Source organism: Oncorhynchus kisutch, linkage group LG30, assembly GCF_002021735.2.
Source record: "Oncorhynchus kisutch isolate 150728-3 linkage group LG30, Okis_V2, whole genome shotgun sequence".
Taxonomy (NCBI): Eukaryota; Metazoa; Chordata; class Actinopteri; order Salmoniformes; family Salmonidae; genus Oncorhynchus; species Oncorhynchus kisutch.
In genome coordinates this window covers 11,259,506-11,373,751 of record NC_034203.2, presented here as the reverse complement: position 1 = coordinate 11,373,751, position 114,246 = coordinate 11,259,506, and the positions used below count along the sequence as shown (strand labels likewise).

Sequence of the window (114,246 nt, the reverse complement as noted above, 5' to 3'; positions counted from 1 at the left end):
AAGGTTGGTTGGGTGTTATTTAAAAAAAAAAAAAAATGGTATCACAGTATAATGGATTTATACTATAGTCCAGTTGGAGATGGTAATGCTTGCATTAAATAACACCCTTCCAACTAACCTCCAATATGGATGCCAACTGCCGTTAAACCCCACAGAAGAAGAAATGGAATGTGTACTGTGTGCCATTGAGGGTGAATGGGCAAGACAAAAAGAGCCTTTGAATAGGATATGGTAGTAGGTGCCAGGCGCACCGGTGTGTGTGTGTCAAGAACTGCAACGTTGCTGACTTTTTCATGCTCAACATTTTCCCGTCTGTATCAAGCATTTCACTACACCCGCAATAACATCTGCTAAACATGTATACGAGACCATTAAAACTAGATTTTGAACGGTCCACCCGCTAATGGACATCCAGTCAACTTGACACAACTGTGGAAAGCATTGGCGTCACCATGGGCCAGCATCCCTGTGGAATGCTTTCGACCATAGCTGCGGGAACCACTGCCTGAAAAATCTGAATGAAAGAAAATGTATTTTTATTACTAAAGTAGTGCACTGGGCCTTTACTAGTCCTAGATCACACACACACACACACACACACCCCGGGGATGAAATTCGCAGCGCCCCCACCCAACATCTTCCAGCAGTTAACTCAATATTAGGAAGGTGTTCCTAATGTTTTGTACACTGTTTTAGAAAGGGCCAATAACTAGGCTACTCTAAAATTAGCAGTTTTGTCATACAATGCCAGATGTTTTGAGGGAGTATGCAATTGGCATGTTGACTGCAGGGATGTCCACCAGAACTGTTGCCAGAGAATTGGTTAATTTCTCTACCATAAGCCACCTCCGTCATTTTAGAGAATTTAGCAGTACAGTACATCCAACCAGCCTCACAACCGCAGACCACGTGTAACCACACCAGCCCAGAACACCTACATCAGGCTTAGTCAACAGCTGATGAAACTGGATGCTGCATGCTTGTCATCCTCACCAGGGTCTTGACCTGACTGCAGTTTGGCGTCATAACCGACTTCAGTGGGAAAACGCTCACCTTCTATGGCTAGTGGCACTCTGGAGAAATATGCTCTTCACGGATAAATCCCAGTTAACTGTAGCGGGCAGATGGCAGACAGTGTGGGCAAGCGGTTTGCTGATGTCAACATTGTAAACAGAGTGCCCACTGGTAGAGGTGGGGTTATGGTATGGGCAGGCATGAGCTATGGACAACAAACAATTGCATTTTATCAATGGCAATTTGAATGCAGAGATACCGTGACAGGATCCTGAGGCCCATTGTCGTGCCATTCATCCGCCGCCATCACCTCATGTTTCAGCATGAGAATGCATGGCCCCATATCGCAATGATCTGTACACAATTCCTGGAAGCTGTAAATGTCCCAGTTCTTCCACGGCCTGCATACTCAGACATGTCACCCATTGAGCATGTTTGGAATGCTTTGGATCGACAGTGTTCCAGTTTTCTGATCCATATGTATTGCCAGTCATGTGAAATACATAGATTAGGGCCTAATTAACTTTTTTCAAATTGACCGATTTCCTTATGTGAACTGTAATTCAGTAAAATATTTGAAAACTTTGCATATTGCATTTATATTTTTGTTCAACGTACAGTGGGGAGAACAAGTATTTGATGCACTGCCGATTTTGCAGGTTTTCCTACTTACAAAGCATGTAGAGGTCTGTCATTTTAATCATAGGTACACTTCAACTGTGAGAGACGGAATCTAAAACAGAAATCCAGAAAATCACATTGTATGATTTTTAAGTAATTAATTTGCATTTTATTGCATGACATAAGTATTTGATACATCAGAAAAGCAGAACTTAATATTTGGTACAGAAACCTTTGTAATTACAGAGATCATACGTTTCCTGTACTTCTTGACCAGGTTTCCACACACTGCAGCAGGGATTTTGGCCCACTCCTCCATACAGACCTTCTCCAGATCCTTCAGGTTTCGGGGCTGTCGCTGGGCAATATGGACTTTCAGCTCCCTCCAAAGATTTTCTATTGAGTTCAGGTCTGGAAACTGGCTAGGCCACTCCAGGACCTTGAGATGCTTCTTACGGAGCCACTCCATAGTTGCCATGGCTGTGTGTTTCGGGTCGTTGTCATGCTGGAAGACCCAGCCACGACCCATCTTCAATGCTCTTACTGAGGGAAGGAGGTTGTTGGCCAAGATCTCGCGATACATGGCCCCATCCATCCTCCCCTCAATACGGTGCAGTCGTCCTGTCCCCTTTGCAGAAAAGCATCCCCAAAGAATGATGTTTCCACCTCCATGCTTCACGGTTGTGATGGTGTTCTTGGGGTTGTACTCATCTTTCTTCCTTCAAACACGGCGAGTGGAGTTTAGACCAAAAAGCTCTATTTCTGTCTCATTAGACCACATGACCTTCTCCCATTCCTCCTCTGGATCATCCAGATGGTCATTGGAAAACTTCAGACGGGCCTGGACATGCGCTGGCTTGATCAGGGGGACCTTGCATGCGCAGCAGGATTTTAATCCATGACGGCGTAGTGTTACTAATGGTTTTCTTTGACACTGTGGTCCCAGCTCTCTTCAGGTCATTGACCAGGTCCTGCCGTGTAGTTCTGGGCTGATCCCTCACCTTCCTCATGATCATTGATGCCCCACAAGGTGAGATCTTGCATGGAGCCCCAGACTGAGGGTGATTGACTGTCATCTTGAACTTCTTCCATTTTCTAATAATTGCGCCAACAGTTGTTGCCTTCTCACCAAGCTGCTTGCCAATTGTCCTGTAGCCTATCCTAGCCTTGTACAGGTCTGCAATTTAACCCTGATGTCCTTACACAGCTCTCTGGTCTTGGCCATTGTGGAGAGGTTGGAGTCTGTTTGAGTGTGTGGACAGGTCTTTTATACAGGTAACGAGTGGAGAACAGGAGGGCTTCTTAAAGACAAACTAACAGGTCTGTGAGAGCTGCAATTCTTACTGGTTGGTAGGTGATCAAATACTTATGTCATGCAATAAAATGCAAATTAATTACTTAAAAATCATACAATGTGATTTTCTGGATTTGTTTTAGATTCCGTCTCACAGTTGAAGTGTACCGGTACCTATGATAAAAATTAGACCTACATGCTTTGTGTAGGAAAACCTGCAAAATCGGCAGTGTATCAAATACTTGTTCCCCCCACTGTATACAATTGTTTTGAATGGAGAAATATGCATTGGATCACAATGAGCTTTGAGTAGTTAGTGTTGTGAATGTGTTTATCAAAATTGTAGTTCATAAAATAAATGGTCCACTTCATATTAGTCTTCTGCCATTAAATTTATTTCAAAATGCTGTTAGAGCGTATAAAGCAATGGATTTCACCAGAAACCAGTTTGATAAATATGAAATGAAGTTGTTCAAGGGCCACCAAGTTAAAAGACAGAACAAAACAATGTGAATTACCTATATGAATTACAATTGACCACCCATGTGACGAAATCAACATTACAGATGTCCCCTTTTCCATATACAGTGTCAGGAAAAATGTGAGAGTATCATCAGCTGGTTGTATACTGTGTGCACCGCATACTTTACCCCCTTTATTCTTAAGTGTTATTGAAGTCGAATTGGAAAGAAAAATGGAAGAAAAAAAATCTATACAATTCAGTGACGTAAACAATGTACAAGAACAAATTTGGGTGCCAGTTGTTTGTGTAACATTGAACAGTGTAGAAATGCAGAATGGTTATGTTCACAATCGTGGTCAGCTTAGCCATACTGTAAGAATCAGACAAATTCTCTAGCAAGCTAGACCATGGAGACATCTGACAAATTTAACATGTAGTTATTCAGTAAAAATGTCTAGTATGATTACACCGTAGCAAGATGCAGTATTTCCAACAAACGGACCACATTTTGACAATAATCAAGATCTGGGAAATCCATTGTGAATTGAATTACTTATTTGATTATATCCTCAAGAAACACATGTTTCAAGTACTAATTAAGTAAACAATGTTGGGTAATAAAACAAGTAGATAAGTTTTAGATTTGACCTTGCGCGATCCTATCTCGTTCCAGTTGTTCAAGTATTAGTTGGTGCTAAATTATTATTTTAACTCTTGTCAATATTCCCACCGTGAAACATGTGTTCCTAACATCATCTGACAGTTCATCCTGATATTACAGCTTATTTGACATAAGCGAGAGTGGAAGCATTTTGGCTGTTAATTCCATAGTTGCAGAAGAAAACAATGTGCCAATGAGAGTATACAAAGTTCAGAGCAAAACCATCTTCAAATCTCTCACCAAACCACTGTCATTCTATCAAGTCTGCTGTTCTTACCCCCCCCCAAGTCACTTTTTAATCATTGCCAACTGCCGTTTAGATTAGTTACGGTGTGTGTGAATAGCATAGGCGAATCAGCAATACAACAAGACTGCTTCCATGTCAAAATATACACACAAAAAACATTTCAATTTGTCCCTCAGGGCTTCTGTTGGAATCCTGCCGTTTACCGTCATTCATTGTAATAACTTAACAGCAGATGGAAAAACTACAAATACAGTACACTTGACCCCAAAAAATGTAAACATTCATATAACATGGTTAAAAACCGCAAAGAGAGCTAGTTCCTACATACCACTGTACGATTCTTAAACCAGGGTTCTGAAAAATAACGAGAACTGCGTTAAGAGGAAATGCCTAACCTGTACAAACGCTCTCCTGCTAAATTAGATTGTAGGGTAGCTTGCTTCAACAAGCAGGTAAGTACGGCATTGCAGGATTGCCAACAATCTAGTATCAAAAAAAGGTAGTGAAGGCAGAACTTAGCTTAATTTATTTTGTCAATCATTTTGTGATTTAAACCAATGAGAGAATTGGTGGAATCCATTTTATGATTTCACTGGATGATTGACAGGGCATGGCAGCAGGGCCCTATTCCTAAAGCCTTCTATGTACACTACCTCTTCTTTTTATTTTTTAGAAGGGTTCCTATGAGAAATCCACGCTTTGGCATACCGAATGTAGATACCTTTCATACTTGTGCCAAGGTCTTTTAAAACGTGACACACTTTACTTGATTCGCTTGGATCCAGTCCAGATAGTGGACTACAAATCATTACCAAACACATTATTGTTCTAGTGTGTTAAAAGACAGCACTGAATTAAAAAGGGCTTGGACACAGTAAGTACAAACATTCAACATATGTTTGAAAGGCCATATTTGATCAGACAAATCAGCAGCCATTTCCCAAGAAATTAAACACTTTTGGAATACTAAATGTTAACCAACTTAAAATTGAAGAGATAATGGACAAAGAAATTGCTTCATCCTCTGTCTCCATCTAGAAACCACATCTAAAACATTTGTTCTTATTTAGTTTCCTCAAGTCCCTATCAATTCACACAACAGAATGGCTGCACCTAATTTGTGCGATTTACACAAATCGGGCCAATAATACATGACGTCATATTCAGCCCTGAAATAAAAACAAATTAACATTAAAGTCATGAATAGGTTATTTCAGTTAAAAAAATGAAAATGAAAACGTATTTACAAAGTACAAACATGTTACAGGTGCTACAGTGAACCTAAAACCAAAGGGTGAAGGAGGGGGAAACCAAAAATAGGATGTAAACCAATTTTGGCACTCAAAAGTTTGTTTAGTGTGGTAGGATACATACTGTAACGTTAACTCGACCATGTAACAACTTTATTTTAGTTCTTCTCTCCCTCCGGTTGCCACAACTTGAGTATATACTTGCGGATAAACATGCAAGCCCTTCAAATACTGTACAGTAGTCGATAAGAGAGTATGTAACCTTAGTCTAGAGTTTTGCTGTCTTGAGAAAGACTCTACCTTTTACCTTTTTGGAGCAACGCTAGGCTAAAACCCCTCCCTCTCTTTTGGTTTGGATTTCTGTGCTGCTGTACCCTGTGCTCCTCTCCCCGCAGCCTCCAGGCTCCAGTCGGACTGAGCCAAGTTAATCCACGATGCCTTAAACTGCGGCTGCCTGACGGGGAGGTTGGCTCTTGGCTCCTTCTCATTCGGGTCGTCAAAGCTCACCTCCTGCACCGCCTTCTGCTTCTTAAAGGAGTCCCTCCTCTCGGACAGGGCCAGTTTCCTCATCACCAACTCCTTGGAGCAGTGGTCACTGCGGTGGTCGCTGCTTGTCGACTCCCTGTGGATTCTCTGACCGCCCAGATACAGGCCCTGGCGGCCATGTTGTTCCCCCACACAGACAAATCCTCTGGCCGTATCCAGGTCCTCTAGCCCCTCCCCCTCCGACAGAGGTACCTCCATGGTGTGTCGGCGGGTGGCGTAGCCCTTCTTGTCACCGTGGTACACCCCGGAGAGCTTCTCAGCCGACTGCACCCTCTTGAGGAGGGGAGAGCGGGGCGGCTCGGCGCTGCGCGGGCGGACAGAGTGGCGGGCAACGGTGGGAGGGGACAGGGTCTTGCCGTGGAGGCCCTTGGACAGGCCAGGGAGGGAGGACGGAGAGCACTGGGAGGAAAGGGGCTGCGGAGGGGGGATACAGGCCAGCGGGGAGGGGGGGATGCTGCTGGTGGACTTGCAGCGGCCTGCCTTGGTGTAGCGGCCTAGGACCTGGAGGGAGCTGGGACGGGCCTGGGGGACGGGGGAGTTGGGAGAGCTGGAGCAGGGAGAGGAGCTCTGGGGGGAGTTGGAGTCTGAGAAGAGATAGAACATGCTGTAGATAAGCCTTTGATTTCTTCAGTGACAAAGAAAGCATTCTCGCTGTCGTGCTGTTAAATGGTTTGATAATAATGAGAATCAACTTTTGCCTGCATTTCTGTATAACATGTACCATGAAAACCCAAGAGCTTTTACATAACCCAGGTATCTTCTATTCCGATACCAATTGACTTGGTATATCATAACGGTTGAAACATGGTCACACACCCACCTTATTACATTAAATATGTACATCACAAAATGGCCGACTATCGAACTACAGTTTCCATCCAATAGAGGCTAGTTACTCACCTCCAGACTGGTCGGGGGCGGGGGAGGGGCAGGGTGTGCTGGGCCCAGGCGAGAGGCTCTGGGTGGGGGAGCCAGACAAGCTGTCACTGGAGGATACTGAATGCTGGAAGCCGGAGGAGAAACTGCGACTGCTCTGCATGGGAGGAGGGGTGTGCTTGGCCATCTTCCTCAAGACGCTACGTCGTCTACTACAGGAGAGAAATGGGATTCAATTTAAGTGGATATTTTCAGCAATCCTTTTCATGTGATGTGATAATACACCAAATTCTGTGGCTATAAAAGACAGCAATATTAGCATTAGGCGGCACAGAATTCTATATTTTTCCTTGTTCTTATATACAATAGAAGTTGCTCCAAAATGACCCAATGCATTATTTACAATTCCTTTCCATTGGGCACATCTGGAATACAACCAAAATAAACTGCAAATGCATCCAACAACTTTGTAGTCACATGCTTGATGTAGTGATTGTGTGCTAGGAATATGGGTCAAAATACTACACTGAACAAAAAAATGTAAGCAACACGCCACAATTCTTAACTTTACTGAGTTACAGTTCATAGAAGTAAATTAGCCAATTTAAATAAATGCATTAGGCCCTAAGACGGATTTCACATGACTGGGAATACAGAAATGCATCGGTTGATTACCGATACCTTTATAAAAAAAATGTAGTGGCGTGGATCAGAAAACCAGTCAGTATCTTGTGATCACATCTTGCCTCATGCAGTTCGACACATGTCCTTCGCATAGAGTTAGTCAGGCTGTTGATTGTGGCCTGTGGAATGTTGTCCCACTCTTCAATGGCTGTGCGAAGCTGCTGGATATTGTCAGGAACTGCAACATGCTGTCGATCCAGAGCATCCCAAACATGCTCGACGGGTGACACGTTTGGTGAGTATGAAGGCCATGGCAGAACTGGGACATTTTCAGCTTCCAGGAATTCTATACAGATCCTTGCAACATGGTGCTGTGTATTATCATGCTGAAATATTAAGTGATGGCGGCGGATGAATGGCACGACAACGGGCCTCAGGATCTCGTCACGGTAACTCAGTTTATTAAAATGCCATTGATAAAATCAGGATGGCTGGTCTAAGACGATATCGCATGTGAAGTAGCCAGATGTGGAATCCCTGGGTTTGTGTGGTTACACGTGGACAGCAGTTGTGAGGCCGGTTGGACATACTGCAAAATCCTTTAAAACAATTTTGGAGGTGGGTTATGGTAGAGAAATTAACATTCAAAGCTCTGGCAACAGCTCTGGTAGACATTCCTCCAGTCAGCATACCAATTTCACTCCCTCAAAACTTGAGACATCTGTGGCATTGTGTGACCAAACTCTACATTTTAGTGGCATTTTCTCTCGAGCACAAAGTACACCTGTGTAATGATCATGCTGTTTATCAGCTTCTTGATATGCCACACTCAGGTGGATAGATTATCTTGGCAAAGGAGAAATGCTCAAACAAAATTTTCTAGAAATAATCTCTGTAGATTTGAAACATTTCTAGGATCTTTTATTTCAGCTCATGAAACCTACACTTTACATGTTACGTTTAGATTTTTGTTCAGTATACTTTAAATACACATAAGTGAGCATCACTTCGGTTCCCTAAAATCGAGGAGGACCATGTACAAAAAGTGCTGTCATTTCTAAAAACGGTTCACCACTACCAATATGGATGAAAATACACTCAAATGAAAGCTGACAGGTTGCACTTTAATCTCATTGTATGGGTCGCCTCACTGTAGGTGCTACACATTGGTCGTGGTGACTGGAGTAACTGCTCCTCATATAATGGAGAGCCTTGTAAAATGTTCTGCTCTTTACCTGTCCTGGTCGTCCTTCCTCTTCTTCTTGCTGCGTCGGGCCATCTTGCTCTTGTTGCTGGTCTTCCTGGCTGGGCCCACCTTGATGGAGGTGTTCTCCAGGGCTGTGGTCTGCAGCGTCACCTTGCTGCCACTCTGGGAATAGAAGGGCTATTGGTTTACTGGTCTTCAAATACAGGACAAGTGAAAATAATATGGTATAATTTGGGCACTTGTCAGTTTCGTGATCATATTTTGCAAGGTGGTAAGTGATAAAAGGCAACAACAAAAAAAGGCTAGAGCGAGAGAGGGAGCGAAGGAACAACCAACGGAAGGAAATTAGTGTTTTTTTTATTAACCCATCCGCCATGTCTTCTTCGGAAGACAAATATGTTTAAAAGCTTTTCTGCTACATAAAGACATGGTACTTTTATATAAAGGAGTCACATAATAACACATTGCCAAACATAAGCTCTTTAATCCCAACCCTCAGCCACTCCTAGCCCACCTATCACCAAAGACCACCCTCGTCTGGTTTCCATGTGCCATATATTTTTCAATTTTGTACATAATTTCTTTAACCTTTCTAAAAAAACATAGTATCCACAGATTGTGAGCTCAAGATGAACACTTCTCCTACGAGTATTATTCCATTTTTTTATTGACGATGGCTTTCCAAAATCGCCCAACACTGCTATTTGTAAGGTAAATTTTAAGTGCATGTTGTGATTTTTTTAACCATTCCTGAATCTGTGAGCAGAAACAAGCTACATCGGGGAAATACCAGAATACATTGATTGTGTCTCTTCGAAGCAAAAATATATACACTGCTCAAAAAAATAAAGGGAACACTAAAATAACACATCCTAGATCTGAATGAAAGAAATATTCTTATTAAATACTTCTCTTTACACAGTTGAATGTGCTGACAACAAAATCACACAAAAATTATCAATGGAAATCAAATTTATCAACCCATGGAGGTCTGGATTTGGAGTCACACTCAAAATTAAAGTGGAACACCACACTACAGGCCGATCCAACTTTGATGTAATGTCCTTAAAACAAGTCAAAAATGAGGCTCAGTAGTGTGTGTGGCCTCCACGTGCCTGTATGACCTCCCTACAACGCCGGGCATGCTTCTGATGAGGTGGCGAATGGTCTCCTGAGGGATCTCCTCCCAGACCTGGACTAAAGCATCCGCCAACTCCTGGACAGTCTGTGGTGCAACGTGACGTTGGTGGATGGAGTGAGACATGATGTCCCAGATGTGCTCAATTGGATTCAGGTCTGGGGAACAGGTGGGCCAGTCCATAGCATCAATGACTTCCTCTTGCAGGAACTGCTGACACACTCCAGCCACATGAGGTCTAGCATTGTCTTGCATTAGGAGGAACCCAGGGCCAACCGCACCAGCATATGGTCTCACAAGGGGTCTGAGGATCTCATCTCGGTACCGAATGGCAGTCAGGCTACCTCTGGCGAGCACATGGAGGGCTGTGAGGCCCCCCCCCCAAACAAATGCCACCACACACCATGACTGACCCACCGCCAAACCGGTCATGCTGGAGGATGTTGCAGGCAGCAGAACGTTCTCCACGTCGTGTGTCACATGTGCTCAGTGTGAACCTGCTTTCATCTGTGAAGAGCACAGGGCGCCAATGGCGATTTTGCCGATCTTGGTGTTCTCTGGCAAATGCCAAACGTCCTGCACAGTGTTGGGCTGTAAGCACAACCCCCACCTGTGGACGTCGGGCCCTCATACCACCCTCATGGAGTCGGTTTCTGACCGTTTGAGCAGACATGCACATTTGTGGCCTGCTGGAGGTAATTTTGCAGGGCTCTGGCAGTGCTCCTCCTTGCACAAAGGCGGAGGTAGCGGTCCTGCTGCTGGGTTGTTGCCCTCCTACGGCACTGGCCTGTCTTCTGGTAGCGCCTCCATGCTCTGGACACTACGCTGACAGACACAGCAAACCTTCTTGCCACAGTTCGCACTGATGTGCCCTCCTGGATGAGCTGCACTACCTGAGCCACTTGTGTGGGTTGTAGACTCAGTCTCATGCTACCACTAGAGTGAAAGCACCGCCAGCATTCAAGTGACCAAAACATCAGCCAGGAAGCATAGGAACTGAGAAGTGGTCTGTGGTCCCCACCTGCAGAACCACTCCTTTATTGGGTGGGTCTTGCTAAATGCCTATAATTTCTACCAGTTGTCTATTCCATTTGCACAACAGCATGTGAAATTTGTCAGTGTTGCTTCCTAAGTGGACAGTTTGATTTCAGAAGTGTGAGTTACATTGTGTTGTTTAAGTGTTCCCTTTATTTTTTTGAGCAATACATACACTTAGTGGCAAGAATTGTATATAAATCATCTAAATTGAAAAACTAAGTGTTGAATCAAGTGTCTTTTTTTACCATTTCATAAACCATGTGCCATGGAATCGGTACATCAATAATATCTCCATTATTTTGCAACCTGTATAGCGCAGCGGTCAACATTTTTGTCCTCAAATGAAACTGGTATATTTTTGTATTTATGCCAATTCCTTTCAGCCAATTTGTATCTTTAATATATATGTTAGTCAAACAAGTTCCCAACTTTCTCCCTTTTCCACTTGTCTCCTCCATTTTTGTGGAAATGCTGCAATCAGTTGGTTGTAAATCTGGATTGAGCAGCTATTCCCATATTTTCGATAGCTGCAAATGTGACATAACTCCTCCATTTTCTATTCATAATATCAATAATAAATAGAATACAATTCTAAATAAAAAAATCCATAAAGAATGTTTATTTTATTTTATTACGCAGTATATTTGCATTTAACCATAACATTTGTTATCTTTTCTGGAGGATAAAACTGAAATTGTAACCAGCTTTATGAACATTTCAGTATCAATTCGTCGGAAAGGAGAAGTTGTTATCTGTATAAAGGCAAAAAAGCCATTTTTGAACAAAGGATGAACTTTTAATATTCTACTGGAGAACCATTTTGGGTTTAATTATTACTTATGAGTGAAGCTTTTAGTGAGCGGTCTAAAGCTTTAATAGTTCATTTTAGCCCCCAAACTCAAATAGGCACACTTAATTTTGTCTGGCTTTGTATTCCAAATAATGTAATATTTTTTGGTCATATGATTTTTTTTTAAGTAGTAGTCTGGATTAAGTAAGTGAACTGTGATAGGACCAAAGTGTTAATCAATGTAATATTTTCAATGTAAGTATTTACATCTCCATGGTTGCAGAAACTTTCTATTGAAATTGTGGTAAGTTCAATTATATTTTTTTGAGATGTGAATACGAAGTATGTCTACTTCACCATCCACCCATTTTATTGGTAAACTACAGGGTAGTGTAAACACTAACAATCCAATACATATGGTACACTCGTCATAATTACATTTCAGTCCAGAGAGGCTAGAAAAGTGATCAAGCTCTTCAAATGAAACTGTGCAGGGATCCAGATTGCGGACTTAAGAAAAAAAAAAAAGTAATCAGCATACAGACACTTTTGTACTTTAATCAAACGTCTTTTCAAAATCTGCTACGAAGACCAGGCCTGGTATCTTGAGATGTTTCATAATGTTCAATTGTTTCAAGTAATTGTATATTATCTCAAATATATCGTCCATGTAAAAAAAAACCTGTCTGATCAGGATGAACAATATCTAGTAAAACCTTTTTAAATTCCATGTGCTATGCATTTCGCCAGGATTTTCATATCACAACATTGGTGTAAGAGGCCTCTAGTTTATTTTTAAATGGACAGGATATTTATACTTACCACCTGGGTCCTGTTTTAGTAGTATTGAAATCAGAACTTGAGTACCTGAAAGTCGGCAATTTTTATAGGAGTAATTAAAACATGCTAATCATGGATATTTGAATACATCAAAAAAAAGGTATGATATACCATGAAGCCGGGGTGTTTTTCCAGACTGAAAAGATGTATTGCCTCAGAAAGTTCCTCTTCTGTAAGTTTTTTTGTAAATTTGATCATTTTATATTATTCTTTTGGGGGGAAAATTCCATACAGTTAACATAATTCAGTGGAAATGGAGACTGGAAAGAAAACATTTGGTGAATCATGTATGACTCCATAATTTGTAATGATTTCTGTAACTTCTAAGAGAGTATTTGTATGAAAAATGTTGTGCATTTCACAATTGTCAGTCCAATTCGCTTTATTTTTGTGATACATTACACTTGATTGTTCTTGAATAAGTACCTCCATTTCTTTTTGTTTTTCCTCTAACCTATTTTGTGCCTCTATAGCACAAGTGTCCATTACCATCTACCTGCACTGTCACTCCTTAATTCATCTAATCCCTTTTCACCGAAACGGATTGTTTTAATGATGAGTATTGTATTGAATGGCCTCTAAAAGCACATTTAAAAGTGTCCCATACAATAAGGGGATCTGCTGTACCTATGATGTGCAAAAAAAAGTCAATTATGAATTATTTTGTCTTTGTTAAGAACAAATTGCCATCCAATAGGCTGATTCAATTTTCAATATCCCCGTTCCCGTGGAAATTCTGTAAGAGTTATATGGAGGCCAATTAGATGGTGGTCCGATCGCATTCGGTCTCCTATTAACACTTTTATTTTATGTTTTACTTTTGATGCCAGCGAGAATGAGACTAGGAAGTAATCAACATGGCTAGCTTGATGAAGCCTCCGTGTTTCTCACTAGGTCAGGGTTTTTTCAGCCTCCATATACCCACTATTTCTAATGTATCCATAATCTTTGTGATCTCCTTAAGTGCTTGATTGAGGGTGATAGTTTGCAGTGTGATTTCCTTTACGATCCATTGAGGTACTTAAAACCGTATTATAATCTCCCACCATAATAGATTATTTCGTTGCTTGTGAGCTCGAGATTTTATATCATCATTATTTGGCCCATATCTGCCCCCCCCTTTGACCATGAAAAAAGTATATTTCTCCCTCCCAGTCCTTTTTACACCCAACCTCATCTATATTTGTAGAATGAGTTTCCTGTAAACAATAGATATTATATTCTAAAAATGTATATTTTTTTATGATCTGCTAAGCCATTACAATTATAACCGGCTATACTTACCATAATGACAACCAAGTTTCAATTATACTTACCACAACCAATATTCGTAAACTTACCATGATGATTAAGTGTCCTCATAGCCTCCAATTGTCCTAATATTCCACCCACTAAAACCTCCCCCCCATAACTAGGTCTGTTGTCACTAAGACCATCATACCATCTTCCTAACTCATGACACACCTTTGCATCCTAAGGCAAACCCTTGGCCGCCAATTGGCGTAGGCCAGAGGGAAATATGGGCCGTCCCATGGGAACATAAATACCTCTGAGTGCGCTTAAGAGAACTAACCAAATAACATGGAAAACAGACCAATTTTTTTTATAGTAACAATAATAGATAATATTTATAGAAATAACAGCAGTCTTATAAATGCATACTCATAATTTAGAAAGTCCCAGCATGGCTATAAGCATGTCAGCCCAGCCTGCTCAGTTCATTGGATTCAGTTGTTCGATAAAACATTTAAGAGAAAAACGACAGATAGATAAATAGCAAGACCAGTTCTTTATGTCCATTAGACGCAAGACATTTCATTTTGTCATTATATCCCGTTTTACTCAACAGGAAGATGACTACAAATAAAGATTGGTCTTACGCATCACACTACCCATGGGTATTCCTTTGAAGTTGAACTAACAATCGAATGACACATGGAACGATAGCCAAGAATACACGCTGTACTGATAATCCAGAGGGAGTAAACCTGTGAAACCAACCCTCTTCACCCACACTTCGCTTTTAATTCCAGGGTCGTTGGTCTATCACCTCAGCTGTTTTACACCTAGGCCTATATCATTAGGCTCAAGAATATTACAGGTAGCGTAATTAGCAGAGATGGAGAGAGAGAAGCAAAGACCAATGGAAGGGAATGAGGAGTATTAAGACAGTCCTCTTTCAGTGGGTCTCACCTTGAGCAGCAGCGCCACCACCTCAGTGTGCACGAGTCCCTGGACCGACTCGCCATTCACGTGGGTGATGAGGTCACCGGCTCTCAGCCCTGCCTCATGAGCCGGGGTGTCCTCCTCCACACACTACAGGAACACATGAATAAGAGCCAATAAGAGCGTAACCCTGACTGCTTTGGCATTTGCATTTATTATGGATCCCATTAGCTGCTGCCTCTTCCTGGGGTCCAGAAAAATGTATGCAGTTTATACAATTTTAACATTACATTCACAGATTTTACAACACACTGTGTGCACTCAGGCCCCTACTACCACATATCTACAGTACTAAACCATGTGTATGTGTATAGTGCGCGTGTGTGCATGCATCTGTGCCTATGTTTGTGTTGCTTCACAGTCCGCTCTGTTCCATAATATGCTTTTTTATTTTACTGCTTGCTTCAGTTACTTGATGTGGAATAGAGTTACAAAGAGCCATGACTACATGTAGTGCTGTGCACCTCCCATAGACTGTTCTGGACTTGGGGACTGTGAAGAGACCTCGTGGCATGTCTTGTGGGCTATGCATGGGTTTCCGAGCTGTGTGCCAGTTGTTCAGACAGACAGATCGGTGCATTCAACATGTCAACACCTCTCAAAAAGTAACTCTCCTCCACTTTGAGCCAGGAGAGATTGACATGCATATTATTAATATTAGCTCTCTATGTACATCCAAGGGCAAGCCGTGCTGCCCTGTTATGAGCCAATTGCAATTTTTCTAAGTCCTTTTTTGTGTCACCTGACCACACGACTGAACAGTAGTCAAGGTGCCACAAAACTAGGGCCTGTAGAACCTGCCTTGTTGATAGTGTTGTCAAGGCAGAGCAGTGCTTTATTATGGACATACTTCTCATCTTAGCTACTGTTGTATCAATATGTTTTGACCATGACAGTTTACAATACAGGGTTACTCCAAGCAGTTTAGTCATCTCAATTTCCACATTATTTATTACAATATTTAGTTGAGGTTTAGTGAATGATTTGCCCCAAATACAATGCTTTTAGAAATATTTTAGGGCCAACTTATTCCTTGCCACCCATTCTGAAACTAAATGCAGCTCTTTGTTTCAGTCGCTGTAGTAGCTGACGTGTATAGTGTTGAGTCATCTGCATACAGACACTCTGGCTTTACTGAAAGTCAGTGGCACGTCGTTGGTAAAGATTGAACAAAAATCAAGGGGCCTAAACAGCTACCCTGGGGAATTCATGATACTACCTGGATCATGTTTGAGAGGCTTCCATTAAAGAAAACCTTCTGTTCTGTTAGACAAGTAACTCTTTATCCACATTATAGCAGGGGGTGTAAAGCCATAACACATACGTTTTTCCAGCAGCAAACTATCGATAATGTCAAAAGCTGCACTGAAGTCTAACAAGACGGCCCCCGCAATCATTTTGTCATCAATTTCGCTCAGCCAACCATCAGTCATTCGTGTAAGTGCTGTGCTTGTTGAGTGTCCTTCCCTATAAGTTTGCTGAAAGTCTGTTGTCAATTTGTTTAAGGTGTAATAGCACTGTATCCGGTCCAACAATTTTTTTCAGAAGTTTACTAAGGGTTTGTAACAGGCTGATTGGTCGGCGATTTAAGCCAGTAAATGGGGCCTTACTATTCTTTGCTAGCGGAATGACTTTAGCTTCCTTCCAGGCCTAAGGGCACACACTTTCTAGTAGGCTTAAATCAAAGATGTGGCAAATAGGAGTGGCAATATCCTCAGTAATTTTCCATCCAGATTGTCAGACCCCGGTGGCTTGTCATTGAAAACAAATTCTATTAACACCTCTTCCACAATGATTTTTACCTAATTCGGTCCGATATACTTGGCTGTGCAGCGTCAGCGTTTGTTGCCGTCATGTCATCCCCAAGTCTGCTTATCTTGCCAATGAGGCAGGTAGCCTAGTGGTTAAAGCATTGGACTAGTAACCAGAAAGTTTCAAGATGGAATCTCCGAGCTGACAAGGTTGAAATCTGTCGTTCTGCCTCTGAACAATGCAGTTAACCCACTGTTGCTAGGCCGTCATTGAAAATAAGAACAAATTCTTAACCGACTTGCCTAGTTAAATAAAGGTTAAAAAAATGAAAACGTAAGTAGTTGGCAATATCAGTGGGCTTTGATGAATGAGCCATCTGAGTCAATGAATGATGTAGCAGAGTTGGCTTTTTTCCCCCAAAATGTAATTTAAAGTGACCCAAACCTTTTTACTATCATTAATCTTTGTTTCATAGTATAATTATTTTTATTTAGTAACATGATTTCTTATTTTGCAGTACTTTTGCCAATCAGTTGAGCTGCCAGACTTACTTGCCATACCTTTTGCCTCGTTCTCTCAACCATACAATGTTTCAATTCCTCATCAATCCACGGGGATTTAAGAGTTTTTACAGGGTGCATGCTTATTAATAACTGGAATAAGCAGTTTCATAAATGTGTCAAATGCAGTGACTGGTTGCTCCTCATTACACACCAGACCAGAAAATATTTCTTTACATCAACATATGAATCACTACAAAACGTATTGTATGACCTCTAACACACTATATTATGCCCAGCCTTTGGAACTTTGGTTTTCCTCGATATGGCTATCATATTGTGATCACTACAGCCTATGGATTTGGATAATGCTTTAAAGCAAATTTCTGCAGCATTAGTAAAGATGAACAATACATCTTGATTTAATTCCTGTGCCGTTTGTAACTACCCTGGTAGGTCGACTGACAACTTGAACCAGGTTGCAGGCACTTTGAGTGGGCAGCTTGATGAGCCAGTCAATATTTAAAATCACCCAGAAAAAACTTCTCGTATCACATACATCAAGCATCTCACACATTATCCTGATACTGACTGTTTGCACTTGGTCGATAGCAGCTTCACACAAGAATAGGCTTTAGGTGAGGCTGTAGCCATTTTTGCTTTAACAGTATTTAACATTAGATCGTCTAAGCTTTACTGGAGCGTGGTTCTTTATATAGACCGCAACACCATCCATGTCTTTTCGGTAGATGTTATAACCATGTATTGCTACCACTGTATCAAAAGGTATTATCTAAGTGCGTTTCAGAGATAGTCAGAACATGAATGTCATCTGTTACAAGCAAGTTATTGACTTCATGGATCTTGTTTCTCAGGCTGCATATGTTAATACGAGCTGTTTTTATCCCTTTTCTGGGTTGCTTGATTGTTTTTAATGCTTTACTGGGAAGCTTATCAGAAGTAGACTTGCTCATGTTATTTATATTGGAGCTGATAGTGTAGGGTGAGTGGCACAAGGTGGTCTTCCCAATAGGGCAAACCACCTCAGTGCAACTCCTGTTCATTGGCTCATGATTACTACATACAATATCTGTAGGATAAACAAAGGTATACGGTGCAATTAGGGGCACATAAATTAAGTTAATTACAGTGCCTGGCAAAAGTATTCATCCCCCTTGGCGTATTTCCTATTTTGTTGCATTACAACCTGTAATTTAAATGGATTATTATTTGGATTTCATGTAATGGACATACACAAAATAGTCCAGACTGGTGAGGCTTTTTTTTAAAGGAACAGTGGTGCGTTACGTATTCACCCCCTTTGCTATGACACCCCCAAATAAGATATGGTGCGCCAAATTACCTTCAGAAGTCAGATGATTAGTTAAATAAAGGACCACTTTAAGCCATACATCCCAGAGCTGGGCTTTATGATAGAGTGGCCAGAAAAAAAGCCATTGCTTAAAGAAATAAAATAAGCAACACGTTTGGTATTCGCCAAAAGGCATGTGGGAGACTCCCCAAACATATGGAAGGTACTCTGGTAAAATGACAAAAAAAATGAGCTTTTTAACCATCAAGAAAAACGCTATGTCTGGCGCAAACCCAACACCTCATCACCCGAGAACACAATCCCCATAGTGAAGCATGGTGGTAGCAGCATCATGCTGTGGGGATCTTTTTCATCGGTAGGGACTGGGAAACTGGTCAGAATTTCAGGAATGATGGATGGTGCTAAAAACAGGGAAATCCTTGAGGGAACCCTGTTTCCGTCTTCAAGAGATTTTAGACTGGGACGGAGGTTCACCTTCCAGCAGGACAATGACCCTAAGCATACTGCTAAAGCAACACTCGAGTGGTTTAAGGGGAAACATTTAAATGTCTTGGAATGGCCTCATGAAAGCAAAGACCTCAATCCAATTGAGAATCTGTGGTATGACTTAAAGATTACTGTACGCCAGCGGAACCCATTCAGCTTGAAGGAGCTGGAGCAGTTTTGCCTTGAAGAATGGGCAAAAATCCCAGTGGCTAGATGTGCCAAGCTTATAGAGACATACCCCAAGAGACTTGCAGCTGTAGTTGCTGCAAACGGTGGCTCTACAAAGTATTGACATTGGGGAGGTGAATAGTAATGCACGCTCAAGTTCTGTTTTTTTTGTCTAATTTCTTGTCCAACAAGAAAAAATATTTAGCATCTTCAAAGTGGTAGGCATGTTGTGTATATCAAATGATACAAACCCCCAAATATTCAATTTTACTACCAGGTTGTAAGGCAAGAAAATAGGAAAAATGCCAAGGGGTGAATACTTTCGCAAGCCACTGTACATTGTGTTTGCCAATGCCCCTTGGATCAGGTACATTTGATGCAGCATTATTTGATTTAATCTTTATTTAACTACGCAAGTCAGTTAAGAACAAATTCTTATTTTCAATGATGGCCTAGGAACAGTGGGTTAACTGCCTGTTCAGGGACAGAAAGACAGATTTGTACCTTGTCAGCTCAGGGATTTGAACTTGCAACCTTTCGGTTACAAGTCCAACACTAACCACTAGAGGCTACCCTGCCGCCTCAATACTGGCGACTCATTGTCACAATGGTAGGGATTAAGTGAGTGGTCTTGGATCATTGAAAAGTCATTGTTTCAACGCAGCCTTGAAATACGCAACTAAATGTACAACAAGACAAAATAACATGTTGGCTTAAGTAGAAACTGTAAGACTAAGATTGAATAGCCCGATTTCCCTGACCAAGATGGCTGTCCTGTAGTTAAGTTGCCGGGGTGCCAAAGACCATTCTAGTGTTCTATTTCATTCTGTGGAAGGGACACTTACCCAGACCATGTGGTGCACAGTGTAGACGTCGGAGTCACCCATGTAGACACGAATGGCTCGCAGGGCGAAGCCGAACCTCTTCCCAGAACTGTGGATGACCACGGGGGGGCGCAGGCTACTGAGGGACAGGTCCCCTCGGCTGGGGGACGAGTCCCGGGACGAGGGGTTGGAGGACAGGGATGACTTGGGGCTGGCGGGGGCACCGTCCGCAGTGTCTGGGGGGTATGGAGAAGTATGCTAGGACTGAGGAATTTCTTGGGGAATTTAGCAAAGTATATATAGTCTGTTTATGAAGCCAGAACAAGCATATCAAATCACACAGGCTTGCAGGGCACATATACAGTACAATACTAGGTGTGTTGTTGTTGCTAGCATTATGCTAACCTAGAGACAGTTGCAACATCTCAAATGAATGGCCCATGTAAAAATGCTACTTTTAGTCATAGCTCTGGACAAAAGCAATTGACAGAAATAGAATTCTATGAAGCAACACATGCACCAGGAATAAGGTACCATTTGAGACCAGACACTCTCTTAATGGTGTCAGTGGGCTAGTACACGATAGCTAGCTCCAGTTGGTTTACCAACCTGGGGTGATGATGAGGGACAGGCCAGAGACTGAGGCAGACTTGGGGACCATGCAGCCCGCTGGTGCCCTAGGCTTCTCGGGGGTGTCCAGCTGGTGCCCAAAGCGGCGGGAGCCCCCGCGCCTGTAGGAGGGCCGCGTACCTGTGCTGTTACTACGAAGACGGATACGCCGCAAGTTGGACACTACGCCATCTGAGAGAGAAAGAGGGGGGGGTTAAGTCAATGTGCTGGCTGGAGTGTGCAATCTTGTCTTTTAGAAATGTAAGCACAGTAAAAATATCCTGTGTGTATGTTTACTTTATGACAGTGTGTCTAGGTCTCTAAGTATGCGTGTGTAGCCCTAAACACATGTGTGTAGTCTCAACTCACCCTCTTCCTCAGTTGAGATGGCGAAGCGTGGCATGGTGTCCAGGCTCTGGGTGCTGTTCATAACCAGCGGACTGGCACTCCTCTCTGACTGGGACGAACCGGAGGAGGCCCTGGGACGCAGGCTAGAGCACATGAGGGGAGGGGGACTGAATGGAAGGATACACTTAGAGAGGGGGCAGTTGCGATCTGGTTATGCTAAAATTGATGGAAGAATAAAACCTGCTGCCCACCAATTCATATTTAACTTTAAAATGTGCATGTTTTCAATAGTTATTTGGAGTTGAATACGATATCTCCCTTATAACCATAGAAAAAGGCAAATAACGCTGTTTAGTGAATTTTGCCGCTGTTCCAGCTAAAGCTAGACTAAGCTCACAAAACAGTGTATTCTGAGTGCTGTGTTATTGTACCAAGGGCCTTCATCGCTCACCTTCCTCGGTGTCCCTCAGTCCTCCGGTCCCCGCTGGCCCCTTGTTTGTGTCCCTCTTCTGGGGATAGGAAACTCCTCCCCTCCCATCTCCCCACCTTCTCCTCACTGTGGCTGCGCTCTGATGACGACAGGCTATGATTGGATGGCGTGGAGGTGGACAGGTGCTCCGTGCTGCTGTACACCTGGGGGGTACAAAGAGGTCAAAAAACAAGTATGACCTAATTAAAAAATATATATATATGATTATTAACAAAACCACAGGTTATTTCAGTAGAGCTGTTTGAAGGGGAAGTCATTACAGTGAGACTTTTGCACGAAGGGAAGAGTTACTTTTCAGTTTACAAATATTTTTTGTATTTCGTCCCAACAAACTAAAACATGATGATTTTACAAGGGGCAGTGTTGCAAGGAGTATTCTTGAGTAAAATATATGTTCGGCATACTCTAAATCTAAACGATATGAACAAACATTGGGTCATTTCCCACCTTGCTAAAGCGATGTGCCACAGAGGAGAACTGCTTGAGCTCCAGTGACGTGTCTTCATCACAGGTCTCGTCATCATCATCTGAGCCCAGGTGACTGTACCGCTCAGATCGGGCTGGAGAGCATCACAGACATACATTACAGTAGTCAGTAGCCCACACACTCATCGAGCGCAGAGAAGGTTTATGTACACCACCCTTATGACCAAGATTAGGCTGGGGGGGGGGGGGGGTAAGGATCATAGAGCCGTGTTTACAGGCAACTTCTACCTTCACTGTCTTACACAACATTTAAATACTCCCAAATGAGAGTGGTAAAGGTCGCCACCTACTGTCAAAGTAGCTGGTGTCGTCCTCAGTCTCCAGTTGAGGGATAAACTCTGCTTTCTGTCGTAACAGTCCGTTCCAGTCCAGACCCACAAAGAACATGTGCATCTTGACCTCTGGTGTCCCCCCTGGGAGTACCATAGGGATAAATGATTTAAATCAAACCAAGTAATCAATATGGCCAATATAGTCAAACCCACAAACCCTTTTTTGATGAATCTCATCAAATTATCTCTAATAAAAACAACAATCATGACATTGAAATACATTTCAGGGAAAAATACAATGATTTGTATTTATCCATAAACATCATGGTAACATCCACAGTGACGTAGAAATGCTCTCGAAACATATTCCTAAATCTTATTTACAATAAATGTGACTCCAAAATGACAAATGAAGGCAGCAATAAAGAGGCCCACCCACCAGTCCCGAGGCGGTCCAGAGGGCTTTGCCTCAGCAGCCTGGTGATCAGGTCCTGGGCATCAGCAGGCAGGGCGTCCTCCCCCTCAGGCCAGATGATGTCATCTGTGAAAAACAAATTTCCTGAATACCATATCATCTGAATTACACACAATACAACATGAAACATTTGACAATGATTCAAAACAGACTGGTAGGTGGGAACTGTGATATTGATAACGGGAACTTCATCTTGACATTGGTGACTAGATGTTTGAAAGAAAAATTAGAGGGTGTGTTTGAATCAGTCTTTTTGCACCATGCAACAGAGGCAATCCATGGCAAAAAGACAGGAGGTGCCTGTAGAGCCTATTCATTGAATTAACTTGACCAGTCAGAGCCATGTTACCCTAGCCTGGATAAACCAGAGCGAACGATTAAAAACCACAGTAAACATAGCATTCAGTCTAATTTAACCAGGCTAACGTTTCCCCCATTCAGGAGATGACTCTCACCATTGACCACCTGTCCGAAGAGCTGTTCGGGTGTGTCTCCGAAGAAAGGCACACAGCCCACCAGGAACTCATAGAGGATGATGCCCATAGCCCACCAGTCCACCGGCTTCCCATAGCCTTGCCTCAGGATCACCTCTGGAGCAATGTACTCCGGAGTACCACACACCTGGGACAGAGAACCAGAAGGGAGGATTTAAGAATGGGCAATGGACAAGAGAGAGAGAGTATAAGTCAGGTAGCTAAACTGAATGAGAAGGTATGAGACTGACAGAGACAGACAAGCCAGTTGTAGAGGACATTATAAACCAATTAAGACAAACATTTAGAGAAAGAGGACAGAGAAATGGAGAGCTCACCTGCTTGTCTATAAACTCCCTTGTGTCCTTTTCAATGTGTTCCTCATACAGGTTGGTGGTCATGTTCATCAGGCCGATCTTGGACAGACCAAAGTCAGTCAGCTTGATGTGGCCCATGGATGTGATCAGCAAACTACACAGGAAGAAAATGCATTAGAAAACAATAGTTTACAAAACGAACAAACAGAAGTTGTTGCTGGATAGTGAAAAATGCAGAACGAAGCCTTGTTTAAATCCAGAATGTATGTTATACACATGAACACAAAGTAGAATACACACTGCCATTAATGTATAATATGAGCAGGACACCTGGCTAGTCAGGTTCCAGACTCACTTGTCAGGTTTCAGGTCTCTATGTACAATTCCGTAGTTGTGGAGGTACTCCAGTGCCAAGACAGTCTCTGCAAAGTACATCCTGGTCATGTCCACTGGCAGTGGGCCAATGTTTTTCAACAGGTTGGCACAGTCTCCACCTGAGGAGGAAGAAGGTACGCCAACAGACTGTGTAAAAGGCTGGCAAGCAACAACCATGAGAACCTGATTTGATTTGTGTGCTGCCGAGACTTGAATTTGAACTGCAAGGCAGCAGAGTTACAGCTGCTATAACAGTTTGTGGTCTGACAATCATTTCAACTCATCTCCGCCTTGGGCTTCTTCGACACCCAAAAGAGTGAATTTGGAGTCATTACGTTTAGAATATGTGGGTCGAAGGAGAGTAAGGTGGTGTTCTGACGCACGGTCATGCTCCAGAACCATAAAGTAGTACCGTCTCTAAATCAATATGTAGCATCTGAGTGTGTAAAAATCAGTGTGTGTGTGTGTGTGTGTGTGACCGTGTGCATCTTGTATGTCATTCCAGTGTACATTATGTACATATACATTATGTCTGTGAGAGTCTGCAGGGGTGTACATCTACATTAAGAACCTACCTTCTACATACTCCATGACCATACAGAGGTGTCTGCGCGTCTCGAAGGAGCAGAACATGGAGACGACGAAGGGGTTCTCGGCGAAGGTCAGGATGTCCCGCTCCACAAATACCTGCTGGATCTGGTTCCTCAGCATCAGGTTCTGACGGTTGATCTTCTTCATGGCAAAACGCTGCCGGGTCTCCCTGTGCCTCACCAGGAACACGGCACTGCGGCCGTGGAAAAGGAGAGCGAAGGGGAGACCGAGAGAGGGAGAGAGAAAGAAAATAAGGAAAAAAAGTCAGTTACTTCAGTGCTTCTTATAACAGTCTTAAATGACTTCTTCTGCACTGATGTGAGAGTACGACCAGTACGCATCAATCGTATTGCTTTTGCCATATTGTGTTGTGGAGATGAAAGAGGAAGCGGTCTTCTGTAAAACTATTAAAAAAGACACAGGCCCTGGTCCCTTTTGGTGATCTGAGAGGATTGGACAAACAATGGTAAGCAATGCAGGGTGTACACTACACAACTTTCTAAATCCTAACGTCGCTGAGCCTCTCACATTAAAACGACTGTCTTTCCAGTCGTTTGTTGTTTTTTGTCTCGCCAACGTAGCGGTGCGCACACTCAACGATGTGGCACAGACGGCGTCAGGCGCCACAAGATTCCTCACTTGAGCGTGAGGATGGTCAATGCCGCGCGGTCTCGAGAAAAACAATCGAATCACATCATTGAACGAGCGGTGGCTCGAAGCGGCCTCAAAACGTTTTCAGTCAGACATTCACACTCGCCATAGAGTAAACGTTTCTAGCTAATATTTCTTATTGAATAACATTTGCTTGTGAACAGAGCTATAACGATTTGACACTTTGGCAAAAGGCAAGTGCAGACGCATACTAGTTATAGTCGTCGCTCCTGCGTCTACGCATTCTGGGTGACGCAAAACAATATCATCATTTCACTGGCGAGCTCTCATTGCTATTGCTGATCGCCATTCTCAAAACTTGTCGTTGCACATCTCACCCTACAAGAACATTGCGGACTTTGTGCCGATAAATCAAACGCGTTTGAAAATAAACATTGGGAAGTCCTGGACTGCTCAAAGACGGGATTGGTAGCCCTCAGATTGGGTCTCTGACCCGCTCACAATAAACGAGCGTTCGTGACGGCCGCGTGCCTCGAGTAAGCAACGACATGGGTATTTTGTCTCCGATCTCAAAAACTTGTCTGGGATAGGTAAATCAGGGCCAAAATCGTATAGTGTACACCCAGCTTAATATGGCGCAGTTGGTCCACTCAACATATTTGAACAGGCATTTGGCCAGTTGGTCATAAACATTGGCGTGGTATTTGTTGAAGAAATGTCATTCTAGCATTTTAGCCATCTGTATGGCAGCACACACATTCAAGATATCCTCTTTCTGTTTCACTTCTGCGTTCTGCACACTAAGATTTCCTCAAAAAAAGACACACTGCTACAAACAAAGAGCTCGTACTCACCCATAGGCCCCGTTACTGATGAGCTTGAGGGTGTCAAAGTCGCTCTCAACTGGTTTCCTGCGAGAAGGAGCGCAGGCTGCCCGGTTCTGAGACACAAAATTGAAGAACAAAGCTATTTCTACTGAACACATTTGCCAGGTCCAAATGATTAAACATGCCGTGTAATTGCCAGAGTATGTGTTTAAAAAAAAATGATAAGAACATTAACTGTCTTCTATGCATCTCATCTAAAGCCAAGCGAATTCTATAATGTGCACGTTCATGCTATAGGCCTACACAGTACACGCTACACTACACTAATACATAGCTTAGCGGAACTAATCCTGCAGTGAAAGTGTTTCTGGTTGCCTTACCTCCCCAGTGTCGTCAGAGTCTCTGCAGGCCGCTCCGTGACCAGGGCAGGTCTGCTCCAGATGGACCATGTCTACAGTACAACATTGGGAGAGAGAATGGTCAGGCACCAAATGAAAGGAAACAAGACTGAAACCTGTTGAGATTACCTGGACAATACGAAAAAAACTCATTTACTGTAGCAAATGTTTTATCGTGCATGCCCAGATGAACATGACCCATGCCATCCTCACAAATGTCACCCTTCCGCAACTCGGTGGGATCACAAGTTGATCTATTGCACATTATATTCAGAGACAACATGAGAGAATCAAAAACAGGTAGGAGCACCTTTTCAACAGGTAGCCGCTTGGCTAGGTTTTAAAAGAACCCTAAAGTGCTTCATATTAAAAAGAGATGGTGGAAGAGGAATCCCCACGGTACTGTACCTTCCAGAGGGTCTCTGGTGAGGCCCAGCTGGCTGATGATGTAGCGGGGGATGTCTGTCTTGATGACCTGGCCCACCTTGGCATGGTCCTCTGCTGCCTCCAGACGGTGCAAGAACTCCTCTGGGTTAAACTCCTATTGGTGGTGTAAAGACCATAGGAATATTGGCTGTTACGATTCACATTACATAGGTCGATGTACACCAGGGTTTTTAGCGTTATAACCCTGTAACAAGCTAGTGAGTACACAAGTCTAGCGCTCAATGTACTTAACCTACGAAAAATGTATTATAATCAGAGGCTGGACAAAAACGCATAGTGGATGTTACGCATCATATTAGTTGTGTTGGTTAGCAATTGCTTTAGGAGCGCCACTTCCTGAAATGGGAGAGAAAAAAAAATAAACTGTTTATGATTGTTGGAATCTTACCAGACACTCCAGTAGCCTGGCTGGCCTGGAGATAATGATGAGAATCTTCTTCACTAGCTTGATGATGACAGTCACTTCCTCACTGTCTGACCGCTCATACGCCTGATGACCATGACAAGAACAATACAGAACCTTATATGCCTGGTATATGCCATAGGCAGCAGGAATATCAATTCAAACTATATTTGTCACATGTAGACCTGACCATGAAACTTACAAGCCCTTAACGAACAGTGGAGTTCAAGAAAGAGTTAAGAAAATATTTACCAAATAAAAAGTGAAACCATTATTTAAAAAGTAGCCTAGCGGTTAGAGCATTGAGCCAATGGTCACTAGTTCGAATCCCTGAGAAGACGAGGTGAAAATCTGTCCCCTTGAGCAAGATACTTAACCCTAAATGCTTCAGGGTCACTGTTGATGTCTGACCCTGGCAGCATCCCCACTATGAGGGTGTTGGGATATGCAATTTTTTTTAAACAATTGACACATGCGTATAATACAAACTTGTACATAAGCACCCAGCAAAACATAATAATAAGTTATGACACCACTGCGATACATTGGTATGGAACTCCATAGAAGCATTACAAAATAAAATCGGTTATAAATGTCAGTGGCTTAGTTTGTATAGTAACGATAATCAAATAGAACACTCACAGTATAACTAATTCTTTCATAATCAAATAACCAGACTGTTCTCGCTTAAAAAAGGGTCAAGCTGCAATTGCTACATTCATTTCTTGAATTAACGATATATATATCCATTGATCCTCGAAGACTAACTTGTGAATGCCTCATGAGCTTAGTTCAACTGTTGCACCCCATCAGAACCCAAAATCTAACTTTGTAATGGTCTTTTCTTTAAATTATGTAATTGTAAACAAACACTGTATAGCATCAAAACATATTGAAAACAATTGTGAGGTCATGGCAACCATAGCGCCGTCTAGGAATTTTAAAGTGGTTACATTTCTCCAGCCCCATCTCTGATCTTCGTTATTGTTTGAACCGCAGATTGCCCCTTTAAAGATTTGGGTCAAGAAGGTTTTTGAATTGCTCCTTATTAGTTAAAAATCAGTTGGTAGTTGGCTTAGTATTCACCATTTCAAGTTATTACAAATGTGGCAGAAATAACTTTGGATCATGTGTAAGGCATGAGACCGGCAATCATCTTTCTGAAAAATCTAAGTTAAAGTTGTAGTCGATGCTTTGACAAATGGTGATTGTAATAGGGGATACTGAGGAGCCTGCAACACCGTCTAACGAGAAAGTACAACAACGTGTACGAACAATGACAGGGTTGCATAATACTGTAATTCCGTCTAGGATGTGACGCTTTCTTTTTGAAGAGAGGGTACATCCTTGGTCTTGGGACAAAAACAAACCATAAGAGGACTGAACTCTGATGCGTCCTATATTTGAACAATTAATGACATACAAGGAAAACTATGCCAAAAAACTAACAGCAGGAAATAAAAGCAAGCCATTGTATGGAGAGCAATGATTAAGCATTGGTCCTATGGAAAGTTAGGCAATGAGCCCTACTTATGCAATTACATCCAAGACTGGAGAGATCTATTTGGCAGGCGCCAACTAATGGTCTAGAATCAAAGCACAGCGAGGACCTACAGTATCAAATAACCAATTCCAAGCTATTGTTCTCAATACACAGGAGGCTTTAAAAAAGTGTAAATCAATAACCAGGATTCGAGCCAACTTTTTAATGCGCTTAAAGTACATACATTTGGAAAGTATTCAGAATCCTTCACTTTGTTACATTGGTTTTTTTTTTAAATAGATTTTTGATTAAGACTCACATCTACACACAATAGCCCATAATGACAAGGAGAACAGGTTCAGAAATGTTGTTTGCAAATGTATTAAAAACTTAAAAAAGAAATAACTTAGTTAAATACGTATTGGAGTCCACCTGTCAAATTCAATTGATTGGACATGATTTGGAAAGGCACACACCTGCCTATATAAAGGTCCCACGGTTGACAGTGCATGTCAGAGCAAAAACCAAGCCATGAGGTCGAAGGAATTGTCCGTAGAGCTCCGAGACAGGATTGTGTCGAGGCACAGATGTGGGGAATGGTACAATAAATGCTGCAGCATTGAAGGTCCCCAAGAACACATTCTTAAATGGAATACGTTTGGAACCATCAATACTCTCCCTATAGCTCACTGGCTGGGCAAACTGAGCAATCGGGGGTAGAAGAGTCTTGGTCAGGGAGGTGACCAAGAATCCGATGGTCACTGACAGAGCTCCAGAGTTCCTTTGGAGATGGGAGAACCTTCCAGAAGGACAACCATCTCTGCAGCACTCCATCAATCAGGCCTTTATGGTAGAGTGGCCAGATAGAAGCTACTCCTCAGTAAAAAAAAATATTTAAAAAAAGGCACATGACAGGCCACTAAGAGTTAGCCAAAAGGCACCTCACATGATAAACAAGATTCTCTGGTCTGAAAAAAACTAAATTGAACTCTTTGGCCTGAATGCATAGCGTCACTTCTGGAGTAAACCTGGCACCATCCCTATGGTGAAGCTTGGTGGTGGCAGCATCATGCTGTGGGGATGTTTCTCAGCGGCAGGGACTGGGAGACTAGTCAGGATCGAGGGAAAGGTTAACAGAGCATAGTACAGAGAGCTCCTTGATGAAAATCTGCTCTAGTGCACTCAGGGCCTCAGACAGTTCACCTTCCATCAGGACAACGACCCTAAGCACACAGCCAAGATAAAGCAGGAGTGGCTTTGGGATAAGTCTCTGAATGTCCTTGAGTGGCCCAGCCAGAGCCTGGACTTGAACCTGATCGAACAGCTCGAGACCTGAAAATAGCTGTGCAGTGACACTCCCCATCTAACCTGACAGAGCTTGAGAGGATCTGCAGAGAAGAATGGGAGAAACTCTCCAAATACATGTGTGCCAAGCTTGTAGCGTCATACCCAAGAAGACTCAAGGCTGTAATCACTGCAAAAGGTGCTTCAACAAAGTACTGAGTAAAAGGGTCTGAACACTTATGTAAACGTGATAGCTAATTTTTATTTGCAGAAATGTCTAAAACTGTTTGCTTTGTCATTATGGGGTAGTGTGTGTAGATTGAGGGGGGGGGGGGGGGGAAACAATTTAAATCAATTTTAGAGTAAGGCTGTAACGTATAAAAATGTGGAAAAAGGGGTCTGAATACTTCCCGAATGCACTGTATCAGATAAAACATGTCGGTAAACGTTCCTGATGTCGACCAAACAAAATAAGATAGGAAAGGTGGGATATGCGTCTAAAATTAATTATGTAAGAATAGGCAGTAAAAACATTGATGCGCAAATATGAATATAATAACCATCAACGTAAACATGTCGTAATGGCAGGACCACACAACACGGGAAAACATGCCGTTTCTTAGGATACAGACTACATAAATTATGATGAACTTCACAGGGTCGTGGAAGTGCATGGCGATGAGCTTTATGCTCTTCTCCAATAAATATTGAGGGTCTTATTCTGGTGACATGATTGATGCTCTGCTGCAGTTTGACAAATTAAAATAGGACTTGCTCTTTTGTCCACATTATTAATAATCATCTCATACATGATGGCGCCTGAGGGGATGGCTGCCATTTTATTGGCTTGTAACCAACCATGCTATTTTGTTTGTAACTTTCTTTTATTAAAAGAGCACATAAAGAACACGTACTGTACATACACAACTGATCTTTGCTGTCGTTACTAAGGAGAGTAGTTACATTCACATGTTAAGGGTACATTTTGGCTGTATAGAGCACATTTTTCAAGATTCTGAATAAAGTATACCACTTGGATTAAGCCACACAAAAACAGAAACAAACAAAAGCCCATAAATTACAAAATAAAACACGTACGATATGTCAGGAACTCTGACCAGACACCTTCGTACCTATGCTGTCTATGTTGCAAGATTGATGTAATTCTCTCAATGTCAGCAAGTTCCCCGCATAGACCTAACCACATATCTTTTGAGGGTGCATGTTCATTTTCCCAGCATTTTGTTACACGTTTCCTTGCTGCTGCTGCGAAAAGATAATCTAGCAATTTAAGTGGAGAGGATTAGTGTGTTTCCACAGGAACAATACCTAGGAGGAGATAACATGGGTCCGGTTGAATAATAATACCTGTGATGTCCTGAATAACAAAATACTATTTTCGGCCAAAATATGTGATAAAGTACCCATTTGTCAACACGGAAAAGTTTATAAAGTTTCAGGGCTCATAAAAAATGTAATACTTTGAATTGAAACTCCCATGCAGTGGCTTTATATAGTGTTTTCCATATATTTCCCCAACTCTCCTCTGATATCTGCACCTGCAATTCAACCTGCCATGAGTTCCTAAGATTATCTAAAAATATGTTGGCATGTTAAGGATATTGTGATAAAAATTTGAAAATGGTTCCAATGTTTTCCCCTTGATAAAGTGATTCAATCATCTTGTCAATAGGTGTAATTGGCTCTGTCATTTTTTTAAACAATCCTTTTACAATTAATTGCCTTACCTGAAGGTAACTATATATATATATAAAAATTGAGCCTTTGAATAGTTAAGAGACTCTACAAAGCCCTCTTTTCCCATTCCCTAAATCCTTGGGACATATTAGCAGGGAGAAAGGCTGGGTTGTGAAATATAGGCACGTGTCTAGAAATGTCATTACTCAGTTTATTGGCATTGAACCTCCCTCCATGTCTTCAATGTAAGAGTAATAATTGGGTTGTGTTTAATCCGGTCCATAGAAATAGGGTCTGCTATAAAGAGAAGACAACGGAAGTTTACATACACTTAGGTTAGAGTCATTAAAACTCGTTTTTCAACCACTCCACACATTTCTTGTTAACAAACTACAGTTTTGGAAAGTCGGTTAGGACATCTACTTTGCGCATGACAAGTCATTTTTCCACCAATTGTTAACAGATTATTTCACTGTATCACAAATCCAGTGGGTCAGACATTTACATACAGTATGTTGACTGCCTTTAAACAGCTTGGAAAATACCAGAAAATTATGTCATGGTTTTAGAAGCTTCTGACTGACTCAAATGATGTCAATTAGCCTATTGGATGTGTACCTGTGGATGTATTTCAAGGCCTACCTTCAAACTCAGTGCCTCTGCTTGACAACAGGTGAAAAACCAAAATAAATCAGACCTCCACAACTCTGGTTTGACATGGGCCCTCAAAAAAGAACAGCGGCTGATGTTCTATCCTGCCGGTACAGTGTATAACCCGCCAGCTGTATGTTATGTTCTCGATCAGCCACGACTCGGTGAAACATTAGACACTGTAATATCTTATGTCCCGTTGGTAGGATATACGTGCTTTCAGTTCGTCCCGTTTATTTTCCAGCGATTGAACGTTAGCTAACAGTACTGACAGTAAAGGCAGATTAGTCACTCGTCGCCCTGATCGCTTTCGCAAAAAAATGTACTCCAGTGAATGATGGGGATGAGGGCCTGTTTGGGTGTTTGGAGTATATCCTTCCCGTCCGACTCATTAAAGAAAAATTATTTGTCCAAGTCAAGGTGAGTAATCGCTGTTCTGATGTCCAGAAGCTCTTTTCGGTCACAAGACGGTAGCAGAAACATTACGTAGAAAATAAATTACAAAGTGACTTCCTGCATAGAACTCTGGGGAAAGGCTGTGTGCTGATCAAGCTCAAACAATTTTGGCCTAAGTTAAACTTTACAAGTTAAAAGTACATATTTGACCTAAATCGGACTAGCAATGAGTAAGGGTAAGTATTCAAGTGAAAGACTGCACCAAAGAGAAGATAATCCGCTATGCTCACCGTGTTCAAGTCTTACACCGAGCCCAACTCCACGAGGTGGTGGAGGCCACCATCACAGCCGAAACAGTGATGGCAGAGGTTCACCTCTCATGGCAGAAATGAAGTTCGATGATTAACAGCCACCTCACTTGTAAAAATGCAAAACCCTATCGATGGCATAAAGGCTACTCTAGAGATAAATGATACACCGATGCCCCGCTACTGGGTCTTATGAAGTATCCTGTACATAAGAGGCTGAGACAAACGATTATATACGAAATATATACACATTTATAGGTGAAGTGCTACATCATGCTATAAAATTAACATTTGTAAAACTATTGCTGTGATGCACCCTCAAGTGTCAAAGACAACCATGCATTTTTCCTGTTATGGCTGCGATCCCCGTACAGGGATCATCAGGGGAAATTTCAGAGTGACAACTAAAAATACAACGCCGTAACATTACACATTCTTGAAAATGCAAGTGTTTTACATCCTTCAAAAGATTAAAATCTTGGTAATCAAACTACGTTTTCCAATTTAAAAAATAACTATTACAGAGAACAAATACCATGCTTTTGTTTAAGAGTAATCAACAAAAAAAATAGAAAATCCCACCATGAGTTTTTACACATTCACATCTGAAGGTAAAATGACTTACATTCTGATATCTTGCTCTTATTTCTCTTCCTGACGGTCCCAGTGGTCAAATGAAGTGCCGTTTTTTGATAAAAATCCATTTTTAGCCTAAATCTAAACATTTTGCAAACTGTTTGTGCCGTGAATTCCATCTCTATCAACTCTTTACGGAGCATTCGACGTAATTACACACAGTAAACCATCGTTTATCTAGTCATGGTTGGTTTCAGTGCAATCTTCTGGATGTTTGCAACACAGCCAAACGTTGTTTTTTTTGCGGGGAGTATTGACCGAAGTGAACTTATTTGAAGACAAGGAGCAATGACTTCATTGCGCACCAATCATTTTAGTGAAGCTTCGTTGATTGACCATTTCTGCCCAATGACCACTGATCTTCTTAAAATCTAGCTGGGTAGATGGCCAATGAGCTGAGGTAAATGCCAGTATGTGATGGTTATGGGTTGGACCACCATTCCTTGTTTGTAAACGCACGTGTAACGATCTCCATTCTCGCTTGTTACGCACAGCAGTATTTTGGAAAGTAGTATTTTGTAAAGTGTTTTTTCAACGATTTCATTGAAGACATCATGGCAAATAAATCAGGAAAAGCGAAGTCCAAGTATACAGATTACAATCGGGAAAGTGAGAGATTTATTGTTTGAGGAATCTTTGAGTGTTATGATTCAAACAGGAGCTGAGGAGCTGTTTCTGCAAGGACAGGACGTACTTCTGGACAGGTAAGTGCTAATGCCATTTTATGAAATATATATACACAAATATTTTCTGCTAAGAAATTGATATATATATTTTGCAATGAAATGTGTAAAGTAGACATTGGCTATAGTGTGTGTGTCTCTGTTTGGGTGTGTGAGTGATGCATTGTTTGGGTGTGTGATGATATACAGTGCCTTGCGAAAGTATTCGGCCCCCTTGAACTTTGCGACCTTTTGCCACAATTTTGCACGCCCAATTTTTCCGTTTTTGGTTTGTTAAAAAAGTTTGAAATATCCAATAAATGTCGTTCCACTTCATGATTGTGTCCCACTTGTTGTTGATTCTTCACAAAAAAATACAGTTTTATATCTTTATGTTTGAAGCCTGAAATGTGGCAAAAGGTCGCAAAGTTCAAGGGGGCCGAATACTTTCGCAAGGCACTGTACACACACACACACACACACACACACACACACACACACACACACACACACACACACACACACACACACCTCAAAAGAATAAAGGGAACACAAAAATAACACATCCTAGATCTGAATGAATGAAATATTCTTATTAAATACTTTTTTCTTTACATAGTTGAATGTGCTGACAACAAAATCACAAAACTATCAATGGAAATCAAAATTATCAACCCATGGAGGTCTGGATTTGGAGTCACACTCAAAATTAAAGTGGAAAACCACACTACAGGCTGATCCAACTTTGATGTAATGTCCTTAAAACAAGTCAAAATTAGGCTCAGTAGTGTGTGTGGCCTCCACATGCCTACAACGCCTGGGCATGCTCCTGATGAGGTGGCGGATGGTCTCCTGAGGGATCTCCTCCCAGACCTGGACTAAAGCATCCGCCAACTCCTGGACAGTCTGTGGTGCAACGTGGCGTTGGTGGATGGAGCGAGACATGATGTCCCAGATGTGCTCAATTTGATTCAGGTCTGGGGAACAGGCGGGCCAATCCATAGCATCAATGCCTTCCTCTTGCAGGAACTGCTGACACACTCCAGCCACATGAGGTCTAGCTTTGTCTTGCATTAGGAGGAACCCAGGGCCAACCGCACCAGCATATGGTCTCACAAGGGGTCTGAGGATCTCATCTCGGTACCTAATGGCAGTCAGGCTACCTCTGGCGAGCACATGGAGGGCTGTGCGGCCCCCCAAAGAAATGCCACCCCACACCATGACTGAGCCACCGCCAAACCGGTCATGCTGGAGGATGTTGCAGGCAGCAGAACGTTCTCCACGGCGTCTCCAGACTGTCACGTCTGTCACATGTGCTCAGTATGAACCTGCTTTCATCTGTGAAGAGCACAGGGCGCCAGTGGCGAATTTGCCAATCTTGGTGTTCTCTTGCAAATGAAAAACGTCCTGCACGGTGTTGGGTTGTAAGCACAACCCCCACCTGTGGACGTCGGGCCCTCATACCACCGTCATAGAGTCGGTTTCTGACCATTTGAGCAGACACATGCACATTTGTGGCCTGCTGGAGGTCATTTTGCAGGGCACTGGCAGTGCCCCTCCCGCTCCTCCTTGCACAAAGGCGGAGGTAGCTGTCCTGCTGCTGGGTTGTTGCCCTCCTACGGCCTCCTCCACGTCTCCTGATGTACTGGCCTGTCTCCTGGTAGCACCTCCATGCTCTGGACACTACGCTGACAGACACAGCAAACCTTCTTGCCACAGCTCACATTGATGTGCCATCCTGGATGAGCTGCACTACCTGAGCCACTTGTGTGGGTTGTAGACTCAGTCTCATGCTACCACTAGGGAAAGCACCGCCAGCATTCAAAAGTGACCAAAACATCAGCCAGGAAGCATAGAAACTGAGAAGTGGTCTGTGGTCCCCACCTGCAGAACCACTCCTTTATTGGGGGTGTCGTGCTAATTGCCTATAATTTCTACCTGTTGTCTATACCATTTGCACAACAGCATGTAGAAGTGGACAGTTTGATTTCACAGAAGTGTGATTGACTTGGAGTTACATTGTGTTGTTTAAGTGTTCCCTTTATTTTTTTGAGCAATATATATATATATATATATATATATATATATATATATATATATATATATTCTATTTTTTATACAAATGGAATGGAGTAGAACAGCAAACACACACATGGCCACTGCGCCTGCTACTCCTCTCCATATGAAATATCCATTGGGTGCTGTTCGGGGGAGGGCAGGCCCACAACAATGGCCGGAGTTGAATGGAACAGCACTTCACCTTAGTGACTGTTCCCTCTGCTCTATACAATACATATGTTTATTTTATGTGATAAGGCTCATACAATACAAATAGTTGTTTTTATGTTGTTTTCTTTCAGACACCGACTGGGATCCCCCGGTGCCCGCTCTACCTCTGCCCCCTCTACTCCTGCCTCCAGTGGTGTTCATATGCCACAGTTCATTACTGCAGGCATGTAAATAAGTATTTGGTCAATAAAAGTTTCTCAATACCAACAAAGGGTATATAACAAAGTATTGAGAAACTTTTGTTATTGACCAAATACTTATTTTCCACCATAATTTGCAAATTAATTAATAAAAAATCCTACAATGTGATTTTCTGGATTTTTTTTCTTCTCATTTTGTCTGTCATAGTTGAAGTGTACCTATGATGAAAATGACAGGCCTCATCTTTTTAAGTGGGAGAACTTGCACAATTGGTGGCTGACTAAATACTTTGTTTGCCCCACTGTACACCTTAGCCAATTACATTTAAACTCAGTTTAATTCCTGACATTTAATCCTAGAAAAAAAACTCCCTGTCCTAGGTTAGTTAGGATCACCACTTTATTTTAAGAAAGCGAAATGTCAGAATAATAGAAGTGATTAATTTCAGCTTTTATTTCTTTCATCACATTCCCAGTGGGTCAGAAGTTTACATACACTCAATTAGTATTTGGTAGCATTGCCTTTCGATTGTTTAACTTGGTTCAAATGTTTAGGGTAGCCTTCCACAAGCGTCCCACAAGTGAATTTTGGCCTATTCCTCCTGACCGAGCTGGTGTAACTGAGTCAGGTTTGTAGGCATCCTTGCTCGCACATGCTTTTTCAGTTATGCCCATACATTTTCTATAGGATTGAGGTCAGGGCTTTGTAATGGCCACTCCAATACCCTGATTTTGTTGTCCTCAAGCCATTTTGCCACAACTTTGGAAGTATGCTTGGGGTCATTATCCATTTGGATAGGAGACCCATTTGAAACAAAGCTTTAACTTCCTGACTGATGGCTTGATGTTTCAATATATCCACAATTTTCCTCCTTCATGATGGCATCTATTTTGTGAAGTACGCCAGTCCCTCCTGCAACAAAGCACCCCAACAACATGATGCTGTCACCCCCGTGGTTCATGGCTGGGATGATGTTCTTCGGCTTGCAAGCCTCCCCCTTTTCCTCCAAACATAACGATGGTTATGATAGCCAAACAGCTCTATTTTTGTTTCATCAGACCAGAGGACATTTCTCCAAAAAGTAAATCTTTGTTCCCATGTGCAGTTGCAAACCGTAGTCTGGCTTGTTTATTGCCATTTTGGAGCAGTGGCTTCTACCTTGCTGAGCGGCCTATCAGGTTGTGTCGATACTGGACTCGTTTTACTGTGGATATACTTTTGTACCCGTTTCCTCCAGCATCTTCACAAGGTCCTTTGCTGTGGTTCTGGGATTGATTTACACTTTTCGCACCAAAGTACGTTCATCTGTAGAAGACAGAACGCATCTCCTTCCTGAGAGGTATGACGGCTGCGTGGTCCCATGGTGTTTATACTTGCATACTATTGTTTGTACAGATGAACGTGGTACCTTCAGGCATTTGGAAATTGCTCCCAAGGATGATCCAGACTTGTGGAGGTCTACAATTTTTGTTCTGAGGTCTTGGCTGATTTCTTTTGATTTTCCCATGATGTCAAGCAAAGAGGCACTGAGTTTGAAGGTAGGCCATGAAATACATCCACAGGCACAGTCAACTTCGTGTATGTAAACTGAGCCTGAGCCCCATAGGCTAAACATATCCTCCATGCAACTGAATGTTGAAAGAACAGGCGTTGAAGTAAATTTCTTAAAAAACATGCATGTCCAAAAAAGTACGCGTTTCATAGAACAGCCCACATACTACAGAGTTAACGGACTCATTCAGGAGAAAGCCAATAGAAATGAGAGCAACTCTTCAGACCACAGCAATTTGACAGTGCTAAAAAGCTCCATCCCCAAATACACTCATGTTAATCTATTCCTATGAGAGAGCCTACCTGATGCAGACATATTGCATTAGACTTTTGCTGAGTCATTCTGGAGAGAACCTCACCTCATGCAGTAGTTTCTCCAGTTTCTCCTGCAGCTCCATGAAGTAGCGCGAGGTGACCTGTCCCATCTGGGACTTGTCCAGGCAGTCTCTGGCCAGCTCCACTAGCTGGTGCTGAATAAAGCCCAACACGCCGTCAGCCAGAGGCAGGGTGCTGTCTGGGGAGCAGTCGGCGAGGACGTCCAGCAGACGCCCCTCCATCTGAGCTGTGGCCTGGAGATCACAGCAACTGTTACGATAAACTTTAAAGTGTGCACCATAAACAACAACGCACATCATAGACGATTGAAAAGAGAAGATCGTAAAAATGGCAAATAAAAAGCAGTTAAAAGCTACATATAAAAGTGGACGATGAACGTATTTTGTGAGGAGGATGAATCTATTGATGTGCTAGGGAAAAAAAGGGGGCTTAGACAGAAAATAATACCTACCTTGGGAAAGCGCTCTTTGTAAACGTGATTCATCATTACAATCTCATTATCAAAGCTGCCGCATGTCCGACCAGGGCTGGAGGAAGACATTTAATAAAAAATATTTTTAAAATCACTCAATTTCTTCATTATATCACGATTATAAGCTGACTAGTAGTTCAACGGAAAGCAGAGAAAACATATCAAACGTATCAAATGCCACTTATGACAACATTGCTGTCTTGGCTTGGACTCGATTTACATGGGTGTCCAGAAGTGTGGGGCTCACAGCACCAACCTAACATCAACATACATTTAAAATGACACGTTTCTATGTTTTGTAGTAAAAAAAAGATAACGATACAAGTGTTCGCAATGACATCAACCAATCAGTAGACAATGCCTACTCCCATTTGGTCAAAAATCACAACACACACTGGTGTCATTGGAAACACTTATATTCCTCCATCCAGGCTGTATCACAACAAGCCGTGATTGGGAGTCCCATAGGGCGGCGCACAATTGGCCCAGCATCGCCTGGGTTTGGCCGGTGTCAGCCTTCATTGTAAATAAGAATTTGTTCTTAACTGACTTGCCTAGTTCAATTTCTTTTTTAAGTTAAACATTTACTATTCTATTTTACTACTACACATAGAAACACACCATTTTCACATACAGTGCATTCATAAAGTATTCAGACCACTTCCCTTTTTCTACATTTTGTTATATTACATCCTTATTCTAAAACAGACTAAATAAATACAAATCCTTAATCTAATCTACACATAGTAACCCATAATGATCATGCGAAAACAGGTTTAGACATTTTGGATGAAAGAAAAAGAAAAAAAGGACTTATTTACTTAAGTATTTAGACATGATGAATGATATGAGATTCAAAATTGAGCTCAGGTGCATCCTGTTTTCATTGATCATCCTTGAGATGTTTCTACAACTTGATTGGAGTCCACCTGTGGTAAATTCAATTGATTGGACATGATTTGGAAAGGCACACACCTGTCTATATAAAAAGGTCCCACAGTTGACAGTGCATGCCAGAGCAAAAACCAAGCTATGAGGTCGAAGGAATTGTCTGTATAGCTCCGAGACAGGATTGTGTCGAGGCACAGATCTGGGAAGGGTACCAAAACATTTCTGCAGCATTGAAGGTCCCCAAGAATACAGGGGCCGCCATCATTCTTAAATGGAAGAAGTTTGGAACCACCAAGACTCTTCCTAGAGCTGGCCACCTGGCTAAACTGAGCTATCAGGGGAGAAGAGCCTTTTGTCAGGGAGGAGACCAAGAACCCAATGGGCATTCTGACTGAGCTCTAGAGTTCCTCTGTGGAGATGGGAGAACCTTTCAGAAGGACAACCATCTCTGCAGCACGCCACCAAACAGGCCTCTATGGCAGAGGCTATCTGGAAGCCACTCTACAGTAAAACGGCACATGACAACTTGCTTGGAGTTTGCCAAAAGGCACCTAAAGTCTCTCAGACCATGAGAAACAAGATTCTCTGGTCTGACTAAACCAAGATTGAACTCTTTGGCCTTAATGCCAAGCAACACATCTGGAGGAAACCTGGCACCATCCCTATGGTGAAGCATGGTGGTGGAGCATCATGTTGTGGGGATGTTTTTGCAGCGGCAGGGACTGGGAGACTAGAGATCCTTGATGAAAACCTGCTCCAGAGCACTCAGGACATCAGACTGGGGCTAAGGTACACCTAACAGGACAAAAACCCTAAGCACACAGCCAAGACAACACAGGAGTGGCTTTGGGACAAGTCTCTGAATGTCCTTGAGGCCCAGCAAGAGCCTGGACCTGAACCCGATGGAACATCTCTGGAGAGATTTAAAAATAGCTGTGCGGCGACGCATCCCATCAAACCTGACAGAGCTTGAGAGGATCTGCAGAGAAGAATGGGAGAAACTCCCCAAATATAAGGTGTGCCAAGCTCGTAGAGTCATACCCAAGAAGACTCGAGGCTGTAATCGCTGGCAAAGGTGCTTAACTCAGTACTTTATTGAAGGGTCTGAATACTTATGTAAATGTGATTGTTTTTCTATTTTTAATACATTTGCTAAAACTTGTAAAAACCTATTTTGCTTTGTCATTATGGGGGGTATTGAGATTTCAATTTCATTCATTTCAGAATAAGACTATAATGTAACAATGTGGAAAAAGTCAAGGGGTCTGAATAGTTTCCGAAGGCGCTGTATGTTGATGTGGTGCTGGAGATGATGAATATGGAGTAGAGTTTTCCCTTTAATAAACCAAGACAGTCGCATCAGTTAAAAATAGTAAGGTTGTGGGGATCCATAACCGTTAAAAATAAACATTTGTCCAGAACACCATTTCAGAATTTCAGCTGACTGACACGTTTTGCTTTTTCAAATCAAACCTTGTCACATGCGCCAAATACAACAAGTGTAGACTTTACTGTGAAATGCTTACTTACAAGCCCTCAACCAACAGTGCAGTTCAAGAAGAGTTAAGAAAATATTTATATTTTTGTACATTGATGCAAGCAGAAACTTGACTCCATCCAGCCATCCAATCTCAGTCGTCAATAGCTTTATGCATAGCAGATGCAAAAGCCTTCCCCCCTGTGCATAGACACCAACCTAAACCTATGTGGAAGAATTGAGAGTGAGAAGCAAGTCACTAAGCAAATCATGACAATCTCAGTAACCCAGAAGTAAAATGATGTTGCGAAAGTCTGTCTTTTCTTGTTTTACGTCTTGGGAGAGTGCCGTGAACAATTGTGATGACCTTTTTGCAAAGGAAAGAAGTGAAGTCTCCTCCCTTGCAAACAGAAACTCAGCCAATCCCCTCCCTTCACTAAATTTCACACGTGTTTATCATGGCCAAAAGCACATCCTTTCATACATTTTTTACGATACAGCCAATTTTGACTTTGTGACTGTGGAATCTAGTGGAAACCATTTTTCATCCGCACATGGGTTTGAAAATCACTGCACCAGTATAAGCACCGCCTTTGCTCAATCTTGAGTCGTCCAAATAAATATCAAAAACCCCAAACCAGAAACGACTGCTGCTCGTAATCGCATAATTCTATGTGAGCCTTGACAGGATCTCGCCGTTTCGTCAGTCCACGAGAGATTAATCATAACATGAATACCATCCATTTTCCAGTATGTTTTCCCTCAGTAAAAAACGAAGGCTTATCGAAAAAGTGGATATCTATTTGCAAGGGCTGGGAATTGCCAGGGACCTCACAATACAATATTATAGCAATACTTATGTAAAGTATTGCGATTTCTCATGATTCTAGATCACACGCACAACTTTGGCCGACGTATCAAATTGCGTGGGGAATGTGGCATTTGGAGAGGGTTGGCACCTTGGGAAGACGTCAGTGAGACAGAATAGAGTTGTGATGTCTGGCCAACGTACAGTATAAACAATGTAGAACTTAGACTGTTGGAATTCTACATACATCTGCAAGACATCTTGAACAAACGCCGTCTAAAATGCATCTTCTCAATGAATCCTGTAGACATCGTGTCTACGTTGGGCAGATGTGTGCTATCTGGGAACATATTGCTCACTGCATGTCTGCTGCCACTCAAATTTGCATACCACCACCACAGATGATGCAATCTCTATTGCACTCCACACTGCCCTTTCCCACCAGGACAAAAGGACCACCTACGTGAGAATGCTGTTCATTTTGACTACAGCTCGGCGTTCAACACCATAGTGCCCTCAAAGCGCATCACTTATCTAAGGACCCTGGGACTAAACACCTCCCTCTGCAACTGGATCCTGGACTTCCTGACGGGCCACCTCCAGGGGGTACTGGTAGGTAACAACATCTGCCATGCTGATTCGCAACACGGGGCCCCCTCAGGGGTGCGTGCTTAGTCCCCAGTCCCCTCCTGTACCCCCTGTTCACTCATGACTGCACGGCCAGGCACGACTCCAACACAATCATTCAGTTTGCCGATAACAAAGTTGGCTGAGGTCAGAGACGCCACAGAGGGTAGTGCATAGAGCCCACTACATCACTGGGGTCAAGGCCCAAGCCATAAGACTGCTGAAAAGCTCATCCGAACTAGTCTAGCCATTTGTTGACGGCTCTCCCAATTTTATTTTTGACATGTTACCACATTGACTAGGTACCCCCTGTATATAGCCTCATTGTTACCCTTTTATTTAGCAAATATGTTCTTAACACTTCCTTAAAACTGCATTGTTGGTTAAGGGCTTGTAAGCAAGCATTTCACGGTAAGGTCTACACCGGTTGTATTCGGCGCATGGGACAAATAAAATTAGATTTGCAGAGAAACAAGCGAAAGCATGAGAAAATGAGTCATGAAAATAAAAGTGCAGAAAACATGTGGCTAACTATTTAAAAATATGTTGTCGAGCAGGCTATAGGATGAACAATGCCGGAGTTTTGGCACAGGTACAGCAGACTAGCGCAAGCTCACGGTACCTCGCAAAAAAACACAAATTCCTATCATGTACAGTATTAAATAACATATGAGAGAACAATACCTTTGGTGAACAAATGTTTCATTTTGTAGTTATAATAAACGTTGGTAGCAACGTGAAAAATCGTAGCTCAACTCCACTACAAAACCAACAATGCAATGCTCTCTTTAGGCTGGCTGGCGAGCTAGCAAGCAAACGTAGCTACACACAACAATACCAAAGTCAACATCAGCATGTGAAGTAGCTAGTTATATGATCAAATGGCTCATTCGAGAGAAGACAACCTTCTGCGTTATGACATTGGACAGTACTGAAATGTTAAATGCATGATAGATGTTTTCGATCTGAAAGTAGTATTCCTATTCATTTCCAGTGTAGTTTATCGCAACTCTACATCATACCAGATGGATTTCTGGCTGCTTGAACGGCAATGGCTCAGATACAAATGAAAACATTAAATGAGAGATGCGCAAAAACAATATAACATTCGAAATAGGTGACTTTAAGTAAGCATTTCACGGCGAAGTATACACCCGTTGTATTTGGCACATGGGACCAATACAATTTGATTTGGAAACTTTCTTTTAACACTTCAACTGTTGTGCAGATTCATAAATGCATTAGGAACATCTGAAAAACTTTTAACTGGGGGGGGGGGGGGGGGGGGGGGCGAATGGTTCCTTTAAATGTGTTGGTGGTCTGATTGGTGGCGTGCCTACCTAAGACTTCGGGAGCGGAGCCTCACAAGGGATGAGGGCTGCCCTTCCTCGTCCGCCAAACTCTCGGTGCTCCGGAAGTGTTTAAACAGGAAATTAAGCTCATCTGCCGTGGGCTGGAAGGGCAGCTGGTGCAAGAGCTCCTGGGAGGAGGAGGAGGACTGGGGGAGGAGAGCGAGAAAGAAGGAGAGAGAAAGATAGAGTAAAAGAAAGGAAAGAGGTGTGAACGAGACAGCTCAGTATGTGTTTCGACAGTTGTTTTTTTCATAAGATGGGGCCCCCGAGGCCTTGATACACCAACAAACAAGCTAGAATTCTGTAAATATGTGTACATGCAATCAAAGCAACGCCCTTTGTGAACTCATTATCTGAGTTGATTTTTTTAAAGTGCTGAAAAAAGTTATAAATAAAGTTATAGATAAATGAGATTTGGCTGAAAAGATTTCCCTTTCCATAAGCAAGCTGTAACATCGCCGTGCCACGTATTATAAGACGATGCATAATGCTTAGCTTAGTAGCGGAATTGTCTTGGATGTTTCTATAGAGCCAACTAAATGTCTACGCTAAATTGGATGTCGTGGGACTGCCAATGACATCCTGGATCCAGTTTGGTCTTCAAAAAGGATTCCGTGAGCTTTCAGTGTGTCACCAGAACCAGCATTTGTTTCCACAGTAGCCCGAGGCACAGATGACTGTGTATTTTCATTTAAAACCAAAAATGCGCAACACGCAGACAGTGGAATTTATTAGCGTCCAAAAGCTTGTGTTTCCCTGAAGGAGGATCATCTGACCTTTTCCCCGAGGAGGGAACCGGAGCACTACATAATGAGTTAACTGACACCGGGCAGTGAATGGGGTATTGTGTGGGAGGGGAGGGACTGACCTCACTGCCTAAGCCATGCATTTAGCCATAGAATCACAGCCCAGACATAGCAGCCTGAATAGAATGGGCCTCGTTTGTCCGCCGGCTGGGGTGTCTTTCGACAACTCCAAAAGAAGAAAACAATGCCACAAGACCTAGAGACAGACACAGCTGACATATTTAGTTGCCCTCGGTTTGACTTCCTGTATACAGTGCAGTACGAGGAAATGTGCTACGTCATCCGGTACTTGTCTGGCTGGTGATGTACTGTTTTTCCACAGGTCTAGGGTTTATTGTTAACCTGGGTTTAACCAATAGGTGACAAATTATCTTAGGCTGGGGGGGATATATAGTTAGGAAAAAAGGGTTCCGACACACTGAAATGGTGCTGGGAGACAAGGCTAATCCAAAAGTAGTCAAGAAAAAACTATTTAGTAACTGAATTAAAATAACAAACCTATTCGGAAAAACAAAAACTATAATCTGGGACTCCAAAACCGATTAAAATAAAAACCAATTTTAGATTATTTTTCTAAACTTCAGGGGGGGAGGGAGAAAAAAAATCTAATGAGGTTTTCAAGCTTTTTGGGGGATTTACTGAATGTGGTTGGTAAGTGCAGCCAGGAAATGACCTCAAGCATTTCACACCTAGCTTGTGCATCACTATCAACAGGTATCTAAATTCTTACATGTACCATTCAAATTCTAAAGGATTAGATTGATAAACATGGATGAGAGGTACCTTCCACCATATTTTTTTAACTTGTCTCAGCACTATTCCTACTAAATCTAAGACACATTGAGATTGACTTTATAAATTGTAATAATACATTGACTAAGACCCCCCCATATAACTAAAACGGAATAGAAACTAGCAAATCAGGTCTGAAAACATCCTAAAAATAAAATGATTTGCTCATTTAAAAAACAAATGGGAATAAAAACAAAAATACCAAACTATTACAACCTTACAGAAATAAGCAGTGCAAAGCAAACCAATGCCCTGAGCAACTTAAACAATAAGTGAAGATTTCACTTCAAATTAGGTTATTTTGGGCTTTTAATCATGGGGGTTAATGAATAAATCATTGTACAAAAACGACAAAGTAGTCATTTTCCTAAGTTCCACTCTACCATAACTCCCTCAAGCCAAAACACTGACAAAAAGCTTCAGACGGTGGAGTCGGGCTTGCGAGGAGTCATCAGTATTACTGTGCTCCCGTCAGGTGACTCATGAGTCCTGCTCTTACGGCTGTCCCACAGCTGGTTTACATAATTCACAGATGTGCTGAAAAGGCAGTGTCCCCTATAAACAGCTGAGTGTCCAACAGACAATATAGAGATGAACATTAAACCGATTCTGTGGTGAACCATTACAGTCACGTCAAGGCCAGGAGACTTAAATCCCGGAACAAGGCACACACACAGAATATCCCGGACAAGCGCCTAAAACAGAATATGCAACCCAAGCCCCAAAAGGACAGAATATCCCAGATGAGTCCCCCCCCCCAAAAAAAAATTCTCTTTTTTTAAACACGTGCCTCATCTTCCCTGGTTCCTGTTTAGCGGTCTTCTACTGTATAAAATGTCTTACCTTACTTTCCATTATTAACCTTAAAATACTGAATTTAACAGCCACACGTTCTATGGGTTTACTGTACAAGGTGGTGTTGCTAGATAGACATTTGATTGACAGCTATATTGAGTACTGACGACAAGCCCAACAAATGTTTTTTTATTTTTTTAAACACTCCCTTGCTGGTCTTCGAGGAAGAAGGGCTTAAATATTTAAATGAGGAAGAGAGGGACCACTTACAGACACTGAGGAGCTGGGTGGGTTGGTGCCATAGCCAGACGAGGGGACAGAGGCCACAGACCATCTCCGCCCATCCGCTCTGGAAAGACATGGCGCTTGTGAGCGTTTCAATCTTACACTCTCAAGAGGATGTTAATCACGAAGCACTACCAAAAGTTGTTTCACGTGTTTAAATGAAGTATCATTTAAAACTGACATAAGGGGGAGGGGGAAGGAGACAAACGTTTTCCTACCTTTCAGTGCGGGCCAGGTGACTGGTTCATCACATTATGACAGACAGAGAGAGACAGACAAAAACAAACAGTCAGTGAGATGGTGAAGCAGTCAGAAGCTCAGACTGGAGTCAAGGTTCTGAACATCAGGCAACATCTGAACAGCTGATATCAGGCAACAATGCTATGAACACATTGGCACCTGCCTAATGAGTCATTTCACACACACTGCACTACCCCTTCAGCTCAATCACTTCGGTTTACCTCCTAGCCAAATCTCGCACCTCACCAAAACTCACTGAAACTTCTTCATTTACAAAATGTGACACGCCATGTTGATAAACATGTAACTTTGGGGCCCATTTCCCCTCCCCATTTCCCTGACCGGTTTAAGGATGGAGTCAATCCATAATGGTATGTGTACCACAATATTCCTCATGCGTCAGGTTAGCGCCCTGTACAACCAGCTTGACTGACATGTCGACAAATCAGGTCTGACTTAATGAGATTGGGGTTTCTGTGGGTATCAAGGCAAGGATTCGTCGGCTGGAATACGTCCCTCTCGCTTCATATCTCACGGGTACACAGGTACCCGGGTTGAAAATGGCTGATTTTGTCATTGATAAGCACCTAAATTGGAACACAGTGGCTATACATGAAGTCAGAACTCAAGTTATCCACTTCACAGTGCTGTATGGGTTGACTGACAGGCGTTAAACTTGAGCACTGCGTGCAACAGAAAGGTGCATTGAAATCACTTAGGAACTTTGCACAGTTTGATGAGGTGTGTAGCCACACTATTACTCAAACACCCGTAATGTTTTTTTCTGACCTTATTATCTCCAAAGTGTTCCCTTTCAATTGCTACCATAGTCATGCGTATGCTTTTTATAATTGTGTTGGAAACATCTCAATTCGGCTCTATTGATATTGGCCAATTTCCACAAGTGTAAGGGGTTAATAATAGTGATATTATTTCAAATGAAGGTACCATACCGCTGGAGAGGAATGGAAAGGGAGGCTGTTTTGAAGTGCTCATTATTATTATTTTTTAAATCAATACCCATGTACAGAGGTTTCCGGGTAAGCCAAAACAAATGGGAGAATTATGTGATTCCATTAAAAAATTTATTTAACTAGGCAAGCCAGTTAAGTACAAATTCTTCTTTACAATGACAGCCTAGTGTACAGTTGAGTCCCTTCTTGTTTCACACGGTTAAACATTTGCTTTAGTACATTAAATAAAACAAACACACTTGGTTGCAGCACCTGGAAAAATGTGGACATAACCTTAGGAGCTTTCCACCATAAAATTCCCGGTAACAGCTTTGATTGAAAGATACCCATGGCAGCCATTTTATTGTGTGGCAGTATTACGCGCATGGTGTTGTTTACGTGGCCCAAATAATTGCATGCACAACAGACTGCAATCTATGAGGACGACAACAACTATCCCAGCCCAACACCTTACATAGTGCAGCCACCAGCATCTGTCCACGTCGGAATCTCGGAAACCTCAGTAAATTTATCGGTGTCATGCAAGTTAACGCAAACTTGCGCACGGCTAAAATGTTCCGTGTGATTTCCCCCACGTATCTTTAAGGCTTATGGTACGGTACAGTGATACCGTACCATAAAAGGCTCTACCTCACCGTCCTCAAGCCTGACTGGGTTGCACTGTTAACCACTGAAGTGGATGATTGACTGTGAGCAAGCCCACCACTGGATACAATGTGACGCATGAGACTCGACACTCTGCTTGTAACATATCATAATGGCAGCCACGAATAATGAGCATGGGCACTCTCCCTTTAAAAATGCACTGATAAATAACAAGTCCCATGTCCAGTGAGTGCCCCTAGAGCCAGTCGGCTGGCTTCGTTCTAAAGCACTGTCCTCGTTAATAGGAGGTTTTTGATGCATTGGCTGTGGTCATGGGATGGATGGAGGTTACCTACTAAACCAAACCATCTTGTTCCTATGCAATTATGGGAGGATCTATCCTTTTTGACACTATATGATTTGCCATTTATTTCTATTGGCCACCAAATAATCTGAAACAACCAAAACAAACGGCAAATGAATCCAAGAAATGTTTGGAGTCAGAAGCTTGATGTAGTCATTGCGTGCTGGGAACATGGGACCAAATACCGTCGGTCCCCTAAAATGGGAGGACTATGTACAAAACGTGCTGTACTTTCTAAACGGTTCACCCGATATAATACCCTCAAATTAAAGCTGACAGTCTGCACTAACCTCAGTCATTATATCATTTCAAATCCAAAGTGCTGGAGTACAGAGCCAAAAACAAACAAAACATATGTCACGGACTCAATACTTTCAGAACTTCAATAACACAGCCAAATTAAAAACTAAATTGCCTCTACTAAACTGAATTTATTGAAAGGAAGATAGGACTTCTTACCTGCGCGCAAACTGGGAGTTTGCAGAGGCACTGGCGGAGACATTTCTGGGGCTTTCTTGGGGACTACTTCCAGCTGAAACACAACAATCAGACTGTCAGAGTTTTATCACTGGGACATGTTTTTTTAATTCTGAAGAAATAAGACATGTTGCTATAACTGTAGTCCGCTGTCATTCTTGGGAGCTGATGACGCACTAGTAAAGGACAAAAATCGGTCTCAGGTGGAACTGAATTCAATAAACTCTAGACATATTTACGACCGTGTGGTCTGGAGAGGACAGGGTTTTTTGTGACGTTCCTAACTCACGCTCACTTGATAAGTCGCAACTCCATCCGTAGCATTGAACTTTTATTAACTGTCTGGCCATCCGGATTTGCTGGGATGCAAAAAAGCTTGACTGTCCCGCTTGTTACAATGGAAGAGGATAACAAGTCACAGATTTACTAAGTCCTCCACTGGCTCACAACCAATAACAATGAATGAAGCCTTTCTTTCATATGAAGTATATTTCATGTCCCCTAAAGAGATTACAAATACACCCCCCCGGTTTCGCAGTAGGGAGATCGTGATCTGTACGTGTACGTCTTCGGTAACTTCAGCTTCCAAACAGAAGCCAAACAGTAACTTGAGCTTTGTCAGCTCAGCTGCTGCGTTTTCATTTGTCTGTCTGAGGATACTCTGAACACGTATCATGTGGTTAGCTGTGTCTGTGTGCATTGTGCTCTGCTGGCACAATGCACTGGAAAGGCCTGATTGGTCTGCTGTCTCTAATGTCACATGTTGATTGGTTTGCTATGTGTTTATCGCATGCTGGTCTGGTATCTCTATCGCGTACAGAGTGCAGTGCAGAGACGGCTCACAACGCCTACCTGTGGCAAGGGGGAGAGGTGAGAGTGGTCGGGAGAGTGAGGGCGAGGGGGTCCCAACCGCCAGACCCCTTTTGTTGTTACGGCAACTGTGTGGGGAAAAAAAGGGAGAGAATTGCTTTGTGACACATTAAAGTAGTGGAACGTAAAACAGAGTTGTGATATTGGGGCTTGAATGCAACATGCAGGTGTAATGAATATTTTGACTGTATGATACAGTACATACTTTCACCACAAGTTGAGAACTCATGATACAGCAGATTTACCATTCAAATTGTGTTGGAAAATAATTGGGACCTTCTGTTTTTGGCTTATAGTTCCCCATCACAATCTAGGCAGGGCAGTAACAACCACCTAATTTGGTTGAATTGAACAATTTAGATAAACCCAAATTAGTGAGCTCAGCAGTCCATTGGTTAAAAACTGTCTCTGTTATTAGAGGACTACAGTGCCTGCAGGGTGTGGTAGATTTACAGAATGGAAGGAACTCATTTTCAGTTTGTTTGTTTTTGGAGATGACGGATCCCCAGCCCCCATTGTTGACGTTGGTATTGATATTACAGTGGCAGCCCATCTCGCTGGCAGTGAGCTAAAATAATTGAGGAGCTCAGACGACAACGGAGTCTGACATTTCTGGGTTGGCATGGAGATCGGATTACAAAAGATGCCCCTTGTAATAAAATGAATTTCATGAATCTATTAAGTCAAACTTTGTGGAAATCAAATCACAACCAAAACACTTAAAGGCAATGGAAATGATTTCTGTCTCAATTTATCAACAACCCGTATCGCTAGTAGGGACTTCACCCAGTTCCATGCATAAGGAAGCGAAGTTAAAAATACAATTTTAAAAAATTGTATAAAAAAAAAAAATTTGACGGGTTTGTCATGAACAGAGATTGTGGTGAATGCTTGGCTGTTGACACTGCTGCTATTAGCGGTCAGGCACACCTTGAGGTTTTTCCCCCATCCACCGGCAGGATTCTAAAACAAAACGTAGTAGGCTATGGTCAAACATGTCGGCTACAGACATTTACTGAATCGCCAATGTAAGCTACTGTAGTGAAATACCTTTTCTACAAAATGTTACAAAAATTATACTAAAATGTTTAAGGACATTTTGAGTGCCAATACATAAATCAGTGCCAACCCTGCTTTTTCTATTAAGTTCATATCACTAAATAGAGAACTCATGTGAATAGCATAGAACTTCAATGAATAGCCAGGGTGTTTTTTTGTTTAAAAGATGGACTCACTATGCAGAAATTGCTCTGCCATCTCCGGGTTGCTAAAATTCGAATAGTTCGCCTAATTTCAGATTATGGAGACAAAACAAGCAAGTATAGCGAAGAGAATCATTGTACTATCTGAACCACTGAAATATATTCTCCATAACCAATGATATTGTATTTTCAGCTGGTGTACAAAACAGAAAGTTAGACACAAAAAAGAAAAAAACTTAAGCACAGAAAGCGTAGAAATGTCACACAGAACAGATCTGTGAACTGACCTCAAAAAAGGCACTAAATCAGTCAGATGGCCCCAGATCTACCACTTCTTAGACTTGCTTTCAATGAGAATGACATGTCTATAACTCACATTTCTGTGAATTTGGTCAGGTTGCCCCAAAAGTTACATATTGCAGCTTTAATGCACACAGCTTTTGCTCATTTGCGTAGCGAATTGTTTAATGGAACAAATTAAACATTAAACCTCAATTCATGGTAACCTCGTAAACAATTTATTTAGACCTGGCGTTTATTTGTTGAAATGTGTGCCGTTGCCCAGCTATTAAAAGGTAAATTATACAGTTTAGCTTTATATTTCAGCCTGGTCTCAAACACTAGACGTAACATAAATGAGAATCTAAGAAATTAGTATGATATGGTTACATAAGACGGAAGGTTACTTAAGGCAACAAAAAAAAAAGTTGGGTGGGTGGGCGTTGATCACAAACGTCTAGCAACGCTAAGGTTGTGTTTGAATCTCATCATGGATATCTTTACCCTTTTAGCAACTATTTAGCATGTTACCTAACCCTTAAACTAACTCTAACCACTAGCCTAGTTAACGTTAGCCACCAAGTCAACTTTAGCCACAACAAATTTGGATTCGTAACATATCATACAGTACGTATCAAAAATTCATATCATATTTTACAAATTATACCTTTATTTAACTAGGCAAGTCAGTTCAGAACAAATTCTTATTTTCAATGACGGCCTAGGAACAGTGGGTTAACTGCCTTGTTCAGGGGCAGAACGACAGATTTGTATTTTGTCAGCTCGGGAATTTGAACTTGCAACCTTTCAGTTCCTAGTCCAACGCTCTAACCACTAGGCTACACTGCCGCCCGAAATGGATGATGAACGTCCACAAATTCTTAACATTCCATACAAAATAGATGATGTCGACAAATTAATACATACCATGCCAAACTTTAACATATCAGAGGGGTTTGGTTAAATGTGAAAGACATTTCAGTTTAACACATACAGTTGTACAACTGACTAGGTATCCCCCTTCCCTTTCCGCTGAGGTCAGTTCAGTTGAGGTTACAGGTTTTTTTTTTATTAGAAAATTATCCGTTTTCCCTTTCGCAATTTATTTTGAAACATTAAATGCCCTATGCATTGTGGGATGAATGCTGTAACACTGAATAAAACATGACTGCCCATTACTGCTTATTATCCATCATTTATTCACATTACTTTAATAAAATCTTCATTTAATATGATTTCATTCCAAGTCATCATGTCTATAGAGCTGTTGCCTACGCAGTCTGACAAAATCATTTTAGTAGTTCAAACTAAATAAGGCATACTTTTATGACGACTGAATACCAACTATCAAATAACTTAGCGCATGTATTTTCAGGCTCACGAAGCAACTGATTTCTATCCCTCTAGATCTTGCGTTCTCTAATTCTGTGCCAACGCCGCACAGAACGGACAAGTTTAAGGGGGCACGCAATGGATTATGGTCATTGTAGTTAATTACCATGTTCTGTGCTAAACTACATAGAATATTTGCCTGCTGGAAACTACAACTCCCTACTACATCGCACAACTCAGGCTTGATCGGATTTCTCTACAGAAATGGCATTCAAATAATTGATCTAAAGTTGGTAAATTATTAACCAAAAGAAAATCTGTGTTGATTGATCGCTCAGCACTACATATACTAATTTGAGTATCCCGTACTTCCATTTACTATGTTACATCTACCCCTGAGTCCAGGTTGCATTTTTAGCTCGACTATAGTATAACCTATACCAGTTGCACTCAACTCCTACCCTCAGCTGCCTGCTGGTTTTCTGTTCTACCTGATAATTGCACCCACCTTGTGTCCCAGGTCTAAAATCTGTGGAGGGGAACAATTTGAAAAAAGCAGTGGAACTGGCTTCGATGTCAAGATTTGAGTTTGTGGGGCCTATACTGTAATGAACAAGTTGTGAGCCTTCTGCATGAACAACACAGCTGCTGCTTCTATAAGACAATACATAGGCAACATTAACCGCATAGAGAAACGTGGCCATTGTAGGCTATCGGAAAAACAACACTAGGGCGGATGTAAACCGACAAATACGGTAGTTGAGACCATAACGCGAAACCATAGTGAACAACATGAAAGCAAAGGCCAATGTGTACTATTGTCGTGAATGGGGAAAGTTATTATTAGAGAAAATCTTCACAAAAAAAACATTAAATAAGCGACGTCATTTTGGTCTGCATTTCAATTTTCTTAGTCAAAGCAATAAGCTAAACTGCGCGGGTCCCATCTATAAGTCCTACACTACCACTGATTTAAATAGTTTAACAAATAATAAAAAATAATAAAAATCAGATTACCTTCTCGATCTTTTCATCATGGCCCCAGTCACAAAACTTGTTTTGTAGCTGGGCAAGACTGTCCAGTAGTGGTTCTGATCAGACATGATGAATTAAAGCGATACAAAGTGATACTTTGAATCAAATGTCCACTATCTCTTGAGAAACATATTTGTTATTTCCTCGGAAAGCACTCGGAGTCCGTAACCAAAAACTCCGACAATGGTTAGCACTATCTGACTGCATACCCGTGGCAGTTCAGGCAAGAAAGCAACCGTAAATGATGCCGTCATCGCTTTATTTCTTCCCTGTGAATTTTCGCGCACTACATTACAAGACTTTCATGCACATCAATAATTCCAAATCACCAAAACGCCTAAACTGATTTTTTTTAACTTCCCAGAAACAGCTAATAATTGTACAGATAATTGTGTCAGCCCATCGGTTGGAGGAGGGATTGCCGCCGATGGGAGGAAGTTGTCATTTGGGGATTGTTGAGCTCACATGAAAGTTTGATCATGGGTTTTACATCGATTTGAATGTCATGGACCACGTTTACATCTTTACCAATATCCAGTTATTACTCGGGATACTAAAGTATTATGTTTGAGTTGACACATATAAAACATCTTATCCCGTTTACAATAACCCGAAAAAATATTGAATCCCGTTTGAGAAACCCGGATAAGATGTCCGGTATAAACTGATTTTAGACGGGATACGGTGACATGTCGACACCTTATCCCGTTTACTGTTGTTTTTCACGGTCTGCGCAGGCTCAGTTTCGCATATCATGGGTGTGGTGTGATGAGTTGTCATCGGATTGTCAAACAAATCACTTTTTAAAAAGTAGGCTATACATGCCGCAGTTTGATCCGCCATAATAATGTATTTTCTGATACACCGTACAGCCTACTAGCTTAGATAAATAAGGGGTGAAAGTAGCCTAAATTTCCACTTATAATTTCCAACATTAGGTAGTCCATTTGTTTGTCAACTAGGCTATAGTTAAATACATGCAGCTTCCCTTCTGTTATAAATTGTTGTCCCAGAAGACTAAATAAAGTAGTGTCCACCAGAATAATGTCTTATATCGGTCCAGAAAGGCTTCTTAACAGCTTCTACCCTCAAGCAATAAGACTCCTGAACAGCTAATCAAATGGCTACCCAGACTACTTGCATTGTCCCTCCTCCCCTCTTTTTTACGCTGCTGCTACTCCGTTTATTATCTATGCATAGTCACTTTAATAACTCTACTTACATGTACATAGTACCTCAATTGTACCGGTACCCCCCTGTATATGGCCTCGCTACGGTTATTTTACCTCTGCTCTTTAATTATTTCTTATTTTTATTCTTAACTTAACACTTATTTTTCTTAAAACTGCATTGTTGGTTAAGGGCTTGTAAGTTACTATTTCACTGTTGTTTTTGGCAAATGTGACAAATACAATTTGATTTGAAAATGTGATTTGATCAGTACACCCAACAAAGTGTTGTCCCATGTTTCATGAACTGAAATGTTTGATTCACAAGAAAAGATTGTGCACAAAATATGAGTAACAAATTGGTTTACATCCCTGTTAATGTGATCATTTCTCCTTTGCCAAGATAATCCATCCACCTGACAGGTGTGGCATATCAATAAACTAATTAAAAAGCATGAGCATTACACAGGTGAACCTTGTGCGGTGGACAATAAAAGGCCACTGTAAAATGTGTATTTTTGTCATACAACAATGCCACAGATGTCTCAAGTATGAGGGAGTGTACAATTGGCATACTGACTGCAGGAATGTCCACCACAGCTGTTACCAGAGAATTGAATGTTCTACCACGTCGTTTTAGAGAATTTGGCAGTAGGTCCAACCGGCCTCACAACCACACCAGCCCAGGGCCTCCACATCTGGCTTCTTCACCTCCGGGATCGTCTAAGACCAGCCACCCGGACAGTTGATGAAACTGTGGGTTTGCATAACCGAAAAATTTCTGCACAAACTGTCTGAAACAGTCTCGGGGAAGCTCATCTGTGTTGCTCGTCATCCTCACCATGGTCTTGCACTGGCTGCAGTTCGGCATCGTGACAGACTTCAGTGGGCAAATGCTCACCTTCAATGGCCACTGGCAAGCTGGAGAAATGGGCTCTTCATGAATTAATCCCGGTACTGTTCCAGGTAGATGGCAGACATCATGTATGGTGTCATGTGGGAGAGCAGTTTGCCCATGTCAACGCTGTGAACAGAGTGGTGGTAATGGTATGGGCAGGCATAAGCTACAGACAACGTCCCGTGACGAGATCCTGAAGCCCATTGTTGTGGAATTCATCCACTGCATTTACCTCATGTCTCAGCACATTAATGAACGGCCCCATGTCGCAAGGACTTGTACACAATTCCTGGAAGTTGAACATGTCCCAGTTCTGCCATGGCCTGCATACTCACCAGACATGTCACCCATTGAGCAAGTTTGGGATGCTCTGGATCGACATGTACAACAGCATGTTCCAGTTCCTGCCAAGATGCTAACAAAGCATTACATGGGCTTGCTCCTACTCATCTTTCCGATTTGGTCCTACACGTACGCTACGGTCACAAGACGCAGGCCTCCTAATTGTCCCTAGAATTTCTAAGCAAACAGCTGGAGGCAGGGCTTTCTCCTATAGAGCTCCCTTTTTATGGAATGGTCTGCCTACCCATGTGAGAGACGCAGACTCGGCCTCAACTTTTAAGTCTTTACTGAAGACTCATCTCTTCAGTGGGTCATATGATTGAGTGTAGTCTGGCCCAGGAGTGTGAAGGTGAACGGAAAGACTCTGGCGCAACGAACCACCCTTCCTGTCTCTGCCTGGCCGGTTCCCCTCTCTCCACTCGGATTCTCTGCCTCTAACCCTATTACAGGAGCTGAGTCACTGGCTTACTGGTGCTCTTTCATGCCGTCCCTGGGAGGGGTGCGTCACTGGAGTGGGTTAAGTCACTGACGTGATCTTCCTGTCTGCTGCAGTAGTTTGTGTCGGGGGGCTAGGGTCAGTCTTATATCTGGAGTACTTATCCTGTCTCCTGTGTAAATGTAAGTATGCTCTCTCTAATTCTCTTTCTTTCTCTCTGAGGACCTGAGCCCTAGGACCATGCCTCAGGACTACCTGGCATGATGACTCCTTGCTGTCCCCAGGCCACCTGGCCGTGCTGCTGCACCAGTTCCAACTGTTCTGCCCGAGGCTATGGAACCCTGACCCGTTCACCGGACGTGCTACCTGTCCCAGACCTGCTGTTTTCAACTCTCTAGAGACAGCAGGAGCGGTAGAGATACTCTTAATGATCGGCTATGAAAAGCCAACTGACATTTACTCGAGGTGCTGACTTGCTGCACCCCTCGACAACTACTGCGATTATTATTTGACCATGCTGGTCATTTATGAACATCTTGGCCATGTTCTGTTACAATCTCCACCCGGCACAGCCAGAAGAGGACTGGCCACCCCTCATAACCTGGTTCCTCTCTAGGTTTTAGCCTTTCTAGGGAGTTTTTCCTAGCCACCGTGCTTCGACAATTGTATTGCTTGCTGTTCGGGGTTTTTAGCTGGGTTTCTGTACAGCACTTTGAGATATCAGCTGATATAAGAAGGGCTATATAAATACATTTGATGTAAAAAAATTATTATAATAATATCCAGCAACTTCGCACAGCCATTGAAGAGGAGTGGGACAACTTTTCACAGGCCACAATCAACAGCCTGATCAACTCGCGCTGCATGAGGGAAGTGGTCATACCAGATACTGACTTTTTTATCCATGCCCCTCTTTTTTTTTTATTATCTGTATTCCCAGTCATGTGAAATCCATGGATTAGGGCCTAATGAATTTATTTCAATTGGCGGATTTCCTTAAACTGTAATTTAGTAAAAATCATTTTTTATTATTGTTGCATGTTGTGTTTATATTTTTGTTCAGTGTAGGTAAGTCAGTTTCATTTAGGGCCCGTGAGAAGACGCAATAACTCCAAAACAGTGGAATGATTGGTCATGTCAACAGTTTGACTTTTTTTTTTAAGGAAATGAAAAGCTGAGAAAACGATTGAACACATTTCTGATAATACGTCTGTTCGTCTTGGGTGCCTATTTTATGTGGTTGAAGTACTGTCTGCTTGCATAAGTGACAAAGATAACACGTTACATGCACATTCCCATTTTCTCAAGAAAATATATATTTTTATATATACACATTTCTCCACGACCTGTTCAAGACAAAATTAACATTTGTTGTATCCTTTTACTGCAAGAAATGCATCATTCTGCAGTAGTTAATATATTACGCTACATAAGCCTACAGTCAGTGTTCCGATTTCAGTCTTCTCATGTCAGTCAGTCACTGAAAGTCACTCGATTAGCCATTTACCAATTTTAGATTGGTAAATTAGTCTAGCCAGCTATCATGGCTGAATACAGACCAGACACGTACCCAAGGGCACGTTTATTTTTATTTTTACTCTCCACCCCATGGCAAAATCTCATTCAGGGACCTCAAAAGGCTAGAGCCGGCCCTGATGACACCCGTTACTGTCCAACTATGTCAATAAGAAGCCCACAACAGAACAATATCTGTCTTATTGCACACCAATGGAATATGCCAGAGCTTCATCTTGGATCTCTGCAATAGGCTATGACAGGGTCACTAGGGAAATACACTAATTCTGACTGACATGTCATTAGGAAACGTGTAGAATTCAATGCAGGATATGTGAAATTATTTATTTTGAATCACACATACAGATTTTATTTCCATACTAATTGACAAGACCTCAAAGCATTGGATGTGCATGCACACATACTATAAACATACGTACAGTCCTTTCATAAAATGTGTGGGTGTACGTTTGATTAGATGTATCTATACACAGAGTGTACAAAACATTAGGAACACCTACCTAATATTGAGTTGCACTCCCTTTTGCCACAAGAACAGTCTCAATTTGACAGGGCATGGAATCGACAAGATGTAGAAAGTATTCCACAGAGATGCTGCCCATGTTGTGTCAAGGAGCCTGGATGTCCTTTGGGTGATGGACCATTCTTGATACACATGGGAAACTGTTGAGCGTGGAAAAACCCAGTAGCGTTACAGTTGACACTCAAACCGATGCACCTGGAACCTACTACCATACCCCATTCAAAGGCACTTAAATATAATTATCTCAATATCCAAATTAGTAGTTACAGTCTTGTCCCATCACTGCAACTCCTGTACGGATTCAGGAGCGGCGAAGGCCGAGAGCCATGCATCCTCCGAAACACAACCTTGCCAAGCCGCACTGCTTCTTGACACACTGCTCGCTTAAGTCAGCCACACCAATGTGTCAGAGGAAACGCCGTACAACTGGCGACCGTGTTAACATGCATGCGCCTGGCCCACCACAGAAATCACTAGAGCACGATGGGACAAGGACATCCCGGCCGGCCAAACCCTCCCCTAACTCGGAAGATGCTGGGCCAATTGTGCGACACCTTGTAACACGTCTCGAACTCATCTTTAGTGATGCCTCGAGAAATGCGATGCAGTGCCTTAGACCGCTGCGCCACTCAGGAGGCCCCAGCACTTAAATCTTGTCTTGCCCATTCACCCTCTGAATGGCACGCGCGCACACACACACACAAAATTGTCTCAAGGCTTAAAAATCCTTATTTAACCTGTCTCCTCCCCTTCATCAACACTGATTGAAGTGGATTTAACAAGTGACATCAATTAAGGATCATAGCTTTCACCTGGCCAGTCTGAGCAGGTGTTCCCAATGTTTGTACACTCAGGTTTATATTCTCATTCAATCTACCACTGTTTGTTAACATGTCCAAATATATTACTAACGTAAGGCCTATCTGCCACCTCAAGGCACTACCACTCGCAAAACTGGTTTGGGGTGTGAAACCACATTTGCCTACAAGACAATTCACAAGCAGCTTTTTAAGAGGTGTTGCCTCCTGGAAGTTCCAAGTAAATGTCAGCTACGACAAACACCTCGTGACACCCTTTGGTTTTGTATCAAACGGTGTAAAGAGAGCAGAGATAACCAGTGCTGATCTTTAGTGATACTTACATGTTCCCCCTTCGTGGAAGGCTCAGCTCTTTCTGGAATTGAGAGAGTGGCTCATTAAAATGGTGACAATGACAGTAAAGATAGTCTTGCAAAAGGTAAAGGCTGTTTGATTATGAACTTAGTCTATGACAGCTATGTCCCCTGTTATTCATTTCCCATGCTATATGTAAAGATAGTATAGCTCTGGCCTAGTTCTGTAGGTCTTAAATTGGTTCTCTCATTCATAGTCATTTTGTAGGTTCTGTTTGCTCGGATTCTTAAGCCCTTGTACATTATCATGCACATTCTACAGACAGAGCATACGCATCCCGAAAATGATGTGCCTCAGTGCGCTGTATTTTCAAAGATAAAAGCAGGTCGTTTCACAACCATAATCACATTCTCATTGCAGGCTTCATGGAAGATGAAGGTATTAATCAATATAATAAAATGAAAACCCTTATTTTGGGTATTGGGGGCAAGCACATTCACACCAACATCTTTTATAATAGGTTGAGAGCAAACAATGCTGAAGGGATTTTAACAGCAAAGCCGCCATCTGAGTAATTGGTTGGAATTGAAAACAAGGACAAGAATTGAGTCATCTATACTGGATATAAGACAGATAAGTTAACATAAAAAAGGGATGTTTACCAATCATCCACCCCTAAATGTAATTGACCTCAACGCCCATATCACCACAGAAACCTAGTGTTGACAATAATAAGACAATCTGTAGAAAACTGTCTGTAGAAAAAAACGATTTATTAACTACACCTTCGCATCCACAAGCTTGCCCTTGAGTGCCAACGCACGCAGCATTCGTGTGTGTAGAATGGATCGATACGGTAACCTGTCCATGACCATTGCAAAACAAGGTGACAATACATGGGAAGCGAAATTGCTTTGAGATTTCCAGAATTTGTGATCACAAGAACTGGCCATAAAACTGCGCCCAATGTAAACATACTATTATTTTGTTTAGTAAAACAGCAATTGACAATCACAAAATAACCCTAGAGAAAGACAGAAATGCATGTTTGCACGAACGTGGGTCAACAATTGTTTGTATTGGCCTATCATTAAAATGTTCTAATGCCAAAACACAACTGCAAAGCATTAGCATTTCGATCTTCAATAGCTATGCTGATGTTTTTTTTATTGTTGAGTTTCTTACCTGCAGCCCACGACGTCTGAGAATGTTTGGCTCGTCCATTGTAGCATAAATTATGACTACACCGCTGACTCCCTTTCTCCAATTTCATTCAACCCATACGCCGTCCTCCTGTATTATACGCTTCACTGCGAGTGGATGTCACGGACGCGAATAGCTTCATCCCAAAACGGAGAATTTCGTTTAATTGCCAGCCGCCCGGTGACCTGCCCAGCCGTGAGAATTGGGAATTAATGTGCAGGGAGGTACTTCTGACAAATCGCTTAAGGTGGAAGTGCGGGGACCTTATATCTCATTGATCCTACGCAACCTTTTTCCAACCCCTGTCTCACTCGTTTTTTTTTCAGGTAGGATATGCACTAATATCCTATTTGCAGTTCTACAATATATTTACATTCTATTTATCTACCCATGTTCTGTGTTTGTGTGACGAGAAGCAACCATTCAACCATTCAGATGTCTTTCATGTACCCCTTATTAATGTACTAATCAATACAATATCGACTTGAAGGAGGTTCGTTGTACTCTTCATATGAGTGCACTATTGTGATACATGTTGTGTAACTCTACATCATCAATGGCCCATGCATGAAATAAAATAACTTCAGATGACCATAAACAATGGTGCAACTCTTGACAGTCAAATGGTGAAATGACTTGATCGATGATGTCAGTCTCCAAGTGGCACCACAATGTTTTCGTACAACAATGGCTGTGTCTTGTCATGTGGTGTCATGTCCATTGATGGTAGCTGGTAGCATGAATCATACATTGTTCTGTTTTTGCAAATTGTGGGTTTTGTCTTTAATGCTGTGCTTTAAGGATCCGTCCCTTTTTTTCAATTTTCGCCCTAAAATGACATACCCAAATTTAACTGCCTGTAGCTCAGGACCTGAAACAAGGATGTGGATATGTGAAATGAATGTAGGAGAATATAACACATTAGATCTGGTAGAAGATCATCTTTGAAATGCAAGAGAAAGGCCATAATGTATTATTACAGCCCAGGCACAATTTAGATTCTGGCCACTAGATGGCAGCAGTGTATGTGCAACGTTTTAGATGGATCCAATGAATCATTGCATTTCTGCTCAAACGTTTGTATTAAGACTGCCCAAATGTGGCTAATTGGTTTAATAATAACTTTAAGTTCATAACTGTCCACTCTCCTCAAACAATTGCATGGTATTCTTTCACTGTAATAGCTACTGTAAATTGGACAGTGCAGTTAGATTAACAAGAATTGAAGTTTTCTGCCAATGTAAGATATTTCTATGTCCTGGGAAATGTTCTTGTTTACTTACAACCTCATGCTAATCGCATGAGCCTACGTTAGCTCAACCGTCCCGTGGGGGAACCACCAATCCTGTAGAGGTTTTAATCCAAGGTCATCTTCCTTATGTAAACATTAATATCCCCCAAACTTTTAAGGTTGGGAATAACATAAACCTAGAGTATATCTTATCTGCAGAGGATCAATGTCATAGTCATCCCTTTTCCTTACACACAAAAACTATTTTAACCCAGCACTGTTGGGTTACGTGAATGACCCAACACTGTTGGGTTACGTGAATGACCCAGCACTGTTGGGTTACGTGAATGACCCAGCACTGTTGGGTTACGTGAATGACCCAGCACTGTTGGGTTACGTGAATGACCCAGCACTGTTGGGTTACGTGAATGACCCAGCACTGTTGGGTTACGTGAATGACCCAGCACTGTTGGGTTACGTGAATGACCCAACACGTTGGGTTACGTGAATGACCCAACACGTTGGGTTACGTGAATGACCCAGCACTGTTGTGTTACGTGAATGACCCAACACGTTGGGTTACGTGAATGACCCAACACGTTGGGTTACGTGAATGACCCAGCACTGTTGTGTTACGTGAATGACCCAACACGTTGGGTTACGTGAATGACCCAACACGTTGGGTTTCTTGATTTACCACAAAATACGATTACTTTGACCCAGCAGTCGGTTGCTTTTTACTCTTTTGCTGGGTTATTTTTATTTGTGTATTTTTGACCCAGCAGTGGGTTATTTCTTACTTTATTGCTGGGTTATTTTTCTACTTGTCTATTACAGAATCTGTTCATTCTCTAAATGTACAAAATATGTCTAACCATAACAATCAATATTACAACATTTCGACACAGTCGATGAAATTCTTAAAATGACATATTGGCCAATCATGACAAATTGTAGATAAAATACAAAATGTGTATTTTGAATGATTCATTTCAGCTCCAAAGTGAAGTCATGCAAAAGATAAACAAATAAGGAACACACAAATAAAAACTTTAGCACAATCCATCATTTCAAAAATCACAGGAGCCCCAGCAATTAAAGCTGAGGAAAGGGGGTGAAGAAAAGTAAGCACTTTACCCTTTACTCCCCCAAACCCCTACCAGGTATCCATTTTCCATATGAATTCTTGTAAAACAGCTAAACATGAATGTCCTCTGCTCCAGAGCCTGCTCAGTCATGATAGTGAATGCCATGGAGTAGGGGTGATTGTCCCACGAGAGTCAGAGCAAAGGGTTCGGTTCCTCTTGTCCTTTTGGTCGCCTGGCGAAGATATTCAGCCATATTGGTTGCAACCGGGGGATTATAAAATATGATTATAAAAAGTTGAACAATAATCAAGGCACTCATCGCACTCTTGCACAAGCCCACACACTCACACAAATTGTGGCCTTTCCTTTTGCTCAGAATGTGCAGTAATCATATACAGTCCATTGGCATGTGACGGGTGTTAATCTGCATTGATTTGAGTCCACCCATTTTGTGCGTGGTTTACTCAAGTAGAAGTAAAATGACTGACATTGAAAAATTGTACTTTGAAGAGCTACTCAATTACAGTAACAATAGTATTTGTAATTCGTTACTTCCCACATCCTGTTTTACAGTGTTGCATATTAAATCGTATTCAGTATTCCACATGTATACTTACGGTACAATATGACTTTCAGGCCTCATCAAAGCTTGGGCAGGCAGTCTTCTTTCCAACTCGTTACTTGTGGTGGGAGAATCAGTCTCAAGATCAGGTCGTCTTTCGTATCTTGGGAACAAAGGCATAAGCTTTAAAGGGGACAGACAAAATGGATAAACATTGGAGACACTACTTTGATTTCAATATGTAGCTACCTGCACGCGGGAAACTGGTGGTGGGAGAAATACTTTCAGGGTCACGAGTTGGTCGCACCTTATTTGGTAATAGTAATGGCTGGAACGGAATTAATGGAAAGGTATCGAAAAAGGGTTTGATACCATTCCATTCACTTCATTGCAGCCATTATTATGAGCTGTCCTCCCCTCAGCAGTCTCCTGAGCTTTCAGGACCATATCTGGGGGACAAGAGACATAACAAGGGGACAGTCAAAATGGATAAACATTTGAGAAACTATTTTAATTTCAATATGTAACATCAGCTACATGAATTTGATACGCTGGTGGTGGGAGAAGCACTCTCAGGGTCATGCAGCTTATAGTGTCTGGGCAGTGGGGGACAAAGACATTAGCACAGTTTAAGTGGGGAGTCAAAATACATAGCCTAAACTAGGTTTGAACAATTGTGACACTCCTTTCATTTCAACATGTAGCTAGCTAGCTATAGCTACCTAAAGTAACGGTCTGCCTCTAGACAAAGCCAACTATCTACCTCGCTAACTCAGAAACAATTCAGGAAAAAAAACCATACAGTAACTGAACCACCATAAAAGGAGGAGTAATACGCTTGCCAACTAGCTACAACTATGCTAAATTAACTCAGAGACAGTGAATAGGCCTAGCTAGCATATACAGTGCATTCGAAAGTCTTCCGACCCCTTAACAAAATGTGGAACGTATTAAATAAAACATTTCTCACCAATCTACACACAATTCCCCATAATGACAAAAAACATAAATACCTTATTTACAAAAGTATTCAGACTATGAGACTCGAAATTGAGCTCAGGTGCATCCTATTTCCATTGATTATACCTGAACTGTTTCTACAACTTCAATGGAGTCCACCTGTGGTACATTCAATTGATTGGACGTGATTTGGAAAAGCACACACCTGTCTATATAAGGTCTCACAGTTGACAGTGCATGTCAGAGAAAACACAAAGCCATGAGGTTGAAGGAATTGTCTGTAGAGCTCCGAGACATGATTGTGTCTGCACAGATCTGAGGAATGGAACCAAAACATTTCTGCAGCATTGAAGGTCCCAAAGAACACAGCGGTCTCCATCATTCTTAAATGGAAGAAGTTTGGAACCACCAAGACTCTTCCTAGAGCTGTCCGCTAGGCCAAACAGAGCAATCGGGGGAGAAGGGCCTTGGTCAGTGAGGTGATCAAGAACCAGATGGTCACTCTGACAGAGCTCCAGTTCCTCTGTGGAGATGGGAGAACCTTACAGAAGGACAACCATCTCTGCACCACTCCACCAATCAGGCCTTTATGGTAAGCCTTTCTTCAATAAAAGGCACATGACAGCCCGCTTGGAGTTTGCCAAAAGGCACTTAAAAGACTCAGACCATGAAAACTAAATTCTCTGGTCTGATGGAACCAAGATTGAACTTGTTGGCCTGAATGCCTAGCGTCACATCTGGAGGAAACCTGGCACCATCACTACGGAGAAGCATGGTGGTGGCAGCATCATGCTGTGGGGATGTTTCTCAGTGGCAGGGACTGGGAGACTAGTTAGGATCGAGGGAAAGATGAATGAATCAAAGTACTGAGAAAGTACAGAGAACGTGCACCAGTGGCCCAGTCAGAGCCCAGACTTGAACCCAATCAAACATCTCTGGAGAAACATGACCATTTCTGTGCAGCGACACACCCCATCCAACCTGACAGAGCTTGAGAGGATCTGCGGAGAAGAATGGGAGAAACTTCCCAAATACATGTGTGCCAAGCTTGTAGCGTCTTACCCAAGAAGACTTGAGGCTGTTATTGCTGCCAAAAGTGCTTCAACAAAGTACTGAGTAAATGGTCTGAAAACGTATGTAAATGTCATATATACACTGCTCAAAAAAATAAAGGGAACACTTAAACAACACAATGTAACTCCAAGTCAATCACACTTCTGTGAAATCAAACTGTCCACTTAGGAAGCAACACTGATTGACAATAAATTGCACATGCTGTTGTGCAAATGGAATAGACAACAGGTGGAGATTATAGGCAATTAGCAAGACACCCCCAATAAAGGAGTGGTTCTGCAGGTGGTGACCACAGACCACTTCTCAGTTCCTATGCTTCCTGGCTGATGTTTTGGTCACTTTTGAATGCTGGCGGTGCTTTCACTCTAGTGGTAGCATGAGACGGAGTCTACAACCCACACAAGTGGCTCAGGTAGTGCAGCTCATCCAGGATGGTACATCAATGCGAGCTGTGGCAAGAAGGTTTGCTGTGTCTGTCAGCGTAGTGTCCAGAGCATGGAGGCGCTACCAGGAGACAGGCCAGTACATCAGGAGACGTGGAGGAGGCCGTAGGAGGGCAACAACCCAGCAGCAGGACCGCTACCTCCGCCTTTGTGCAAGGAGGAGCAGGAGGAGCACTGCCAGAGCCCTGCAAAATGACCTCCAGCAGGCCATAAATGTGCATGTGTCTGCTCAAACGGTCAGAAACAGACTCCATGAGGGTGGTATGAGGGCCCGACGTCCACAGGTGGGGGTTGTGCTTACAGCCCAACACTGTGCAGGACGTTTGGCATTTGCGAGAGAACACCAAGACTGGCAAATTCGCCACTGGCGCCCTGTGCGCTTCACAGATGAAAGCAGGTTCACACTGAGCACATGTGACAGACGTGACAGAGTCTGGAGACGCCGTGGAGAACATTCTGCTGCCTGCAACATCCTCCAGCATGACCGGTTTGGCGACGGGTCAGTCATGGTGTGGGGTGGCATTTCTTTGGGGGGCTGCACAGCCCTCCATGTGCTCGCCAGAGGTAGCCTGACTGCCATTAGGTACCGAGATGAGATCCTCAGACCCCTTGTGAGATCATATGCTGGTGCGGTTGGCCCTGGGTTCCTCCTAATGCAAGACAATGCTAGACCTCATGTGGCTGGAGTGTGTCAGCAGTTCCTGCAAGAGGAAGGCATTGATGCTATGGACTGGCCCGCCCGTTCCCCAGACCTGAATCCAATTGAGCACATCTGGGACATCATGTCTCACTCCATCCACCAACGTCACGTTGCACCACAGACTGTCCAGGAGTTGGCAGATGCTTTAGTCCAGGTCTGGGAGGAGATCCCTCAGGAGACCATCCGCCACCTCATCAGGAGCATGCCCAGGCATTGTAGGGAGGTCATACAGGCACGTGGAGGCCACACACACTACTGAGCCTCATTTTGACTTGTTTTAAGGACATTACATCAAAGTTGGATCAGCCTGTAATGTGGTTTTCCACTTTAATTTTGAGTGTGACTCCAAATCCAGACCTCCATGGGTTGATAAATTTGATTTCCATTGATAATTTTTGTGTGATTTTGTTGTCAGCACATTCAACTATGTGAAGAAAAAAGTATTTAATAAGAATATTTCATTAATTCAGATCTAGGATGTGTTATTTTAGTGTTCCCTTTATTTTTTTGAGCAGTGTATATATATATTACACACACACACACACACACATACATACATACACAATTTTGCTTTGTCATTACGTGTAGATTTTTGAGGGGGAAAACTATTTAATTCATTTTAGAATAAGGCTGTAACGTAACAAAATGTGAAAAAAGTCAAAGGGTCTGAATACTTTCCAAATACACTCTATATACTGTACTTATTTAGTTTTGTTTACGCTGTTCCAAATGGTCAGAAAAAGTAACAATATTGTACTCAAAAAGCAACTGTATGTCACACATAATCCACACGCAACGCTTGCTCCTATACCCTCCTTTTTCTTGATCTCCAGTAGTTTCCACGACTAAGTCAAATGTCCTCGACAGATCTGACTTCCCCTTTCCCTCCTGAGCAACCAGTAAACATTTGCCAATTTCAAGTTTATTTTTCATGTCCTCCGCATCCATTTTGGTGTCACATGTTATTCAGTTCGGAGCTTGTGATAACCAATTTATTGATGTGATTATGATAGGCTATTAGTCAGGCCCTATTGGTCACATGCATGCAATGCTTACATGTTTCCCGTAAAGAGAGCAAGGGTTGAAGGAATAGGGAATGTTTCTCCCCTCAAAAAATTGATTTCGGTAACAGAACTTTTCAGTCAGAAACAAGTAATAAACTAAATGGCTGAAATGATATTGCAGTTTCAGCATGGACAGTGCAATAAAAACTTCCTGTGCTGTGGTGCCTTTTTGCTGCAGTAGGGAGGAGAGTGAGAGAACTTGCACCAGTCCTACAGGCACTCCCTAGCTAAATAACTAGCTAGCTAATGCTCAAGCTAGTATGAATGGGGTTGTTTGCTATCTAGCGAGCTAACATTATCTAAAATTGTCAACAACTGAGATAATATGTCATTAATATAGCTAGGTCTATTTAACCTGAATGGATAATAAGTCATGTTTGCCGACTCCACACTTTCCAGACTTTTCTCAAGACGTTAAACAGATTTCCCAAGTAGCATTGATCCAAAACCCTTACTCCGACTAAAAACGAGTCTAGTGGTTTCCTATTTTCCACCACAGCTTTGCTTCCCCGGTTTTCCATTTTCTGTACCATTAGCTTCACTGACTCACTAGCAGTTTCAAACAAAACCTCAGTTTCCGTTATCTTTTCCTGAGCAGAAGTCGCTTCCCCAAAAAACTCTCAGTAATTCGATTCAGCGGGAGCTGCACTGTCTGGTAGACATTTTTGTTCTTTTTTTCGAGAATGGGTTGGTGGATCGCATCCAACATTTAAGGTGCATACACTGCCATCTACCATACTGTAGTGTGAGGCCAGTCACGGCCTACCTACATGAAATTCTCTTCATTAGTCCTGTTCCTCTAAGAAAGTGAAATAGAGTCCTAGACACCACACCACTGGACAAAAGGAACACCTATGTGAGAATGCTATTCATTGACTACAGCTCAGCATTCAACAGCATAGTACCCTCAAAGCTCATCACTAAGCTAAGGAACCTGGGACTAAACATCTCCCTCTGCAACTGGATCCTGGACTTCCTGACGGGCCGCCCCCAGGTGGTGAGGGTAGGTAGCAACACATCGGCCACGCTGATCCTCAACACTGGAGCTCCCCAGGGGTGCGTGCTCAGTCCCCTCCTGTACTCCCTGTTCACCCACGACTGCATGGCCAGGCACGACTTCAACACCATCGTTAAGTTTGCTGACGACACAACAGTGGTAGGCCTGATCACCGACAACGACTAGACACCCTATAGGGAGGTGGTCAGAGACCTGGCCATGTGGTGCCAGAATAACAACCTATCCCTCAACATAACCAAGACTAAGGAGATTATTGTGGACTACAGGAAAAGGAGCACCGAATACGTCCCCATTCTCATCGACGGGGCTGTAGTGGAGCAGGTTGAGAGCTTCAAGTTCATTGGTGTCCACATCAACAACAAACTAGAATGGTCCAAACACACCAAGACAGTTGTGAAGAAGGCACGACAAAGCCTATTCCCCCTCAGGAAACTAAAAAGATTTTGCATGGGTCCTGAGATCCTCAAAAGGTTCTACAGCTGCAACATCGAGAGCATCACTGCCTGGTAAGGCAATTGCTCGGCCCCTGACCGCAAGGCACTACAGAGGGTAGTGCGTATGGCTCAGTACATCACTGGAGCTAAGCTGCCTGCCATCCAGGACCTCTACACCAGGCGGTGTCAGAGGAAGGCCCTAAAAATGGTCAAAGACCCCAGCCACAGACTGTTCTCTCTACTACTGCATGGCAAGCGGTACCAGAGTGCCAAGTCTAGGACAAAAGAGCTTCTCAACAGTTTTTACCCCCAAGCCATAAGACTCCTGAACAGGTAACCAAATGGTTACCTGGACTATTTGCATTGTGTACCCCACATGTATATACTACCTCAATATCCCTGACCAACCGGTGTCTGTATATAGCCCTGCTACTCTTATTTTCAAATGTCTTTTTACTGTTGTTTTATTTCTTTACTTACCTTACACACACAACTCTTCTTTTTTTTCTCGCACTATTGGTTAGAGCCTTTAAGTAAGCATTTCACTGTTGTATTCGGCGCACGTGACACTGAACTTTGGTTTGATTTGACTTCCCTCACAACACCACCCAAACCCCGTCCAGCCTTTCTAACCCTTTCACACAATCTCTCTCTATCTACGTCATACAGTTCACAAAATGTCAACACATGCTCTACAGTTTCCTCCACTAAACACTCATCACACAGACCTGTTTCATGTCTCCTTATCATCCACAATGTGGCATTCAAACCTGGTGTGTCCAAACCGCAGTCCACTCCACACAACTTCCTCTCTCCTACAATCCCATACTGCCCACCTCTTCCTTAACTGACCGGTGAATGCAATAAAATTGCCTCCCCTTACTACTAGCGTACCACTTCCTTTGACAAAGATCGAGCCCTTTTGCCCGAATCAAGGACTTGACTTCGCTACGGCCCAATGGGAACTGAATATCTACCCCCTCTCTCCTCACTGCCCTCTTAGTCATCACATCAGCCTTCTAATTTCCCTCCACACCCACGTTGGCGGGAACCCAGCAAAAGCTTATCACCACTCCCATCCCATTAACAGCACCATCATTTACACAAACAAGTCTCCACTATCCGACCTGCACGTCTTCACACTACTCAACACTGCAGTCGAATCAGAGCAGATCACCACTCCGAGTGGTTTCACCTCCTCCACCCATTTCAAACCTATAATTATGGCCATCAACTCGGCTGCATAAACTGACACAATCAGTTAACCGCTTACATACTCAAACATTGAAATCTGGGATATACACCCCTGCCCCCACCCTACCACTGACTGGATCCTTTGAACCATCTGAATCCTTAAAAACTAATAAAAACTATTATCTATACATCTCTCCACACCACATCTCACGTCCTCATCCCATTCTCTCCCACCCTCAGTCATATCCACATCTATACTTTGTTTCAGAAACAGCCACTGAGGAATGTTCCCCAATGCAATTGCAGGCCCTATCCCTCTCCCCCAGTCCATATTCTACCCAATTGTCCACCTGTATGCCCTCTGCTTGCCCACTCCTTGCTCCCAACATTCCCCAGTTGCCGTGACCGCAGGATGTCCTTCTGAACTCTCTTTCAACCTCGCCCAGTACGCTAATGCAAGTTTGTCTGGCCTTTTCCTCAGTGGCAGTTTCCCACTATCCACCTGCAATGCCTCAACAGGTGTCGGCCTGAAGGCACCCACACACAATCCCAGGACCCTTGACTGTATCCTATCTGTCACGATCGTCGAAAAGGACGGACCAAGGCGCAGCGTAAGTTGAGTTCCATATCTTTTATTAAAGTGAAACTTCAAAAACGATAAACAAACAATGACCGTGAAAGCCGTGGTGCAACATGCACACACACAAAACAATATCCCACAAAGCAGGTGGGAACAAATGACAACTTAAGTATGATCCATACTCACCAACAAACATAGAAATACAAAATACTAGATAACCCCCCTAGTCACGTCCTGACCTAAAACACCATAGAGAACCCCGAGGGCTCTCTATGGTCAGGGCCTGACACTATCCAGGAACTATCGTACTGTTATGGCTGCTGATCCAAATACAAAGCACCCATAATCCAAAGATGATCTGATCAAAGCCTGAAACATATACAACAGTGTTTGCCTATCCGACCCCCAATCATATCCTGCCACTGCCCCCATGAGGTGCGGCGCCTTGCTGCACTTCATTTCCATATACTAAACATGTCCCTTCCAAGTAAGCCTCTCATTAAACCACGTACCTAAATACTTACCTATATGTATTATTTCCCGCAACAATTTTACTTATTTTTCCATTCTTCTGGAGCAAAACCCATTCATCCTTATTTCCCCCACCATGTGGTTCAAACTCCATATCTGCCATCCTCCCTCCTGGCCAGCCAGCTCTTCTTTGTCGTCTTCTTCTTCGTTTTATGGCAGACTACACCTATTGGTGTATTGCTGCCACCTACTGTATGGAGTAGGCCAATTGAAACCAAACAAATATTCCATAATTGTTTTATTTAAAACCATCCCACTTCTTCAGTCACAGTTCAAATCACATCCCTACACAGGCTCAGGTGCCTGTGAGGACTGAGTATTCTTCGACAGTCCTGTAGCAGCACTCGATAGGCTGAGCGGCACAATGATGCCTATTTTCTCAGATTTTTTTCCCTCGGTTGGCGCTGTGCACTTGATAACCAATGCAATAAACACTATAAGGTCTACCTTCTTAACATGCAACACGCCAGGATCCCTCTGTGGACAAGGGACATTATATGGTGTCTCTACTCCTACTACCATTACTTCTTCAACTCCACTCCACTTTCTTCCCATCTTCTCACCGCCACTGCATAGGAGACATGCTGGACAGGCCCTTCAGAAATCCGGGTGCATGTTCACCGCCACGATTGCAGCATTTACACTCAGCTGCATACACTTGACACATGACCAAATATTTTGCAAGTATCACACTGCACGGGGTTTGGGCACAAAAGTTCTCACAGGGTATCTCATAAAACCCAAATACGCGTGAAGGAGGGAGAGACTCAAAAAACAATAGAATGGATGGAGTGGGCTTCCTCACTCCATCCACCATGCGAATGAGTCGGTGTGCAGCAACCACTTGATCCGATTCTTATATCATACATCCTTTGCTTTTTTGTTTCAGAAACAGCCACTGAGCAATGTTCCCCAATGCATTGCAGGCCCTATCCCTCTCCCCCAGTCCATATTCTACCCAATTGAGATAACACCCGTGATAGGTGCCCTGCTTCGAAGAGTCACACCCGACACATTCCAACCTGATATCTTCTTGAGGCCACAGAGCACGCTCCTTCTGTTCCATAAAAACAAAATAAGCCCTCTTCTCCTTACTTTGATCGACACCACCTCATCTTCTTCTATGGTATAATGGTGTTCTCAAACATTTGAATGTGCATTCCCCCACCTACTGTGCGGGTGGTTAATAAGGATGCCAAAAATAATAAAACGTGGGTAAAAAGAAATAGAATATCATACAAGTATTTATGCTGCAGTAGTTTGTGTCGGGGGGCTGGGGTCAGTTTGTTATATCTGGAGTACTTCTCCTGTCCTATTCGGTGTCCTGTGTGAATCTAAGTGTGCGTTCTCTAATTCTCTCCTTCTCTCTTTCTTTCTCTCTCTCGGAGGACCTGAGCCCTACGGCCATGCCCCAGGACTACCTGACATGATGACTCCTTGCTGTCCCCAGTCCACCTGGCCATGCTGCTGTTCCAGTTTCAACTGACCTGAGCCCTAGGGACCATGCCCCAGGACTACCTGACATGATGACTCCTTGCTGTCCCCAGTCCACCTGGCCATGCTGCTGCTCCAGTTTCAACTTCCACCTGACTGTGCTGCTGCTCCAGTTTCAACTGTTCTGCCTTATTATTATTCGACCATGCTGGTCATTTATGAACATTTGAACATCTTGGCCATGTTCTGTTATAATCTCCACCCGGCACAGCCAGAAGAGGACTGGCCACCCCACATAGCCTGGTTCCTCTCTAGGTTTCTTCCTAGGTATTGGCCTTTCTAGGGAGTTTTTCCTAGCCACCGTGCTTCTACACCTGCATTGCTTGCTGTTTTGGGTTTTAGGCTGGGTTTCTGTACAGCACTTTGAGATATCAGCTGATGTACGAAGGGCTATATAAATAAATTTGATTTGATTTGATACAAACGAACAAAAAAATTAATTAACTTAACAAAATCGACCTGCCTTTCTGTAAAAAATATTTTATTCTAATCAGGTTCCGACACTGGCGCAGAAGCCTCCATGCGAGGGCAAGACATTTCCTCGCGACAATAGTCCTTGCAGTGCTTCTGTCGTATAGTCTTGGAACCCCAAAAAACGTCTCGGCTGCAGATATGATATCCAGCTTCTTGGACTTCTTAGACAGGTCTGCGGCCCGTCAGGAAGTCCAGGATCCAGAGGGAGGAGTTTAGTCCCAGGATCTTTAGTGCCATAGTGCTTTGAGGGCACTATGGTGTTGAACGCTGAGCTGTAGTCAATTAACAGCATTCTCAAATAGGTGCTCCTTTTGTCCAGGTGGGAAAGGGCAGTGTGGAGTGCAATAGAGATTGCGTTATCTGTGGATCTGTTGGGGCGGTATGAAAATTGGAGTGGGCTTAGGGTTTCTGGGATGTGAGCCATGACCAGCCTTTCAAAGCACTCATGGCTACAGATGTGAGTGCTACGGGTTGGTAGTTATTTAGGCAGGTTATTTGGTGTTCTTTGGCACAGGGACTATGGTGGTCTGCTTAAAACATGTTGGTATTACAGACTCGGCCAGGAACAGGTTGAAAATGTCAGTGAAGTCTCTTGCCAGTTAGTCAGTGCATGCTTGGAGTACACATCCTGGTAATCCGTTTAGCCCTGCGGCCTTGTGAATGTTGACCTGTTTAAAGGTCTTTCTCACATCACAAAGTTGTCCAGAACAGCTGGTGCTCTCATGCATGTTTCTGTGTTATTTGCCCTGAAGCACACATAGAAGTCATTTAGTTTGTCTGGTAGGCTCGTGTCATTGGGCACCTCGGGGCTGTGCTTCCCTTTGTAGTCCGTAATAGTTTGCAAGCCCTGAATTTTACAAATTCAAACCTAACAATCCAAAAACGAAACAAATCATAATCTTTGCTCAAAATAGAGCTTGCAAAAAAACAAAAAAAGGCTGACATTCTTGGCAATGATGAACAGGGGCTAGTTTTGTTGAGATGCTCCATGTTCTTCAGAGAAAGCTAAGATGCTCAGGAACAACGGCTTCTGTAACCTTCTAGAACCTCTGTTGTGATCTGAATGTTAAAGTTCTGTTTTAGTTTCAGGTCCAAAATCCGTATATAGTGCCCTACTTATAATGGTTGATGGTTCCAATGAGCGTCGGAGCCGGTGTAGTAGGATTCAATCTTCGTCCCGTATTGATGCTTTGCCTGTTTGGTGGTTCATCGGAGGGCATAGCGGGATTTCTTATAAGCTTCCGGGTTAGAATCCCTCTCCTTGAAAGTGGCAGCTCTACCCTTTAGATCAGTGCCGATTTTGCCTGTAATCCATGGCTTCTGGTTGGGTATGTATGTATGTTCACTGTGGGGATGATGTCATTGATGCACTTATTGATGAAGGCAGTGACATCGGAAGAATCGCGAAACATATTCCAGTCTGTGCAAGCAAAATAGTCCTGTAGCTTAGCATCTGCGTCATCTGACCACGTCCGTATTGAGAGAGTTACTGGTACTTCCTGCTTTAGTTTTTCCTTATAAGCAGGAAACAGGAGGATAGAGTTATGGTCAGATTTGCCAAATGGAGGGCGAGGGAGAAGGTAGTCTAGAGTTTTTTTCCCCCCTGGTTGCACATGTAACATGCCGGTAGAAATCAGGTAAAACTGATTTAAGTTTCCCTGCATTAAAGTCCCTGACCTCTAGGAGCGTCGCCTCTGGATGAGCATTTTCTTGTTCGCTTATGCTCAACAGCTTGTTGAGTGCGGTCTTAGTGCCAGCATCGGTTTGTGGTGGTAAATAGACAACTACAAAAAATATAGATGAAAACTCTCTTGGTAAATAATGTGGTCTACAGCTTACCATGAGATACTCTACCTCAGGTGAGTAAAACCTCAAGACTTCCTAAATATTAGATTTCATGCACCAGCTGTTTTTGACAAATAGACCAAAGACCGACACCCATTGTCTTACTGGAGGCAGCTGTTCTATCTTGCCGATGCACAGAAAACCCAGCCAGCTGTATGTTATCCATGTCGTCATTCAGCCACGACTCGGTGAAACGTAAGATATTACAGTTTTAATGTCCCGTTGGTAGGATAGTCTTCATCGGAGCTCATCCATTTATTATCCAATGATTGCACGTTGGCTAATAGGACGGATGGTAGAAGCGTGTTACCGACTTGCCGTCAAATTCTTAAAAGGCAACCTGACCTATGTTGCTTAAATCTCAGTTTCTTCTTTATGCGAATGATGGGGCCTTGTCTGGTGTCTGAAGTAAATCCTTGGCGTCTGACTCCTTAAAGAAAAAATCTTTGTCCAGTTCGAGATGAGTAATCGCTGTTCTGATATCCAGAAGCTCTTTTCGGTCATAAGAGACGGTGGCAGAAACATTACGTACAAAATAAGTAACAAATGACATGAAAAAACACACACAATAGTCCTAATAGCACAATTAGTTAGGAGCCTGTAAATTGACAGCCACCTCCTCCGGCGCCATTGAATTGATTCCCACTAATACTTAGCAATTGTGCTATTTAGGACAATGTTTTTTGAGAACCAATTCCGGTAAAGTAAGATCTTGTTTCTATGCAATATCGACCCATTATTCCATATAAAACATTTATGAAGTGAAAAGTTGTGTTTATACAGAAAAGCCCAGCACATTAAAAAGCCTGGTGAAAAGCCGCCAATTTCACAGGAGGTTTACCCTCAATATAGGGACATTATAGTAAAAAACACTAAATGAGGTACAATATTCCAGAACCTATGAGGATTTTTATGTACCTTTTAATCCAGTTGACTTTTGATTAGAGAGTGAAATCTAAGACATTTAGACTGCCAACACAAATCGTGTTGGTGATAACATGTCTTTCATTGTTCTGTGGCTTGTTTTTCCATATGAAGTGGTGCAATAGCCTATCTAAGGTACAGCAAGTGGATTTGGTAATGTCAATAGATGAAAAGAGATAGCGCCTCAACTTTGGATAAAAGCACCCTCCTTTAAAGACATATTTTATGTTTTATATATTCAGTTACAGGATTCAAATTAAGATCATTCACAACCTCAAGATTTTTTGTGATCTTTACACCGGGTTTGATTACAGTACCTTTTTCAGATATGTTACAAAAACAAGATAACAGGGAAGTTCTCCAATAGATCACAATACTCAACCAAATCTAGCACCAGCCTCAGATTGTTAGATATATGGCACCCTTTCAAAAACCCTGATTGACATTCATCAATCAGATCATTCAAGTACGACATAAACCTTTCCACAAAGATTGAGGCTATATTTTTGTAGCCGTTATTTAAGAGTGTGATTGGATGCCAATTATCAATAATTAAGAGAATCCTTGTGTGTTTTAGGTATACGAGTAATAACCCCTTGCTTCTGAGAGGAAGGTAGTACTCCATTCTTTATAGCCTCCTTAAAGGGTTCAAGTAAAAATGCTATTTCATCAGAGGTTCTGTAAAATTCAGAGGTTAATCCATCAAGACCTGGAGATGTGTAATTTTTTAATTGAGCAACCCCATATTGGATGTCCATAATTGATCAATCTTGACATCCAGACCGTTTGAATTCTTCACTAACAGAGCTAATAACATTCTCTATAGAATCAAGGAGATCCTTAGAGTCACTCAAACTGTTATCTAAGGAGTAAAGATTCTCATAAAACTTAGTGGTAGAGTCGATTTCCGTGCTTATGAACCCAGGGTAGTTACACTACTCCCTCCTTTCAAAGAGCGCGTCCTCGCGCTAGCTTGCGACTCTACGTTTTACAGGAACGCGCTCACCGGCCAAGCACACGCACTGTCGTGGATGCAAGGTCCGATCACTTCTGACACCAATGTAATGAAACAGCAGGGAGCAGGTTTCGAACCCTCGACCTTCGAGCCCGTGGTCCGGCGTGCTATCGACTGTACCGCAAAAGCATGCTCGTGTGGCAGAGTCGATTTCCGCGCAGGGTCGTTACAGATTCAAGTTTTTGGTCACTGGCCTACATAATGTCAAAGTGGAATGTTTTTTGAATGTTTTACAAATGAATTAAATATGAAAAGCTGAAATGTCGAGTCAATAAGTATTCAACCCCTTTGATATGGCAAGCCTAAATAACTTCAGAACTAAAAAGTTGCATGGACTCACTGTGTGCAATAATAGTGTTTGTAATAAGATGCCATCTACGCTCTTTTAAAGGTCCTTATTGAATAGTGTAGCTGCGGTGTCAAAATAAGAAAAGTGGAAGTAGACCCGCACACTATCAAAAAAGTAATACATCCAAAAACTGAGGCTTGAATGCAAAATAAAGATGTTTATTAAAAAAATGTAAAAATTCAAACGAAACGCTCCAGCCTCAGGCCATCATCAGTATACACACCTGCAGTGGTGGAAAAAGTACCCAATTTTCATACTTGAGTAAAATTAAAGATGTCTTAATAGAAAATGACTCAAGTAAAAGTCACCCAGTAAAATACTACTTGAGTGAAAGTATAAATGTGTTTGGTTTTAAATATACTTAAGTGTCAAAAGTATTAATCACTTCACATTCCTCATATTAAGCAAACCAAACTGGACAATTGTGTTATTCAGTTTTTTTAAGGATAGCCAGGGACACACTCCAACACTCAGACATAATTTACAAGCTAAGAATTTGTCAGATATAGAGTCCGTCAGATATATATATATATCTATATATATTTAAATATAAATGGGATAGGATGTATAGACATTATGGACAGTATGTGGATAGAATATTTAGTATATCTGTAGAATAAGTAGGGTAGAATAGCATATATACAGCAAAAGTTGAATAGGATAGCCTTGACTAGAATACCGTATATCTATATGAAATGAGAAAAACAATACCTAATCATTATTAAAGTGACCAGTGTTCCATTATTAAAGCTACCAGTGTTCAAAGTCTATGTACGTAGGGCAGCAGTCTCTAAGATGCATGGTAGAGTAACCCGGGTGGAAGTCGGCTAGTGACAGTGACTAAGTTCAGGGCAGAGTGCTGGGTGGAGGCCGGCCAGTGATGGCTATTTAACAGTCTGATGGCCTTGACATTAAAGCTGTTTTTCAGTCTCTCGGTCCCAGCTTTATGCACCTGTACCGACCTCGCCTTCTGGATGATAGTGGGGTGAAAAGGCCGTGGCTCGGGTGGTTGATGTCTTTTATGATCTTTTTTACCTTCCTGTGATCACGGGTGCTGTAGGTGTCCTGGAGGACAAGCAGTGTGCCCCTGGTGATGCTGGGCAGACCACACCACCCCCTGGAGAGCCCTGCGGTTGCAGGGGTGCATGATCGATTTGAGAAAGTCACAAAAAAGCTTGTGCTCTGTTCCTTGCACATGTTGTTCTCTCATCAAGTGATCATATTTTCACCCATCAGACTATTAATTGTAATCTTGTCTTTAGTAATATGTTAAATTTGTTTCATTTTAGAATGGCTCATATTCCAATGGACAAGAAAAGGGGCAGTGGAAAAAATACATGTCAGACACATTCACTCCAATAACGAATGGCCATGAAGGTAGGCTACTCCGGTTATTTCACTACACCCAGCAACCACTGTTTGAGGAGCACACAGCCTCTGCTGAGCTACAGGTTATATTCTGACCAAACTCTATGCCATGGGCTCTCCAACCCTGTTCCTGCAAGTACCCAGTACTTAATTTGGGATACCAAGTGAAATCTGTTCGGGAACATCAACGGTAACATGTTTTCACAATGAAACATATTTCATTAAACGGTTAACAGCCCCTCTGTCTGCGCGCTTGAATTGAGGAGAGAGAGGAGGAGATTGGAATCGCACAGTGGTGAGATATTCTATGGCTTAAGGTAATATGTCAGCCTTTTAATAATGAAAAAGGGGGACTATAGAAAAAATGCCCTATTGCTATTCAAAATCAAATACAAATTAACTATAATTGTAGGCTAACTCTGTAAGCCACCCTGCACAATCAATGAACCAACAGCATGGCCTAGGTCTTTAAAAAAAAGGCACAATTGTTATTTTCATTGCGTTACATTTTTTGTTAATTATTTTTCCGGAAACTCTATGCTGTTACTAAGTTGAACTCGTACCCTTTGCCCGGGTTCGATGATTGACTGGACCGTGTTGGCACTGCTAACTATGTTAGCAAGTTCGATCTGCTGAAGGGATATTGGCAGGCCCCTCTAACTGAGCGCACCAAAGAGCTGTCTGCTTTTGTCACTGCTAATGGTTTGTTTTCCCACCATCGTCTTCCGTTCGGTTACAAAATGCCTGAGCCACATTTTAAAGGCTCATGCACATCATGCTACGGGTTTGGAATGTTCTGAGGCATATTTGTACAATGTGGTGGTTAATTAGGAGTCTTTTCGAGCGTTTCGCAGCTGCCAACTTGACAGTCAACCTGTCAAAGAGCAAAATTGCCCAAGCAATGGTGAAATATCTTGGGAAGGTGGTGGGGTACAGGAAAGTCTGACCGGTCCGGGCAAAAGTCGAGGTCATCAATAACCTTCCGGTACCACCATTCTCCATCTGAGAATGGCTGGTTACTACCAGGCTTTTTGCAAGAACTTTGCCCAGGTTGTTGCACCACTTGCAGATTTGACCAGTCTGAAAGTATTTCTCCAAAAGAGCCCTGACTGTCAGGAGACTTTTGCGAAGACAAAGACCCTTTTGCTCTCTGTACCAGTGCTAGCTGCTCCAGATTTCTGTCGTCCTTTTGCTTTGTACACTGATGCCAGCGAAGTAGGAGCAGGGGCTGTGCTCCTACAGAGTGACGATAACTATGTTAAGCAAGCACCCTGTGGGGTACTTTTAAAAGAAAATGGTCTCATATCAAAGACATTACTCGACTATTGAGGTTTATGTATCGGACCACACCGATTGGTGTCACATCGTCAGTATGTATTACAGCTGTGCTAGCTTGTCATCTCGCTACTCAGAAGGTGTTTTATCTGTGCCGACAGGTGATATTTAAGAGCGGCTGGCCCAGTGCTCCAGTGGTCTTTAAATATTTGGAGGGTTAACACCTTTAGTTGACACTCCCTGGTTGATTATTAATATTTGAACTATCCTTTATCTGATCTTCCCTGTTTTCTTTTGCTCCACTCTTTGGTTTGTTTCCTGTCTTTAAGTTAGGTGTGGGTTTTTATTTTGTTTGCCTGTTCTTGGGTAAATTTAGTGTGCGCTCATGGTGGGTGTCTTTTAGGTGCCAGTTGTTGTTCAGTGGACACCCCCGCGAGTGTCTTTCAGTACCCCTCCTAGAACCCCACCTGTTTCATTTTGGTCGTTAATGACTCTTTCTTAGTTTCCCCTTCTATTTGAGAATTCATTTCCTGTTTCTTGCTTGGGAAAGTAACATTATCATGGGGCGGCATCAGTGCTCACCTTATTAATAGCCCATATGCCACTAGGTGAGAGAGGTTTTCAGTGTTTTGGGGCAGAATTATGTGAGGTGCTGTTGGAGGTGCATCTTGGTAAGTTTAGTTCAGAAAATGCCGCCCTCGTCAATCTGCCACTCTAGGCAAAGAGCAACCTTGCCAGCATGCCCTTTGCATTGGGATGCAAGGCAGGTCAATTGTAAATGATCAGTACTTGTTAGAACTATTCAGGCATGAAAATGTCATAGGAAAGTTTCTCTCTTTTTCTCTCACCACCACCTCCTCTACTCTTCTTCCACTGCCATAGCAACAGAGGAGACTGAAAGTACACGAGGTCTCCGTCCCAAATGGCACCCTGTTGCCTATATATATATTGGGGCGGCAGGGTAGCCTAGTGGTTAGAGCTTTGGACTAGAAACCGGAAGGTTGTGAGTTCAAACCCCCGAGCTGACAAGGTACAAATCTGTCGTTCTGCCCCTGAACAGGCAGTTAACCCACTGTTCCCAGGCCATCATTGAAAATAAGAATGTGTTCTTAACTGACTTGCCTGGTTAAATAAAGGTAAAATAAAAAAATATAAATAAATATAAGGTACTACTTTTAACTGGAGCCCTATGGGAAGTAAACCGGGTTGGTTGTCCAACAGAATGAAGCCACTGATGCATGTTCAGTAGGGAGACAACAATGACATACAGTACACAACTGAGGTCTGCTACGTTTCAATAATTTCTAAGCACAATTAAATACTTTGAATTCCAAATGAATATCACCCAGCTATAGTCTGTCCAAAAATATCCCAATTTTTCTTGCTATACATCTACAGATGACAAGTTTATCTTCCAATCTTAATGACCTACACTGTTATGCTTGATCACATACGCTGTAGGCTACATGTTAAGCTATCAATAGCAACTAAAATCAATTCAGCCCCAGGCTTCTGGTGTAGAATGAAAATGCCCCTAAACACTGACCTAAGGCCAGTTTTGTAGTTTCTCTCCTAATGGTGAAGGTTGGGATTTGGGGAGGCTAAACTGATCATAGATGCATAAAGATACACTTTTATAGAACACTTACCGGTGAACTCTACTATGGACTGGATTAATATTCTCATTGCCACTAGAGGGAGACATGCCATTCTGCAGCATGTCCTGCCTTAGACTCCTTCACTGATAGCTTCAACCACATCCTGCCTCCTTGGCAATCTGCCCATGTGTGTGGGAGAGAGAGGATGATGTTTACACACTGCCTCCTGATGGGACGCCACACAGCTTACACACACACACACACACACAAGCTTTAGACTGGTCTTTGTGAATGGACCATGAAGCTGCTACGACCCTGTACGTTAGCATAGCAAGCAAACCATGCATTTCTACTGAAGTCCATCTCACATCTTCATACAGTAGGAATTGAATGACTCATCTAAACAAAAGATGATATAGTATGGCATGGGGTCAACTTTGATGACCTTGATATGCATTTTAATGTTACAGTGGGGCAAAAATAATTTTGTCAGCCACCAATTGTGCAAGTTCTCCCACTTAAAATGATGAGAGAGGCCTGTAATTTTCATCATAGGTACACTTCAACTATGACAGACAAAATGAGAAGAAAAATCCAGAAAATCACATTGTAGGATTTTTAATGAATTTATTTGCAAATTATGGTGGAAAATAAGTATTTTGGTCACCTACAAACAAGCAAGATTTCTGGCTCTCACAGACCTGTAACTTATTTTCTGTCCTCCACTTGTAACCTGTATTAATGGCACCTGTTTGAACTTGTTATCAGTATAAAAGACACCTGTCCACAACCTCAAACAGTCACACTCCAAACTCCACTATGGCCAAGACCAAAGAGCTGTCAAAGGACACCAGAAACAAATTGTAGACCTGCACCAGGCTGGGAAGACTGAATCTGCAATAGGTAAGCAGCTTGGTTTGAAGAAATCAACTGTGGGAGCAATTATTAGGAAATGGAAGACATACAAGATCACTGATAATCTCCCTCGATCTGGGGCTCCACGCAAGATCTCACCCCGTGGGGTCAAAATGATCACAAGAACGGTGAGCAGAAATTCCAGAACCACACATGGGGACCTAGTGAATGACCTGCACAGAGCTGGGACCAAAGTAACAAAGCCTACCATCAGTAACACACTACGCCGCCAGGGACTCAAATCCTGCAGTGCCAGACGTGTCCCCCTGCTTAAGCCAGTACATGTCCAGGCCCGTCTGAAGTTTGCTAGAGAGCATTTGGATGATCCAGAAGAAGATTGGGAGAATGTCATATGGTCAGATGAAACCAAAATATAACTTTTTGGTAAAACCTCAACTCGTCGTGTTTGGAGGACAAAGAATGCTGAGTTGCATCCAAAGAACACCATAGCTACTGTGAAGCATGGGGGTGGAAACATCATGCTTTCGGGCTATTTTTCTGCAAAGGGACCAGAACGACTGATCCGTGTAAAGGAAAGAATGAATGGGGCCATGTATCGTGAGATTTTGAGTGAAAACCTCCTTCCATCAGCAAGGGAATTGAATATGAAACGTGTCTGGGTCTTTCAGCATGACAATGATTCCAAACACACCGCCCGGACAAAGAAGGAGTGGCTTCGTAAGAAGCATTTCAAGGTCCTGGAGTGGCCTAGCCAGTCTCCAGATCTCAACCCCATAGAAAATCTTTGGAGGGAGTTGAAAGTCCGTGTTGCCCAGCAACAGCCACCAAAACAGCACTGCTCTAGAGGAGATCTGCATGGAGGAATGGGCAAAAATACCAGCAACAGTGTGTGAAAATCTTGTGAAGACTTACAGAAAACTTTTGACCTCTGTCATTGCCAACAAAGGGTATATAACAAAGTATTGAGATAAACTTTTGTTATTGACCAAATACTTATTTTCCACCATAATTTGCAAATAAATTCATTAAAAATCCTACAATGTGATTTTCTGGATTTTTTTTCTCATTTTGTCTGTCATAGTTGAAGTGTACCTATGATGAAAATGACAGGCCTCTCATCTTTTTAAGTGGGAGAACTTACACAATTGGTGGCTGACTAAATACTTTTTTGCCCCACCATATAAGTAGGGCTCAGAGTTTTTCCGGTCAGGTCACACCAATGACTCTATATACACTATTAATGGACAAAGCCAACCATCACGTGACATCTGTCATTCTTATGTGAAGACTGAATAGCGCATGTGAAGCCAAGGAAGTCGGTTAAGATGGCGTCTCGTGTGGGAGATTTATGTAGACGTAACATGTGAAGTTTGAGCTACTCCAGGATGTGACGTTGCAGGCTAGCTCAGTGCTGCCCCCTCTCGTTGAGTATTTCAAATTGAAGGCCGACCTGGATACGGCAGGCTGCCATTAGCTATTAAATTATCCTTGTAATTTCTTCTGTGTGGGATTTTAAAATAATTGGTTCAAGGACAGAGTGCCTTCGGAAAGTATTCAGACCCCTTGACTTTTTCCACATTTTGTTACGGTACAGCTTTATTCTAAAATGGATTAAATAAAAAATTCTCCGCAATCTACACACAAAACCCCATAATGACAAAGTGAAAACAGATTTTAGAAATATTTTCAAATGTAAAAAAATGCAAATAAGAAATTCTTATTCAGACCCTTTGCTATGAGATTCAAAATTGAGCTCAGGTGCATCCTGTTTCCATTGATGAACCTTGAAATGTTTCTACAACTTGACCTGTGTTAAATTCAATTGATTGGACATGACTTGGAAAGGCACACACCTGTCTAGGTAAGATCCCACAGTTGACAGTGCATGTCAAATAATAAAACAAGCCATGAGGTCGAAGGAATTGTCTATAGAGCTCCAAGACAGGATTGTGTCGAGGCTCAGATCTGGGGAAGGGTACCAAAAAATGTCTGCAGCATTGAAGGTCCCCAAGAACACAGTGGCCTCCATCATTCTTAAATGGAAGAAGTTTGGAACCACCAAGACTCTTCCGTGGATGGATGGCAAAACTGAAGGAGCGATCCATCACATTTAACCATGGAAAGAGGTCTGGGAATATGTCTGAATATAAACAGTGTAGCTATTCCCTCCCCAAGGCAATCAAACAAGCGAAATGCCAGTACAGGGACAAAGTGGAGTAGCAATTCAACGGCTCAGACACGAGACGTATGTGGCAGGGTCTACAGGAAATCATGGACTACAAAAATAAATCCAGCCACGTCACGGACACCGACGTCACGCATCCAGACAAACTAAACACCTTCTTTGCCCGCTTTGAGGATAATACAGTGCCACCGTCGCAGCCCACTAAAAAGGACTGCGCCCCCCCCCCCCCCCCCCTCTCCTTCTTTGTGCCTGACGTGAGTAAAACATTTATACGTGTTAACCCTCGCAAGGCTGCTGGCTCAGACGGCATCCCTAGCCGCGTCCTCAAAGCATGCGCAGACCAGCTGGCTGGTGTGTTTACGGACATATTCAACTCTCACTATCCCAGTCTGTTGTCCCCACATGCTTGAAGATGGCTACCATTGTTCCTGTTCGCAAGAAGGCAAAGATAACTTCATTAAATGATTTTCGCCCTGCAGCACTCACTTCTGTCATCATTAAGTGTTTTGAGAGACTAGTCAAGGATCATATCAACTCCACCTTACCGGCCACCCTAGACCCACTTCAGTTTGCATACCGCCCCAACAGGTCCACAGACGACGCAATCGCCATTACATTGCACACTGCCCTATCCCATCTGGACCAAAGGAATACCTATGTAAGAATGCTGTTCATTGACTACAGCTCAGCATTCAACACCATAGTAACCTCCAAGCTCATCATCAAGATGGAGGCCCTGGGTCTCAACCCCACCCTGTGCAATTGGGTCCTGGACTTTCTGTCGGGCTTCCCCCAGGTGGTGAAGGTAGGAAACAACATCTCCACTTCGACGAGACAGCCTACAGGGAGGAGGTGATGGCACTTGGAATGTGGTGTCAGGAAAACAACATCTCACTCAACGTCAACAACACAAAGGAGATGATCGTGGACTTCAGGAAACAGCGGAGGGAGCACCCCCCTATCCACATCGAAGCGACAGCAGTGGAGAAGGAGGGAAGTTTTAAGTTCCTTGGCATGCACATCACAGACAAACTGAAATGGTCCACTCACACAAACAGTGTGGTGAAGAAAGCGCAACAGCGCCTCTTCAAAATCAGGAGGCTGAAAAATTTGAATTGTCACCCAAAACCCTGACAAACTTTTACAGATGCACAATCGAGAGCATCCTGTCGGGCTGGTATGGCAACTGCACCACCCTCAACCGCAAGGCTCTCCAGAGGGTGGCGCGGCCTGCACAATGCATCCCGGGGGCACACGACCTGTCCTTCATGACACCTACAGCACCCAATGTCACAGGAAGGCCAAAAAGATCATCAAGGACATCAACCACCTGAGCCACTGCCTGTTCACACCGCTATCTTCCAGAAGGCGAGGTCAGTACAGGTGCATCAAACCTGGGACCGAGAGACTGAAAAACAGCTTCTATCTCAAGGCCATCAGACTGCTAAACAGCAATCACTATCTCAGAGAGGCTGCTGCCTACATTGAGACCCAATCACTGGCCACTTTAATAAATGGATCACTAGTCACTTTATACAATGCACTAAAAATAGTTCAACTTTAATAATGTTTACAGGTCTTACATTACATGTGTATATATAGGACTGCATTTTATATTATCTATTGCACCTTCGCCATCGCTCATCCATATACTTACATGTACATATTCTCATACACACAAATCTAAAGGGGTGAATTAGGTAGTTGTTGGGGAATTGTTAGATTACTTAGATATTACTTTTAGATATTATTGTTAGATATTACTGCACTGTCGGAAATTGAACCACAGGCATTTCGCTACACTCGCATTAACATCTGCTAACCATGTGTATGTGACAAATAAAATGGGATTTGATTTGATTTAGAGCTGGCCGCCCAGACAAACTAAGCAATCGGGGGAGAAGGGCCTTGGTCAGGGAGGTGATGGTCACTCTGACAGAGCTCTAGAGTTCCTCTGTGGAGGTGGGAGAACCTTCTAGAAGGACAACCATCCCTGCAGCACTCCACCAAACAGGCCTTTTATGGTAGAGTGAGCCAAAAGGCACTTAAAGACTTTCAGAACATGAGAAACAAGATTCTCTGGTCTGATGAAACTAAGATTCAACTCTTTGGCCTGAATGCCAAGCGCCACATCTGGTGGAAACCTGGCACCATCCCTATGGTGAAGCATGGTGGTGGCACCATCATGCTGTGGGGATGTATTTCAGCTGCAGGGATTGGAAGACTAGTCAGGATCGAGGGAAAGATGAACAGAGCAAAGTACAGAGAGATTGTTGATGAAAACCTGCTCCAGAGCGCTCAGGATATCCGACTGGGGCAAAGGTTCACCTCAGGACAACGACCTTAAACACACAGCCAAGAAAATGCAGGAGTGGCTTCGGGACAAGTCTCTGAATGTCCTTGAGTGGCCCAGCCAGAGCCCGGACTTGAACATCTCTGGAGAGACCTGAAAATAGCTGTGCAGCAACACTTCCCATCCAACCTGACCGAGCTTGAGAGAATCTGCAGAGAAGAATGGGAGAAACTCCACAAATACAGATGTGCCAAGCTTGTAGCGTCATACTCAAGAAGACTCAAGGCTGTAATCGCTGCCAAAGGTGCTTCAACCAAGTACTGAGTAAAGGGTTTGAATAGTTATGTCAATGTGATATTTCAGTTTTTATGTTTAATAAATTAGCAACAATTTCTAAAAACCTGTTTTTGCTTTGTCATGATGGGGTATTGTGTGTAGATTGATGAGGTCAAAACATTTTTAAACCATTTTGGAATAAGGCTGTAACAAAATTTGAAATGTATATGGAGCAAACTGTTTTCTGCAAACAATGCCTGCAGTACCGTGATCGGCCTTGAACTTTGTGGGTTCAATGAGAGAGGGCAGTTGTTTGCCCTGGGTCACAGTCAGGAACACTCAGGGCCTTCTTTGTAGATTGTTTTCGTAACGTTGTCAGGTAAACAATGTGCATGCTTCTATGTGGCAGAAGTCCATGTGTTGTTGTGATTCTGGATGGCCAGATTGCTTGAAAGAATGACAAGAAAATTCCACATGGGGAATTGTGTGGCTCATTTCAGCTAGTTTAATCTTGTTCTTGATACCATGTCTTGTTTTGAGGTGTTTTGACGAATTTCATGTCAATTCTAATATGGCAAAAAAATTGCTAGCTAGCTAAACCCAAAAATTTAACGATCTATTTGAGAGATGACAAGTGCTCATACTGAAAATTATTCTATTCCGTTTGTGGTTATTCACAAAATGAAATGATTAATTCATTGAGAACTTAATTGAAATGTAATTGAAATCTATGGCATTCATTTAATCTCAAGGAACAGAATTGACCCAATGTGACATCCTTGCTTGTCTCCACTGTATTAAAATATTTTATACAAACAATTATTATAAAATTATTGTAATAAAACATTGATACATAAAACAATTCAAGCTATTCCAGAATACACCTTCGAAATACATTTGCCAAGCAAGCTCAATGTCCACTGATTCCATTAGTTAGATGTCATCGAAAATGAAGTAAAGAATGAGTGGTCACCCATATAGGCTATACAGCACTGTCAGTTCAAACGAGCCATTGTCCTTGTGGAATCCAGAATGTGATCGTAATTGGGAGTGGCAGCTCTCTATGCCTTCCGGTCTCAAAAATAACACCTTCCCTTTGTAATGCTGACAGTGGGCCTAAGGCTGATTACTCAATATCCTGTTCTGTTTGCTCACTCTGACATGAGAAAGTGAATGTCACTGTCGGTCTGTCGATGATTCATACTTGGTCACCTTTCACACACTTTTAGCCCCAAGGTTGAATTCACATTGCACATGATTGTTTAATCATGTCAGTGACTCATAGATTGGAAATTTACACACTCCAATTAAGCAATATGGTCAGAAATGTGGTTAATGTTAATGACACTTACTTCAATAAACTAGGCCTAGTCACATACGATTTGATGACATTGAATGTATGGCTTTTTCATATAAGCCATTCTCTGCTTGTACAAGAAAAAACATTGTATTATGATAATCATTGTTCCACAACCATATCCATTCTCTAGGTTATCTTCTTCAAAACCGTTCTAAACACCTTTCCTGATTTAAAACCGGTTTTATGGACAGAAATAAAATAATTAATTGCAGGAGGCTTAACTTACAGTACACATAGCACCCTCCATTCAAAGGCTGGCCCTATCCTTTTGTGGGCCCTAAGTGAGGTTTGGTCGGGGCCCCCCATCTCGCGGGCAAAACATTTGTGGCCCCCCTCTTGATGCCGGAGAGAAACATATCCGAGTACTGTAAGAGTGACTAACAAAATCAATGTGGGCTCCCTGGAGGTCAGGGCCCCATCAGTAATTTGGCCTTGATTACTACAAGTTAGATAGCTGGCTAGACTAACTTAGCAATCTACAAAATGTTAGCAGATATGGGCTAATTGAGTGACTGACATAACAGAAAAACTGCTGATGCACAACCACATTTTGAAATTGCACCTTGTGTATTCTAAAATTCGAATTCCACTCGGTTTCCCAGAAAACAATACATCTAAAATATTTGTTTATTTGGTCAGGGGCCACCTAGGGGCTGGGGGCCCTACGCAACCACTTATGTCATTAAAGTATAGGGCTGGCCCTGCTTCAATTACAAGGTATGAAAGGTTCATATGCTTCAAGCATACATTGTGTGTCTATTTGAAGTCCACTGTGACTGCTTTATAAACCCGAAAAAAGAGAAAAGCTGCCACAGTGGAGAGAATGTCAGTCACACTTGGAGACACGTCATAGGGTGGGGACGCCACCATAAACACACAATGTACTGATCCTGCGCTGATACTGGTTAAAGAAGTCTGACTGACTTCCACATCGTCTGGAGAAAAGAGATCCACCCACCATAAATGAAAAGAATCTACTGTCTATTTACAGTACAAGTGTCGTCCACAACAAACACTACAGTATCTGTAATATGTGGTAAATTGCTGTGACACTCCATTTTTCTGATAAGGCTAACAGAGTGGTCATGACGACATGGGGAAAGAGTCAATTCGAATATTACATGATAGGGAACCACAATAATTAATGCTGACATGATATACAGTAGTCGTGTATGTCATTTCCTTGATCAAATTATGCCTGAGTAGGTTCATTCTATATCATTACAATGCCTTTGGTGCAGAGGTTGCAAAATTCGTATGTGTCTTTTCTGGGGCCTGGAGTTTTTCCTGATCTCCCGAGTGGCGCAGCCTGGTTCAAATCCAGGCTGTATCACAACTGGCTGTGATTGGGAGTCCCATTGGGCAGCGCACAATTGGCCCAGTGTCGTCCAGGTTTTGCTGGTGTAGGTTGTCATTGTAAATAATAATTTGACCTTAACTGGCTTGCCAAAGTTAAATAAAAAATAAAAAATAGAACTGATCAATCAAAACTCTGGGTCCCATTTGTAGGCTATAACAGGTTCCAACTTGAACTTTTCTCACTGGCTCAAGCGGGCCAGTTAGCCAAAAATCTACTGGCCAGAACAGAATTTCTACTGGCCCGGATGATGTAGTTTTTAAATGCATTGGGATCATGCAGGCTATATTTGGTTGTGATGATATGTATTAAAAAGCTGTTTAATATAATTTAGCAATGTAAGTCATTACTCCATTCTTTAGATTTGCTGCAGTAGGCCTGCCAAGACAAATGCTACAGTGTATTTTTGTAGGTTTCTTTTTGCAGACAATAAACAGTAACCAGCCTATTGCTAGTTTTACTTTGGTAAATTACTTTCCCTAAAATAAATAAGCACAGCGACTAGATTGATGGGCGCTTCATTTTGCTCAGGACAGGCTCGCATGTAAACGTAGCTCGAGAGGTTGTGACTCGCTGGAGCGTAGTGGTGCTTGAATGAACAAAAGGCCAATCATATTGCTCAAATACAAATAGCACTACTTTTCTGCATATTGTCTTCCATGGTAGACTGGGACAGAGCAGCAAAATTTGATCCCTGGAAGGCAAAAATGTGCTGAGAAGTAGCTGGTCTGGTTCATGCTGCTGCTTTGGAAGTGTTATGGCAGTTTGAAAAGTACTGAGGCAAACACTGTCTCACCACACATTTTACGGTGGCTCTGCTTTAGTGAAAGTCATAGCTTAGGCTTAGTCATAGCTCATATCATCATAGCTTATTGTATTTACAACACATATTGATACCACTAATATGAGCGGTATTATACATGGTTATATGCAGTATTTTGTATGGAAACAATCCATTGAACTCAATCAATACATGAAAGGTTCAACTGTTTTCAGACATGAATTATATTAATTTCTTCTAAGGAGTACTATACAAAGCGTGCTTTCCCACCTTGTGGAACATGATAGATAATGCATGCTACATAATCCTCTACATAATGAAGAGTGCTCACCTGACATCAAGGAGAGGTGTGGCCATGCAGGAGCTGTATAAATGAAAGCATGTCTGGAATTTCATTCATAACATTGACAACCCCAGACAGGGTGCACCTCTGAGAACAAACCAACCATGCCTAGCTCAGTCGCACTGCGTTTTCTCTTCTCTTGGGTGGCCCTCCTCTCCAGCCTCCATCAGGGGGAGGGCCGGCCCCGCCTGGCCAAAGACAGTACACCCCACCTGGGGCAGGAGGAGAGCCATAGGGCCCTGCTCCTGGAGGCAGTGAAGACAGGCATCTTGAGCTCCGTGGGGATGGAGAAGGAGCCCAGGCCCAGGGAATTGGCTTCAGAGGAGGAGCTGAGGAGGATGCATCAGCTCTACAGGGAAACACTGAGGCAGCTGACAGGGAACTCCAGTCAGGGGGGGGAATCCCGGCATTCCCCCTGGAGGACATCCACCCTGCTTCTCCCAGCCACAGGTGAGACCTTATTTAAAGACACATAGCTACTGTACTGGTTTTAACCACAAGGACCTGACTGTTGACATTCTAGATTTAGATCTGACTGCATGGAATTTTGCCTTTACGCATGGTGTATTTATAACCTATTGAAAAGGTCTAACTCGCCAATGGTTTGGGCTTTGTCAAAGGTGTGTACCTTGTGTCCCAATCAACATTCTCGCACGGTTGTGTCTTTAACAAGAATAATTCAAATGCGCTGTTATGACAAAACAAACGAAAAGCCTTCAAACACATTTCTTTTGGTGTAATGTTAATGTACCTGTCAGTGTTCTCTCAAACCCTATCTCGTGAGAATGAGTGAGTCATACAATTTAGTCTTAGTGCTTTGTTTTTGTGTGCATTCCAACAAAAGCCCGCCATTAACATTAGCATTTGAACTTAGCAAAGGCTTGATAGTAACTCCGAGAGCAGATATTAATTACAGTTGAAGTCGGACGTTTACATACACTTAGGTTGGAGTCATTAAAACTCGTTTTTCAACCACTCCACAAATTTCTTGTTAATAAACTATAGTTTTGGCAAGTCGGTTAGGACATCTACTTTGTGCATGACACAAGTAATCTTTCCAACAATTGTTTACAGACAGATTATTTCACTGTATCACAGTGAGTCAGAAGTTTACATACACTACGTTGACTGTGCCTTTTAACAGCTTGGAAAATTCCAGATAATGATGTCATGGCTTTAGAAGAATCTGAAAGGCTAATTGACATAATTTGAGTCAATAGGAGGTGTACCTGTGGATGCATTTCAAGGCCTACCTTCAAAATCAGTGACTCTTTGCTTGGCATCATGGGAAAATCAAAAGAAATTAGCAAAGACCTCAGAACAAAAATAGTCAACCTCCACAAGTCTGGTTCATCCTTGGGAGCAATTTCCAAACGCCTGAAGGTACTATGTTCATCTGTACAAACAATAGTACGCAAGTATATAAACACCATGGGACCACGCAGCCGTCATACCGTTCAGGAAAGAGACATGTTCTGTCTCCTAGAGATGAATGTACTTTGGTGCGAAAAGTGAAAATCAATCCCAGAACAACAGCAAAGGACTTTGTGAAGATGCTGGAGGAAACAAGTTCAAAGTATTTATATCCACAGTAAAACAAGTCGTATATAGACATCACCTGATAGGCCGCTCAGCAAGGAAGAAGCCACTGCTCCAAAACCACCATACAAAACCCAGACTACGGTTTGCAACTGCACATGGGGCCAAAGATCGTACGTTTTGGAGAAACATTCTCTGGTCTGATGAAATGATGAAAGAAAAATATAACTGTTTGACCATAATGACCATCGTTATGTTTGTAGGAAAAAGGGGGAGGCTTGCAAGCCAAAGAACACCATCCCACCCTGCACGGGGGTGGCAGCATCATGTTGTGGGGGTGCTTTGCTGCAGGAGGGACTGGTGCACTTCCCAAAATAGATGGCATCATGAGGAAAGAAAATTATGTGGATATATTGAAGCAACATCTCAAGACATCAGTCAGGAAGTTAAAGCTTGGTCGTAAATGGGTCTTCCAAATGGACAATGACCCCAAGCATACTTCCAAAGTTGTGGCAAAATGGCTTAAGGACAACAAAGTCAAGCTATTGGAGTGGCCATCACAAAGCCCTGACCTCAATCCCATAGAACATTTGTGGGCAGAACTGAAAATTGTGTGTGAGCAAGGCCTACAAACCTGACTCAGTTAGACCAGGTCTGTCAGGAGGAATGGGCCAAAATGCACCCAACTTATTGTGGGAAGCTTGTGGAAGGCTTCCCGAAACATTTGACCTAAGTTAAACAATTTAAATGCAAGCTACCAAATACTAATTGAGTGTATGTAAACTTCTGACCCACTGGGAATGTGATGAAAGAAATAAAAGCTGAAATAAATCACTCTACTATTATTCTGACATTTCACATTCTTAAAACAAAGTGGTGATCCTAACTGACCGATAACAGGGAATTTTTACTAAGATTAAATGTCAGCAATTGTGAAAAACTGAGTTTAAATGTATTTGACTAAGGTGTATGTAAACTTCCGACTTCAACTGTACCTCATCTCCAAAGTATATAATAATGAACCATTCTAATTTGTAAATAATTTGAATGTAATTTAGCAATTTTTTGAGGCTGTAAAGACAGATCCATTATAACTTTTAAAAGCACAGCCTATTGAGGTGATGACAGTAATTCCAAGAAGCTGAGCATTTGTCTAACAACCTTCTTTTCACCTCTTTCAGTGGAGCCTTTCAAAGTGCTTCGGAATGATGAGGAACACACATCAGATGTGCTTTGGTACAGAGCTGTCTTCCACAAGAACCCAAACATCAGGAAGGATCTCACTTTGGCCTGGGCTGAGCTGAAGCTCTACAGACAATTGTTGGATGGCTCGAAAGCTGCCGAGCCCACGATTAGTGAAGAGGTTCATGTTAAGATCTATGAGACGAAACCGCTGAACTCTTCTCTATTGATTCACACAGAGACCCTTGTTCAGACGGTCGCTACAAGAACTGGAGATTTGACTTTGGACATCAGAACTGTTGTTGAAAAGTGGAGAGGGAGGACGGACGGCTCCTCTCTGGTTGTGGAAGTAGGACTGGCCATCGAAGAGGGTACAGATCCCAAGAGGACCCCTCAGATGGTCCTGGAGGTAGACCTTGTAGAGCCTAGATCAGCAAGCAGAAGGAGACGGACTCGGTCCAACAAAGAAGACAACTGCGATGAAGACGGTCGCTGCTGCCGAAAGTCTGTCAACGTGTCCTTTAAGGAGATTGGCTGGTCAGACTGGGTCGTTGCCCCCGATGGTTACAACATGCACTTCTGTGACGGCTCCTGCCCCCACAACTACAAGCCAGCTAGCATGCACGCACAGGTGAAGTCTCGTCTTCATCACATCAACAAGGGAGCAACACCTCGGCCATGTTGTGTGCCGGCAGCCTATGAACCTATGGTCCTCATGCACTATGACAGTCGGGGAAAGTTGAAGCTCACACCCTTCAATGACTTGATTGTCAGCAAATGCCACTGTGCTTGAGTTCTTCGGGACAAGACCAGGCAAGGACAAAAAAAGAGTTGGAACAAACTTTTTCCTTTATCCGAGCCATTAGATACAATGTGCTAGTGGTACATTCTGAAATAGAAGGGATACTGTTTTGAAAGGAAGTAAGAAAATAACAGTTGTCATGCTCAATTAGTGACATTCCTTGTGTCCTTTTCAATGGTTAAACAAACAAAAATACCCAACATCATCCATCATCCATGGATTCTGAGAGCAAAAATAGGTTCATTGTAAACAATTCAAGTTACTGTGGAGTGATGATTCTGATATGTACTATTTTATTTGGAAGATTAAACTTATGTTCGTCTCATGTGGCCCGTAATGTCATATTCTTCCAAGACTATGTACAAAATTACATTATTTATTGTAATTTATTTAACAGGGTCTAAAACATATTTGTATTGTTTGTAGTTTTCCAATGTTACAATATTTAGTATGTTCCTTACATCACTGTACTTTAAATATATATTCAATTGAATTTAATGCTATGTACAGTATTATTTCCAAACATTTTGGAAGTTTGTCCATAGAAAATATACTATTCTTTAACATTTCAATAATAGTAGTATGGATATTACTACTGTTTATGTTGGGTCGTTGTGCCTGAATGCATCTGTACACAAACTTTACAATAAATATTTTTACATACAAATTATGTTTTTACCCCATGTGTTTAATTCCTTAGCAACAGCAACAGAACTTGACATTCTGACAAGATGTGTGTGTTATTGTGCTTCGGGAAACCATCTAGTCAGATAATATTTCAAGGTTAGGGTGTGCCGTGAAATACATATATGATAGTCAATATCATGCAGCTGTAGCCTTGAAACCGTTCATACTGTGCACTCTTAGAAAAAAAGGTGCTATTTAGAACCTAAAAGAACGAACAAAACATGCTGAAAAGCTGCTGTGTTGTTCAATGAACATGTAACCCGATCAAAAAATCCCAACCTACGGTTCACAATGCTTCCAAGTTGGGAAATAGAGCCTGCGAGAAGAGCCCTGTGGCTTCAGGCTATTCGATGTGGAAGAGTAGAAAATTGTGGGCAGCTGGTGTCCAAGAAGCTGCACGTAGCTAGTTATCTGTGTGGAAAACGTTTAATCAAAGGTAATGCATCTTGTTTGGTATAGTTCATTCGTATCGCCACTCACTACTTGTAGCTGTATGTAGCTGTTTGTTTGTGTTGTTGGTCTTGGCTAGCTTAATGTTCCGGTCGGTAGCTAGGTACAGTAGCATTCACTCAAGTGGCTGCAAAAGGGCATGAGGGAAGCCCTACAACAGTACATTTTTCTAAGTAGTAAGAACGCTCGGGAGCAGGCAATGTTGAAAAGTCATCTTTAGACATGTCGTACTTTCATAAATGTCAGTTTGTAACTGACCAAAACAAGCAGACAAGAAAATTGTGTTTGAAAAAGTCTAGATTTTTCTGTGAGCCAATAGGGTAACCTAGGTAACCACAGATTGTTTTCCCCACAGGTGGGGCGAGGCTGCGACATCTAATACCGACTGGGAGTATAGGAGAACCCTTTGAATGACCCTTTTTGGTTCATGTAGGACCTTTTTCACAGATGGTTCTATGGGGACAGCCGAAGAACAATTTTGGAACCCTTTATTCTAAGAGTGTAGCCTTGACCAAGGAGTGAATGACCTACGGGACAAATGAGTAGTGTTTAATTTTGCATGACAGTAAGAATAGCACACTGCACACATGATGCAATGCATTGTAAACTCAGCCCCATAAACATATATAATATCTTTAAACAATAAATCAAATGAGTTTTCGTGTAACGTAATGATAAAGGATTATGAAAGGCAATACTGTATTTTGATAACCACAATTCAATATTATAGCGATAAGTTTGGGTAAATAAATAGAAAACAAATCATGCTAAAGATACTGTGTGAGAACTATTAGCATCATATTTGACTTTTTATCTAAGACTAAGATAACAAAAAATAAACAGGTAGCAGGCAACCAAACCCGTTGGTTTTCTATCAAACAACTTCAAAACAAACAATTATTCACACAACAGTTTTGAGACATCACCCAACACTACTTTTGGGTGTGTACAGTAGAAGACTTATTTTGTAAATTGTGAGAGAGATGTTGATATGAAAGTCAGAGAGGATAGCCCATTTCAATATAAAATACATTTGTCAGTGTATGTACTGTATACACATACTAATATATATATACAGTGGGGCAAAAAAGTGTTTAGTCAGCCACCAATTGTGCAAGTTCTCCCACTTAAAAAGATGAGAGGCCTGTCATCATAGGTACACTTCAACTCTGACAGACAAAATGAGAGAAAAAATATCCAGAAAATCACATTGTAGGATTTTTAATGAATTTCTTTGCAAATTATGGTGGAAAATAAGTATTTGGTCAATCCATGCAGATCTCCTCTAGAGCAGTGATGTTTTGGGGATGTTGCTGGGCAACACAGACTTTCAACTCCCTCCAAAGATTTTCTATGGGGTTGAGATCTGGAGACTGGCTAGGCCACTCCAGGACCTTGAAATGCTTCTTACGAAGCCACTCCTTCGTTGCCTGGGCGATGTGTTTGGGGTCATTGTCATGCCGAAAGACCCAGCCACGTTTCATCTTCAATGCCTTTGCTGATGGAAGGAGGTTCACTTAGAATCTCACGATACATGGCCCCATTCATTCTTTCCTTTACACGGATCAGTCATCCTGGTCCCTTTGCAGAAAAACAGCCCCAAAGCATGATGTTTCCAACCCCATGCTTCACAGTAGGTATGGTGTTCTTTGGATGCAACTCAGCATTCTTTGTCCTCCAAACACGACAAGTTTTACCAAAAAGTTATATTTTGGTGTCCTCTGACCATATGACATTCTCCCAATCTTCTTCTGGATCATCCAAATGCTCTCTAGCAAACTTCAGATGGGCCTGGACATGTACTGGCTTAAGCAGGGGGACACGTCTGGCACTGCAGGATTTGAGGCCCTAGCGGCGTAGTGTGTTACTGATGGTAGGCTTTGTTACTTTGGTTCCAGCTCTCTGCAGGTCATTCACTAGGTCCCCCCGTGTGGTTCTGGGATTTTTGCTCACCGTTCTTGTGATCATTTTGACCCCACGGGGTGAGATCTTGCGTGGAGCCCCAGATCGAGGGAGATTATCAGTGATCTTGTATGTCTTCCATTTCCTAATAATTGCTCCCACAGTTGATTTCTTCAAACCAAGCTGCTTACCTATTGCAGATTCAGTTTTCCCAGCCTGGTTCAGGTCTACAATTTTGTTTCTGGTGTCCTTTGACAGCTCTTTGTTCTTGGCCATAGTGGAGTTTGGAGTGTGACTGTTTGAGGTTGTGGACAGGTGTCTTTTATACTGATAACAAGTTCAAACAGGTGCCATTAATACAGGTAACAAGTGGAGGACAGAGGAGCCTCTTAAAAATAAGTTACAGGTCTAATCAATCAGCCCCCTTGAACTTTGCGACCTTTTGCCACTTTTCAGGCTTCAAACATAAAGATATAAAACTGTATTTTTTTGTGAAGAATCAACAACAAGTGGGTGCAAAACTCTAACAAAACTGATAGAGACATACCACAAGCGACTTACAGCTGTAATCGCAGCAAAAGGTGGCGCTACAAAGTATTAACTTAAGGGGGCTGAATAATTTTGCACGCCCAATTTTTCAGTTTTTGATTTGTTAAAAAAGTTTGAAATATCCAATAAATATCGTTCCACTTCATGATTGTGTCCCACTTGTTGTTGATTCTTCACAAATAAATACAGTTTTATATCTTTATGTTTGAAGCCTGAAATGTGGCAAAAGGTCGCAAAGTTCAAGGGGGCCGAATACTTTCGCAAGGCACTGTATTTACACCGTGTGTACATAACATTAGTAACACCTTCCTAATATTGAGTTGCACCCCATTTTTACCCTGTTTAAAGGCACTTAAATCTTTTGTCTTGCCCATTCACACTCTGAATGGTACACATACACAATCTATGTCTCAATTGTCTCAAGGCTTAAAAATCCTTCTTTATCCTGTCTCCTCCCCTTCACCTACACCAGCGGTTCCTGATATGAAAATGGGGTCACAGGAGAATTCTCAAAATCCCCCCCAAAAATATACAAAATACCACAAAAAATATATATATACGTATATATATTATAATAACGCCTTTGTATCTGAAAATCATTGTTACGTGGTTAACCTTAAAAATATTAATGAAAATTATTCAAATCTGAAAGATAAAATTCAAGATCATGGGAAAAGGTCGGACTTAACCGTACCATATGAATCATTCTAGGCCCGCTACGCTATGAAACAACACACTATTGCAGAGACTACCCTTCGCCAGCACAGTGCTCTTGTCTGCGTTAAAACCAGATATCGATCCAGCTTGGTTATGACAGCAGAGATGAGGCGCACACTGTCGACCACGCCCTCTGATTTTTAAAATCTCAGACGCGACATGCCTCAAGCACCCCCATCTATTAGTGGTGGTGAGATAAGAGACATTATGTAAGTTCCAGTTGACTGCCCCACATTAAAAGTATGTGATGGTGAGTTGAGAAGACAATCAGAAATACTGTTAGAATGTTTTTCAATTGACTGCCATAGCCCTAAGTAAAAGAGTAAACATTGGCTGTTAATTACATTTTTTTTAATTCACAAGAGTGTGGGCGCGAGAATCTTCAGATATCAAAATTGGGTTGTGGGCCAAAAAAGTTTGGGAACCCCAGAACTACACTGATTTGAAGTGGTTTTAACAGGTGACATCAATACGGGGATCATAGCTTTCACCTGGATTCACCTGGTCAGTCAATATCATGGAAAGAGCAGGTGTTCCTAATGTTTTGTACACTCAGTGTATATTTGTGTATGTTCATTTAATACATTTCGGGAAGCCTACAGTGCTATGTACACAGGTTACTTGTCCATTGCTTGAGTAGATTGATGAGGGGTGTGACATATCAAGTGTCCGGAAAGTTGAATATAAGTAAGTAATCAATCTCCAGACATGCACAAATATTTACAAATATAGCCGTCTTCATATAGTAAAAGTACAGAGAATGTACACTAGGTAACTCGCCAAGTTCTTTGTTCATACTTACAAGAAGTCCATCCTCTAATTCTCCACAGCCAAGACCTGATATTAATATCCTCAATCTTACGTTTTGAAGGGTCTTGTTACCACCCAATGTATACAATTTGCAGGGAGTCAAAAATCTGAATCAGTCTTCATCATTGTGCAAACTTGGGTGGGTGGCGTGTGATGTTGAGTGCGGTTATTCAGGAGGCAGTGTTATAACGGGCTTCGGTATTAAGCTGTTTTTAAGAGTCTCTCTCTTTCAGATGTACTCACTGTGGCGTGATAAATCTGAAAGGTATCCCACCACAAGAGCGTGCAACTAGGTCACAGGGATATTTGCTTCCTCTCTATGTGTCTCCTTAAAACCATAAATGAAACACTACTACTACTACTCCTCCCACAAAGTTCAGTGTTGGAACCTTTCCATCGCACAGGGACACTCATTGGTTCAACCATAATTAATGTTTGTTTGGCCATTTCTTGATTTTGAGCATCACTTCCTCTTCAGCATTTGACCCCGCTGGACATGAACTGCATTTATCTGCCTTAAGTTTGAAGTCCACATTAAATTCTATCATGGTTGAAACGTTGTTCTATTACAAATTAAGACAATGTTTGGGAATCCAAAACATGCTTTTGGTGTTCCCCAGGAGTATCCTAGGCCCGCTCTTGTTTAGTCTCTACATTAATGACGATTCTGTTGCGTGCACTGGCGTTGAAAAACAGATGTACAGTGGCAAGAAAAAGTCTGAACTCTTTGGAATTACCTGGATTTCTGCATAAATTGGTCATAAAATTTGATCTGATCTTCATCTAAGTCACAACAAAGGACAAACAGTCTGCTTAAACTAATAACAAACAAGCAATTATACGTTTTCATGTCTTTATTGAACACACCGTGTAAACATTCACAGTGTAGGGTGGAAAAAGTATGTGAACCCTTGGATTTAATAACTGGTTGGCCCTCTTTTGGCAGAAATAATCTCAACCAAATGTTTTCTGTAGTTGCTGATCAGACCTGCACAAAGGTCTGGTGGAATTTTGGACCACTCATCTTTACAAAACTGTTTCAGTTCAGCAATATTCTTAGGCTGTCTGGTGTCCGCTCTCGAGGTCGTGCCACAGCATTCCAATCGGGTTGAGGTTAGGACTCTGACTGGGCCACTCCAGAAGGCGTATTTTCGTCTGTTGAAGCCATTCTGTTGTTGATTTACTTCTGTGTTTTGGGTCATTGTCCTGTTGCATCACCCAACTTCTGGTGAGCTTCAATTGGTGGACAGATAGCCTTACATTCTCCTGCAAAATGTCTTGATAAACTTGGGAATTCATTTTTCCATCGATGATAGCGAGCTGTCCAGGCCCTGAGGCAGCAAAGCAGCCCCAAACCATGATGCTCCCTCCACCATACTTTAAAGTTGGGATGAGTTTTTTTTATGTTGGTGTGCTGTGCCTTTTTTTTTCCACACATAGTGTTGTGTTGTGTGTTCCTTCCAAACAACTCAACTGTAGTTTCATCTGTCCACAGAATATTTTGCCAGAAGCGCTGTGGAACAACCATGTGCTCTTTTGCGTACTGTCCAAAAAAACAGTGGCTTCTTCCGTGGTGTCCTCCCATGAACACCATTCGTGTTTAGTGTTTAACGTATCGTAGACTCGTCAGAGATGTTAGCATGTTTCAGAGATTTCTGTAAGCGTTTAGCTGACACTCTGAGCATTCTGCACTGTGCACTGTACTCTAACCAACATCTCCAATCTCGTCTCATTGATTGGAATCCAGGTTAGCTGACTCCTATTAACTTTTGGAAAAGTCTTCAGCCTAGGAGTTCAGATACTTTTTCCAACCTACACTGTGAATGTTTAAATGATGTATTCACATAGACAAGAAAAATACAATAATTTGTGTGTTATTAGTTTAAGCACACTGTATTTGTCTATTGTTGTGACTAAGATGAAGATCAGATCAAATGTTGTGGCTAATTTATGCAAAAATCCAGGTAATTCCAGGGTTCACATTTTCTTGACACTGTATGTTGATGATACTGTAATTTATGTGCATGCAACAGAAAACAGCAGAGGACAGAAAGCAGACATTTACTTTTATTGCTATTTCTTTTTTTGGCTGCTCTTGTCTTTTCTATCCTGAGTTCATAAGCAGGTCATTTTAATAAAAACGCATCACCTTAGTCCCTCTTCAAATTTCCTGAACTTTGTTTTGTTTTCCCAGCAGTCAGCTGAGCGTTAGACTTAGCTGGGCAGTGTCACGTACAGAACTAGTTACTGGGTCCAGGGGTAAAACAAATAACATGCTAGAGCATGTTTGAACTATCACACTGACTAGCTTCTCTTTGTCCCTAATGACCAAAAGTCATTTCATTAATTAAGCATGCAAATAGGCATTCTCTCAGTGCAGGAGGAAAACATTTTTCTATATCAACCCCATACACCACATCACCAGTGTGATTGATTAGGGCTATGGAACTTACATAACAGAATCGGCTCAATGGATGACTTCACTTCACACTATTTGATAACCCACGGTCGGATTCAAAAAGGGCATCCCCTTTCTTTTTGTACTGACTGTTACTTTACATCTTTTATGAGAAAGGAGCTAAAACCAAAAGCCATTAGCAACTCTATAACCAAAGAGTAAAAAAATATATAGATATATTTTAGAGGTTGACCAATTAATCAGAATGGCCGATTAATTAGTGCTGATTTCAAGTTTTTATAACAATCGGAAATCGGTTTTATAATTTTTTCAAATCTTTTTTTATACACCTTTTATTTCATCTTTATTTAACTAGGCAAGTCAGTTAAGAACACATTCTTATTTTCAATGACAGCCTAGGAGCAGTGGGTTGACTGCCTCGTTCAGGGACAGAACGACAGATTTTTACCTTGTCAGCTCGGGGATTCAATCTTGCAACCTTGCAGTTAACTAGTCCAACGCTCTAACCACCTGATTACATTGCAACCCACGAGAAGCCTGCCTGTTACACAAATGCAGTAAGCCAAGGTAAGTTGCTAGCTAGCATTAAACTTATATTATAAAAAACAATCAATCATAATCACTAGTTAACTACAAATGGTTGATGATATTACTAGTTTATCTAGCATGTCCTGCGTTGCATATAATCGATGCGGTGCATATTTGTGAAAATGTACCTAACCATAAACATCCATGCCTTTCTTAAAATCAATACACAGAAGTATATATTTTGAAACCTACATATTTAGCTAAAAGAAAGGTTAGCAGGCCATATTAAACCAGGTGAAATTGTGTCACTTCTGACACCTTCACGGGGGTGGGAGGGGACGCCATGTGCAACTGACGTGTTTTCCGTTTGCTCCCGTGGTATTCTTAAAGCTTATGTGAATTCTGCAGCAGAACCGTATTTATTTTCAAATATTAATTTGGTGATCCCTTTCCGTAAAAAACAAGACTACTTTGCTTCCGAATGTCAGCATGTCGACCAAACATAAGGCCAAAAGCATGACTTTGAGAAAACCCGGCCTACAAGACCCGCTCTCATCACCGCCCTCTCCTGAGTCTGAGGGCCCGGGGTCGCACACTTTAACCGGGGGCGCGGCTTGGCCTGGCGGCGCTGAAATGAACATTCTCGAGGCCATCAAACTACTACGCTCTGAGATAGTTGAAATGAAAACACAGGTGGTTGCTACGATTGAGGCCAGAATACAGGAGGTTTCTGATACCTTAAAAGCAGATTTAACCATCCTGCGGAACGAGACTGTGCCAGCAATCACAATACTCAAAACAACAACTGCGTCACACACTACAACGATTGCGGCACTGGAGGCCTCCGCTACTAATGTCTCCGATTTAACTACATCCCTGGAGGCTGAAGTTAAACGCCTAGCTGCGGATTTGAAAAAGGTGAAGGAGAGCTGTGAGAGTCTAGAGGGATTCTCTCGCCGCAATAATCTGAGACTTGTATCAGTCCCAGAGTCCGCGGAAATGCCTCGCGCCACAGATTTAGTTTCAGGGCTGCTGAAGGATGTTCTTGCCTTAGATGAAAAGCCCCTGATTGATCGAGCCCACTGGTCGCTGCGCCCAAAGCCCCGGGATGGGGAGAGGCCCCGTGACATAATTCTTCGAGTGCACTTTGGAGATCCTCTGACGAGCCCGCAATACCACTCTCAGCTTTCAAGGACAGAGCTTTTCCATCTACCAGGACTACTCCCCCACTGTTTCCAGGCAGCGCGCAGCTTTCGGACAGGCCAAACGAAGTACTCGGGACCATCCAAGTGTGAAGTATGGACTGCGATTCCTGGCCCGTTTATGGATATCTCATGAGGGTAAAGACTACACATTTGAATCTCCGGATGAGGCTATGGCTCACATTCAATGTCACATCAAGAAGTCTTGAATATGCTCACAGTTCAGCAACTGTTGCTTCCGAACTGTGGATAGTAAGTAACCCACTTGTGGTACAATTATGCTTAGATATAACAGGCTAGTCTTGTATAGTTGGTGAAACTATTCAGGCTTATTTGAGGTGATCTAATGTTTTGATCATCTAGTGTGCGTGCCTTATCTCGCTCACCTATTTAGTTTGTTTACACATTGTCTCGGTGACTCAAAATATTTTTGGTTATTTGCTTACTGCATCCGTTTGCATTGACCCAGTAAACAGTAAATGTCTCCCGAGGCTACACGGTTTTTGGGGCCTCACTTTAATTTTAAAAGTTTTGAGCGTCATTTATGCCCAGCACACGTAGTTTTTTGGTATTGGTTGTAAGCTGTCTCAGCTTCAACTAGACTACTATTATAATTACTATTATTTTTGATTGCCTTACTACGATTTCCTTACTTCAAATTAGATTTTTGGCTGAGAGCCTTTATACATTTGATTTATTTTCTCTCTCAATGCCTGTTATAAGACTGGTAATACAATTATATACATCTACAAGTGGTGCTTTTGTCATTCCGTTTGCACAAGGGATTTGCCTTTTTTTTATTTGAAAATATACATACAAATCTTTCTTTTTGCTGCTTGATCCACTAACAAAACGCGACTTTAAAGAGCGGGACTGTGGGTTTAGGTTTAAGACCGCACTCTCACAGACATACTGTGCGAAGAGAACATGTTCTATTTAGGCTTGTACCTCGTTTGGGGAGGTATTGTCTGGGATGGGGGGAGGGGGGCAGGTTGAATTGTTCAGTTCTAATGTTGTCATTCTGTCTTTTTAGTTTTTTTATCTGTTTTCTTTTCTGTACTTTTTCCAAACATTTACCACCGTACATTATTACTCTGAGACAAGTTTTGGGTTTTGGGCGCTCATTGCTTTTCCATTCTATGCTCTAATGACAGGGTTGACTAACGGGAATGCCCAGAGGCACCGAAATAATACGATCAAGTTCATTTCTTGGAATACCAAAGGGGTTAACAACCCGGTGAAGCGTAAGAGGGTGTTGACACACTTAAAGGGACTCACTTGAGGACTGGCGAGCATTTTAGGATGCGTAAGGACTAGGTTGGTCAAGTGTTCCACTCGAACTTTCATAGTAAATCAAGAGGTGCTGCTATTCTGGTGGATAAAGCTACTCCCTTTGTAGCTTCTGAGGTTATTACTGATCCTAAGGGACGATACGTCATAGTAACCGGTGAACTGTTTTCTACCCCTCTTGTTTTGGCTAGTGTTTATGCTCCCAATTGGGATGACACAAGTTTCATTTCTTCCTTTCTGTCTGCTATTCCCAATTTAGATTCTCATTTGTTGATTTTAGGGGGGGATTTCAACTGTAAAATGTCCCCAGTTCTTGACAAGTCCTCACAAACAAATACAGGCCCATCTAAATGTGCCCTACTTATTCAAACCTTTCTTCAGAAATATGCTATGTTTGAGGCCTGGCGTTTCCTACATCCTACAGATAGACAGTATTCCTTTTATTCTCATGTTCATCAAACATACTCCCGGATTGATTACTTCTTTTTGGACAAAAAACTTCTGCCTAACCTTCGGCAGTGTACTTACGAGAGTATTGTTATCTCTGACCATTCACCATTAGTGCTTGAACTAGAGTTTCCCCAGTGACCTCCTATGTGAAATCAATGGCGTCTCAACCCCATTTTACTCTCAGATAAGGAGTTTGTCAATTTCATTTCTTCTGAAATCACCTTATTCCTAGAAACTAATTCAACACCAGGTATGTCCTGCTCTACCATATGGGAGTCTCTCAAAGCATACCTATGTGGCCAAATTATTTCTTATACAGCCAACCAAAACAGAGTTCGCTCCAAGCGACTTCGGGACGTGAGCGAGTCCATAGCCACACTGGATGAGAAGTATGCTACGGATCCTTCCTCTGATCTGCATAAAGAGCGCCAACTACTCCAATCTGAATTTGATGAGCTTTCTACCAGGCAAGCTGAACAGTTACTCTTGCGAGCTCGATACAAAGTCTATGAACAAGGCGACAAGGCCAGTAAACTCCTTGCGCATCAGATCCGTAAATCTGAGGCCTCACGTTTAATCCCACAAATAAGGACCCCGTCTGGTGCCACCACAGTTATACATAAAGAGATCAATGATCAATTTAAACAATTTTACTCTGCGCTATACACCTCTGAATCCCCTCAAGACCCCTTGCTGATTGACTCCTTCTTTAATGGCTTGAATATGCCTTCAATTGATACAGACTCCCATGACTGTCTAGAAGAAGAATTTACGCTTGAGGAGATTGCAACAGCAGTGTCCGCAATGAAAAGTGGTAAATCACCGGGTTCGGACGGTTTTCCAACTGAATTTTACAGGACGTTTTCTGGTCTGCTTTGCCCATTCTTGTCTGACTATTTGCAGAGTGCCTCAATACTTCAAAGCTACCGCCTAGTCTTTATCAGGCTTCAATTTCATTACTACTAAAGAAAAACAAAGACCCCCTGGAAAGTGGATCCTATCGCCCAATCTCGCTTTTAAACTGTGATTACAAAATCCTAGCTAAGCTTTTAGCCATCTGTATGGAAGGCTTGCTGCACCAAGTAATACACTCTGACCAGACTGGCTTTGTGAGAAATAGGCATTTATTGTTCAATATTAGGCGCCTTATGAATATACTGTACTCCCCAGCATCGGGGGACCCGGAGGTGGTGGTCTCACTTGATGCCGAAAAAGCGTTAGACCGCGTTGAGTGGAATTACCTAACAGCTGCCCTTTATAGATTTGGCTTTGGCCCCAAATTCATTGCGTGGATAAAGATTCTTTATTTTCCCCCATGGCTTCGGTACGGACTAATAACTTGTCCTCTGACTATTTTCCCTTGCACCGCGGATCCAGACAGGGTTGCCCACTCTCCCCCTTGTTGTTTGCTTTGGCAATCGAGCCTCTCGCCATTGCACTACGCTCTAATGATGCCATTCAAGGCATAATCAGGGCGGGCTGGGAGCAGAAAGTCTCGCTATATGCTGACGACCTCCTTTTGTGTATCTCCAACCCCGATACCTCATTGCCACGTGACCTATCTGTTCTTAAAAAGTTTGGATCAATCTCAGGGTACAAGCTGAATCTAGGCAAGAGTGAGCTTTTTCCGGTAAACAAGGCTGCTTTAAAGTGCTCTTTTACAAGTTCTCAGTTTAGGATTGTCCGGGATCAATTCACTTACTTGGGAGTAAAAGTGACAAGGAAATATTCAAATTTGTTTCAGGAAAACTTTGTTGCTCTAGCAGACAGATTGAAACAATCTTTTACTTTTTGGAATTCGCTACCCCTTTCTCTTATCGGAAGGATTAATGTCATTAAAATGAATGTGTTGCCCAAATTTTTATATTTATTTCAATGTTTACCCATTTTTATTCCAAAATCTTTTTTTATTTCACTGGATCAAACATTCATGCATTTTATTTGGGATGGCAAGGTACCACGGATTGGTAGAAAACATTTACAGAAGCCTAGGTCATTGGGGGGTTTAGCTCTACCAAATTTTCAGACATACTACTGGGCTGCAAATTTTAGAGCCGTTCTGTACTGGCTGCAGACTGATCCTACTGGCCCTAGACCACTCTGGGTCCAGATGGAGTCTGAATCGTGTAAACCTGCAGCACTTTCCTCTGTGCTGTGCTCGTCTCTCCCAGTGTCCCTAGGCAAAAGGTGTGTCAACCCAATTGTAAAGCAGTCTCTTAAAATTTGGAATCAGTTCCGTTTAGCCTTTAGCCTCCGAGGCTTTTCTCTATCAGGCCCAATCAATCAGAACATTTTATTTCCTCCATCTTTGAATGATGGGGCTTTTGGCATTTGGCACTCACTGGGCATCTCCTCGCTAGCCCAATTATTCTTTGATGATACATTTGCCTCTTTTTCTCAGCTGCAGGAAAAATTCAATCTCCCCCAATCCCACTTTTTCCGCTATCTCCAGACTAGAAACGTTGTCAGGGCTAACACACCTGGATTTCCCAATAGGCCTGCGATTAGAGCTATAGAGAGCATCTTGGAGCTGAACAAGCTTCCTAGGGGCGCAATTTCAGATGTATATGCAATCATTCATGACTTACAGAACCCTTCTTTGGTGCCTTGAAAGACTCGATGGGAAAAGGATTTGGGGGAGGAGCTTGGGGAAGACGCCTGGGAATCTGTGCTGCACAGGGTGCACTCGTCCTCTTTTAGCACTAGACACAGCCTCATTCAATTCAAGGTGGTTCACCGTATCCACTGGTCGGGGGCCAAACTTGGAAGAATATTCTCTGATTTTGATCCTAACTGTGTCAGATGTAAAGTGGAACCAGCCACACTGTTGCATATGTTTTGGGGCTGTCATAAACTGTCAGGTTTCTGGGAATTAATATTTAAATGTTTCTCTGATATATATGACACTGTTATAGATCCGTCTCCCCTTACAGACCTTTTTGGAGTACTGCCCATGGGTACCCCCCTATCAAGAATCCAGTCGGACACTGTTGCTTATACAACTCTTTTAGCTAGACGGCTAATACTACAGAACTGGAAGATGGCAGCTCCCCCATCTTATAAATATTGGGTGAGGGATGTGTTGTGCGCTCTGAAACTAGAAAAAATCTAATTCAATTCACGTGGGAACCCCAAACTGTTTGATGAGGCTTGGGCTCCATTCCGGTCTTACTTTAAACAGTCCATCCTCTGATGGCATTCCAATTAATACTAAAATAAGTCTGTGACTTAAGGGTTGGAGGAGCCTCTCTCTGTGTTTTTGCTGGGGGGGGCATTAAGGTCCATGTGCTTATTGATTGTGATCCGCAGATGCCTTGTTCATCTTGCTCGGGCAGAGACTGAAGTGTGAGCTTGTTTTTCCCAGTTATTTTTACATTTTGTTCACGCCTACATGAATAATCATTTTATTTTTTTATCTTAAAGCATTGTAAAGAAAAAACCTGTCCAGTGGATGGTCGGTCTGTGGCCATGACTCTCTGTGAGTGGTTGCATTTCTCCACCCTTATCCCTTGACTGTTTACAGGAACAATGGTGAGGTGTTTGCTCTGTCCCTGTACTATAGATTGCCCTTTAACCTCTGTAGCCTTCTGCCTGGTGTGTTTAACTTGTCTAAAGTCTGGTATCTTTAAAGACATTTTTTTATTTGTATTTTTATTTGTATTTTATTTTTTATTTAATTTTTTTCTAGTTGAGTATATTATTTATATTGCTGTGTCTTGTCTGTGTGTGTAAAACTTAATAAACAGAGTTTAAAAAAATAATTATAATTTAAAAAAAATGTCACTTCTCTTGCGTTCATTGCACGCAGAGTCTGTATATGCAACAGTTTGGGCCGCCTAATTTGCCAGAATTTTACGTAATTATGACACAACATTGAAGGTTGTGCAATGTAACAGGAATATTTAGACTTATGGATGCAACCCGTTACATAAAATACGTAACGGTTCCGTATTTCACTGAAAGAATAAACGTCTTGTTTTCGAGATGATAGTTTCTGGAATCGACCATATTAATGACCTAAGGCTCGTATCTCTGTGTGTTATTATGTTATAACTAAGTTTATGATTTGATAGAGCAGCCTGACTGAGCGGTGGTAGGCACCAGCAGGCTCGTAAGCATTCATTCGAACATCACTTTCGTGCGTCTTCGCAATGCTTCAAGCATTGCGCTGTTTATGACTTCATGCCTAGCAACTCCCGAGATTAGACTGGTGTAACCGATGTGAAATGGCTAGCTAGTTAGCGGGGTGCGCGCTAATAGCGTTTCAAACGTCACTCGCTCTGAGACTTGGAGTGGTTGTTCCCCTTGCTCTGCATGGGTAACGCTGCTTCATGGGTGGCTGTTGTCAATGTGTTCCTGGTTCGAGCCCAGGTAGGAGCGAGGAGAGGGACGGAAGCTATACTGTTACACTGGCAATACTAAAGTGCATATAAGAACATCCAATAGTCAAAGGTTAATGAAATACAAATGGTAGAGAGAGAAATAGACCTATAATTCCTATAATAACTACAACCTAAAACTTCTTACCTGGGAAAATTGCACATATTGCACTTTTACTTTCTTCTCCAACACTTTGTTTTTGCATTATTTAAACCAAATTGAACATGTTACATTATTTATTTGAGGCTAAATAGATTTTATTGATGTATTATATTAAGTTAAAATAAGTGTTCATTCAGTATTGTTGTAATTGTCAGTATTACAAATAAATAAATGAAAGGGGAAAAAATTGGCCGATTTAATCGGCGTCGGCTTTTTTTTTGGGCCCTCCAATAATCGGTATCAGTATCGGCATTGAAAAATCATAATCGGTAGATCTCTAATATATATACAGTGGGGAGAACAAGTATTTGATACACTGCCAATTTTGCAGGTTTTCCTGCTTACAAAGCATGTAGAGGTCTGTAATTTTTATCATAGAAAAAAAGAAAACCATCCGTCTCTCACTTCAACTGTGAGAGACGGAAGCTAAAACAAAAATCCAGAAAATCACATTGTAGGATTTTTTAAATATATTCATTTTTTATTATTATTATAATATTTTTTTTTACCCCTTTTTCTCCCCAATTTCATGGTATCCAATTGTTTAGTAGCTACTATCTTGTCTCATCGCTACAACTCCCGTACGGGCTCGGGAGAGACGAAGGTTGAAAGTCATGCGTCCTCCGATACACAACCCAACCAAGCCATACTGCTTCTTAACACAGCACCATCCAACCCAGAAGCCAGCCACACCAATGTGTCAGAGGAAACACTGTGCACCTGGCAACCTTGGTTAGCACGCACTGTGCCCAGCAGTCACTGGTGCACGATGAGACAAGGATTTCCCTACCGGCCAAACCCTCCCTAACCAGGGCGACGCTAGGCCAATTGTGCGTCACCCCACGGACCTCCCGGTCACGGCCGGTTACGACAGAGCCTGGGCGCGAACCCAGAGTCTCTGGTGGCACAGCTGGCGCTGCAGTACAGTGCCCTTAACCACTGCGCCACCCGGGAGGCCCACATTTATTTTATTGCATGACATAAGTATTTGATCACCTACCAACCAGTAAGAATTGCGATTCTCACAGACCTGTTAGTTTCTCTTTAAGAAACCCTCCTGTTCTCCATTCATTACCTGTATTAACGTCACCTGTTTGAACCCGTTACCTGTATAAAAGACACCTGTCCACACACTCAATCAAACAGACTCCAACCTCTCCACAATGGCCAAGATCAGAGAGCTGTGTAAGGACATCAGGGATAAAATTGTAGACCTGCACAAGGCTGGGATGGGCTACAGGACAATAGGCAAGCAGCTTGGTGAGAAGGCAACAACTGGCGCAAATATTAGAAAATGGAAGAAGTTCAAGATGACGGTCAATCACCCTCGGTCTGGGGCTCCATGCAAGATCTCACCTCGTGGGGCATCAATGATCATGAGGAAGGTGAGGGATCAGCCCAGAACTACAAGGCAAGACCTGGTCAATGACCTGAAGAGAGCTGGGACCACAGTCTCAAAGAAAACCATTAGTAACACACTATGCCGTCATGGATTAAAATCCTGCAGCGCACGCAAGGTCCCCCTGCTCAAGCCAGCGCATGTCCAGGCCCATCTAAAGTTTGCCAATTACCATCTGGATGATCCAGAGGAGGAATGGGAGAAGGTCATGTGGTCTGATGAGACAAAAATAGAGCTTTTTGGTCTAAACTCCACTCACCGTGTTTGGAGGAAGAAGAAGGATGAGTACAACCCCAAGAACAACCATCCCAACCGTGAAGCATGGAGGTGGAAACATCGTTCTTTGGGGATGCTTTTCTGCAAAGGGGACAGGACGACTGCACCATATTGAGGGGAGGATGGATAGGGCCATGTATCGTGAGATCTTGGCCAACAACCTCCTTCCCTCAGTAAGAGCATTGAAGATGGGTCGTGGCTGGGTCTTCCAGCATGACAACGACCCAAAACACACAGCCAGGGAAACTAAGGAGTGGCTCCATAAGAAGCATCTCAAGGTCCTGGAGTGGCCTAGCCAGTCTCCAGACCTGAACCCAATAGAAAATCTTTGGAGGGAGCTGAAAGTCCGTATTGCCCAGTGACAGCCCCGAAACCTGAAGGATCTGGAGAAGGTCTGTATGGAGGAGTGGGCCAAAATCCGTGCTGCAGTGTGTGCAAACCTGGTCAAGAACTACAGGAAATGTATGATCTCTGTAATTGCAAACAAAGGTTTCTGTACCAAATATTAAGTTTTGCTTTTCTGATGTATCAAAAACTTATGTCAGGCAATAAAATGCAAATTAATTACTTAAAAATCATACAATGTGATTGTCTGGATTTTTGTTTTAGATTCCGTCTCTCACAGTTGAAGTGTACCTATGATTAAAATTACAGACCTCTACATGCTTTGTAAGTAGGAAAACCTGCAAAATCGGCAGTGTATCAAATACTTGTTCCCCCCACTGTATATATATATATATATATACACTGCTCAAAAACTAAAGGGAACACTTAAACACATACTAAAATAACACATCCTAGATTTGAATGAATGAAATATTCTTATTAAATACTTTTTTCTTTACATAGTTGAATGTGCTGACAACAAAATCACATAAAAATGATCAATGGAAATCAAATGTAGCAACCCATGGAGGTCTGGATTGTGCAAATGGAATAAACAACAGGTGGAAATTATAGGCAATTAGCAAGACACCCCCAATAAAGGAATGGTTCTGCAGGTGGGGACCACAGACCACTTCTCAGTTCCTATGCTTCCGGGCTGATGTTTTGGTCACTTTTGAATGATGGCGGTGCTTTCACTCTAGTGGTAGCATGAGACGGAGTCTACAACCCACACAAGTGGCTCAGGTAGTGCAGCTCATCCAGGATGGCACATCAATGCGAGCTGTGGCAAGAAGGTTTGCTGTGTCTGTCAGCGTAGTGTCCAGAGCATGGAGGCGCTACCAGGAGACAGGCCAGTACATCAGGAGACGGGGAGGAGGCCGTAGGAGGGCAACAACCCAGCAGCAGGACCGTTACCTCCGTCTTTGTGCAAGGAGGAGCACTGCCAGAGCCCTGCAAAATGACCTCCAGCAGGCCACAAATGTGCATATGTCTGCTCAAACGGTCAGAAACAGACTCCATGAGGGTGGTATGAGGGCCCGATGTCCACAGGTGGGGGTTGTGCTTACAGCCCAACACCGTGCAGG

General features: G+C 42.3%; 2 protein-coding genes and 1 long non-coding RNA gene across 9 annotated transcripts; 1 reads left to right on the top strand and 2 right to left on the bottom strand.

Moving 5' to 3' along the window:
- Positions 1–3,302: 3,302 nt before the first annotated feature.
- LOC109874482 (microtubule-associated serine/threonine-protein kinase 3) lies at positions 3,303–61,582 on the bottom strand. 6 transcript variants are annotated; one of them, XM_031810603.1, is made up of 29 exons: positions 61,321–61,582; positions 60,921–60,996; positions 60,165–60,196; positions 50,254–50,339; positions 49,384–49,456; positions 46,980–47,000; positions 46,747–46,825; positions 44,072–44,229; positions 38,908–38,983; positions 38,480–38,689; positions 27,007–27,108; positions 26,580–26,712; positions 26,154–26,224; positions 25,801–25,886; positions 24,319–24,527; positions 23,724–23,862; positions 23,390–23,522; positions 23,034–23,199; positions 22,543–22,644; positions 22,122–22,244; positions 21,793–21,905; positions 21,307–21,488; positions 20,877–21,022; positions 20,508–20,699; positions 19,920–20,134; positions 14,803–14,925; positions 8,832–8,965; positions 6,997–7,184; positions 3,303–6,680 (listed from the first exon to the last, which is right to left on the bottom strand). In XM_031810603.1, exons 1-29 carry the CDS (start codon positions 61,365–61,367, stop codon positions 5,878–5,880), a joined length of 4,218 nt encoding a protein of 1,405 aa, XP_031666463.1. In that variant the 5' UTR covers positions 61,368–61,582; the 3' UTR covers positions 3,303–5,877. The 6 variants fall into 6 exon arrangements, with proteins under 6 accessions (XP_031666463.1, XP_031666464.1, XP_031666465.1 ...); XM_031810604.1 differs by having other exon boundaries at positions 20,877–20,998; XM_031810605.1 differs by having other exon boundaries at positions 20,877–20,986.
- Positions 61,583–63,240: 1,658 nt separating this feature from the next.
- LOC109874484 (uncharacterized) lies at positions 63,241–72,380 on the bottom strand. 2 transcript variants are annotated; one of them, XR_004206284.1, is made up of 4 exons: positions 72,211–72,380; positions 64,469–64,668; positions 64,275–64,382; positions 63,241–63,889 (listed from the first exon to the last, which is right to left on the bottom strand). It is a non-coding gene; the product is annotated as an uncharacterized LOC109874484 (long non-coding RNA). The 2 variants fall into 2 exon arrangements; XR_002252704.2 differs by lacking the exon at positions 72,211–72,380 and adding an exon at positions 70,641–70,997.
- An 18,777-nt stretch (positions 72,381–91,157) lies between these two features.
- On the top strand, positions 91,158–96,220 carry LOC109875336 (inhibin beta C chain-like). The gene is made up of 2 exons (XM_020467663.2): positions 91,158–92,480; positions 94,751–96,220. Exons 1-2 carry the CDS (start codon positions 92,135–92,137, stop codon positions 95,542–95,544), a joined length of 1,140 nt encoding a protein of 379 aa, XP_020323252.1. The 5' UTR covers positions 91,158–92,134; the 3' UTR covers positions 95,545–96,220.
- Positions 96,221–114,246: the final 18,026 nt, after the last annotated feature.

Excerpts from the sequence above, each read along its gene's own strand:
- LOC109874482 (XM_031810603.1), bottom strand. The coding sequence starts at position 61,367 with ATGCTACAATGGACGAGCCAAACATTCTCAGACGTCGTGGGCTGCAG. Across the intron at positions 25,887-26,153 it reads ACTCTGACGACACTGGGGAG|AACCGGGCAGCCTGCGCTCC; the intron begins GTAAGGCAACCA and ends TTTGTGTCTCAG. Across the intron at positions 20,135-20,507 it reads GTCCCTCATCATCACCCCAG|ACACTGCGGACGGTGCCCCC; the intron begins GTTGGTAAACCA and ends CATACCCCCCAG.
- LOC109875336 (XM_020467663.2), top strand. The coding sequence starts at position 92,135 with ATGCCTAGCTCAGTCGCACTGCGTTTTCTCTTCTCTTGGGTGGCCCTC. Across the intron at positions 92,481-94,750 it reads CCTGCTTCTCCCAGCCACAG|TGGAGCCTTTCAAAGTGCTT; the intron begins GTGAGACCTTAT and ends CACCTCTTTCAG.